We start from the raw sequence: 144,179 nt of genomic DNA, 5'->3' as shown, positions 1-144,179 counted from the left end.
TTAACAACTGCATTAAAGACCAAGTAAGCATGTTCCAAGAGAGGGGGGAAAAAATGTTTAGCAGGCAATACAAGAAACACAGGGTTGTTACTGCATGTAGAATTAAAAACAAGTGTAACGATAAAAAATATAGAAAAGCATGGAAGCAAACCATGCTATTTCCCTTGTTACTACCTTCAAAGGGACACCATTGACTTCCATGTAAACATATAACATGACCTGAAAAGTTTTAAAATTTAAAACTCATTTACCAAGAAATAATAAGTACAGTTTTTACATGTGGCAGTCAATTACACATACCACCCTTGCAAAAGCTTCAAGATTGTGTTCAAGAGCAGCTGCCCAGTTCTCATCAATACCTTTCTGCAAACCATTTAAAAACAATGCAAAGAACCAAAGGGAAAGTAGTTATTTGAGAGAACAAATAGAAGGAAGGGGGAAAAAAACTAACAAGATAAGTAACACAATCAGTGGTAATTTCTTGTAAAATGTTTATATTACTGTCTGGGTTTCAGATACATATTTAAGGAAAGTACTCGTAGTCTGCCAAATACAATTTCTAGCACCAAAATGACAAGCTTATTTTTGAAATATAAAAAATAATAAATAAAAAAGCACATATGTTGGCTCAGGGTATTCAATCCTGAGTAGCTTGATATTCGATTGAGCCAATATTTTGGGAAATATAAAATGAATGATGCTATAGTAAATGAGTTTCTCGCTACATTTTATTTATTTATTAATTTTTACCACTACAGAAAGATAATAAGATCCACATTACTGAATACGCGTGAAACTCAAACCTTTATGTCCACTAATAAGAAATTTAGTATGAGTTTTAAAATAAATTTTTAAACCCCTGGTTACAATTTCATACTAAGTCGCAAACTCATACCTTGAGCTTTAACTCAAACTAAATTTAGTTATAAACTTGTACCTTCATCTACTTTAAACCCCTGTTTACAATTTCATATTTCGGTTGTGTTTGAACTTTGGGTTTATAAAATAAAATAAAGAAAAATGAAGTACAAGTTTTTTTTTTCACAAATTCAAAATTCGAGGTCCAAATAGGGCCTTAAAAAATTTCCTAAGCCATAAACCATGCCTTCTGCTGCCATTTAAGGTGGGGAGAGAGAGAGACTTAGATGATTAAGGGCAATATTTCTTCTTTCATTCGGTAGAGCTTAAACTTCTGAATTTTAATGTATAACATATGTACTGGCTGACCTTCACACACCTTGTCCAGTCTAAATTCTGAGTTCCAAATTCAATCCTGAGTAGCTTGATAAAATGTATACATAGTTCAATGGATTTTATTAACTTTCATAGTAAAATTGTGATAAACATTAGAAATTCAAAATCATAATGTTACACATGCTTGACATCAATCAATAATGTTGACTACTGTTATGTCACCCTATTTGATATTATAAATTATATCAAATTAGTGGTTCTTTAAACTTAAAACTATGTATGTATCACTATTAAAAGGAGTATTGATTTAATGATGAAATAATTAACATACCTATTTAGAGTACACCGGCTAGTAAGATCAAACATAAACAAAATTGCTACTGCATCTTTGCAAGCAATAGGAATTTGATCAAGTGACCTATTGTCTCCTACATCCAAATTAAAATTACAAACAAACAAACGTTTTAAGTAAATAGAATCCACTAAGACTTCGGCAATTACAAACATTTTAAGTAAATAGAATCCAAATTTTTTAAACTAAAGAACGAAAAAATTACAGAGAAAGTATAACAGATTAGCAGATTTGACAATGAGAAAGTAGAGAATGAAAAATGTACCTGATATAAGAGCAAGAGAGATATGCTAGAACAAATCGATTTTGGATTTTGGATCTGCGATTTGATGAAGAACATATCGATTTGCTGAAGAATAGAATGGATCGATTTGATGAAGAATAGATCGAGTTCGAGTTCGATGAAGAACAGCTAGAGCAAAACCCTCGAGCGATAGAGATCGATGAAGAATAGCTAGACAGTTCGATTGCGAGCGACAGAGATCGATGAAGCGCAAACCATCGAGGGTTTTGGATCTGCAATCGAGCAAATCGAGGGTTGAGAATGAGAAATTGAGCGAGCGAGCTAGCGAGAGAGTGTATTTGAAACTGAGCAAGAGAGAGTGAGAGCTTCAAATCGAGGGTTTTGGAAGAGAGGGAAACTGAGTTGTGGTAGAGACTGAGAAAGAGAGACTGAGTTCAAAGAGACGGAGGTTTTGACGGTCAATACATTGACCCAATACAGCACCGTTTCACTGAGATCAAAAACAAAAACGTTGTGTTTCGTTAATTTATAGTGGCGTTTCCCTAAACGCCACAAAAAAAAACGTTGTTGTAGACCATTTTTCCTGTATGATTTTAAAAATAAATTGTTAAGAAAAATGTGTTTTAATTAAAGGGATATCAATATATGATTAATATAATGTTTTACAAGAATGAAATACTAGACAAATTCATTACATTGATCGGTTTGAATTATTAAAATGAAACTCGTAATAAGGTCCCAGGGCCAAATAAGACGATTTGTGTACCGTAGAGAATCCCTTCTTCTCTTTATAATTTACTTTAAAAAACATGATGATACTTTGGGGTGTTTTGGAAAGAGACTAAAAAAAACTAAATGTTAACTTTTTATCAATTTTGAGTCATATTACCCATCATATTAAATAAATAAAAAATAAAAAAATTAATTAATGTTTTTGCCATCCTTTCAAAACACCACTGTGTATAGTTTTGATAGCGAAGCAAACTCAAAAAAGCCAAGCCAGCCAGTGATCGGGGCCACCTTTGAATCCCCGATTCGTCTTTCTCCAACGTAGATTAGAGAATGAATTAGGCCAAGTTTGAGAACTTGTAAAAAAGTCAAAAAGTCAAAAAGTTATTCAAAAAGTTAAAAAGTTAATACTATTCACCAAAAGTCAACAATTACGGCAGCACAACTCCCAATTCGAATTTTTCCCTACAAATCAATTTTTATAATTTTTTATTACACATTTTTCCATAAAAAGTCAAAAAGTTAATCCAAACATCCATATTTTCAACCTCTATTTTTTAGTCTAAAAAGACAAAAAGTGTACTTATTTAGGACACCCCAAACAACCCCTTAGTATGCTTGGTTTGAGCTTTCTAAATTAAGGTATTGTTTGGCATAAATTAAAAAATTTTAAAAATCAAAAAAGTCACTATCCTATTTAAGTCGTATCATTTTATTTAAGTCATATCACTTCTCTATCACATCACTTCAAACTCAATCCATACCCAACTCATATTTCATAAAAAGTCAAAAAGTGCACTTATATAGATCATCTCAAATGATCCCTAAGTTTTTTAAAAATTGAGTTTTTTGGTTTTTTTATTTTTTATTTTTGTGAATATTTTTAAAATTTTAAATTTTTTTTTTACTTTTTTAAATGCACCTTATTTAGATGTATCTAAAAAGTAAAAAATTTGTGAAACAATATTTTTAAAAAATTAATAAATACATAAGAATATAAAAAAAAATGTACTGAATTCTTGTATTTTTTTTATATATTTTTGGTATTTATTGAATTTTAAAAAAAAATTATAATTTTTTTACTTTTTAGGTGTATTTATGTTAGGTGTACGGGGAGCAAATATTCCGGCGTGCCCGTATTCCTTTCTTCCGAGCTCCGTCGATGTCCGATCACCTGCGAGCAAGTAATGGTAAGCTACCCGGCGGTGTGTGGCCGGAAAAACCCTCCGACGGTCAAGTTAGCACACACCTTAGAGGGAATAGAGAGAAGGGAGAGAGCGTTTTAGTGTAAGGATTTCTTACAGATACGTTCGTGTGTCGCGTATGGGAGGCGCAGACATGCTTATATACCTTCTGAGCCCCATATCCACTCCCTGTCATCTCCTGACACGTGGCTCTACTATCCCATCTGTCAGCATAAACCATGCCATTCATCACCTGCTCTCAACTGCCTGTCAGCACAGCTGGAGCCCAGCAGCCGAGCCGCCCTACCTCGGTCGTACCATGCTTCATACCTTAAGCGCCTAACCGGATAAACAAATGGAGAACCGGGCTTCCTGCCGAGCCTAGCCCGGATACTTACTTTGGTCGGCCTTCCTGCCGACCATACAGTCTCCTCGGCTGACCACGCCTCTCCGGGCGCCGGCCACTCAACTTCCTCGGTTGTCCATGCCTTCCTGGCCGCCGGTCACTCGGTCAATCCGGCTTTGGCCATCTTCGGACCGGGCACCCTGGTCCGACCGAGCACTGCCTTACCGAGCAGTTTCTGTCCGGTCCGGGGTGACACTCAGCCCGTACTCTGCCCGGCCCAAATTCTGGCAGCCCACTTTGGGCAAAAAGTCGATCGTCTCGCACCTATGCACCGTTGGGCCCTCAACTTGCTCGGCCGTTACCTCGGCCCAACTCCAGCTCACAATTCACCCTCTCAATTACCCCTTAATTCCGTCCGCGGAAGCGTGACAGGGATTACTCACTTCGACCGAGATAACATTTCTCCGGTCTCCAAGACGCCAAGCCTCGACCGAGCTAGTTGACGTCATTGTCTGCAGATTTGACCGGTTATATTCCTCGGCCGACCTGTTCTCGTCGAAAGTAGCTCGGTTGGCTCTTCGTCTTTTCAACCCGTCGCTTCAGCCCCGACGTAGCCATAAATGGGGACACGTGGCGGTCTGCCATTGGGCATCGGGCAGCCAACCCGCCGTTTTTGTCAGAATTTGAATTTGGGCGGACTCCCCCTTGCTTATACATACGAGACCTCCCCCAAACTCCAATTCCTACTGCCATTACGATATTCAACCTCAGAGCCCCAGCACTCTCGTCCTCAAATCTTCTGTCATTCTGCCACCCTTCGAGTTTTGGAAGAACACCTTCAGCCCTTCTCGGGTAAGATACTCAATCCCTCTTACGTTGCTATTTTCTTTTATTTTACACACATTAGGGCACAAAAACGTAGCTTTTAGGGCATTGACCATTGAAAACGTCACAAACCTCCCACTGTTCTTGGCGTTCTTCGTCTTCCTGAAGAACGCTGAAGAACTGGGGTGAACCGGGCTCTGGGCCTTCTTTTGATCCAAAAAACCAACCAAACCGGGCAAACAACATGTTTGTAATAACCACGGCACAAACCGAGATAACCCAATTACTTGATCGCTTAACCGGGCTAAAATCAGGTCTGCTTGGGCGACCGAGCTCCTTAATTAGTCAACCGAGGTGGTTTGGCACCCTTACCGACCGAGCTGAAGTCTAGCTCCTAATGCGAAACCGCGCTCACTTACACTTGCCATCCTTTTCCTGCAGAGTCCAAGGGGACCACTGCCATTCCTGAACCTCTCAGGACCGAGCTGCAGCCAATTACCACCGTGCCCAACCCATCAACCGGGCTATAGTAAGTCGGCCACAAATGGGGAAATTCCGCTTCCTAGTGGACACTCCGGCCGCGCTAGCTGCTTTCAGAGAGGAGTACGGCGTCCCGGCCGACGTCCATCTCGAGCTGGCCGAAGAAGAAACCACACCTTGGGGTAGGGAGGAATGCCCCTTCACCGTGCTGTCCATTGTCGAAGGGGGCCTTCGTTTCCCTCTTAACCCGCTGATTACCGAGTTCTTACGCCGAACCGGGCTAGCGCCAACCCAAGTGTCCACCAACACGTACAGGATAATAAATGGCGTGCATGAGTTAAATAACCGGTTAGGCATAAGCCTAGGTTTAGCCGAGATCCTACGCCAATACACACTTGGTCACACCGGCGACGGTCTCGCCTATTACCTGAAGATTCGACCGGGCCGAGAGAAAATCGTAACCGGCACACCAGACAAGGATCTTCATGACGATGATTTCTTCTGGGTGTCTGGTAACTATGAAACAGCCGAGACACCGGGCTGGATGATTAGCAAAAATTTTGGGAGCACATGTAAGCTGCGCAAATAATCTCGGTTTACACACTTATGTTTTCCGCAGTTTAATCATTCTCTTGCTTCTTTTGCAGCCATCCAAGCCTTGCAAGCCAACTACAATTTCCCCAACGTAGAGGCGATCAGGACCGCGCTTCGCTACCGGGATCGTGACTGTAACCAACTACTCGGCTACAGTCCTACATATAGATATTCCGCTCCCCGCCGGAGTAAAGTAACCGACTTCCTCAGAGCTCCTTCGCCACCGCCAGATCCAACCCTTCCCGACGTCCCGTTAATCTGGTTAACAGACGAGCAAGAAATGGCCAAGAGAAGTCGAATCAAGAACCTGCTCACCGCCACATCTGCCGAGGTGCCGAGCGTGGTAACCCGGTCGCCAACCGCCGGTCAATCCAGTGGCGCCGTGGTCGCCCTGGCCACTCAATTCGCCGGGCAATCCAGCCGAGAACCTTCTGCGCGGCGGGCCGGAAAAAGAGCTCGGGCAGATCCGTCCGCCGAGCTAGTCACCGAGCTCGCCACCGAGCACCCCACGGACGCCCTCGCCCCAGTGCCAGCCTGGCGCCCACATCTGAAGCACCGGGGTCAGGACATCCCGGCAACGGCTTCGATCAAGGCTGACAAAGAGCATCTGCTCGCCTTTGATCTGTCCAAAGCATTCCTACTACCGAGCGACGTGGTTGGCAGCGACCACGTCCCTGACACTCGGTTAGTCAAGTCATCAGTAAAGTCCATGGCCAGGGTAAGCCAATGCAGCTCTGAAAATTTTCCGAAGTGTTTGCCCGGTTACGTTTCTCATCAACTTTGTTTTTTGCAGGCCATTCAAAAACAGCATCTGGTTTTGGAGCGCATCCACCGGCTTAGGCAAAAGGCAAACGACACAGCCAGCCAGGTTGAGAGCCTTCAAGCCGAGCTGGGCCGGGCTAAGGCTTCCCTCCAGATAGCCAACGCTGACAATAACAGACTGCTCGGCCAGCTGGAGGCGGCCGAGAAAAAACAAAGTGAGCTCCAGACTGAGGTGGACGCTTTTAAGAAGACGAAGAGGAAAGCTTGCCGGGCTGCCAACAATGCCGGTTTTAACGAAGCCGAGAAAAACTACAAGAAGCAAGTCTTTGCAACACAAGACATCTTTTTCAAGGCTGGCTGGAAGTCCGCCTGCGAGCACCTCGGCCAGGGCTCCGACACCGATGTATTTACTAATCCTCCTCCCGCAAAGCTACCGGTCTACCTCGTGCCTTACGCAAATGATGTATTCAGTGCGCTTCAAGCGGAGGCCGAGGAGGGGCTTGAAGAATGAAGTGATGAGACAGATTCGGAGGCTGAAGACGCCGAAGTGGAAGTGCAGCCCGGTCAAGTTGAGCCCGGTGCCCAAGAAGCGAGCCCAACCATCAACCTTGAGGCTGCCGAGGATGAATTCACCAATCTATCCCCCTTGGTTTAGTTTTCTTTTCTTTGTATTTTTGCTTTCAATACTTTTGATGTAGCCGGGCTCTGTCCCCACCTTTTGTAATGAATTTCTTTATCAATGAAAGATTTTGAATTTTTGCAAGTGTATGCACGGTTGTAATCAGTTCTGTCTTCAGCAAAACATCTCGGTATAACTCATCGAACCGGAATACATAACACGGTCTAAGTACTTTAGCAGAACGAGACAAATTCATGAACCGAAATAGCCACTTCGGCTGTAACTAAGTTGAACAAATCAACACTTCCAACCGGAGTACATCATCTCGGTTGGGAATCCTAAGTTGAACAAGACACCAACTCTTCCAACCGGAGTACTCCACCTCGGTTGGGAATCCAAAGTTGGACAAAACACCAACTCTTCCAACCGGAGTACATCATCTCGGTTGGGAATTCTAAGTTGGACAAGACACCAACTCTTCCAACCGGAGTACTCCACCTCGGTTGGGAATCCAAAGTTGAACAAAACACCAACTCTTCTTCCAACCGGAGTACATCATCTCGGTTGGGAATTCTAAGTTGGACAACACACCAACTCTTCCAACCGGAGTACTCCACCTCGGTTGGGAATCCAAAGTTGGACAAAACACCAACTCTTCCAACCAGAGTACATCATCTCGGTTGGGAATTCTAAGTTGGACAAGACACCAACTCTTCCAACCGGAGTACTCCACCTCGGTTGGGAATCCAAAGTTGGACAAAACACCAACTCTTCTTCCAACCGGAGTACATCATCTCGGTTGGGAATTCTAAGTTGGACAACACACCAACTCTTCCAACCAGAGTACATCATCTCGGTTGGGAATCCAAAGTTGGACAAAACACCAATCTTCTTCCAACCGGAGTACATCATCTCGGTTGGGAATTCTAAGTTGGACAACACACCAACTCTTCCAACCGGAATACATCATCTCGGTCTGTAACACTAAAACAATAATCCAAGTGCTAATGCAAAATGACTTCTATAATTTGACAAAAAGAATTACATTCTGCTTTGCAAGCCAAAAAATTGCTTTACAAAAAGAGGAAAGTAAAAAGCTTAAAAATAATACAATTTCAAGTTGGCCGCATTCCATGGCCGGGGTATGGCTCTTCCCTCTAGATCCTCCAAGTGGTAAGCCCCCTTGCCAGCCAGACCAGTGATCTTGTAGGGTCCTTCCCAATTTGCCCCTAGTTTGCCTTCTCCTGGCACCAGGGTGTTGCCCATAATCTTCCTCAAAACCCAATCTCCAACTTTGAACGGTCTGGGGTGCACTGTCTTGTTATACTTCTTGGAGAGCTCTTGTTGGTAGGCGGCCACATGGATGAGGGCTTTCTCCCGGCGCTCTTCCGCTAGGTCCAGCTCCAAGGCAATGGCCTCGGCATTTAGCTCGGGCTCAAAACTCTCGGTTCTGAGGGTAGGTATTTCGACTTCCAAGGGTATGACCGCCTCCATGCCGTAAGCCAAAGCAAATGGAGTTTCCCCGGTTGAATGTCGCGGGGTTGTTCGGTATGCCCAAAGTACACTGGGCAATTCCTCAGCCCACTTTCCCTTGGCCTTTTCCAGCCGTTTCTTCAACCCATCCAGGATAGTCTTGTTCGACGCTTCGGCTTGACCATTGGACTGCGGGTAGGCCGGGGTGGAGTTGTAGAATTCTATCTTCAGATCTTCACAAAATCCTCTGAATAGGCGACCGTCAAACTGGGTGCCGTTGTCAGAGATCAAAATCTTGGGGACGCCAAACCGCGTGACAACGTTCTGCCAGACAAATCGCTTCACGTCTTTCTCTTTGATGGTTGCCAAGGGCTCAGCTTCAACCCACTTTGTGAAGTAATCTGTGGCCGCGATGAAGAATTTCCGGTTGCCCGGTGCTGTTGGCAATGGTCCCACTATATCCAGCCCCCACATGGCGAAAGGCCAAGGACTGGTGAGGGGAAGAAGTTCCCTGGCAGGCTGGTGGATCTGATGGGCGAATTTCTGGCATTTCTCGCACCTGCGGACATATTTTTGTGCGTCGTCCTGCATGCACGGCCACCAGTACCCCTGCGAAATAGCTCGGTAGGCCAAGGACCTGCCCCCGATGTGGCTGCCACAAATGCCTTCATGAATTTCAAACAAGAAGGCCTCCACACTGTTTGGGTGCACGCACTTGAGATACGGACCGGTGAAGGACTTCTTATACAACACGCCTGATGGAGAGAGCCAAAACCGCTCTGACTTCACCCGGATTTTGTGTGCTTCTTTCTTGTCCGCTGGAAGAGTCCGGTCTCTGAGGAACAAGATCAAAGGGTCCATCCATGAAGGACCTAGCTCGGCGCAGAGTACATCCGTCTGCCCGGCGTTTTCAATGCTCGGCCGCGGAAGAAAGTCAATCAACAGGGGGTTTGGAGACGTACTATCTACCATGGAAGCGAGGCCGGCGAGTTCATCAGCCCGGCTGTTTTCTTCTCGGCCAATCCGTTGGACTCTGATTGCCTCAAACTGCTTGATATGGTCCCTGACCAGAGCTTGGTACTTCGCCATCCTGTCGTCCTTCGCTTCATAAATCCCTGAAACTTGGTTAACCACAAGCTGGGAATCACTATATACCAAAAGCTCGGCAGCCTTCATTTGAATTGCGCTCTTGAGCCCAGCAAGAAGCGCCTCGTACTCAGCCTCGTTGTTAGACGCCGGGAAGCCGAGTGTGATAGAATGCTCAATGGTTAGGCCATCCGGGGATATAAGAACGATACCTAGGCCGGCACCATGACGGTTGGACGCTCCATCAACAAAAAGCTTCCACATGTCCCCCACAAAAAGCTTCCAGCAGTCAGATGGGTCCTGAGAGTTGCGAAGGGCAATGGGATCACAACTGCTCGGCTGTGCGGTGTCAAGTTTGGTGTTGACCGGTTCAAAGTCAGTGCCCCTTGGTGATTCGACACCGGACTCAGCAAGTTGGTCCGTAATGCCCAAGTCCGTAGGCGAATCACCAGGTTGCGGTGTGAAGCCGGACGCAGGTTCTGAGCTGTCTGGAACCATTCCTCCCCCCCTTGATGATTCGGCACCGGACTCAGCAAGTTGGTTCAGAATGCCCAAGTCCGTAGGCGAATCATCAAGTTCTGAGCTGTGTGGAACCATTCCTTCCCCCCGTGGTGATGCGGTACCGGACAGAGTGGATGGGTTGGTGATACACAACTCCGTCATCGCAGCACCGGGAGGTATTACCGTGCAAACTGAGGGAACTTCGATGGTGCGCGCTAACTCCGCGGCGCGACCTTCTGCAGCTGGTTGTGCCTCGGTTGGCATTGTGTGCGTCTCATCATCTGCCTCGGCAATGTCGACCGGGCATACCGGATGAGTGCCAGGTGAGAACTCGGCAACAAAATCGGCAAGGGTTTGGGCTTTGATTGCGGTGCGCGGCTGGAACTTCACATCGAACTGTCCCAACTCGACCGCCCATTTTAAAATTCGGCCTGAAAAGTCTGCGCGCTCAAACAAGGCCTTGAGGGGAAACTCGGTCAGTACGACGATGGTATGGGCGTGAAAATAATGTGCCAATTTCCTCGAAGCCATCATCAGTGCCAACGCAAGCTTTTCCAGCGGCAAGTACCTCGTCTCAGCCGGCAACAAGGTCTTACTTACGTAAAAAATTGGGAGGTGCTTGATTCCTTCAGCCCGGACTAACACCGCACTTACTGCATGCTGGGAGACGGCAAGGTAAAGGTAGAGTTCCTCACCGGGCTCTGGTGTAACCAACAGCGGCGGAGAAGACAAATAATCTTTGAGCTCGGCCAAAGCTCGGTCACACTCGTCGTCCCATGAGAATTTTGACTTCAATGCTTGAAAGAAAGGGCGGCAGCGATCTGATGACCGGCTTATAAATCGGTTAAGCGCGGCGGCCATCCCGGCCAGATGCTGCACGTCCTTAGCCGAGCGGGGCTGCTTCAACTCTTGCACGGCTCTAATCTGAGTAGGGTCTGCTTCGATGCCTCGGTTCGTGACTAAGAATCCCAAAAATTTCCCGGATCCCACACCAAAGGCACACTTCGAGGCGTTCAAGCGCAACTTGTGCTTCTTCAGAATGGCGAACATCTCGGTTAAGTCGGACAAATGGTTTGCCTCATGTCGGCTCTTTATCACCATATCATCGATGTAAGCCTCCATTGTCCGGCCAAGCAAAGGAGCAAACATTTTGGTAACCATCCTCTGAAAGGTTGCCCCGGCGTTTTTCAAACCAAAGGGCATGACTCGATAGCAGAAGAGTCCCCTTGGAGTCGTGAAAGAGGTGATCTCTTGGTCAGGCCTATGCATGGCAATCTGGTGGTAGCCGCGGTACGCATCTAAGAAACTGAGCCGATTGTGTCCAGCCGTCAAATCCACTAGCTGGTCAATGCGCGGCAAAGGGAAGCTGTCTTTTGGACAAGCTCGGTTGACTGTCTTGTAGTCGACACAAACTCGCCACTTTCCATTCTTCTTTGGCACCACTACCGTGTTGGAAATCCACCGAGGGTAGTGCACTTCCTGTATTGCTCGTGCCTCAAGCAAGTTCTTTACCTCCTCTGCTACTACCTCGGCGTGATGCAGCGCCGATCTCCTTGTTCGCTGGATGACTGGCTTTGCTCCAGGGAAGACATTGAGGTGATGGCAGATAAAGCTTGGGTCAAGGCCAGGCATGTCGTAGGGTGACCATGCAAAGACTTCGATATTCGCCATCAAAAACTCAATCATCTCGGTTCTCTCCATGGCCGAGAGACTTGAACCGAGCAAGAAGAATCTGTCCGGCTGCTCGGCATCAATCCGCACCTCAACCAATTCTTCAACAGCCTTGTCTGCGGCTTTGGTGCCAACATCATCCAAGACACTCCGGTCCTCTGGTCCCTCGATCATTTGAACGAATCCTTTGGCAGCCCGGCTCCCGTTGACCGCCACGAAGCATTGCTTGGACATGACCTGATCACCCCAAATCTCCTCAATTGCCCCCATAGCCGAGGGGAATCTCATCACCTGGTGGTAGGTCGATGCCACGGCCTGCATGGCGTGAAGCCATCCTCTTCCAAGGATAAGGTTGTACGTTGAAAGCACTTGTAGCACCCAAAACTCTACTTGCTTGACCACGGATCCCGCTTTGACCGGCAGGATAATCTTTCCCAATGGCCACTCCGGCTGCGAGTTAAATCCAACCAGTGGCGAAGTGGCCGGAGCCAAGTCTGTCTCGCGGAGTTTGAGCTGTTTGAACGCATCATAATACATGATCTCGACCGAGCTTCCCTGATCGATCAAGATCCGTCTAACATCAAATTCTTTGACGCGTAGTGTTACGACAAGAGCATCGTTGTGCGGCGTCTGGATACGCTCTAAATCCCTTGAGGTGAAACTGATCACGTCTTTCTCTTCTGTCTTCCCCCTTTTGATGGCAGGCTGTACTGACAAAACTTTCCTCATATGCTCTGCCTTCTTAATCATGCCCCGGAGTTCGCAAACACGCTCCGGTTCCACGATTTCGTGGATGACATTAATAACTCCCTATGGTGGTGCATCTCGGTCGTCCTGTCCCCTGGGATCGACCGGAGCCAGATTCGGTTTCACTCCGCCATCAATGTAAAGGTCCAGATGCCCGGCCGCGACCAGTTCTTCCAAGTGTTGTCGCAGAGGCAAACAATCCTCAGTCCAGTGGCCCCTCTCCCGGTGAAATGTACAACGATACCGCGGATTGTAGCCCTTTTGTCCATCGCCCAACTTAGCAGGAAACCGGACATACTCCTCGTCTCGGATTTCACTAAGTATGCGATAGATTGGAATCTTGAAGACCGTGGTTATGCCAGTCCTTGCCTTCATTCTTCTGTTTGCGTCCTCAACGTCATCTCGGGGGTAATCATCCTGGTCATTCCGATGTCCTCTACCCCGGTTTTTTCGATTTGAACCTCGGTCCGATTCCTCTGCTCGGTCATTTGAGCGGTTGGACTCTTGCCCAACTGCGTGCACCTTGCCTGCTGTCTTCTTGTCTGTTCCGACCGGAGTGGCCTTCACGGTGGAAGCCGACGTATCATCCTCTACTCGGATGTGCTCATTGATGCGCTGCATGAGCTGGCCCATGGAGGTCGGTTGGTGCATGGTAAGCGAGTCCCGCAGTCTGTGTCCGACCGGGAGACCGCGCTTATATTGTGTGATAGCAAGGTTGACCGGGCAGTCTAAGATCTCGTTGAAGGTTTCCCAATACCTTGAATTGTACGCCTTCAGTGTGTCGCACGGTTCCATCTTGACACTTAGCAAGTGATCGACTTCCTTTGGTGTTTTTGTGTTGGTTTTGAAGCGCGTAACAAACGCCTCGGCCAACTGATGCCACCTTTGTATGCTCCCTTCCGGCAACCTCTCGAACCACTTTAGGCCCAGCTCGCCTAAACTTGACGGGAAGATTAGGCACATAAGTCCGTCATTGCGCCGATGTCCGGCCATAACCTGTCGGAAGTGGCTCACATGCATGTACGGATCGGTTTTTCCGTCGTAAAGTGTGAACTTAGGCTGGTGGAAGCCTGCCGGAAGCGGCGTTGTTTCTATTTCCAGGGAAAAAGGAGTGGCACTCAGCCTTGCCAAGTCTGTATCTTCGAATATTGGCATTGCTTGGTGGGGTGGAGGCATTCCGACCTCCTCGCTGCCGTGAACCCCGTAGGAGAGCCGCTGGAAAGCAGGTATTCTCTGAGCTTCGCGCCGGCGAGCCCGCTCCCTTAACACTGCCCGTAGGTCCTCTGACTGAGCAGAATAAGAGTACCTCGACGTCATCGCCGGACGTGAGGGTTTGTAAGTGCTGTCTTGCGCGCTAGACTTTTCTGCATGCATGTCGGAATCACCAACCTGGTAACTCCTGGTGATGGAAATGGACTGAGTACGTCGCTGACTCTGATCGCCTGACCGGCGGGATGGGGTGCGCTCACTGTGGTCTCCCACTCCAGCTATACCTTTCCCTTTGACATGCCGCTTAAGATCCTCCATCTCCGCCGCCATCCGCCTGATGACAGCGTCTTGGTCCCTTAACTTGCTTTCCAGTCGCCTGGCGTGTGAGTCTCTCCGCCGGTGACCGTCTGGACTCCGTGAATGCCCATGACTCCTTCCGCGCTTATCCCGCGCGTCTCCTGACTGTCCTCCAGTGGGCGTCCCCAAGTCAGCCATTGGATGGACGGCAGGTGGTCCCTCTCTCCTTCGGGTATACTCCGGGGTGGCGCCATCGATGGCGGACAACGGGAACTCGTCGTTGTTCGCCATGGACGGCGATCAGATGAACCTGGAAGACAAGGTTTTGTCTGTCAAGATTCCCACAGACGCCGCCAATTGTACGGGGAGCAAATATTCCGGCGTGCCCGTATTCCTTTCTTCCGAGCTCCGTCGATGTCCGATCACCTGCGAGCAAGTAATGGTGAGCTACCCGGCGGTGTGTGGCCGGAAAAACCCTCCGACGGTCAAGTTAGCACACACCTTAGAGGGAATAGAGAGAAGGGAGAGAGTGTTTTAGTGTAAGGATTTCTTACAGATACGTTCGTGTGTCGTGTATGGGAGGCGCAGACATGCTTATATACCTTCTGAGCCCCATATCCACTCCCTGTCATCTCCTGACACGTGGCTCTACTATCCCATCTGTCAGCATAAACCATGCCATTCATCACCTGCTCTCAACTGCCTGTCAGCACAGCTGGAGCCCGGCAGCCGAGCCGCCCTACCTCGGTCGTACCATGCTTCATACCTTAAGCGCCTAACCGGATAAACAAATGGAGAACCGGGCTTCCTGCCGAGCCTAGCCCGGATACTTACTTTGGTCGGCCTTCCTGCCGACCATACAGTCTCCTCGGCTGACCACGCCTCTCCGGGCGCCGGCCACTCAACTTCCTCGGTTGTCCATGCCTTCCTGGCCGCCGGTCACTCGGTCAATCCGGCTTTGGCCATCTTCGGACCGGGCACCCTGGTCCGACCGAGCACTGCCTTACCGAGCAGTTTCTGTCCGGTCCGGGGTGACACTCAGCCCGTACTCTGCCCGGCCCAAATTCTGGCAGCCCACTTTGGGCAAAAAGTCGATCGTCTCGCACCTATGCACCGTTGGGCCCTCAACTTGCTCGGCCGTTACCTCGGCCCAACTCCAGCTCACAATTCACCCTCTCAATTACCCCTTAATTCCGTCCGCGGAAGCGTGACAGGGATTACTCACTTCGACCGAGATAACATTTCTCCGGTCTCCAAGACGCCAAGCCTCGACCGAGCTAGTTGACGTCATTGTCTGCAGATTTGACCGGTTATATTCCTCGGCCGACCTGTTCTCGTCGAAAGTAGCTCGGTTGGCTCTTCGTCTTTTCAACCCGTCGCTTCAGCCCCGACGTAGCCATAAATGGGGACACGTGGCGGTCTGCCATTGGGCATCGGGCAGCCAACCCGCCATTTTTGTCAGAATTTGAATTTGGGCGGACTCCCCCTTGCTTATACATACGAGACCTCCCCCAAACTCCAATTCCTACTGCCATTACGATATTCAACCTCAGAGCCCCAGCACTCTCGTCCTCAAATCTTCTGTCATTCTGCCACCCTTCGAGTTTTGGAAGAACACCTTCAGCCCTTCTCGGGTAAGATACTCAATCCCTCTTACGTTGCTATTTTCTTTTATTTTACACACATTAGGGCACAAAAACGTAGCTTTTAGGGCATTGACCATTGAAAACGTCACAAACCTCCCACTGTTCTTGGCGTTCTTCGTCTTCCTGAAGAACGCTGAAGAACTGGGGTGAACCGGGCTCTGGGCCTTCTTTTGATCCAAAAAACCAACCAAACCGGGCAAACAACATGTTTGTAATAACCACGGCACAAACCGAGATAACCCAATTACTTGATCGCTTAACCGGGCTAAAATCAGGTCTGCTTGGGCGACCGAGCTCCTTAATTAGTCAACCGAGGTGGTTTGGCACCCTTACCGACCGAGCTGAAGTCTAGCTCCTAATGCGAAACCGCGCTCACTTACACTTGCCATCCTTTTCCTGCAGAGTCCAAGGGGACCACTGCCATTCCTGAACCTCTCAGGACCGAGCTGCAGCCAATTACCACCGTGCCCAACCCATCAACCGGGCTATAGTAAGTCGGCCACAAATGGGGAAATTCCGCTTCCTAGTGGACACTCCGGCCGCGCTAGCTGCTTTCAGAGAGGAGTACGGCGTCCCGGCCGACGTCCATCTCGAGCTGGCCGAAGAAGAAACCACACCTTGGGGTAGGGAGGAATGCCCCTTCACCGTGCTGTCCATTGTCGAAGGGGGCCTTCGTTTCCCTCTTAACCCGCTGATTACCGAGTTCTTACGCCGAACCGGGCTAGCGCCAACCCAAGTGTCCACCAACACGTACAGGATAATAAATGGCGTGCATGAGTTAAATAACCGGTTAGGCATAAGCCTAGGTTTAGCCGAGATCCTACGCCAATACACACTTGGTCACACCGGCGACGGTCTCGCCTATTACCTGAAGATTCGACCGGGCCGAGAGAAAATCGTAACCGGCACACCAGACAAGGATCTTCATGACGATGATTTCTTCTGGGTGTCTGGTAACTATGAAACAGCCGAGACACCGGGCTGGATGATTAGCAAAAATTTTGGGAGCACATGTAAGCTGCGCAAATAATCTCGGTTTACACACTTATGTTTTCCGCAGTTTAATCATTCTCTTGCTTCTTTTGCAGCCATCCAAGCCTTGCAAGCCAACTACAATTTCCCCAACGTAGAGGCGATCAGGACCGCGCTTCGCTACCGGGATCGTGACTGTAACCAACTACTCGGCTACAGTCCTACATATAGATATTCCGCTCCCCGCCGGAGTAAAGTAACCGACTTCCTCAGAGCTCCTTCGCCACCGCCAGATCCAACCCTTCCCGACGTCCCGTTAATCTGGTTAACAGACGAGCAAGAAATGGCCAAGAGAAGTCGAATCAAGAACCTGCTCACCGCCACATCTGCCGAGGTGCCGAGCGTGGTAACCCGGTCGCCAACCGCCGGTCAATCCAGTGGCGCCGTGGTCGCCCTGGCCACTCAATCCGCCGGGCAATCCAGCCGAGAACCTTCTGCGCGGCGGGCCGGAAAAAGAGCTCGGGCAGATCCGTCCGCCGAGCTAGTCACCGAGCTCGCCACCGAGCACCCCACGGACGCCCTCGCCCCAGTGCCAGCCTGGCGCCCACATCTGAAGCACCGGGGTCAGGACATCCCGGCAACGGCTTCGATCAAGGCTGACAAAGAGCATCTGCTCGCCTTTGATCTGTCCAAAGCATTCCTACTACCGAGCGACGTGGTTGGCAGCGACCACGTCCCTGACACTCGGTTAGTCAAGTCATCAGTAAAGTCCATGGCCAGGGTAAGCCAATGCAGCTCTGAAAATTTTCCGAAGTGTTTGCCCGGTTACGTTTCTCATCAACTTTGTTTTTTGCAGGCCATTCAAAAACAGCATCTGGTTTTGGAGCGCATCCACTGGCTTAGGCAAAAGGCAAACGACACAGCCAGCCAGGTTGAGAGCCTTCAAGCCGAGCTGGGCCGGGCTAAGGCTTCCCTCCAGATAGCCAACGCTGACAATAACAGACTGCTCGGCCAGCTGGAGGCGGCCGAGAAAAAACAAAGTGAGCTCCAGACTGAGGTGGACGCTTTTAAGAAGACGAAGAGGAAAGCTTGCCGGGCTGCCAACAATGCCGGTTTTAACGAAGCCGAGAAAAACTACAAGAAGCAAGTCTTTGCAACACAAGACATCTTTTTCAAGGCTGGCTGGAAGTCCGCCTGCGAGCACCTCGGCCAGGGCTCCGACACCGATGTATTTACTAATCCTCCTCCCGCAAAGCTACCGGTCTACCTCGTGCCTTACGCAAATGATGTATTCAGTGCGCTTCAAGCGGAGGCCGAGGAGGGGCTTGAAGAATGAAGTGATGAGACAGATTCGGAGGCTGAAGACGCCGAAGTGGAAGTGCAGCCCGGTCAAGTTGAGCCCGGTGCCCAAGAAGCGAGCCCAACCATCAACCTTGAGGCTGCCGAGGATGAATTCACCAATCTATCCCCCTTGGTTTAGTTTTCTTTTCTTTGTATTTTTGCTTTCAATACTTTTGATGTAGCCGGGCTCTGTCCCCACCTTTTGTAATGAATTTCTTTATCAATGAAAGATTTTGAATTTTTGCAAGTGTATGCACGGTTGTAATCAGTTCTGTCTTCAGCAAAACATCTCGGTATAACTCATCGAACCGGAATACATAACACGGTCTAAGTACTTTAGCAGAACGAGACAAATTCATGAACCGAAATAGCCACTTCGGCTGTAACTAAGTTGAACAAATCAACACTTCCAACCGGAGTACATCATCTCGGTTGGGAATCCTAAGTTGGACAAGACACCAACTCTTCCAACCGGAGTACTCCACCTCGGTTGGGAATCCAAAGTTGGACAAAACACCAACTCTTCCAACCGGAGTACATCATCTCGGTTGGGAATTCTAAGTTGGACAAGACACCAACTCTTCCAACCGGAGTACTCCACCTCGGTTGGGAATCCAAAGTTGAACAAAACACCAACTCTTCTTCCAACCGGAGTACATCATCTCGGTTGGGAATTCTAAGTTGGACAACACACCAACTCTTCCAACCGGAGTACTCCACCTCGGTTGGGAATCCAAAGTTGGACAAAACACCAACTCTTCCAACCAGAGTACATCATCTCGGTTGGGAATTCTAAGTTGGACAAGACACCAACTCTTCCAACCGGAGTACTCCACCTCGGTTGGGAATCCAAAGTTGGACAAAACACCAACTCTTCTTCCAACCGGAGTACATCATCTCGGTTGGGAATTCTAAGTTGGACAACACACCAACTCTTCCAACCAGAGTACATCATCTCGGTTGGGAATCCAAAGTTGGCCAAAACACCAATCTTCTTCCAACCGGAGTACATCATCTCGGTTGGGAATTCTAAGTTGGACAACACACCAACTCTTCCAACCGGAATACATCATCTCGGTCTGTAACACTAAAACAATAATCCAAGTGCTAATGCAAAATGACTTCTATAATTTGACAAAAAGAATTACATTCTGCTTTGCAAGCCAAAAAATTGCTTTACAAAAAGAGGAAAGTAAAAAGCTTAAAAATAATACAATTTCAAGTTGGCCGCATTCCATGGCCGGGGTATGGCTCTTCCCTCTAGATCCTCCAAGTGGTAAGCCCCCTTGCCAGCCAGACCAGTGATCTTGTAGGGTCCTTCCCAATTTGCCCCTAGTTTGCCTTCTCCTGGCACCAGGGTGTTGCCCATAATCTTCCTCAAAACCCAATCTCCAACTTTGAACGGTCTGGGGTGCACTGTCTTGTTATACTTCTTGGAGAGCTCTTGTTGGTAGGCGGCCACATGGATGAGGGCTTTCTCCCGGCGCTCTTCCGCTAGGTCCAGCTCCAAGGCAATGGCCTCGGCATTTAGCTCGGGCTCAAAACTCTCGGTTCTGAGGGTAGGTATTTCGACTTCCAAGGGTATGACCGCCTCCATGCCGTAAGCCAAAGCAAATGGAGTTTCCCCGGTTGAACGTCGCGGGGTTGTTCGGTATGCCCAAAGTACACTGGGCAATTCCTCAGCCCACTTTCCCTTGGCCTTTTCCAGCCGTTTCTTCAACCCATCCAGGATAGTCTTGTTCGACGCTTCGGCTTGACCATTGGACTGCGGGTAGGCCGGGGTGGAGTTGTAGAATTCTATCTTTAGATCTTCACAAAATCCTCTGAATAGGCGACCGTCAAACTGGGTGCCGTTGTCAGAGATCAAAATCTTGGGGACGCCAAACCGCGTGACAACGTTCTGCCAGACAAATCGCTTCACGTCTTTCTCTTTGATGGTTGCCAAGGGCTCAGCTTCAACCCACTTTGTGAAGTAATCTGTGGCCGCGATGAAGAATTTCCGGTTGCCCGGTGCTGTTGGCAATGGTCCCACTATATCCAGCCCCCACATGGCGAAAGGCCAAGGACTGGTGAGGGGAAGAAGTTCCCTGGCAGGCTGGTGGATCTGATGGGCGAATTTCTGGCATTTCTCGCACCTGCGGACATATTTTTGTGCGTCGTCCTGCATGCACGGCCACCAGTACCCCTGCGAAATAGCTCGGTAGGCCAAGGACCTGCCCCCGATGTGGCTGCCACAAATGCCTTCATGAATTTCAAACAAGAAGGCCTCCACACTGTTTGGGTGCACGCACTTGAGATACGGACCGGTGAAGGACTTCTTATACAACACGCCTGATGGAGAGAGCCAAAACCGCTCTGACTTCACCCGGATTTTGTGTGCTTCTTTCTTGTCCGCTGGAAGAGTCCGGTCTCTGAGGAACAAGATCAAAGGGTCCATCCATGAAGGACCTAGCTCGGCGCAGAGTACATCCGTCTGCCCGGCGTTTTCAATGCTCGGCCGCGGAAGAAAGTCAATCAACAGGGGGTTTGGAGACGTACTATCTACCATGGAAGCGAGGCCGGCGAGTTCATCAGCCCGGCTGTTTTCTTCTCGGCCAATCCGTTGGACTCTGATTGCCTCAAACTGCTTGATATGGTCCCTGACCAGAGCTTGGTACTTCGCCATCCTGTCGTCCTTCGCTTCATAAATCCCTGAAACTTGGTTAACCACAAGCTGGGAATCACTATATACCAAAAGCTCGGCAGCCTTCATTTGAATTGCGCTCTTGAGCCCAGCAAGAAGCGCCTCGTACTCAGCCTCGTTGTTAGACGCCGGGAAGCCGAGTGTGATAGAATGCTCAATGGTTAGGCCATCCGGGGATATAAGAACGATACCTAGGCCGGCACCATGACGGTTGGACGCTCCATCAACAAAAAGCTTCCACATGTCCCCCACAAAAAGCTTCCAGCAGTCAGATGGGTCCTGAGAGTTGCGAAGGGCAATGGGATCACAACTGCTCGGCTGTGCGGTGTCAAGTTTGGTGTTGACCGGTTCAAAGTCAGTGCCCCTTGGTGATTCGACACCGGACTCAGCAAGTTGGTCCGTAATGCCCAAGTCCGTAGGCGAATCACCAGGTTGCGGTGTGAAGCCGGACGCAGGTTCTGAGCTGTCTGGAACCATTCCTCCCCCCCTTGATGATTCGGCACCGGACTCAGCAAGTTGGTTCAGAATGCCCAAGTCCGTAGGCGAATCATCAAGTTCTGAGCTGTGTGGAACCATTCCTTCCCCCCGTGGTGATGCGGTACCGGACAGAGTGGATGGGTTGGTGATACACAACTCCGTCATCGCAGCACCGGGAGGTATTACCGTGCAAACTGAGGGAACTTCGATGGTGCGCGCTAACTCCGCGGCGCGACCTTCTGCAGCTGGTTGTGCCTCGGTTGGCATTGTGTGCGTCTCATCATCTGCCTCGGCAATGTCGACCGGGCATACCGGATGAGTGCCAGGTGAGAACTCGGCAACAAAATCGGCAAGGGTTTGGGCTTTGATTGCGGTGCGCGGCTGGAACTTCACATCGAACTGTCCCAACTCGACCGCCCATTTTAAAATTCGGCCTGAAAAGTCTGCGCGCTCAAACAAGGCCTTGAGGGGAAACTCGGTCAGTACGACGATGGTATGGGCGTGAAAATAATGTGCCAATTTCCTCGAAGCCATCATCAGTGCCAACGCAAGCTTTTCCAGCGGCAAGTACCTCGTCTCAGCCGGCAACAAGGTCTTACTTACGTAAAAAATTGGGAGGTGCTTGATTCCTTCAGCCCGGACTAACACCGCACTTACTGCATGCTGGGAGACGGCAAGGTAAAGGTAGAGTTCCTCACCGGGCTCTGGTGTAACCAACAGCGGCGGAGAAGACAAATAATCTTTGAGCTCGGCCAAAGCTCGGTCACACTCGTCGTCCCATGAGAATTTTGACTTCAATGCTTGAAAGAAAGGGCGGCAGCGATCTGATGACCGGCTTATAAATCGGTTAAGCGCGGCGGCCATCCCGGCCAGATGCTGCACGTCCTTAGCCGAGCGGGGCTGCTTCAACTCTTGCACGGCTCTAATCTGAGTAGGGTCTGCTTCGATGCCTCGGTTCGTGACTAAGAATCCCAAAAATTTCCCGGATCCCACACCAAAGGCACACTTCGAGGCGTTCAAGCGCAACTTGTGCTTCTTCAGAATGGCGAACATCTCGGTTAAGTCGGACAAATGGTTTGCCTCATGTCGGCTCTTTATCACCATATCATCGATGTAAGCCTCCATTGTCCGGCCAAGCAAAGGAGCAAACATTTTGGTAACCATCCTCTGAAAGGTTGCCCCGGCGTTTTTCAAACCAAAGGGCATGACTCGATAGCAGAAGAGTCCCCTTGGAGTCGTGAAAGAGGTGATCTCTTGGTCAGGCCTATGCATGGCAATCTGGTGGTAGCCGCGGTACGCATCTAAGAAACTGAGCCGATTGTGTCCAGCCGTCAAATCCACTAGCTGGTCAATGCGCGGCAAAGGGAAGCTGTCTTTTGGACAAGCTCGGTTGACTGTCTTGTAGTCGACACAAACTCGCCACTTTCCATTCTTCTTTGGCACCACTACCGTGTTGGAAATCCACCGAGGGTAGTGCACTTCCTGTATTGCTCGTGCCTCAAGCAAGTTCTTTACCTCCTCTGCTACTACCTCGGCGTGATGCAGCGCCGATCTCCTTGTTCGCTGGATGACTGGCTTTGCTCCAGGGAAGACATTGAGGTGATGGCAGATAAAGCTTGGGTCAAGGCCAGGCATGTCGTAGGGTGACCATGCAAAGACTTCGATATTCGCCATCAAAAACTCAATCATCTCGGTTCTCTCCATGGCCGAGAGACTTGAACCGAGCAAGAAGAATCTGTCCGGCTGCTCGGCATCAATCCGCACCTCAACCAATTCTTCAACAGCCTTGTCTGCGGCTTTGGTGCCAACATCATCCAAGACACTCCGGTCCTCTGGTCCCTCGATCATTTGAACGAATCCTTTGGCAGCCCGGCTCCCGTTGACCGCCACGAAGCATTGCTTGGACATGACCTGATCACCCCAAATCTCCTCAATTGCACCCATAGCCGAGGGGAATCTCATCACCTGGTGGTAGGTCGATGCCACGGCTTGCATGGCGTGAAGCCATCCTCTTCCAAGGATAAGGTTGTACGTTGAAGGCACTTGTAGCACCCAAAACTCTACTTGCTTGACCACGGATCCCGCTTTGACCGGCAGGATAATCTTTCCCAATGGCCACTCCGGCTGCGAGTTAAATCCAACCAGTGGCGAAGTGGCCGGAGCCAAGTCTGTCTCGCGGAGTTTGAGCTGTTTGAACGCATCATAATACATGATCTCGACCGAGCTTCCCTGATCGATCAAGATCCGTCTAACATCAAATTCTTTGACGCGTAGTGTTACGACAAGAGCATCGTTGTGCGGCGTCTGGATACGCTCTAAATCCCTTGAGGTGAAACTGATCACGTCTTTCTCTTCTGTCTTCCCCCTTTTGATGGCAGGCTGTACTGACAAAACTTTCCTCATATGCTCTGCCTTCTTAATCATGCCCCGGAGTTCGCAAACACGCTCCGGTTCCACGATTTCGTGGATGACATTAATAACTCCCTGTGGTGGTGCATCTCGGTCGTCCTGTCCCCTGGGATCGACCGGAGCCAGATTCGGTTTCACTCCGCCATCAATGTAAAGGTCCAGATGCCCGGCCGCGACCAGTTCTTCCAAGTGTTGTCGCAGAGGCAAACAATCCTCAGTCCAGTGGCCCCTCTCCCGGTGAAATGTACAACGATACCGCGGATTGTAGCCCTTTTGTCCATCGCCCAACTTAGCAGGAAACCGGACATACTCCTCGTCTCGGATTTCACTAAGTATGCGATAGATTGGAATCTTGAAGACCGTGGTTATGCCAGTCCTTGCCTTCATTCTTCTGTTTGCGTCCTCAACGTCATCTCGGGGGTAATCATCCCGGTCATTCCGACGTCCTCTACCCCGGTTTTTTCGATTTGAACCTCGGTCCGATTCCTCTGCTCGGTCATTTGAGCGGTTGGACTCTTGCCCAACTGCGTGCACCTTGCCTGCTGTCTTCTTGTCTGTTCCGACCGGAGTGGCCTTCACGGTGGAAGCCGACGTATCATCCTCTACTCGGATGTGCTCATTGATGCGCTGCATGAGCTGGCCCATGGAGGTCGGTTGGTGCATGGTAAGCGAGTCCCGCAGTCTGTGTCCGACCGGGAGACCGCGCTTATATTGTGTGATAGCAAGGTTGACCGGGCAGTCTAAGATCTCGTTGAAGGTTTCCCAATACCTTGAATTGTACGCCTTCAGTGTGTCGCACGGTTCCATCTTGACACTTAGCAAGTGATCGACTTCCTTTGGTGTTTTTGTGTTGGTTTTGAAGCGCGTAACAAACGCCTCGGCCAACTGATGCCACCTTTGTATGCTCCCTTCCGGCAACCTCTCGAACCACTTTAGGCCCAGCTCGCCTAAACTTGACGGGAAGATTAGGCACATAAGTCCGTCATTGCGCCGATGTCCGGCCATAACCTGTCGGAAGTGGCTCACATGCATGTACGGATCGGTTTTTCCGTCGTAAAGTGTGAACTTAGGCTGGTGGAAGCCTGCCGGAAGCGGCGTTGTTTCTATTTCCAGGGAAAAATGAGTGGCACTCAGCCTTGCCAAGTCTGTATCTTCGAATATTGGCATTGCTTGGCGGGGTGGAGGCATTCCGACCTCCTCGCTGCCGTGAACCCCGTAGGAGAGCCGCTGGAAAGCAGGTATTCTCTGAGCTTCGCGCCGGCGAGCCCGCTCCCTTAACACTGCCCGTAGGTCCTCTGACTGAGCAGAATAAGAGTACCTCGACGTCGTCGCCGGACGTGAGGGTTTGTAAGTGCTGTCTTGCGCGCTAGACTTTTCTGCATGCATGTCGGAATCACCAACCTGGTAACTCCTGGTGATGGAAATGGACTGAGTACGTCGCTGACTCTGATCGCCTGACCGGCGGGATGGGGTGCGCTCACTGTGGTCTCCCACTCCAGCTATACCTTTCCCTTTGACATGCCGCTTAAGATCCTCCATCTCCGCCGCCATCCGCCTGATGACAGCGTCTTGGTCCCTTAACTTGCTTTCCAGTCGCCTGGCGTGTGAGTCTCTCCGCCGGTGACCGTCTGGACTCCGTGAATGCCCATGACTCCTTCCGCGCTTATCCCGCGCGTCTCCTGACTGTCCTCCAGTGGGCGTCCCCAAGTCAGCCATTGGATGGACGGCAGGTGGTCCCTCTCTCCTTCGGGTATACTCCGGGGTGGCACCATCGATGGCGGACAACGGGAACTCGTCGTTGTTCGCCATGGACGGCGATCAGATGAACCTGGAAGACAAGGTTTTGTCTGTCAAGATTCCCACAGACGCCGCCAATTGTACGGGGAGCAAATATTCCGGCGTGCCCGTATTCCTTTCTTCCGAGCTCCGTCGATGTCCGATCACCTGCGAGCAAGTAATGGTGAGCTACCCGGCGGTGTGTGGCCGGAAAAACCCTCCGACGGTCAAGTTAGCACACACCTTAGAGGGAATAGAGAGAAGGGAGAGAGTGTTTTAGTGTAAGGATTTCTTACAGATACGTTCGTGTGTCGCGTATGGGAGGCGCAGACATGCTTATATACCTTCTGAGCCCCATATCCACTCCCTGTCATCTCCTGACACGTGGCTCTACTATCCCATCTGTCAGCATAAACCATGCCATTCATCACCTGCTCTCAACTGCCTGTCAGCACAGCTGGAGCCCGGCAGCCGAGCCGCCCTACCTCGGTCGTACCATGCTTCATACCTTAAGCGCCTAACCGGATAAACAAATGGAGAACCGGGCTTCCTGCCGAGCCTAGCCCGGATACTTACTTTGGTCGGCCTTCCTGCCGACCATACAGTCTCCTCGGCTGACCACGCCTCTCCGGGCGCCGGCCACTCAACTTCCTCGGTTGTCCATGCCTTCCTGGCCGCCGGTCACTCGGTCAATCCGGCTTTGGCCATCTTCGGACCGGGCACCCTGGTCCGACCGAGCACTGCCTTACCGAGCAGTTTCTGTCCGGTCCGGGGTGACACTCAGCCCGTACTCTGCCCGGCCCAAATTCTGGCAGCCCACTTTGGGCAAAAAGTCGATCGTCTCGCACCTATGCACCGTTGGGCCCTCAACTTGCTCGGCCGTTACCTCGGCCCAACTCCAGCTCACAATTCACCCTCTCAATTACCCCTTAATTCCGTCCGCGGAAGCGTGACAGGGATTACTCACTTCGACCGAGATAACATTTCTCCGGTCTCCAAGACGCCAAGCCTCGACCGAGCTAGTTGACGTCATTGTCTGCAGATTTGACCGGTTATATTCCTCGGCCGACCTGTTCTCGTCGAAAGTAGCTCGGTTGGCTCTTCGTCTTTTCAACCCGTCGCTTCAGCCCCGACGTAGCCATAAATGGGGACACGTGGCGGTCTGCCATTGGGCATCGGGCAGCCAACCCGCCGTTTTTGTCAGAATTTGAATTTGGGCGGACTCCCCCTTGCTTATACATACGAGACCTCCCCCAAACTCCAATTCCTACTGCCATTACGATATTCAACCTCAGAGCCCCAGCACTCTCGTCCTCAAATCTTCTGTCATTCTGCCACCCTTCGAGTTTTGGAAGAACACCTTCAGCCCTTCTCGGGTAAGATACTCAATCCCTCTTACGTTGCTATTTTCTTTTATTTTACACACATTAGGGCACAAAAACGTAGCTTTTAGGGCATTGACCATTGAAAACGTCACAAACCTCCCACTGTTCTTGGCGTTCTTCGTCTTCCTGAAGAACGCTGAAGAACTGGGGTGAACGGGGCTCTGGGCCTTCTTTTGATCCAAAAAACCAACCAAACCGGGCAAACAACATGTTTGTAATAACCACGGCACAAACCGAGATAACCCAATTACTTGATCGCTTAACCGGGCTAAAATCAGGTCTGCTTGGGCGACCGAGCTCCTTAATTAGTCAACCGAGGTGGTTTGGCACCCTTACCGACCGAGCTGAAGTCTAGCTCCTAATGCGAAACCGCGCTCACTTACACTTGCCATCCTTTTCCTGCAGAGTCCAAGGGGACCACTGCCATTCCTGAACCTCTCAGGACCGAGCTGCAGCCAATTACCACCGTGCCCAACCCATCAACCGGGCTATAGTAAGTCGGCCACAAATGGGGAAATTCCGCTTCCTAGTGGACACTCCGGCCGCGCTAGCTGCTTTCAGAGAGGAGTACGGCGTCCCGGCCGACGTCCATCTCGAGCTGGCCGAAGAAGAAACCACACTTTGGGGTAGGGAGGAATGCCCCTTCACCGTGCTGTCCATTGTCGAAGGGGGCCTTCGTTTCCCTCTTAACCCGCTGATTACCGAGTTCTTACGCCGAACCGGGCTAGCGCCAACCCAAGTGTCCACCAACACGTACAGGATAATAAATGGCGTGCATGAGTTAAATAACCGGTTAGGCATAAGCCTAGGTTTAGCCGAGATCCTACGCCAATACACACTTGGTCACACCGGCGACGGTCTCGCCTATTACCTGAAGATTCGACCGGGCCGAGAGAAAATCGTAACCGGCACACCAGACAAGGATCTTCATGACGATGATTTCTTCTGGGTGTCTGGTAACTATGAAATAGCCGAGACACCGGGCTGGATGATTAGCAAAAATTTTGGGAGCACATGTAAGCTGCGCAAATAATCTCGGTTTACACACTTATGTTTTCCGCAGTTTAATCATTCTCTTGCTTCTTTTGCAGCCATCCAAGCCTTGCAAGCCAACTACAATTTCCCCAACGTAGAGGCGATCAGGACCGCGCTTCGCTACCGGGATCGTGACTGTAACCAACTACTCGGCTACAGTCCTACATATAGATATTCCGCTCCCCGCCGGAGTAAAGTAACCGACTTCCTCAGAGCTCCTTCGCCACCGCCAGATCCAACCCTTCCCGACGTCCCGTTAATCTGGTTAACAGACGAGCAAGAAATGGCCAAGAGAAGTCGAATCAAGAACCTGCTCACCGCCACATCTGCCGAGGTGCCGAGCGTGGTAACCCGGTCGCCAACCGCCGGTCAATCCAGTGGCGCCGTGGTCGCCCTGGCCACTCAATCCGCCGGGCAATCCAGCCGAGAACCTTCTGCGCGGCGGGCCGGAAAAAGAGCTCGGGCAGATCCGTCCGCCGAGCTAGTCACCGAGCTCGCCACCGAGCACCCCACGGACGCCCTCGCCCCAGTGCCAGCCTGGCGCCCACATCTGAAGCACCGGGGTCAGGACATCCCGGCAACGGCTTCGATCAAGGCTGACAAAGAGCATCTGCTCGCCTTTGATCTGTCCAAAGCATTCCTACTACCGAGCGACGTGGTTGGCAGCGACCACGTCCCTGACACTCGGTTAGTCAAGTCATCAGTAAAGTCCATGGCCAGGGTAAGCCAATGCAGCTCTGAAAATTTTCCGAAGTGTTTGCCCGGTTACGTTTCTCATCAACTTTGTTTTTTGCAGGCCATTCAAAAACAGCATCTGGTTTTGGAGCGCATCCACCGGCTTAGGCAAAAGGCAAACGACACAGCCAGCCAGGTTGAGAGCCTTCAAGCCGAGCTGGGCCGGGCTAAGGCTTCCCTCCAGATAGCCAACGCTGACAATAACAGACTGCTCGGCCAGCTGGAGGCGGCCGAGAAAAAACAAAGTGAGCTCCAGACTGAGGTGGACGCTTTTAAGAAGACGAAGAGGAAAGCTTGCCGGGCTGCCAACAATGCCGGTTTTAACGAAGCCGAGAAAAACTACAAGAAGCAAGTCTTTGCAACACAAGACATCTTTTTCAAGGCTGGCTGGAAGTCCGCCTGCGAGCACCTCGGCCAGGGCTCCGACACCGATGTATTTACTAATCCTCCTCCCGCAAAGCTACCGGTCTACCTCGTGCCTTACGCAAATGATGTATTCAGTGCGCTTCAAGCGGAGGCCGAGGAGGGGCTTGAAGAATGAAGTGATGAGACAAATTCGGAGGCTGAAGACGCCGAAGTGGAAGTGCAGCCCGGTCAAGTTGAGCCCGGTGCCCAAGAAGCGAGCCCAACCATCAACCTTGAGGCTGCCGAGGATGAATTCACCAATCTATCCCCCTTGGTTTAGTTTTCTTTTCTTTGTATTTTTGCTTTCAATACTTTTGATGTAGCCGGGCTCTGTCCCCACCTTTTGTAATGAATTTCTTTATCAATGAAAGATTTTGAATTTTTGCAAGTGTATGCACGGTTGTAATCAGTTCTGTCTTCAGCAAAACATCTCGGTATAACTCATCGAACCGGAATACATAACACGGTCTAAGTACTTTAGCAGAACGAGACAAATTCATGAACCGAAATAGCCACTTCGGCTGTAACTAAGTTGAACAAATCAACACTTCCAACCGGAGTACATCATCTCGGTTGGGAATCCTAAGTTGAACAAGACACCAACTCTTCCAACCGGAGTACTCCACCTCGGTTGGGAATCCAAAGTTGGACAAAACACCAACTCTTCCAACCGGAGTACATCATCTCGGTTGGGAATTCTAAGTTGGACAAGACACCAACTCTTCCAACCGGAGTACTCCACCTCGGTTGGGAATCCAAAGTTGAACAAAACACCAACTCTTCTTCCAACCGGAGTACATCATCTCGGTTGGGAATTCTAAGTTGGACAACACACCAACTCTTCCAACCGGAGTACTCCACCTCGGTTGGGAATCCAAAGTTGGACAAAACACCAACTCTTCCAACCAGAGTACATCATCTCGGTTGGGAATTCTAAGTTGGACAAGACACCAACTCTTCCAACCGGAGTACTCCACCTCGGTTGGGAATCCAAAGTTGGACAAAACACCAACTCTTCTTCCAACCGGAGTACATCATCTCGGTTGGGAATTCTAAGTTGGACAACACACCAACTCTTCCAACCAGAGTACATCATCTCGGTTGGGAATCCAAAGTTGGACAAAACACCAATCTTCTTCCAACCGGAGTACATCATCTCGGTTGGGAATTCTAAGTTGGACAACACACCAACTCTTCCAACCGGAATACATCATCTCGGTCTGTAACACTAAAACAATAATCCAAGTGCTAATGCAAAATGACTTCTATAATTTGACAAAAAGAATTACATTCTGCTTTGCAAGCCAAAAAATTGCTTTACAAAAAGAGGAAAGTAAAAAGCTTAAAAATAATACAATTTCAAGTTGGCCGCATTCCATGGCCGGGGTATGGCTCTTCCCTCTAGATCCTCCAAGTGGTAAGCCCCCTTGCCAGCCAGACCAGTGATCTTGTAGGGTCCTTCCCAATTTGCCCCTAGTTTGCCTTCTCCTGGCACCAGGGTGTTGCCCATAATCTTCCTCAAAACCCAATCTCCAACTTTGAACGGTCTGGGGTGCACTGTCTTGTTATACTTCTTGGAGAGCTCTTGTTGGTAGGCGGCCACATGGATGAGGGCTTTCTCCCGGCGCTCTTCCGCTAGGTCCAGCTCCAAGGCAATGGCCTCGGCATTTAGCTCGGGCTCAAAACTCTCGGTTCTGAGGGTAGGTATTTCGACTTCCAAGGGTATGACCGCCTCCATGCCGTAAGCCAAAGCAAATGGAGTTTCCCCGGTTGAACGTCGCGGGGTTGTTCGGTATGCCCAAAGTACACTGGGCAATTCCTCAGCCCACTTTCCCTTGGCCTTTTCCAGCCGTTTCTTCAACCCATCCAGGATAGTCTTGTTCGACGCTTCGGCTTGACCATTGGACTGCGGGTAGGCCGGGGTGGAGTTGTAGAATTCTATCTTCAGATCTTCACAAAATCCTCTGAATAGGCGACCGTCAAACTGGGTGCCGTTGTCAGAGATCAAAATCTTGGGGACGCCATACCGCGTGACAACGTTCTGCCAGACAAATCGCTTCACGTCTTTCTCTTTGATGGTTGCCAAGGGCTCAGCTTCAACCCACTTTGTGAAGTAATCTGTGGCCGCGATGAAGAATTTCCGGTTGCCCGGTGCTGTTGGCAATGGTCCCACTATATCCAGCCCCCACATGGCGAAAGGCCAAGGACTGGTGAGGGGAAGAAGTTCCCTGGCAGGCTGGTGGATCTGATGGGCGAATTTCTGGCATTTCTCGCACCTGCGGACATATTTTTGTGCGTCGTCCTGCATGCACGGCCACCAGTACCCCTGCGAAATAGCTCGGTAGGCCAAGGACCTGCCCCCGATGTGGCTGCCACAAATGCCTTCATGAATTTCAAACAAGAAGGCCTCCACACTGTTTGGGTGCACGCACTTGAGATACGGACCGGTGAAGGACTTCTTATACAACGCGCCTGATGGAGAGAGCCAAAACCGCTCTGACTTCACCCGGATTTTGTGTGCTTCTTTCTTGTCCGCTGGAAGAGTCCGGTCTCTGAGGAACAAGATCAAGGGGTCCATCCATGAAGGACCTAGCTCGGCGCAGAGTACATCCGTCTGCCCGGCGTTTTCAATGCTCGGCCGCGGAAGAAAGTCAATCAACAGGGGGTTTGGAGACGTACTATCTACCATGGAAGCGAGGCCGGCGAGTTCATCAGCCCGGCTGTTTTCTTCTCGGCCAATCCGTTGGACTCTGATTGCCTCAAACTGCTTGATATGGTCCCTGACCAGAGCTTGGTACTTCGCCATCCTGTCGTCCTTCGCTTCATAAATCCCTGAAACTTGGTTAACCACAAGCTGGGAATCACTATATACCAAAAGCTCGGCAGCCTTCATTTGAATTGCGCTCTTGAGCCCAGCAAGAAGCGCCTCGTACTCAGCCTCGTTGTTAGACGCCGGGAAGCCGAGTGTGATAGAATGCTCAATGGTTAGGCCATCCGGGGATATAAGAACGATACCTAGGCCGGCACCATGACGGTTGGACGCTCCATCAACAAAAAGCTTCCACATGTCCCCCACAAAAAGCTTCCAGCAGTCAGATGGGTCCTGAGAGTTGCGAAGGGCAATGGGATCACAACTGCTCGGCTGTGCGGTGTCAAGTTTGGTGTTGACCGGTTCAAAGTCAGTGCCCCTTGGTGATTCGACACCGGACTCAGCAAGTTGGTCCGTAATGCCCAAGTCCGTAGGCGAATCACCAGGTTGCGGTGTGAAGCCGGACGCAGGTTCTGAGCTGTCTGGAACCATTCCTCCCCCCCTTGATGATTCGGCACCGGACTCAGCAAGTTGGTTCAGAATGCCCAAGTCCGTAGGCGAATCATCAAGTTCTGAGCTGTGTGGAACCATTCCTTCCCCCCGTGGTGATGCGGTACCGGACAGAGTGGATGGGTTGGTGATACACAACTCCGTCATCGCAGCACCGGGAGGTATTACCGTGCAAACTGAGGGAACTTCGATGGTGCGCGCTAACTCCGCGGCGCGACCTTCTGCAGCTGGTTGTGCCTCGGTTGGCATTGTGTGCGTCTCATCATCTGCCTCGGCAATGTCGACCGGGCATACCGGATGAGTGCCAGGTGAGAACTCGGCAACAAAATCGGCAAGGGTTTGGGCTTTGATTGCGGTGCGCGGCTGGAACTTCACATCGAACTGTCCCAACTCGACCGCCCATTTTAAAATTCGGCCTGAAAAGTCTGCGCGCTCAAACAAGGCCTTGAGGGGAAACTCGGTCAGTACGACGATGGTATGGGCGTGAAAATAATGTGCCAATTTCCTCGAAGCCATCATCAGTGCCAACGCAAGCTTTTCCAGCGGCAAGTACCTCGTCTCAGCCGGCAACAAGGTCTTACTTACGTAAAAAATTGGGAGGTGCTTGATTCCTTCAGCCCGGACTAACACCGCACTTACTGCATGCTGGGAGACGGCAAGGTAAAGGTAGAGTTCCTCACCGGGCTCTGGTGTAACCAACAGCGGCGGAGAAGACAAATAATCTTTGAGCTCGGCCAAAGCTCGGTCACACTCGTCGTCCCATGAGAATTTTGACTTCAATGCTTGAAAGAAAGGGCGGCAGCGATCTGATGACCGGCTTATAAATCGGTTAAGCGCGGCGGCCATCCCGGCCAGATGCTGCACGTCCTTAGCCGAGCGGGGCTGCTTCAACTCTTGCACGGCTCTAATCTGAGTAGGGTCTGCTTCGATGCCTCGGTTCGTGACTAAGAATCCCAAAAATTTCCCGGATCCCACACCAAAGGCACACTTCGAGGCGTTCAAGCGCAACTTGTGCTTCTTCAGAATGGCGAACATCTCGGTTAAGTCGGACAAATGGTTTGCCTCATGTCGGCTCTTTATCACCATATCATCGATGTAAGCCTCCATTGTCCGGCCAAGCAAAGGAGCAAACATTTTGGTAACCATCCTCTGAAAGGTTGCCCCGGCGTTTTTCAAACCAAAGGGCATGACTCGATAGCAGAAGAGTCCCCTTGGAGTCGTGAAAGAGGTGATCTCTTGGTCAGGCCTATGCATGGCAATCTGGTGGTAGCCGCGGTACGCATCTAAGAAACTGAGCCGATTGTGTCCAGCCGTCAAATCCACTAGCTGGTCAATGCGCGGCAAAGGGAAGCTGTCTTTTGGACAAGCTCGGTTGACTGTCTTGTAGTCGACACAAACTCGCCACTTTCCATTCTTCTTTGGCACCACTACCGTGTTGGAAATCCACCGAGGGTAGTGCACTTCCTGTATTGCTCGTGCCTCAAGCAAGTTCTTTACCTCCTCTGCTACTACCTCGGCGTGATGCAGCGCCGATCTCCTTGTTCGCTGGATGACTGGCTTTGCTCCAAGGAAGACATTGAGGTGATGGCAGATAAAGCTTGGGTCAAGGCCAGGCATGTCGTAGGGTGACCATGCAAAGACTTCGATATTCGCCATCAAAAACTCAATCATCTCGGTTCTCTCCATGGCCGAGAGACTTGAACCGAGCAAGAAGAATCTGTCCGGCTGCTCGGCATCAATCCGCACCTCAACCAATTCTTCAACAGCCTTGTCTGCGGCTTTGGTGCCAACATCATCCAAGACACTCCGGTCCTCTGGTCCCTCGATCATTTGAACGAATCCTTTGGCAGCCCGGCTCCCGTTGACCGCCACGAAGCATTGCTTGGACATGACCTGATCACCCCAAATCTCCTCAATTGCCCCCATAGCCGAGGGGAATCTCATCACCTGGTGGTAGGTCGATGCCACGGCCTGCATGGCGTGAAGCCATCCTCTTCCAAGGATAAGGTTGTACGTTGAAGGCACTTGTAGCACCCAAAACTCTACTTGCTTGACCACGGATCCCGCTTTGACCGGCAGGATAATCTTTCCCAATGGCCACTCCGGCTGCGAGTTAAATCCAACCAGTGGCGAAGTGGCCGGAGCCAAGTCTGTCTCGCGGAGTTTGAGCTGTTTGAACGCATCATAATACATGATCTCGACCGAGCTTCCCTGATCGATCAAGATCCGTCTAACATCAAATTCTTTGACGCGTAGTGTTACGACAAGAGCATCGTTGTGCGGCGTCTGGATACGCTCTAAATCCCTTGAGGTGAAACTGATCACGTCTTTCTCTTCTGTCTTCCCCCTTTTGATGGCAGGCTGTACTGACAAAACTTTCCTCATATGCTCTGCCTTCTTAATCATGCCCCGGAGTTCGCAAACACGCTCCGGTTCCACGATTTCGTGGATGACATTAATAACTCCCTGTGGTGGTGCATCTCGGTCGTCCTGTCCCCTGGGATCGACCGGAGCCAGATTCGGTTTCACTCCGCCATCAATGTAAAGGTCCAGATGCCCGGCCGCGACCAGTTCTTCCAAGTGTTGTCGCAGAGGCAAACAATCCTCAGTCCAGTGGCCCCTCTTCCGGTGAAATGTACAACGATACCGCGGATTGTAGCCCTTTTGTCCATCGCCCAACTTAGCAGGAAACCGGACATACTCCTCGTCTCGGATTTCACTAAGTATGCGATAGATTGGAATCTTGAAGACTGTGGTTATGCCAGTCCTTGCCTTCATTCTTCTGTTTGCGTCCTCAACGTCATCTCGGGGGTAATCATCCCGGTCATTCCGACGTCCTCTACCCCGGTTTTTTCGATTTGAACCTCGGTCCGATTCCTCTGCTCGGTCATTTGAGCGGTTGGACTCTTGCCCAACTGCGTGCACCTTGCCTGCTGTCTTCTTGTCTGTTCCGACCGGAGTGGCCTTCACGGTGGAAGCCGACGTATCATCCTCTACTCGGATGTGCTCATTGATGCGCTGCATGAGCTGGCCCATGGAGGTCGGTTGGTGCATGGTAAGCGAGTCCCGCAGTCTGTGTCCGACCGGGAGACCGCGCTTATATTGTGTGATAGCAAGGTTGACCGGGCAGTCTAAGATCTCGTTGAAGGTTTCCCAATACCTTGAATTGTACGCCTTCAGTGTGTCGCACGGTTCCATCTTGACACTTAGCAAGTGATCGACTTCCTTTGGTGTTTTTGTGTTGGTTTTGAAGCGCGTAACAAACGCCTCGGCCAACTGATGCCACCTTTGTATGCTCCCTTCCGGCAACCTCTCGAACCACTTTAGGCCCAGCTCGCCTAAACTTGACGGGAAGATTAGGCACATAAGTCCGTCATTGCGCCGATGTCCGGCCATAACCTGTCGGAAGTGGCTCACATGCATGTACGGATCGGTTTTTCCGTCGTAAAGTGTGAACTTAGGCTGGTGGAAGCCTGCCGGAAGCGGCGTTGTTTCTATTTCCAGGGAAAAATGAGTGGCACTCAGCCTTGCCAAGTCTGTATCTTCGAATATTGGCATTGCTTGGCGGGGTGGAGGCATTCCGACCTCCTCGCTGCCGTGAACCCCGTAGGAGAGCCGCTGGAAAGCAGGTATTCTCTGAGCTTCGCGCCGGCGAGCCCGCTCCCTTAACACTGCCCGTAGGTCCTCTGACTGAGCAGAATAAGAGTACCTCGACGTCGTCGCCGGACGTGAGGGTTTGTAAGTGCTGTCTTGCGCGCTAGACTTTTCTGCATGCATGTCGGAATCACCAACCTGGTAACTCCTGGTGATGGAAATGGACTGAGTACGTCGCTGACTCTGATCGCCTGACCGGCGGGATGGGGTGCGCTCACTGTGGTCTCCCACTCCAGCTATACCTTTCCCTTTGACATGCCGCTTAAGATCCTCCATCTCCGCCGCCATCCGCCTGATGACAGCGTCTTGGTCCCTTAACTTGCTTTCCAGTCGCCTGGCGTGTGAGTCTCTCCGCCGGTGACCGTCTGGACTCCGTGAATGCCCATGACTCCTTCCGCGCTTATCCCGCGCGTCTCCTGACTGTCCTCCAGTGGGCGTCCCCAAGTCAGCCATTGGATGGACGGCAGGTGGTCCCTCTCTCCTTCGGGTATACTCCGGGGTGGCGCCATCGATGGCGGACAACGGGAACTCGTCGTTGTTCGCCATGGACGGCGATCAGATGAACCTGGAAGACAAGGTTTTGTCTGTCAAGATTCCCACAGACGCCGCCAATTGTACGGGGAGCAAATATTCCGGCGTGCCCGTATTCCTTTCTTCCGAGCTCCGTCGATGTCCGATCACCTGCGAGCAAGTAATGGTGAGCTACCCGGCGGTGTGTGGCCGGAAAAACCCTCCGACGGTCAAGTTAGCACACACCTTAGAGGGAATAGAGAGAAGGGAGAGAGTGTTTTAGTGTAAGGATTTCTTACAGATACGTTCGTGTGTCGCGTATGGGAGGCGCAGACATGCTTATATACCTTCTGAGCCCCATATCCACTCCCTGTCATCTCCTGACACGTGGCTCTACTATCCCATCTGTCAGCATAAACCATGCCATTCATCACCTGCTCTCAACTGCCTGTCAGCACAGCTGGAGCCCGGCAGCCGAGCCGCCCTACCTCGGTCGTACCATGCTTCATACCTTAAGCGCCTAACCGGATAAACAAATGGAGAACCGGGCTTCCTGCCGAGCCTAGCCCGGATACTTACTTTGGTCGGCCTTCCTGCCGACCATACAGTCTCCTCGGCTGACCACGCCTCTCCGGGCGCCGGCCACTCAACTTCCTCGGTTGTCCATGCCTTCCTGGCCGCCGGTCACTCGGTCAATCCGGCTTTGGCCATCTTCGGACCGGGCACCCTGGTCCGACCGAGCACTGCCTTACCGAGCAGTTTCTGTCCGGTCCGGGGTGACACTCAGCCCGTACTCTGCCCGGCCCAAATTCTGGCAGCCCACTTTGGGCAAAAAGTCGATCGTCTCGCACCTATGCACCGTTGGGCCCTCAACTTGCTCGGCCGTTACCTCGGCCCAACTCCAGCTCACAATTCACCCTCTCATTAGGTATGTCTAAAAAATTAAAAAAAAAATTACTTAAAATATTTAAAAAAATTCAGTAAAAAAAAATAGAAAATAAGAAAATAGAATTTTTAAAAAAATATTTTTGGAAAAATATAATCAAAATATCAATTTGTATATAGTATTAATAAATAATATGATATAATTTTAAAAGATTTAGATATTTATAATTTGAATAATAAGTAAAATTAATAATAATTTTATAATATATATATATATATATATATATATATATATTAATATACTAATTAATATATCAATGGATACATATAACGCAGGAAATAGGAATGCTGCTGCGCAGCCTGCGCAGCAGCGTCTGCTGTGAGGCAATTTAGGCCCATTTTGGAGTCCATTTAGATAATCTGAACCGTTCACATTTTAGAATACGTCAATTAAAACATGCCTACAAAAAATCAAATTAATCGGATATCGTTTGCCTATTCATCCACTCACATTTATATTCATTTTAATCAAGTTAAATTACATTTATATTTATTTTTATAGATACAAATGTGAGTCGATGAATGAATAAACGATATGTAATTAATTTAACTTTTTACAAACATATTTTACTTAATTTATTTTAGAATATGAACAATTTAAATTATCAAAATAAACTTCAAAATACATCCAAATCGCCGCACAACACACGCGGCCCCCACTTCCTATAACACAGCACCACTAGAATATAATAGAATAATGTCAGGACCCAAATGTTTACCAAATATTTTATTATGACTTTGGGAACTTTCCCCAAACAACTGTCTCTCTCTCGTTAACGATTCGCCAGAGAAAAATGCCCTCATATCCGCTAATATGCTTTCACACCTCTTAAATTGTTGTTAGTTATTGTCAGGAATTGATGTTTTTAAGCAACAGGTAAAACCCATTGATTCTTTGCGTGTAATTTTCGATACAGAGTCGTTGATTTTTGAGTTTTTCTGGTCCAATTCAATGAGATTGAATTGAACTTTGATCTAATGGAGAAGAAACAACAAATTTCGATATTCACAACCGCAAGTCTGCCATGGATGACCGGAACAGCTGTAAACCCTTTGTTCCGGGCGGCTTATCTAGCAAGTCATGATGACGAGAGGAAGGTGACTCTGGTGCTTCCATGGTTGTCTTTGAAAGATCAAGAACATGTTTATCCTGACAATATCACATTCAATTTGCCTTCGGAGCAAGAGAAATATGTGCGTCGGTGGCTAGAGGAACGGACTGGATTTCCATCTACTCCTTTCAATATTCGATTTTATCCAGGAAAGGTAATTTATCTTTTGAATCGAAGGAATTATGGAAGAGCATGAATGTTAATGCCTTTTTGGATTATGTGTTACCTACTTATTAATATAGTTGTGTGTTAAAAACTGTGGTGTCATGTTTTAATTGATGAAAAAGGTTCAGTATTATGGTGTTATTGTTTGAGATTGATTTTCAATTGCCTAGTTAAGATTATGGGGTTTAATAAATAGATACTATATGAAAAAAGTACATGGACAAGGTATTCCACAAGCTTTAATACCCAAATCGATTGGAAAATGATTGACAAACAGAATTTCCATACATAAAATGATGGGGTAGTGACATTTTTATAATTATGAGCCACAATGATGAGTGTTTTGGCCTGAAAGGGAAAGGAGCATAAAAGGCCACATCATTCTGTATGACATTTTTGTACAAAAGTTCCGTTTGTATAACATCAGCCCAAATTGGTTTTGAGCAGCTTTATAGAGGATCATTAGTACTGTTGTGTCTAAATGTCTGCGAATTAATCAGGGATTTAGGTTATAAAAGAGTGAGGGTTTAAATTCAAGAGGGAAATGCTGGGGATGTTTACATTTTATATTACTGATGTTGAATTTCTAAAATATAAGAGGGGTGGGGTTTATTAAATAGGTTTTTGGGGTACAATAAAGGTTAATAAGGTTCATTGTTTAAAAGACTCAAATTGCAAAAATATAAAATACAAGAAGTTGAAGAAAAAAAAATTAGTTCATCATTAATTGCACATTAAAAAATTTGATGCATCTTAAAAATTTAGGCATCACATTTAAGATTGTAATAGCATCATACAATTCTTAATGAACATTCCAAACATTTGCATCATTAAGGGCTATTTTAGAAAGATGATTATAATCAGCTTTTTGGTTAAAAGCTGATTATAATAAGTTTTTTTGTGAGAGAGGATTATAACCCACTTCCCAAAAGACCCCTAAGTTTGAATAGACATATCTACTCTATTTATACTATTATATAATAGGTCATTTGGTACGAACACTTTGGGAACTTTTATTTGCACACCACTATTCCTCTCAATTCATACCATTTTCTATGTTTACACCATACTTAATTTGATTTTTTCTCAATTCACTCTATTAATTTTTCAATAATATCAAAATACCATCATCTTCTTCAATCTCAAACCCTACGTCTAACCCTAACCCTAGTCCTAGTCCAACAGTCACCACCACACACTGCCCCCCCTTCCTAGCCTCCTCACCCCTCCTTAGCGCTCTCCCATCACTGCCGTTGTGATCTTCCTCCCCAGCCCCATCACCCCTCCCTATCCCTCCACCGCCACTGCCTCCGCCTCCGCCTCCACCACCCCCACCCAAGCCCTCTCCCTTCCCTGCCATCCCGCTTTTATAGCTACTCCTCCACTCTTGCACTACACTCCCCTACTTTTGCAGCAACATCCCCTACCTTCCTCTACTGTTGCAGCACCCTCCTTGCCACCCTCTCATTACCTTCAAAACCCTAGCCACTAGGGAGAGGGTGGCAGAGGAGAGAGGAGGGGGGTTGGGGAGGGGCGCTATTGGGAAGGGAGGGTGCTAGAGAGGGGGTGATTGACGGGGTTAGGGATGGGGTAGTGGAGGAGCGAGTGGTGGCAATACCTGGTGGTGATGGTTTGTTTTGAGAGATTAAATCTTAAAATTTTGTCCAAAATGGTAGTTTATTTGAGGGACAAATTGTAATTCAAAAATACAAAAAACGGTATGTACTGAGAGGAAGTGTGGTGTGCAATACCTGAACACTTCTGTCACAACTTTTTTTATCCCTATATTACTGTTATGTAGTTGCCAATTCAATTTTTTCCCCTCTCTTTTAACAACAAACCCATAAATATGTACACCTTCTAGTAACTATACATACACACTTGTAGGTTACTCTAATGATAATAGGAGTATAGATTTGGGTTTTAGAAAGTACAGAATTTGGAAACTTTAACTAGTTTGACCCAAGTTTAGAAATATTGTGACACAATAAAGAACCAGGAACAACCTCATCTGGGAAAAGAACCATGAAGCATAAGTAACTCCTATATTTAAAAAATTTGGAGCTACTAAAATATCTTTTATTCTTAAACCATCAGAGAATATATATGAAACTGAAACGGGCAACATATTAACTTTTAAAACAATGTAGAACTATGGACTTCTATGTAGAACTGTATTAACCTTTTAGGGATACAATGAGATCAGTGTGAAAGTGCAAGGCTCAGAACTCCATGAAGCATGGTGTTTTTCTATTATAAAACCATTTTTCCCCTTCCAATGTTTTACTTGCATGGACCTTTAATGGTTGGAGGCAATCCTTTTTTGATGCAAGTCTGGGATGTGTAGGGTTACTGGAACTTATGAATGAGGGAATTAATGAAAAGGAATCAAATCCAAATTATAGAATCAATTTCACCTTGCTGAAGATAAGATGATTTTTTCTTTTTTTTCTTTGTAGTCAATCTTTCAATCTTCTAAAAGGGATTGATTGAATGGAGATGCTTGGGATGATCATGTATAACTTCCATTACCCTTTGTCAGTGTCACTATTGAGTTTGTTGTTGTAGTTTGTCTTTTGCATTTTGAGATGGCCAACTTTTCAACTTTAGGCTCCTTTTTTTCCTTCTAACAACCATGTGTGAGGCCGAAGTTAGAGAAAGTCTCCCATGTGCGCTGCCCCATTAGGTATGCTTGATTAGAAGGAGATTTTGTTCCCTTTGCTAAGACTTGAATACAAGGTTTTCTTATATTGTTTGGGTTTAGCCTCACTATTGGGTATGGTTTTTTCAACTTCTGAATTTACATGTGCTTGAAAATTCTGGTAATATTTATAGGGCTGCAAACGAACCGAACCGAGCTGAGCCGAGCCGAGCTTTGCTGAGCTCGAGCTCGGCTCGTTTACTTATCGAGCTCGTTTATTGAGCTCATACTCGGCTCAGCTTGGCTCATTAATATTAATGAAACTCGAGCTCGGCTCAATAATTTTTTTAAAATATTATTTATATTATTTAAATAAAAATATCTAAATAAAAAATATTATATATATTATTTAATATCTAAATAAAGTATTTATATTATTATTTATATATATATTTATATATTATTTAATATATAAATAATATATTTATTATATAATTAAATAAATATAAACGAGCCGAGCTTAACGAGCCGAGCTTAACAAGCCGAGCTTGTGCGAGCTCGAACTCGGCTCGTTTACTAAACAAGCCTAATATTCGAGTTCGAGCTCGGCTCGTTTACTAAACGAACCGAGCCAAGCTTGTTCACGAATAGTTCTGTTCATTTGCAACCCTATATATTTATAATTCTTCCACATTTTATGCAATGTGAAAAATTTGATGCTGGGATCTATCCCACGCTCTATGTTATGCATGTACGATAAGAAGGGATAGATCATAAAAAGTTCAGGTACAAGTTGGTTCTAGAATTTAGCTGATGAAATGTTGTAGAAGCCAATCATAGTGTTTTGAGCTTTAAACAAAAATCAAGATGAAAAGTGAAGATAATTAGTTTAATTCCAAGGAAATATGGTATTTTGTTGAAGATAAATTTTCTTTTTTTCCCCTGGGCTACTGTTATTGGTGAATCAATCTTTGGTTGCATCATACTAGTGCCAAAGACAAGTACCGGCACTAAAGGTGTTCCCATATTATAAAGTATCATGTTATGGGAAAAATTTATTTGATAGTTGGTATTTGGAATGGGCTGTCATTTTGAAAATAAGTGGTCCCCCACAACCCCCCCCCCCCCCCTCCCCTCCTTTTTTTCCTTTTTTTTCTTCCTTCCTTTTATCTTGTCCTTTTCTCTATCTTGCATATAGTTCTAATCCAAATCGTCACATATGTCATATTTTTCTAAACATTATTTATTTATTTGCTGGGCTTACATTGCAGTTTTCAACAGACAAAAGGAGTATTCTTGCTGTTGGGGATATCACAGAAATTATCCCTGATGAAGAGGCAGATGTTGCTGTCCTTGAGGAACCTGAACATCTTACATGGTATCACCATGGCAAAAGATGGAAAACAAAATTCCGCCTGGTTGTAGGAGTTGTTCACACCAATTATTTGGAATATGTGAAGAGAGAAAAGAATGGACGATTGCAGGCATTTTTTCTGAAGCACATCAACAGTTGGGTTGTAACCATATATTGCCACAAGGTATGTCTTTTGGTAACTTTTTATCTTAAAGAAATAAATTGTTTGTGAATTGTAAAGGGGTTACGACAATTTGTTTTTGTAATTTAATTTAGAATTACCAAACCAAACTAAGCCTTGTGTACCAATCAAATGGAGTCAGCTACATGAATCTTTTTTTGCCATTTCTACTCTCCCAATATAATTTAGAATTAGCCCCTCTTAAATTCTTTGATCATACAACACACTTGGAGATGGGAATAATTTAATTCAACAAGTGGGCTTGTGCTCATCCGATGGGTGTGTTTTTGAATCTGTAAAATATAAAGTTTCATTTTGATGTTGTGTGTGGCTCAAGTGGTAAAAATGTTGTTTTGTAGACCGAAGGTCTTGTGTTTGAATCCCATCCACCTCACTATATAAATTTGTGTTTTAAATTTCGGAAACGAAAATGTCACATTATGTCAACACCATGGGAAGCCTTCACTTTATAATAGTATAGATAGCTAGATAGACAGATAGATAGATGATTATTTTTTTTTTTTTTTTTCTAATCAAATTATCAATAGTGGGGATCTTACCCTACACTGCACACCAAACAAAAAATGTCACTTTAGATGGAGCCTTAGTACTCCACAATCCTCTCAAGGGAAAAGAGATACCCTATGGCCCGCAAGGATCTCGTAGTACATAACTACATATGATATATAACACTGATTAAAATCTCATTTGAAAACTTGCTCCGGCTACCTTGTTACTCACCTCTGTCCTTAGAACACTTGTTTCCTCTACTCAAATTATCCTACACAAAACAATGTACATGTACAGTATAATCGCATTTGAATGCAGAAGTCTTGCTTTATTTATCCATTTCACTTTCCTTGTCTAAGCCTCATGGGTTATAATAGAATTTTGTAGGTCTTTACTAAGGTTGAGTGGTCTCAATTATGGTACCCTTGGGACCCCTCAAAGTAACCATGGAGGGTCACCTTTCACCAAAATATAGCAAAATTAAGTTGGACATTAGAACCTCAACAGGGGATGTTTGAACCTTGGAACTCCAGTAGGTCCCATTTGGAGCTCACGTGAAGCACATTCAAACTATGGGAAAGCTTGTGCAAAGCTTGTTCGAACTTCAAAGACTCCATTAGAGCTCTTTGGTTATTTTCCAGGGATATTCTCCATTCAAGGCATTCCAACCATGTTCTACCCTCCAAGGGACTTTCCAAAGGTCTCAACATACTAAGTCACAAATATATTGTTCAAACAAAAAGATGAACATCAAGGTTATCAAAAAATGCTAATTTGGGTCTTCTCCAATCAAAATCATGCATTACATGGTTCTCTATCTTGTTAGGCATAACATCAAGTTTCATGTTCATCAATGGTCTTTTATAATCATCAAAATCACACAAAACATTTGTGTCTATCTTGCCCAAATTTAGGACACCTAAGAATTTTCTATGCACAATTAGGGGTAATTTATTTTACTACTACAAAGGTTTGGTGCTATTAACAATTTTTATCCTATTTCACTCTCCAAAAGAATGGTTTGGCCGCCAATTGTTTCTTTTGCAAATTTGAATACTTGTAAGTTATTTTCTATGAAGCACGGGTACTCCAAAAATAATGCCGTATGAGTACCGGGTACGTACCAGGTACTGCTGCACGCGTACCGGGTACGGCCAAAGAGGGTCTGGTACGTTTGGTATATTTGGGTACGGCATGGGTACGCCGTGGGTACGGAAGGGTACGCCGACTTAACCTAACTTCAATATATATAGGTTCGAAACAGAGAGATATGGGTTCAGAGAATGGGTTTGGGAAGAGTGAACCGAGGGCGAATCAAGAAGGAGTAGTGGTAGTGGATGAAGGGGAGTCGAAGAAGGAAGGAGACTCATTCTTCGCCGTAGATGGCAGCGAAAGATGGCAACAGTGGTTCAGGTAGACTTCGATCTAGATCTAGATCGACCACCACCACCCCTCTGTTTCTCCTTACACTCTTCATCTCCATGTCTTCGACATCAACTCTCTCTTCTTAGCATATCTCCTCAACCTAGATCTGATGAAGGAATGGAAAGAATAGGTGAGGTTTGACGAAAGAGAGAGAAGACCAGACCTGAGAGGCGGCACCGTGACCAAAATGCTGGATCTTTGAGATGTTGGATCAGACCTCAGGCTCAGCTTCTCCTCAGATAAACCACCGAAATTGAAACATCTAGGATGTTGACGATTCGACAATGGGTACAGCGGTGGCGACGACAGAGAGCTTGAACAATCTTTGAGGAGTGATGAAGCTAGGGATGAATATAAACTAAACTCTCTCTCTATACAGTATAATATAAATTATACACCGACTTAACCTTTTGAAGGGGAAAAAAATTATAAAAAAATAATAATAATTTAAAATTTCATTTTAATGATAAATCAAATTTTTAATTTTTAATTATTAATTATTTTAAATTTAATTTTTAAAATGATATTAATTATGACCATTTGACAATTATATTTAGTTTTGTAATTCTCTTTTTACTTTTGATATTAAATTTTAATTTGTAGATTGGATCCTTTAACCATAATTATAGAAATAAAAATAAAAATTATCGGCGTACCGCAACCGTACCCGTACCATACTTTTTTTGAATTTTGACGTATCGCCGTACCCGCACTCGTACCCGCACCCGTGCTTCATAGGTTATTTTAAAAATATTGGGTCATATTAATTACTTCCATTGTTTAACATTTAATTCATTAATCATGCTTGTCAACACATTATACATAATAAGTATATGAAATTCTAGGGTCTCACAGCGTTGGTAGGGGATGGTCTGGCCATCCCTCTTTCTTACCCCTTCCAAAAATGTGTAGTCTCTTGAGAAATCCATTCGAAGCCTGGGATTGGACAGGGTTGGAGGCAAGGAGACGTGGAATCAAAAAGCCCCTGCTGTGCATAGAGTCACATTTTGATTGGCTTTGCTAGTAGTCATGTGTTGAACATTCGTGCAACCATTACTCAAATTTAGATTGAAGCAGGGAAAGAACCCTCTGCCCTGCTGTTTTCTAGGGGGAGTGTGGGTTTACCAAGATGGATGGTCTTATTTTCTTTGATAAGTTGACGATTTTCATTGTAGCCTTTTCTTTTCTTTTAATTTACTTCTTTCCCTGCTGAATCCACGTGCTATAATTATGTTGTTTTGATTAGTAAGAACACTGAGAGTATGATTGGCTAGGCATTTTTAAGGAGCATGGATAGGTTTTCAGCAATCAAAATGGTAATTCTTTTTCCTTGGATGCGTCATTTCTATATTACTTAGAAATAGCTGTTACGTATGTGCCAATTGATCCCTTTGTGTGTTTTTGTGCACATGCATGAGCCAAAGTGGCACCTTATTTGATCTGGATCTTGCATTCCCTAAATTATGTATTGGTCATGTGACGAGCTGGAGAATCTCTGACGATGGCCCACTGGACATATTTTTGTAGTGTTGATTGTTGAAACTTTTCATTCCAACCCAAAAAATATTGCTGGATTACCGGATTTTACTTTTTATGAAATGGCAGGTGATTCGTTTATCTGCTGCTACCCAAGATCTTCCAAGATCTATTATTTGTAATGTTCATGGAGTCAATCCCAGGTTCATTGAGATTGGAAAGAAGAAGAATGAACAACAGCAGAATGGAAACCAAGCCTACACAAAAGGTGCCTATTACATTGGTAAGATGATATGGAGTAAAGGCTACAAGGAGCTACTTAATCTTCTTCATGATCATCAGAAGGATCTGACTGGGCTTGAGGTTGATCTATATGGGAATGGGGAGGACTCTGCTGGAGTTAAGGATGCTGCAAGTAAATTGGAATTAACAGTTAGGGTTCATCCTGGCTGTGACCATGCCGACCCTTTATTTCATGAGTAAGCTGTCTACCTGTTTTGACTGACTTGTAACATCAAATAGAATTATTCTTCTTGCGAAAATACTAGTTGAAAAAAAAAATCTAGAGGGTGGAAAACCAATGAAAAACCATTTAATACCGAAACCCTCAAAAATCAGTTATTTCCGTGATTTACTATTTTCCTGTTCTGTTCCAGCTATAAAGTGTTCCTAAATCCAAGCACCACAGATGTGGTATGCACTACCTCAGCAGAAGCATTGGCAATGGGCAAACTAGTGGTATGCGCGAATCATCCTTCAAATGAATTCTTCAAGCAGTTCCCAAATTGCCGAACATATGACAATGGAAAGGAGTTTGTTGAAGCTACACTCAAGGCATTGACCGAGGAGCCTGCCCCTTTGACCGATACACAAAGACATGAGCTTTCATGGGAGGCCGCGACAGAGAGGTTTATAAAAGCTGCTGAGCTGGACCAGGCACCTCCAAAGCGAGTGCTGAATAAGATCCCTTCAAAGCTTTTTGCGTCAGCATCTATGAATTTGAGGAGCAACATGGAAGATGCATCGGCGTATGTGCATTATGTTGGAACTGGGTTTGTGGGTTCGCAACCAGACGAAGATCAATGCAAGCAGCTAGGTTTGGCGGTCCCTTCGCGGAGACGCATATCTCGACGATGATTGTATTGATGCTCATCTCAGGACACTTTGATGAATGAGCTACCAAAATGCTGCCACTGGTGGATTGGGTTTCTTTTGTTCACTTCTGTGGTGTAGTCTAAAATTGGAAATTATACAACGAGGGTAGGGACTCTTTGACCTTTTTATGTATATTTTTATTCAAAATTAAATAGATATTATATGGATAAATTTTATTTCCACAAACACGTTACGTGTTTTTTACCTAGTGTTTATATTCAAGTAAAAACCGTTGTTAGCAATAATGCTTTTTAAGAAAAATGTGATTGCTAGCCATGTTCTAGGGTATTTTGGGAATAAAATGTCTCTATGCTATTTGTTTAATTTTGAAAAAAATAAAATGTAAATAGGTTAAAGAGATGGGTAGGTTTTAGGATTCTGCTCTCATCATGGTTTACTAATTCTTGAACCCTTAAGAACTCAAAGAAACCATCACCAAATAGGTTTGTGGATCATAATAATATAATAGATATTGTATATTTATCATCTTTGTATTGGATGCATTTTCTGTCCAAATTTCAGTTCTTGCTACATACAAAAGAAAATTACTCAGGAATTTTTAGGCCAAGTTTGGGAAGATCCAAAAAAGTCAAAAAGTCAAAAAGTTACTCAAAAAGTTAAAAAGTTAACACTATTCACCAAAAGTCAACAATTACGGCTGCACAACTCTCAATTCAAATTTTTCCCTACAAATCAATTTTTACAATTTTTTATTACACATTTTTCAATAAAAAGTCAAAAAGTTAACCCAAACATCCATATTTTCAACCTCAATTTTTTAGTCCAAAAAGACAAAAAGTACACTTTTTTAGTCTTCCCAAACTTGGCCTTAATGAAAATTTTACTTAGACTGTGGAGCTTAGGAGGTAGATTTAAAGTTTGTACTGTGGTTTATATTCAAAATTAATCTTTTCCACATTTTAATTGTGGATAGTTTTTGTGTGTATGTAGCAAAATTAGGTCCAAATGTTACCCTATTTGGTTTTGAATTTTCAAAAACATTTTCTGAGTTTTAATTCGCATTTTTGTATTTTTAACGATTTTTTTTAGTTAATTATCTAAAAGTTCTATTCACAAATTTTATTATAGCTCAGGTCCTATCAAAGATTTTTTAAACCAATAAGTCTTATTTAGTAAAACTGAAAATATTATCATTTTTTTTCAATTTTTAAAATTAAAAATATTATCAATTTTGCATAGTAATAATTCAAGTAATTGTTTCACTAATTGATGAAAAAAATAAAGTATGAGATTAAACGTTTTGTCCTTCTACTTATTAATTTGATTCAACAATCTAATAAAACTGAGAATATTATCAGTTTTTTTCATTTTTGCACATCAATGTTCAATCATCTTACTCTTTTATAGACACAAATTTTTTCAATTTTATAAAAAAAATAATAATAATTCAGTTTTTTCAATTTTTTCAAAACAAAAAAAACATTTGAAAGGTAATTTAGTTTTTTTTTCACATAATTTTTTTTTAATTTTAAAAATTTGAAAGTTGATGTTTTTAAAGTTTTGAAAATTAAAATAAATGTCAAATCATCATGTTCCTTTATAGATGATTATAAATGATGAACAATCATTATTTGAAGGATAATTTGTACTATTAAAAATTTAATGGGACTTGAAGGTCAAAAAAATCTTAGTTAAGACTTAATGGAGTATAAGTTCATAAATTAAGACTTGTGTGTAAATGTCCATTTTTAAAAAAAATATTTGAATCAAATTTTTTTTTTTTTAACCCACTTAATCTTATAATACTGAAAAAGTAAAAAACTTGTACAATTTTTTTTTATAAAAAATTCATTGAATACAACAAAATAAGAAAATGTATTAGATTTTTTTATTTTTTTTATTTGATAATTTTTTAAAGTTTTTTTTCTACAAATATTATACTTTTTAAGAATATTTGGATTAGATGTATCTATAAAATATATAATAAAAAAAAATTGCATAAAATATTTCAAATAATCACTAAAAACAATTCTCATTGCAGCATGGTGAAAGAATTAGAAACAGGCACGTCTCAATTATTTTTAACATTTTGGGAATTAATTCTCAAAATAACACTGGAAAAACATTCACAAACATATGAGAGAGATGCTAATAAGCAAAGTAGTGTCAGAACATTGTGCCTATTTGGCACACAGCTTATTTTCAGTTTAAATCCACTTATAGCTTAAAATAAGTGATTTTGGTGTGTTTGGTATAACTTATAGCCGTGTTTGGCAAGGCTTATTTCTAACTTATTTCAGTTTTTAACTTAATTTAAGTTATTTTGATGTGTTTGGTTCAGCTTAACAATACAGCTTATAACTTTTTATAAGTCAAAAATCAACTTATTCTTTGAGTAGGGGAGGAGAAACTTAATTTATAAGTCAAAAATTAGCTTATGTTCACAGCTATAAGTTATAAGCTGTTAGGCTATAAGTTATAATCTCTTTCCCATAGCTCTACCAAACATGGCCTATGAGTGTAGATTATAGCTTTTTTATAGTGGAAAATGAGCTTTTTGGTTGAGTGGGGAAGGAGGTGCTTTCCAAAACAGCTTAAGTGGGAAACTGCCATTTGAGGGGCAAAATGACTTAAATACCCCTCATAATTTCAAGTTATTGCAAGTGTGCCATGTATATAAACCAAAACATATTCATTTTTCTCTCTCGCAATAACCAAAGAGGTGATTTTCCAGCGACTGGAGGCGATTCCTGGTTCTGTCTCTCTGTCTCTCTCTCTTCGCGAACTCTCTCTCTCTCTTTCTCTCTCTCTTTGTGGTTCATGCGGTCTGAAACCCTAACATCGTGACCGGAGAACCACCTCCATCTCATCAATGAACAAGAGCTCTCTCTCTCTCTTCACGATCTCTCTTTTCTCTCTCTCGCTCGCTCTCCCACGATCTGCTTCGTCGTCACCTCTGATCACCACCACAATTGCGATCTGAAATCTAACCACTGCCATCGCGATCGACCCGTGCTCTCTCTCTTCCTCTCTCTTTGCGATTGCGATCTGAAACCCTAATCACCGTTATCCCCCTCTCTCTCTCTCTCCCCCTCTCTCTCTCGATCTGCATTGTTTGTCACTGTCGCCGTCGCGATCACGATTTGTGTTGATCTGCGTTGAAACCCTAGCCACCGGCGGTTGTTCGCCGACGGCGTTGAAACCCTATAAAAAAAAATGAAGAAAAAAGAAAAAAAAATCAATATTAGTATTAATTAAAAAATAAAAAAATGTATGTTTTTGAAGAAAAAAAAATAATATTAATTGGTATTAATTATTAATAAATTAATATTGTATATTTTTGTAATTAATTAATTATTAATTGATACTAATTAATAACAATTGTTGATTATTAATATTATACGATACTAATAAAAATTAATTATTAATATTAATTGATACTAATTAATAATTTTAGTATTAATTGATACTAATTAATTTATAATGGAAAAAATTGTTACAATAATACTTCCATTACATTTTTATCAAATGTATCAATTTTTATATTAGTTGATACTAATTATATTAACTTTTATTAATGAAATAATATTTTAAAATTAAAACTGAAAAAATGACAAAATTATCATTGTTATATCATATAAGGGCAAAAAGGTCAATTATACAGAAAAACTATTTTACAGCTTATCAACTAAACATTACTCTGCTACTTAAATCCATAATCCCACAGCTGTACAAAACAGGTTAACAGTTTATGTTCATAACTATAAGCTATAATCTATAATCACTTTCCCGCAACTCTACTAAATGGGGCCATTACTTTGGTCGGAGTCACGGACGCAAAACTATTACACGGAGAGAGCCAAGCCTGTGTTTGGCAAATGGGTTTGCAGGCTTTTTTGACTATTTTAGCCACAAAAAACAAAATAGGCTATTTTAGCCATAACAAACAAAACATCACATCCAACCCATAATCATTACATTTTTCTCTTACAAAAAAACTCAAAAAAGCCAAAAAGTCAAAAAGTCATTCCCAAACCAAGCTTTTAAGTCCAGGCTAAAATAGCCAAAAAAACCAAAAAGCCAACCCACTTCCCAAACAGAGGCTTACATGGATTTGAAATTAAATGGTTGTTTGATATGTGTTAAAATAGCACATGTTATTTTAGTATATTGTTTTATTTAAGTCATAATTATCTTATTTAAGTCTTATTATCTTTCTATCATATCACTTCAAACTCAATCTATATTTCACAGTTTTTCGTAAAAAATCAAAAAATATATTAATTTAACACTTCCCAAATAACCCCTAAGTATCGATATATATTATCATAAATTTACAATTATCATCACAATTGTTACAACTATAACTACTACCACAACTACACTTACAACCACCACTATCATGCCAATGCCACCGCCACCACCAATACCATTACCACCATCTCCGCTACCATCACCATCGTGACAGCACCACCACTATCACCACCACCTTTATCACTATTGTTATCATTGTTGTAATTATTGCTCCCTTCGTCCAAAAATAATAGTCATTTTTGTGGAATTAAACTTTTTTTTGTAGTACAATTATTGCACTTTAAAAATTAGTTTTCCAAAACTATCCTTTAATAGTACATTTTTTTGGAAATATCAATTGTCATAATTGTACTTTTTATGTTATTAGTGAATTTAAAATAAGGATACAATAAGAAATTTATAGTATTTGAGCTTTTGATTTTTGAAAATTGACTAATATTTTTTAACAATGAAAAATGAAATAAATGACTAATAGTTTGGGACAAAGGAAGTATCATTATTTTATTATTACCACCACATTACCACAGTCGCTATTGCCGTTACTATCACCACTATAACAACTACGACAACCCTTTACCTTGAGAACCATTGTCACTATTGTCATAATCATCATTACAATAATCATTATCATTACACCGTCGCAACCATCTCTTTTTATCTTCACAACATTACCATTCCACCATCACTACAACAACTATCTATCTATCTCTACCATCATTGTCATTAGCATCACAGCTAACGAAGTAGCCTCCTCCACCACTATCAACTCACCATCATAATATGAAAATTAAAATATATCATTTAAAAGTAATAAATTTCAAATTTGACATTATGCATATTAAATAACTTATTTTAGTTCACCACTTAAATTTTTATAATAAATTTTTAACTTAAAAATTTAACATTTAATTTTAAGTACTTAATTTGATCAAACACCAACATCTTGTTGAAATTTTATTAATACAATGTAAATTACGGGACTAGATAAGTTTTAGTTCAGTTCATCAAAGGTGTTGGCTTTTGATCCGATGGGCCACACCTTTCGAGTTCACAGACCAAAAATGAAAGGGTAAATTAAGGATGAATTATACTAACCGTCTTTATAATTTGAGGTATATATTATTTTAGTTTTTAACATTTTAACTATAAAATATTTAATTTTGAATTTTGAATTTTATTTTAAATAAAAATAATTGAAGATACCATTGTTTAATTCCAATGGCAAAATTGCCAATTTAATAACATATAAACTAATTTTATAAAAATAAATGTCAAAAAAATATTTTTAAATTTTTAAAAATTATTTTTACCCACTAAAGATAAAATTATGTAAAATTAATAAATCATTTAGAATTTTTTTTTATGAAATTAATTTTTATTATGTGTTTGAATGACGATCATGTAATGAATAGTTGTTTTTATATTCATTAAATTAGTTTCTATTTTTTTAAAATTCAAATATGGCGACAATTTTGATATTATTATTAAACCAATCCATTAAATTAAAAAATACAAAACTAAAAATATTTCATATATTAAATATATCGATTACACATTAAAATCTTAACAACCACCCATTACATGACTATCATTTAAACATATAATAAAAATTAATTTAGTAAAAAAATAAATAAACTAGTATCTAAAATATTTATCAGTTTTACATAATTTTATCTTTGGTAGATAGAAATAATTTTTAAAAATTTAAAAATATTTTTTTAACATTTATTTTTGTCAAATTAGTTTATATTTTATCAAATTGACGATTTTGCTATTGAAATTAAACAATGGTATTTTCAATTGTTCTTATTTAGAACAAGATTCAAAATTCAGGATTAAATTTGTCACAATTAAAAGTTACCAAAGTGACACAAGTTCTTGGAATTGTTGGTGTAATTCACTCTTTACTTAGACAACAATAATTGAAATCTTTTTTTTTTTTTAACCCCACAACCCTATTTCGATCTCAACTATTAATGGTGTGGGTCGTACACATACATGAGTAGGTTTCACACATACATCAATAATTGAGATTAAAAAAGGATGGTGAGTGTCCCAAAAAAATGAGTCCCAAACATTTATCTTACTTAAATTACCTATTGCTTCTTATAGTTGGGAAAATTATAAAAAGTTTTGGTTAAAATTTTTTATCTAATAGAATTAATTGAAAAAATAAAACTTTTATTATAATAAAATTATCTATATTAGTAATTGAAATAAAATTTTAATATTATTAAAAATTATTTATTAACCTGATAATTTATTAATAATAATATTCATTTATTACGAAATTATAAATTTTAAAAATAAAATGTAATTTATAAAATTATATAATAAATAATTTGTATTTTAAACAAAATTTAAAATTTACCTAAAATAGAAAGCAGTAACTTTGCAGATAGGCCATCGTCCCCTCGGCCTCAGCCCTCCTTGGGTGCGCCGCATGCATGAGAGGTTTTGAGGGTTGTTTGGTGTTGCTGCCTTTTTCAGCTTGTTTCCTTACCTTTGGGTGATTTGGTCGCTGTTTTTTTTGCTGGTTCGGAAGATCCACCAGCAGGTGAACCAGCATAGTTCGATGCGTAAATGGAGACCTCAGCTTTTTTAGCATAGTTTATGTAACGCATAAGATCTTCCACACTGTTGAATGAAGAAGCCCTAACCAAACGAAATCAAGAAATCGAAATCGTGTAATCGCACAAAACACAACCTCGCTGGTTCGATCAACCTTGGATACTCAACCACACAATGACGGTTGATACTCAATTCTCTCTCTAATTCATTATACACACTCACATATGAGCATTTTTACATACATGTATAGATTGTGTATCAATCGTGCATCCGATTTATTGAATTTTTCTGTGTTGTCATTGTAGAGGGAGAAAGTAGAGAAAGAGAGTAACAGAAGAAATGGCAGAAGAGAGCTTTCTGGATTTGAAACCCAACTTCAGAAAAATCCGGTACTCATGTTTAGATTACATATTAGGGTTACTGTTATTGTTTAATACTATTTAACTGTTGGGATTGAGGAGCTTTTTTTTTTTAACCAAACACATGTGATTTTGAAATTCATGTTGTTTTGTGGGTTCATGCACTAAGTCATGTTTTCAAAATGCGGCTGAAGTTTGTTTTCAAATCAGGACCTCAGAAAGCATGATGGGTTTGAGTAATAAAGGACTTGGGTTTGGGAAATAAATATGGAATTGAGCTTTCTAGGTTGTATGGATTTCTTTTTAGCTTGTATTGATGTCTTATATGTTTTTGAAATCAATTGAAGTTATTGAGTGGTAGAAAAAAACTGAGCTTTCTTTGTAATTGCTTGTGCGATTTTGTTGCTTAGTTTATTTGATCACTTTCACTTGATTACATCATTTGTGATGCATTAGTGCGTCACATTATGTTAAACAAACATAATTTGATCATATTTGTATTGAGTTGAAATGTTGTTTTCTTGGGCTAGTGGAATTAATGAGTCTTTGAACTGGCCTGCTAGGTTATGGAAAACTTGGGATGTGTGAAATGTTCTTGTTTTTTTAGTTTTGTCAAACATTGAGGTGCCTAGTTCATTGTCAAAAGGGTAATGCTAGGGACACCAAATTTTCTACCAAACAAATGACCAAATGTCTCACATGGGTGTGGGGTCCGCAATTTTGTGGGCCCCACACCCATGTGAGACATTTGGTCATTTATTTGGTAGAAAATTTGGGACCTCTAGCATTTTCCACCACGTTTAAGACCGAAATTGACATGGGATGTGATAGTAAAACGGATGTGAATTTATTTGATTTAGTTGAGTATATAGCCCTTGGCAGAGTGGAATGGAATGGCGAAAAAGAATATAGCCCTAATTATTCATGCGTAACCTTAATTAATCAAGATTATCGTAATTAATGACACTTGACCACAATTAATCTTGATTTACTTTTTTGATATACGACATTAACTCATGTAAGTTAAGCACCCTAATTAAGCAAAACCAAAATTAGGTAAAATCACATTAGCCAATTAGTCATGCATTTGTTAGAAATCCCTAATGTATCACAAGCAAAATGTGCTACACAATCAATTATATGGAATGTAAGATACACAAGAATGAATTAAATATATAGTTGGACTTGGGTCATTACATATGTGCAAATATTTGCAATTTGTCTTATTAGGACGATTGGGGCAGGTTTTAATTTAGGTAGGGGTGGGTTGCAAAGTAGGGATGAATCTAGGCTTAAGGGAGACCTTTTGCTTAGTTATGTATTGATATTACTAAACTATGTCATTATTTCTTGGGTAAATTACATTGACACTGATTTATTCTTCTAAAATCACACTAACAACCTCTTTATTCTTGAAATATCACTGCCCTCCCTTACTTTTGATTTTAGAGTATCAATTTCATCCATCTGTCAGTCAACTGTTTGTTGTCCAACGAAAATTGTTAATTTGAAAAAAAATATTTTTTCCAAAATATCTATTTTATTCTTGTACGCCACTACCCCTCAAGAACATAAGCACTTCAAATACATGGGATAGAAATACCATCATGATAGAATTCATCATTCCTTATAGACCCAACAACAAAATCCTAGGAAGCATGGGTGCGGGTACGAATGTGGGTGCGAGTACATTATGAGTATGTCAATACGGAAAAAAAAAAAGAAAAAAAAGTAGGCTACAAGTACGGTCCGGTACGTCTATAATATATTTTTTTTATAATTTATACTAGTAGCTAGTACATGACATGATATATAATAATTAAAAAAATCAAATATAAAAAATAATTAAGTATTTCAAGTATTTTTTATATGTTTAATAATTTTAAAAATACATATTTTTAAAGCTTTAAAAAATAGGCACGATTGCACGTATGGAGGAGATTAGCCAGATTGCACATATGGAGGAGATTAGCTTTCGACAAAAGTCTAGATGTTTGTGGCTGAAGGACGGGGATCGAAATACCAAATTCTTCCATCATATGGCTAATGCCCATCGCAGGGTGAATCAAATTGGCAGATTGCGAGTAAATGGTACGGAGTTGTCTTCTTCAGAGGAGATTAAGGCCGGGATTGTGGGCTTCTATGAGCATCTATTTCGGGACGAGGGGTAGGTGTGGAGGCCAGGTTTGGATTGAGTTGTGTTCGATGTTATTTCAAAGGCGGATAACTGCATGCTTGAACGGGCTTTTGCAGAAGATGACGTGTTTGCGGCTTTGCGGAGTATGCCTGGTGATAAGGCTCCGGGTCTAGATGGCTTCTCGATAGCCTTTTATTAGCAGTGTTGGGGGGTGGTAAAGGCAGATGTGATGGCCATGTTTGAGCAGCTTTATTAGACCGGGGAGTTTGAGCGTAGTCTCAATGCCACGTTTATTGCTTTGCTCTCCAAGAAGGGCGGGGCGGAGGATATTCGGGATTATCGCCCTATCAGTCTTTTGGGGAGTATGTACAAGTTGTTGGCAAAAGTGTTGGCCAATCGGTTACGTAGTGTGTTGGAAGGGGTGGTTTCTGAGTCTCAGAATGCTTTTGTGGGTGGGCGGCAAATTCTAGACGCGGTCTTAGTGGCGAATGAGTGCGGATTCTAGGATTCGCCAGGAACAAGAGGGGCTTATTTGCAAACTTGATATCAAAAAGGCATATGATAACGTCAATTGGAAATTTTTATTGTATATGTCGTACAGATTAGGTTTTGGGGAGAGGTGGCAGAGGTGGATTAAATTCTGTATATCTACGGTGCGGATGTCGGTTCTTGTTAATGGGTCTCCAGCGTGATTCTTTCCTACTTATAGAGGTTTACGGCAAGGAGATCATTTATCTCCTTTACTGTTCATTTTGGTGATAGAGGTGTTGGGGCGTTTGTTATCTAGAGTGGTACAAGGTGGTTTGTTGCATGGGTTTGAGGTGGGGGTGGCTCCAGCAGTTTTGACGGTTTTACATTTGTTTTATGTGGATGATGCGCTTATTTTTTGCAATGCGGATGTTACTTAGATTGGACATTTGAGATGTGTGTTGTTGTGTTTTGAGGCAGTGTCGGGCCTTCGGGTGACTTTGGCAAAGTCGGAGCTGATTCCAGTGGGAGAGGTGGCACGGATTTCGATATTGGCAACTATTCTGGGTGTAGGGTGGCGTCTCTCCCAGTTTCATATCTGGGTTTACCTCTAGGGGCATCATTCAAGGCGACGGGGGTATGGGATGGGGTGGTGGCCCATGTTCAGCGGCGACTGGCAGGCTGGAAAAGTCAGCATTTATCAAAAGGTGGTAGACTTACATTGATTAAGAGTGTCCTGTCCAGCATTCCGACTTACTTTATGTCCGTTCATGTGATTCTAGTGTCTGTAGCAAAGCGGATTGAGCGGTTGCAGAGGGATTTCCTCTGGGGAAATGGGAGGGAGGGTTCTTATCATTTGGTGGCTTGGGATCGGATTTGTAGTCATAAGGTTTATAGGGGTTTGGGGGTTCGGAGTTTGGTCCTGTTTGATGTGGCTTTGTTGGGCAAGTGGTGGCGGCGTTTTGTGGAGGAGAGGGACCGCCTTTGGAGGAGGGTGGTGGTTGCGAAGTTTGGTGTGGGGAGGGGAGGGTGGTGTTCAGGTAGGGTGGGGCAATCGCATGGCCATGGTCTTTGGAAAGGGATTTGGTTGGAGTGGGAGGAGTTTTGGAAGAGAGTTCTGCTCTAGGCAGGGGTGGGGGATAGAATTTGATTTTGGCAGAATAGGTGGTGTGGTGACGTTCCATTGGAAGTGCGGTTCCCTTTGATTTATGGTCTTGCCGTTGACAGAGAGGTCACAGTGGGTGATGTAAAGTGTGGGCATGGGGATTTGATTGTTTGGAATGTGCACTTGCGCCGTGCTATTCAGGATTGGGAGTAGGATCAGTTGATGGCGCTGTTAGGTTTTTTATATGAGTTGCGAGTTGGAAGGGCTGGGCAGGATTCTTTGGTTTGGAATTGTCCTGGGGCTAAGGGGAAGTTTTCTGTGTTCTCGTATTATGCAGTGCTAGCTCATGCGGAGGCTGTTGTTTTTCCGTGGAACTGTGTGTGGGTGTCAGGTTCGCCATCCAACGTGGCCTTTTTGGTGTGGACGGCCATGTTGGGGCGTATCTTGGCATTGGATAATCTAATCCGCCGTGGCCATATATTGATCAATTGGTGCTGCATGTGTTGTGGTGATGTGGAGTCGGTGGCCCATTTGCTAGTTCATTGTCTAGTTACTTATCGCCTTTTGGATGCTTGTGGTCGCGACTTTTGGTTTGGCTTGGGTGCAGCCGGTTTCAGTTACGACATTTTTGCAAAGTTGGATGGGGGGTCGTGTTGGTAGGCGGCGTCGAAAAGCGTGGTTTCTTGCTTCTCATTGTCTTGTCTGGTTGGTTTGGTTGGAATGTAATAGGCGTGTTTTCCAGGGGGTGTCTCATTCGGTTCCTTGGTTGGAATGCCGATTGCTCATGGTTTTGCATAGTTGGGTGACCTGTTCGGTTGATCCTGATGTTTTGACATTTGTAGATTTTGTGGAGAATTTGACTTGTTAATATGTTGAGCCTTTGTGGCTTCTAGTTTGTATTCTTTGCATCATCTTAATGCTTTTCTAATAAAGTTTGGTTATTTTATCAACAACAAAAAAAAAAAGGCACGATATAAGCATTCTAGTAATTAAATTTTTTTTTATGCCCCAATGTATCCATAAAAGTGTCCAAGCTCTACCCGTCTCGCACCCACCCCATGCATGCCGTACCCATCTTGTACCCAAAGTATTTCATGTACTAGACAAGTATTTTGCGTACCTAGCACACATGCAGCTATACCGGTACACTCATTGCGTAATTCTCAATACTCGTACACCAATATTTTTGGAGTACCCATCCTTCATAGGTAGAATCTAACATCAGCTCAATCTGTCCATACAAATCTACTAAATGCGAAACGCTCGTTCTGCAATCAATGAATATTTTATTGCTATTTTATTATGAATTCTTATTACAATCACAATGCACATATAAGAAAATTTTCTTTCATTCTCCAAGGAATATCTCAATACTATTTCCTTATAAATGTTTATTTAAACCACAATACACACAATTTTTTTTCAAGAAAATTATTTCTGCAGGATTAATTAAGAAAAATGATAGCACATGCCTTCAACTAGCTTAGCTTAAAGCTAAAAGAAAACAATAGGAAAGAAAGATAGAAGAGCAAAAAGTTATTGTTTTCTAAGATTTTTTTGAAAATTTATAATTTGATTGAACAAAGAGTATAATTTCATAAATTAAAGGGGAGGTTAGTGTAATTTTATAATTATCGCTTTTATCATGGTGTTGGACGATGTTAACTGACAGGTGGTGTTAGTGTAATTTTAGATAATAAGAGGGGTGATAACTATATCATAAGAATCCAATTGGTGTCAGTGTAATTTACCCTTATTTTTTTTAATAAAAAACTACCCTTCTTTGTATTATATATAAGCATTTTAGGGTTTTATCCTTCTCTCCTCCTTCTAGATCTGCCATCCTCCACCCAAGCATGTTGCCATAGTGATGTAAGTTTGAATTTTTGACAAATCTTTGTTAGATCATTTTCTTCTTTCTTTTTTTTTTTTTCTTTTTTTTTTTTGATAAGTGTTATTTTTTCCATTTTTTTAATCATTTCCCTTTGTTGATTTGGTTGATTTTGTTATATTGTCATTGTCATCTTCGTCATCATCACCATCATCACCATCATCATCATCATCATCTCTCTCTCTCTCTCTCTCTCTCTCATTTTTAATCCTGTGGACAAGCCCCCTTTTCTATCTAGCCACAAATCTAATTACCTGCATGGTTATCAAAATACCGATCTGGATCATAGGATCTTACTTTTCTACGGTCTTAGTTGGGCCAAACGATCTGAATCGCACTAGGATTTTAAATTCATTAGGATTTTAATGTGACTACGATCTTTGTCATAAAATCGTGTAGAATTGCAGTACAATCTGCAATCTACTATGATCCCGATCCTACCACTTATTATTTATTTCTTATATATGTATTTATATGTGTATATCTGTATAAGAAATTTGACTACAAACTCCTCCAAACATCTCCTCTAATTTATGTTAACATAATGAATGCATTGTATCAAATTTATTATTATTTTTAATGATTTTAAAATTAGTTAAAATACATTGTCATTATTGATAATTTTTCATTTTATTTTGCACTGAAAGCACAATTTTACGATGTTTGATCAGATTCTATGATCTAATCCAAAAATCCCTCCCAATGATCCCATCTAGGATCCTGATTTTAGCCACCTTGATTACCTGTCTTTTGCCTTAAAATTTTTTTTCTTCTTTTTTATTAAATGGAAAAGGGGGAGGGTATCAAGTATGGAGGGGAAATTTTTTGATCACAGATTCAAGGACCACATCACTAAAGTTGGATAGTGAGGGGTGGGTGTCTTATGAGATGTGCTAGTTAGATTTATGAGGGGGGCTTTTTTTGGCTCATCTGTATCAATGATCATGACACTCTCATGAGCTAAGGACCACATGAAGAACCTCACTTTATAAGGAACAACTGCATTCCAATTATTATTATTATTATTATTATTATTATTTTTATTTATTTATTTATTTTTTTTTTGTGATAAGGAAATAAAACAATGGAAGGCACATCAATAATTCGGTCAAACATAGATTTACATGAGAAAACTCCCGACAAATTGATGGTCTATCCATACCCTCCTATCTGCCCTTTGAGTAACCAAAGAAACCCCTTCAAGCAAAGACAGCAAAGAAACCAACTCTGAGTGACTCCCTATTACTGAGATTCTTAATAAAATTGAAGTTCCAAGAAGTTGGTGCCAAACTAGAACATGCCACTGACACAATTGAAACATTCTAAACTTGACCCAATCGATAAAGGAGCAGAAATATTATCAAAAGTGGACTCCCCTCCCACCTATCCTCCCAAAATCGAGTACTTTCCCCATTTCCCACTTTCAAAGACAAGAATGGGGACACGATAGGTAGTAAGCGATAAATAGATTTCCGTGGTGATCGACATTGCCTCTATTAACCACAACAAAATCTCTACCATTGGCCTGAACACCATACTTGCTTTTAATAATGGAATGCCACAATAAGTCGCTTTCGAGAGGAACTCTCCATAACCACTTGCTTAAGAGAGCAATGTTCCTTGCAACAACATTCCCAATAGCAAGACCCCCCTTATTTCTAGGTAGAGTGACAACCTCCCATCTAACTAAATGAAACCTAAACCCTGATTGCACCCTTCCCACAAGAAATCCCTCATTAACTTCTCCATCTTTCTAGCAATTCTAACTGGGATCTTAAACAAAGACAAGAAACACATAGGGATACAACTCAACACAGACTGCACCAAAGTATATCTCCCCTCTCTAGATAACAATGCTCTCTTTCATCCCTCCAACCTTTTCCCAGTCTTATCAAGGATAGGATTCCAAAACGCCTCCAACATAGGATCTCCCCCCAATGGTAGCCCCAAATATTTGTAAATTATTTTTCAATGGGACATCCCAAGATGGTCACCAAATTTTGCACATAACTAGACTCCAAGTTGATTCCTACTACACTACTTTTAGTGAGATTGACTGAGTCCAGAGACGATTTAAAAAACCCTCAAGAGTGCAAGAAGATTCCTGACCTTTCCTTCCTCTTTTGATGAAAAAACAACGATATCGTCCACGAATTGTAGATGTGTGACACAGATCTTATCCTTACCCACCACAAAACCCTTAATCTCACCTTTTTCTCTTGCCTTGTCCATCAATCTTCCCAACACGTCCACTACCAAAATGAAGTGGAAGGGAGATAGTGGGTCACCCTACCTCAATCCCCTAGATGCCTAAAAAGACTTCCCAGCTTTGCCATTTACAATAACAAGCATGTTGCATGAAAACACGCACCACCAAATTCATTCTCTCCACCTTTCTCCAAAATCCTTATTTTCCATGACAAAATCCAAAAAACCCTAATCCACATAGCCATATGCTTTTTCAAAATCAACCTTAAATAAAATTCCTTCCTTGTGCAAACTCCTATATTCTTCCACTACTTTAGTGGCTACTAAAGCCACGTCCAAAATCTGCCTCCCTTGCACAAAAGCTCCTTGTGATGAAGAAACCGTCCCTCCAAATGCATCTCTAAGTCTCTTTGTAAGCACCTTCTCCAGAATTTTGTAGAGAGATGTGACCAAACTAATAGGTCTATAGTCCTTAATCTTCACCGATATCTCTTTCTTAGGGATCAAACATATGAATGAAAATGATGCATTAGTGCAAAGATTAACCTCCCCACTCTCAAAGAATTCCCCGAACACTCCTATAAGATTATCTTTCACTATATCCCAACAATCTTGCAAGACTGCCATAGAAAAATCATCCGGCCCTAGGGCTTTATCTCTCTCACATTCAAAAACCGCCTGATACACCTCAAGTTCATCAAAAGGTCTCTCAAGCCATCTAGCTCTAGATGATTCCACAGGTTTCCATTCAATATCTTCAATACCTGGTCGATCCACTCCCCAATTAGAATAGAGATTCGAATAAAACTTAAAAATCTCATCAACAATTTGATCCTCTTTATTTACCACTATCCCCTGACTGATCTCCAAAGTTTTTCCTCATTTTTCCCGATGCAACTCTACGAAAAAAATCTTGAATTAATGTCACCCTCCTTTGCCCATTTCAACTTTGCCCTTTGTCTCCAAAAAAATTGCTCCTTAAAACCTAGCTCTTCCATCCTCGCTCTCATCATACATCTTTCCTCCCTTAACTCCCCAGACAAGCCCTCTGTAGACTCCTTCAAATCTAACTCCTCAATTTTCCTTACGATCTCTGCTTTAGACTTGGACAAATCTCCAAAAACCTGTTGTTTCCACTCTCAGTTTTTCCTTTATCCCCCTCAACTTTCTCATAAATCTAAATCCCTTCCACCCATGCACTTTGCAACTAACCCATCACTCCCTAATGTACTCCTTAAATGCCCGATGCTCTAACCACATGTTCTCAAACCTAAAAGTTGTCAGTCCCCACTTAAATGGGCAGCTTTCAAAAATCACTGGACAATGATCTGAAGCAACCCTTGGTACCATCCTCTAGGTTGTCATCTTGTAGAGGATGGTTGACAATGAATTAGTTTAGTTCCAATGGTGCTTAGGATGACAAAGTAATAGTTTTTCTATCTCATCAAATTTATTGCTGCTATGCCATAATCACCATAAATATTAGTTTTATTTCTTGAAATATGAGTGATGCTCTCATGGAAAGAAATCTTTCCTGGTTGGAGAAAACCACGTCTTTTGTTACTTTGATGCCTTACCTTTACCTTTATGCTTTTGCAATGCAGACAATGTTTGTTTTGGCATCTTAACCAATTCCTGCCAAGTCTGCAACCTAGAATCTTAATTCCACTATAAACCTTACCTCTTTACATTGTCATCCAACTCTTATTATCCCTTTTGTTTGGTTGTGCCCAAAAAATTCATTGCCACGGAAATCAGAATAAAAAAGAATTGATATTTTTTCTTCTTCTTCCTTTTTGGCATGTTTGAATCCCTTATGCTTGCAATACAAAGAAACAAAGTTTTTGAAGTTGAATGCATAACGGGAGGTGTTTTGAGGCGTAAGCATTTCAAATTTTTATATTTAGTAAATAAATAAACTATTTTAAAAGAGTAAAAAATATCAAAAAAGTAAGGAATATTAAAAATTAAATGGTAAAGTATAAATGCTTTTTCTCTTCAAGGCGTTGAACATTTCATTGCAAAAAAGGAAACTTGGCCGCGTTGAATGTGAAATCGACATTCTTAGCTTTAGTTATTGAGTTTCTCACTTGAGCTTTAGCTTTTTGTTTTTCCTTGATTGGTGATTTACTTTATTTTACCATGAAATATAGTTACAAAAGAGTTTTTAGTTTTTTTTTTTTTTTTGTAGTTTTTTTAATGTTTAAACCATGTATTAGATTAAGTTTCACAACCACCCAAGACAGACTCTTTATATGCGCACTCCATGTATGCTTGTGTACAAAAGCATACAAGGAGCACCCAGAGTGTGTTGCACAAGAATTTGGAGACTGTTGCTTAAAAGTCAAAGCCTCAATGCATTTTGCCTTAGGCTCACCTCGAGGGGAGCCTCAATAATGCCTTTTAAAGCTTTGAAAATAAGTTAAATGGTGTGGCTTTTCATATTTCTTGTTGTATTGACCTAGAGAGAAAAAAAAAATACTAAACAAGATACTTGCTGTTTTTATTAAATCTGAAGTAGATACATATGATGGTTAACATTTGAAGTTGGTCTTAAGATGTTATTTGTTGGTTGTTCATTAATTTTTACTACACATAGAAGTTACCCTCATTCTGGCTTTTGTTTACATTGGTTTTGGATAGAGAGAAACTTTTACTTTGCAATAAATGGCGGATTCGATTCCTGATGGTTGGCATGCCGAAAATGAAATTGGTAAAAATGGTAAAGAAATTAAGGTAATCTAGCATCTTCATCTCATTCCCCTAGTGCTTTTTGTTTTTTTTTTTCATATTCAGATGTATTTTTAACTGTAAGTCATCATTTTTCTGTTTATGTTATTGGAACTAATGTCATTAAATTATGAACTTCCATTTTTTATGATTGGTTTCCCTATTTTCTTCCCCCAAATATGTCTGACTTGGATTTACCAAATTTAGCTACAAAATTATAGAAGTTTGAGTTCAACTCTTGAATTTTCAACATGATTGAGTTCAAACTCCTCACTTCTTACCAATAATGAAATTCTAGTGAAAAAGATGTCTCAGTATTGAAAGTGTAAAACATAGATGGGTATGTTGCAGCATTAAAAAAAAAGACATTAATATCAAGTGATAGTACTATGAATGATTAGTCTATGTTAATTTTTTTATTTTTTACTAAAACTGTGCGCCTTACTTCAATAAAGCCCGCGCCTCGCCTTGCGCCTAGGCCCCGAGAGACCTTCAGCGCCTTAGTGCGCCTTGAGCCTTTAAAAACACCGTGATGGAAAAGCAGTTACTACTCCAAGATGTCAGACTTAAGAGAGTTATCTACTGTGGTCAGAATAGCTTAGTGTAGAGCATAGCCTTTCCCACCACGTTTTGAAATTGTTTCCAAATGTTAAACTACTTAAAGGATGTAATTTTCTCCCTCTTTGTCTCACACTGGTTGCTGGATTTTTGTCTTGGGCCACCAGCATCATCCCTTCATCTTTTGTCTTTCACTTCTTTGGATAAAGAAACATGTGCTAGAGGTACTAGAGAATCAAAACTAGTGGAAAGAAAACCAGTAGGATTGGAAACTACGTACAAGAAAATCCGAATAGGTTGCATAGCTCAAGTTGGATTAAGATTCCATTTTAGAAGCCACCTCCTATTGTGGGGCAGAGTTTTACTAGGGTATAATTCCCTAATCTCTTGTGTGTTACAAGATTCTATTCAATTTCAAACTTCCCACATCCTTAATTTCCTAATTTTTCATTAAAAGATTCCCTAATCTCTTGACCTTTGTTTCATTCCATTTAGCTTTCCATGCATTCATGTTAGTAAAAGGAAAGCCAAATTCTATTATAATGGGTGAGGTCAATTGTAAATCTTTGCTCTATAATTGTTAATTATTTATGGTCTCAAAAGTCAAAAGTCAAAAGTCAAGAAGTGAATGTGTGTTCAAGTCCTAAGGCCAACCACCTTGTGTGTACCACTGTAGAAGTTGGGTTTGTTCCCAACCTACCCCTTCGTATTGACAGGATCAACAATCAGTCTTTCTGTAAAGGTTTTAAAACATGTAAAGTGGTAGAGTATGGGTATTGTATCCGCATGGACAATTGTGTAATTCTAGCTATTTCATTATTTGTTCCCAAATTATTTTTGATGAAATGGATTGTTTTGTGAGAATGAACTAGATAATAAAACCCTAATTAAATAAGCAAGAAATTTCAAGTTAAAGAATAATAAATGGTAACTTAGGGATCCGCATCCACCGCTAGTTCTGTACCTGGATTTCTCATCTTAGATTACACAATTGATTGATTGGAATAGGTCAATTTCTCAACTACAAGTTGGAAATTGAAAAGGAGAGTAATGTTGTGTTCAAAGCAAGAGTACAACCTATCTCAAATGGCACAGATTGTCCACTCTAAACTAGGGTTTGTGGCATAACCCGTCTAGTGAAAGCATAGCCCATCTCAAGTTCCAAACACAACAACAATGAAAACAAAAGTAAAACATTTATCTGCAATCACATAAATTGAATGAAGATAAAATATAGAGACATGTTTATTCAAAAACTCAATAAGTTTTACAATTATTCCAATCAAATGATTTAATACAAATCTCTGAAGATGAAAATTCAATTACTTGGCTAGGTTATGAAACCCCAAGTATGGAGCTTAGCCACTCATGGAGATAGGAAGGAGTGACAAGGAAATGGAGGAGATAGTGAGCCCCACAGTTATGCAAGCTTGCTTCATCTCTAGCCCTAGTTGCCTCCCTCTTACCAAAAGAATCAGAACCCTTTTTCTTTGTTTTCTTTTTCCTTTTATACTTGAATTCTATTCAGGTCAGTTCTCATTTTTGCACACACACTTCAAGGTGTGGCTTCTCATGCAGCAGAGCTTTAACAGTAGGCTTTTGGGCACTGGCCGCATGTGCAGCGGCTTAGCAGTGTTATGGTGGTTGTCATGCATTTGCTGCTCATGCAGAGGTCTTGCTGCTTGTGCCAAGAGAATCTATGATCCCTTTCTCATTTTATTGAGAATTGTTTGGCAAGCCTGCACACACAAAAAACACATAATATCTGCCAAGTAACCGTACCTCAAGGACTACAAATGCAAATTAGATGGCCTCAATGTGGTGCCTTTCGGCCCAAATTAGTCACCACCTTTGGGTTAGGTCAAAATTCATTTCCTTTCTACTGTCTTGATTTCTAATTTTCTTTTTCTCCAAGAAAGAGTTATGTGCTAACAATTTGCGTTTTTACTAACCACCAAAAAAAAAAAAAATGATGATGGAAATAGTGATAATAAAAAAAATGAATTTATGAAATCTGATCAAATATGAAACTTTTGGCACTTTATATCATAAAATCTATTGATTCTAGAACTACACTCACTATTCCTTTTGATGTGTGGCTTTGTAGTGTTATAAAAATGATATAGGCCAGACATTCTACAGTGAGCAAGATCTTATGCGTTACATAAACTATGCTAAAAGAGCTAAGGTCTCCATTAACGCACCGGTAAGTTTGATTTGCAAAAGTGGTACTTGTATTGAAAAAATGATGATACTTAATTTCTATGTTATTTCCATGCTTACATGACCTTTGGTTTAGAATGCATTAGTGTGCCTCCTTCAGTTTTGACTGTCATTTATGATTATCATTTTTCTAAATTACTTGGACAAGGAATCTGGTGGTGATAAGATAAGGTTTATGCCAAATGCAGCTACACTTTTTTTATAGCAGTAGAATATATTATGTTTATTTATCCTGTCTGCCTATGAAGATGCCTTACCTATGTTGATTCAATGTGGCTCCATGGAAGAGGTATGGAGAAAGTTCCCAGTGTGGTCTTTTTGTTCACGACTTGATTATAGTGACACATTTCAATACATTCTAACCTTCCAAATTTCCAAAGCACCTGAAGTACTACATGTCACTTTTAAGTGTTTCTTCATGAATTGTGTGCTAGGGGTTCAAATCTTTAAATAGATATAGATGTTATATGTAAGAATGCTGAGAAATAGCTTTAAATTATTCATTCAATATCATCTTCATGGACACAGAAACAGACCCTCTAGTCAAAATAAAACTTGTGTTGCAAGATTGTCATATTAAAGGTATGATAAGAGTGCGACTGTATTTTATTCAATAACCTAAACAATTTGGTACAAAGCTGACCTGTAAATAGTGTCTCCCAAGTAAGGTGGTGTGGAGGAGTTGATTGCAGGTTTGAGGTTTACCAGAGAGTGGCAAAACACATAAGAGGCACCAAACTCAAAAACAGGATGACTGGGAGAGAGATGGAGTAGTACAACAGAGAAGTGAGAGCAGAGCAGAGCAAAGCTCAACATGAGATGATGTGTTCCAACCATGATGTAATGAAAGTGCCACCTTCTATACATAGGATGCAAGCACATGGTCGTAACTAATTGTCTAATATGTTCCTCGTATTTTTGGGGATCTAGTGAAAAGTTAGTTAGACCATTAGGATTACATAATGATTTTAGAGAAGCCTAGTTGTGAGGTCTGTCTCTCTCTCTCTCAATAGGACTGACCTAAGGCAGCTTGACTTGTGTGGGGTGGACACAACACCACGGCAAGGCTCCATACCAAGGACTGCAACATACCTAATACTTTCCTCTCAACCTAGATACTTCCTAAGTAATTGAGCGGTACAACTACTAGAATAAGGTAATAAGATGGGCATTATGACAGCTATAAAAATGAGTTGTGCGATTATGATTATTATGGCCATGAGATGGCCTAATCTCCTGAATCCTGTGGAATGTCAAGTTGGTGAGGCTTCATAGCTCATAGGTCTTGGATAGAAATTGTTGCAAGTCCTTTGATCTTATTTAGTTTAGTCTGAACATGTGGACCATACATGCCTCCATCATGGGAAACATGTGTAAATCTTTATGCTGACATGTAAGACAAATGCCATTGTGTACGTGTGCATGACACGTTGGTGGTAATGGGGGTACCTACAACTGGGAAGTAAATTGCTATTCTGGTGTCCATCTGTTTGTTTTATAGACTTTCATTCTACCGATAAGGTTTCCAGTGAAGATACACATGGTTAGTGATTTTATGATCAATAATTGTATTTTAGATTCTACATTTCATATGAGAATTTGATTATCTATCTTGCAATACATCATAGGAAAGTTCGAAATAAGTCTTGTAAGGAAAAGCAGACAAGATCCAAGATGCCTTTTCACTGGAAAAGAATCCAAGAAAAGCAGATAAGATCCAGAACTTGGGGGTAGTTTGCCTGCTATCTGTAGATGAGTTTCTATTTTCTAAAATGGTTCACTTCTAAAAATACAGACAAAAGATTTGCGAATGTAATGCTCTCAAGTTGTTTTCTGTTATTAATAGACCAGAACTGTACTAGTTTAAAAAAATATTTTTAAATGTTGTCGAAACCTCAGCCTCCCAACCCTGTCTTAAACCTGTCTTTTGCATCATTATCACAATTTATTTTCCTTGATAGTAAAGGTTTGCAAACACATTACATGTGGTTCCATGCTTTTCTTTCTATTTGTGTGATGCTCTATTTGGTTCACTTGAATGAGATGGAATGGAATGATCATTCCCTTACAATGGTGAATAATGATTCTATTTGCAATGCATTTTTCATTATTTTTTTAATCAACCGAACATGGGAATGGACTTGTTTATGGTATGATAATTCCATTCCACTGCATTCCAGACTTCTAGTGAACGAAACACTACCTAAGTTCCTAGTAGTCTCATTGGAATTCTAGATGACAGATATGTAATCTCACTGAAATTAAGTTGTTAAAAGTTAGAGTTTGCTTAACAACTCAATTCAAAAGAACCCTTTCTGAGAGGAAAGTTCCTGTATAAAAATGGGAGATTATGATTGTCAATCTCAAACAAATTGCAAATGGTTTTCCTTCAACAATGCAAGAATTCTGGGTTCTTACACGTGTTTCCTTATTGCAGAACTATACTCCTCCACCTGTTGGCGCATCCCAAGGCAGAAAAAAACAGGTCAACATTACGTCAACAACCTATGTTTGTTTGTTTGTTTTGCATATCCTACTTCATCAGTATTAATATGCTTGTTATTTCATACTTGTTAAGTAATTAACCTTTTCAATACCTGCCAAGTCGCTTATCTGGTTTTGGTAATTCAAATAAAATACTAGGAGGCAAGCATGGGTTTCATAAAATCTGGTTGTCCTGGGCTAGTGAAATTTTTGTAATAACGATGCAATAAAAGTGTAGGGGAGTTGGTACCGGTAATACCTTTTTTCGAATTCGCAGCACATCAAATCCTTGTATAGATAGGACTGAAGTCTTCAATTCTCTGAGATGTTATTTCTAGGGTAAATTACAGCTTACCCACTTTAATTTCATATTTTTCCACTTTGGCCTTTAAAGTTTTTTTTTTCTCACTTTGGCCCCTAATGTTTGTAATTTGTTTTTTTTTTAATTTACTCCCAAAACCAACTTCCGTTCAATTTTGGAAGGAAAATGCCATGCTGGTAGCCATGTGGCATAAAAAATACAGTATCTTAAGTTTTTTGATAAATTATACTTTGGCCCTTGTAAGTTTCACAATTTTTCCACCTTAGCCCCTAAATTTTGCAATTTTTCTCAATTTACTGCCAAACCAACTTTAGTACAATTCTGGATGAAAATGCCACTTTGATAGCCATGTGGCATAAAAGTATATTATATTAGAAGTTTAAGACCCAAAATCCAAATTCAAATTCCCCTGCGACTGACAGAAGTGGTGTTCTTCAGCTTTGCACCTTCACTCGTGTTGCCTCATACTTGTGATCGTTGTACCTGCACAATTTTATGACCTTTGTTTCATTGTTTAAAGCATCTAAAAACAACAGGACCTCTTTGATATGGTTGTTGTGGCTGGCCATACAGCATGCTCCATGATCATAATTTGTTTTTAAAATCTTTTATTTTGCTCATCAATTTGTCTCTTTCAGCGACCTAATCGCCCAAACGTAAGGAAAGAAGCTGGAAAGGCAGCAGCAGTGAAGCAACGCTCAAAAGGTCTCATGCATGCTTCCAATCAAAATAATGTCCTGACACTACTTTGCTGATTAGCATCTCTCTCTCTCTCTCTCTCTCTCTCTCTCATGTGTTTGTTATTTTTTTCCCAGTGCTATATCGAGAATTAATTCTCAAAATGTTTAAAATAACTGAGATGCGTCTGTTTCTAAGTCTTTCACTATGCTGCAATGACATCCTCACTCCTAGCTTACAGCCAAAATCTCTTGCATTAATCCTGAAAGTACTAGTTTGGTTTAGTTTTTTCGAATTGTTTTTTATTTTTATTTTTATTTCGTCTTTAGTGAACTTTTTCGTACTTTTTTACATTTCAGATGCACTTGAAAAATAATATATTGGGCGAATTACACTAGTAGTCTCTCTATTTGGCCCTTGTATCATTTTGGTCTTTATAATTTCAAGTGGCTCGGTTTTGGTCCTAGTTTTTTTTAATGTGTCAATTTGGCCCAATTGTGACAACTGTTAACATTTTGTTCAAAAGAAAAATGTGCCCATGAACATGTGCCATGTTTTTACGGGCAAAATTGTAAACTTGATCAACTTGGTGAGTTAATTTCAACCAATTCAATGATCATTTTCTATCAAAAACCCTAATAGCGTTATCAATTAGACTAAATTTATACAAAATATAAAACCAAGGGTTAAGATTGAGCCTTAGAAGCATGGACATGTAACACGATACGGACACAACCCGGACGCGCGAACACACAAATTTTCAAAAAATATAAGGCAAGACATGTTGGAAACACGTGTAAAATATATAATTTTATATATTTATTATGTGTCATTTTTAAATATTTAATATTTATTCTATGTCAAAAATTTAATTTTATCAAATTTATCCACCTTAGGTATGCTATAGTAAACAAAATTATTATTATTATTTTTGTTGACAAAAATGTTCCTCATTGTGTCATTTGCATGTCTCCAACGTGTCCTCGTCATGTCTCCAATTTGTCCGTAGCGTGTCCAAAGTGTCCCAGCGTGTTTGATTCTGTCCACCGTATGCACCTCCGGAGAGGTGTCTGTGCTTCGTAGAATTGAGCCAATCAAAAGTGTTGGGATCAAAATGACATGACGGGCAAAATGTAGAGATTAACGGTGTAATTTGCCCTAAAATATTTGTGAAGAAATATGAAAAAAAAAAGTTTACTAAAAATAAATAATAAAAAAAGGGTTCAGCTTGTCTCTAGTTAGAGATCAAGACTAGACTGTCTAGTTTGGCCTGTGGGCCCATTTTTGGGTTCCGTTTTGGTAATCTGAACCGTTGAATGTGTAGAACTCATCAACTACTGTAATTCTGTAAAAAATGACGTTGATCAGATATCGATAGCTATTTGATTAGATCAATTTTGTATAAAAAAAATGAATGGTAAAAAAATAAACGGTTGACAGAAATCCGATCTAATCAAATAGCTATCGATATCCAATCAACGTGATTTTTTACAGGAATATAGTATTCGACGAGTTCTACATATTGAACGGTTCAAATTATCGAAAAGATGCCCAAAAATGGGCCGATGGGCCGGACTGGACGGTCCAGTCTTGATCTCCAATTGGAGACAAGCGGGACCCATAAAAAAAAATACGAAAATGTGCTCAAAGATTAGTTTTTGACTTTGAAAACCAAACAAAAGGATATTATAAGACTACAAGATTGACAATCATACGAGTACACGAACACATCTAACTTTAACATGTTGAATTGTTTGCTCTGCTAAAAGATATACTCAGGCCTTGTTTAGGAACCCTCTATTTTAGTCAAAAAGTCAAAAAGTTACTAAATTAGCTAAAAAGCCAACAACGCATACCAAAAAGTCAAAGATTCTCTTTTCTCTCTACTTTTTGCACATCTTTTCGTAAAAAGCCTAAAAGTTATCTCAAACATACTAGTTTTTTTTTATTCATATTTTAGCCAAATAGTCAAAAAGTTACTAAATTAGCATGTTCCCAAACAAGGCCTCAGAACCATACTCTTCAACCGCTGGTGAGATTTCCTTTTGCTTAATGTGGCCTTCTATTGAATGATGCTGGTGATGAGGAAAGCGATAACCCAGAAGTGGTATCTCTGCCAAGCGAACTCCCAAAGAAAGTTCGTCGTGATAAGGCCCCTAATTCGGCTTCTGCATCTGATGACGAGGATGCTGAATTCCATCTAAGCAATTATTACCAATAAGATGCTTGGAAGTTGTGAGCCCAAACATGTACCAGCTTTGATAAATGGTTAAGCTAGGGCGAACTTATGAATAAGCTTGAGCCTTGTTGGTGATGAAGGCAGCTAAGCAACGTGTAAAGGAGGCAAGTTGCCTTGAGGTAAACTCCTCAACAACCCCTACTCAGGAGAACAAAATGATATCAAATGCAATCATTAACAGTTTGTGACTCTAAAAGCCATTTGGATTGCTTTAATGTTTTGTGTTTTTTATATGACTCCCTATGCAATCTTTTGAAACTCAAAATACTTGAATTACTCCTGCTTTTGGAAATCCTTTCTTGGTAGTGAGTGGTTTAAATCTAATAAATGGTATTTATAGTAATGCTTCTTGTTGGTTGTGCTCTTCTTTTCTTCTTCGTTGTGAATTCTCTCCTAAATTTTTTTCAAGATTTCGGGTGCTCAACAATTTAATTTTTTTTGTTTTGATTAGTCTATATGGATGGGAAGGTCAAAGGTGGTCTTAAACTAGGGTGAGTTCAAATTACTTGAATTAATATATATTACTTGAAAGGGAGGATCATCATTACATTATTCAAAAGTTTGTAGTTATTATTTCTAAATTTAAAATTGTGAAATTTTTTCATAACTCTTAAATGATGTATCTCAGTCACATATATAAATAGTGCAAAATACCCGTGCGAGACACTTGCCATTATTGTGGTAAATTTAAATTTAAAAAAAACAAATCTTCAAACAAATTATTTTGTTTTGTTTGATTTTTCAAAAATTATTTTTAGATGATTTTTTTTGTCTTGTTTTAATGAATTCACCTTCATATTTTATTCATTTTTTGAAATATTTTGTAGATGTGCCTAATTTAGATGCATCTTAAAATTTAAATAAATAGACTAAAATATTTAAAAAATTCATGAAAAACAAACTAAAATCTAAATAAAAATCTGTGTATTTTTGTTTGGATTTGCATTTAATTTTAATGAACTCTTCTTTTCTTTTCTTTTTTCTTTTTTTTTTGTTTTTGTTTTTGTTTTTAAAATTTTAAATGCATCTAAGATTGATGTATCTAAAAAATATTTTTTTTTTTAAAAAAGAGGGAGACTAAAATATGAAATAAAAAATTTACTTAAAACAAATGAAAACCCATCTAAAAATTATATCCAAAGAGTCAAACCAAACAAAAGATTTGTAAAATTATATTTGAGTTTTTTGTTTTCTTATTTTTTTTTTTAAATTCCAATGAACTTTTTTCATATTTTTATTCAATTTTGTTACTTATTTTGATGTCTAATCTAAATATATTTAAAAATTTAAGTAGTAGTATACATTCACATGGTTATAAAACAATTTTTTTTTATTGTCATCTAGTTGGGTGAAACTGACCAAAAAGAAGAATGGTTTAATTATCGTGGAAGGTTTTGAGACAAACTATTTGTTAAGAGAAAATGAAGAGCAATTGCGATAGTGAAGGCCAAAAAGCATGCAATTTCACGCTTCCCAAGTATCAACAGACTATTTAAAAATGAGTGAGACCACTAAAAAGAGTAGCACTAATAGCTCTAAAGTTGTGTGGGTCTCACATAATGGGATGTTTTGCTCGTGTTTTTTTTTTTTTTTTTTTAATTTCCACCTCATTAGTGGTCCATTAGTACTCTCAAATTAGTGAGATGAATCATTATTGCAGACTATTATAGTGTATAGATATATTTGCATTTGTTCAAGATAAAATATTAGCTTGCTAAAAGTTAAATTATAATATAAGAAAAATATTTTAGACGTCCAAATTGTGAGCTCAAGGGAAGCTCTAAATTGTGAGTCTCATTATGTGATTTGATATTTTAGTCTTTGCTTTGTTTTATTTATTTATTTATTTTTAAAATTGCCACATTAATATTAGAGGTCCTGATCACCGCTGTATAATATAAAGTGACGTTTCTCTATGTTTAAACTTGAAATTTTACATGGGTATTTAAGTGTCCTTTCAAGACCACTTGGCTAGAGCCCGTCTTATATAAATTTACTTTCCCTTGTTGGGAAAAAAAACAAAAAAAACATCATAACTGAGGCCCAATTAGTAGCGAGTTTTGTAGATCTACTACGCGCAACTCTTGTGAATAATAATTAAAGGCTCATAGATCAGTGCAAGAATTTTAACTATTTTAAAACTAATAATAATTTTATTCTTTTTTTTTTTTCAAATATTACAATGTTTATGTAATATATATAACGATTATATATTTTCAACGATCATATTTTTTAGGGAAAATATTAATTTAGTGTAATTTTTTCTTTTTTTAAAAAAAATTTAGATCAATGATAATTTTTTTTTCATAAATCCTACAATTATTTATCGAAAGTATCACTTAATTATAATTTTTTCTATTTTCTAATGATCATAAAAAATGCTAGTGAAAACTTTATAGTTAGATAATGAATGACTCACTTAATATGATATTTTGGAATTCTTCATTTGTAAAAAGTGCTACATTGACAATCACATGAATCATGATATAAATTACTTAATAATTTTCTTGAAAGTTGTTATGAGAAAGACAAAAACAAAAATGAGATAAAAAAATTGTTTCACTTCTCTTGGCGAATTACCATAGCTCAAAACTAATTGAGCAATCACTATAAATAAAAATATTACATACAGTAAATTGAAATTACTTAAAAATTTAAATAAAAATATTACATGAAGCAATCACTATAAGTGAAAATATTACCATGACTCGTTTGATAATCACAATTGATATCATTTAAAAATTGAAATATTTCTTAAAATATAGGCTTCGTATAAAATTTATTTAATTCTAACTGAATCTATAAATAATAAATATCGATATATACAATTATAAACTCACCATCAATGTTACTACATCTACCGTTATCACCACTACCACCATCACTAACACTACTACTACCACCACCGCCATCATGCCACCGCTACCACCACAACCATTATCATCATGCCACCACCATCATTATTACCACCATTATCATCACTATTGTCATTGTTGCTATAATCACCACCATCATTTTATTACCACCACCACACCACCACCATAGTAGCCATTGTCATTACTACCACCACTACAACAACTACAGCAACCCTTTATGTCCACAACCATTGTTACAATTGTCACCACCACCACCACAGCCACCATCATTACACCGCCGTCGCCACCTCTTTTTATCTCCATGACATTACCATTCCACCATCACCACAACCACTATTCATCTATCTCCACCACCATTATCATCAGCGTCATAGCTAACGCCGCCTCCTCATCCACCACTACCAGCTCACCATCACAATATAAAATTTGAAAGATACAATTTAAAAATAATAAATTTCAAATTTGATATCATACATATCAAATAATTTATCTTAGTTCAGCAATTAAAATTTTATTATACAACTTTCCAGTTTAAGAAATTTATCATTCAATTTTCAATACTTTTAATTTTCATTTTTCAACTTTATCAAACACTAACTTGGATATGTGATAACCTGATTTAGCACTTAAAATTGAATGTATTAAGTGATCTATTTGATGGCCACAATTAATATTCCTTAAAAATTTAACTACCTCTTAAAATGTAGGCCAACTTAAGAAAATTTTAAATCATATAAAATTTACTTAATTTTGAATAAATTTATAAATACTAATTAACATAAGCATCTATATATACTATCATAAACTCATTATCACCACCACCACAACCACTACCATCATGCCACCGCCATTGCTACCACTATCAATATTGTCACCACCACCATGACTGTCACGACCCCAAACCGCCCCTAGTAGGATGGTGCCGTGATGGCCAGTAATCCGAGATTATGGAAGGCCAACCCACAAAGATTCACACACAAACAGAGTATTCATAGGGGCTTACAAATGCGGAAGCAATAATTTAAAATACAAGTAGTCCATAAAAGCCGTGCATAGATCAAATGAAATGGCATACATCTTAACATGGGTTATAACTTGGTTACAATTAAAATAAAGTACATGTTACATCTTGATCAAAAGGCTTCTCAAGCCGACGTATGCAAAATACAAGTATTACAAGTCGAGAAGCATAATCTTCAAGATTGCCGACATGAATACAAGTCAAGCCGACATAACAAGAATCCAAAACAAGCTTGCGAAACACATCTAGGCGTCACCGCCTTCTTGCTCATCACCTACGTATATATATGGAGAGGGTGAGCTTGGGTACTCAGTGAATGATATAAATAATAAAAGGTTTGCATGAATAATAGCCGAAGTCTTTTCAAAACAATACATATTAAACTTTACATAACAAGAGATGAACCACATTCATCTAACAAATCTTCAAAGCTTCTAGGGATGCTTACTAGCATCAACATATTGCAAATGATGACATTTCGGACAAATAAACCCACGCGGTAAACCGTCAGTGGCAAAACAAGACAAAACAAGAGAGATATCTCAAACGATGGTGCAGTTGCATTATAGTCCCCTGACACTAAGGACTTTCAAAACAAGATGTGCAGTTGCATTATAGTCCCTTGGCACTAAGGACTTTCAAAACAAGATGTGCAGTTGCATTATAGTCCCTTGGCACTAAGGACTTTCAAAACAAGATGTGTAGTTGCATTATAGTCCCCTGACACTAAGGACTTTTCCAAGAACGTCATCAAAACAAACGTATTTACTTGATACACAAAAATAGGGATATTCATTCATGCTTAAACAAATACTTTTATCAAAATAAGGCAAAGCAAAGCTTTATCAGAACTTTATAACATAGCTTTATTAAAAATATCACTCACATAGTTCTTCAAACGTCGGGGTCAAGGAAAAAGTCCAAGTCCTACAAACACATGGCAAAGTCTATTGAACCCACTTTCAAACAAGCTTCACATGCAAACGGATGATTCGACATTCTTCAAAAACTAAGTCAAATCAAAACAAAACACTGTTTCTCATTTCAAGAAAACATTCTGGACACCAACCAGGTCTTGGCCGAGGTCCCACACCTTCTCGTCGAGGTGTGGTCCCGACGGTTACATTCAAAAGCGAAGTTGGAAAAATTTGGGTTTCCCTTTGAGGAACATGAAGAACATGAAGATGGAGAAGATGAAGAACATGCATGCTTAAATCATAAATTGTTATTACAAAGTCTGAGATTTCGTGCTATGAGTTCGAAAACATGGACCTTGGTACCTATACTTGAAGATCATATGAAAACAAACACGAAAACATGCATCTTGATACAAACTTTCGGATCAAAACATGGTTTTCTTCAAGAACACATGAATATCACTCTCTCTTTCTACAACCGAACTTCAAAGCAATGCATGGTTCATGAAACATGCTAGATCATGCAATACGATTAGATCAACATAAAGAATAACAAGAGTGGATCACGAATCTAACCTTAAAACACGGATCTAACGGTTCGATCTCTAAGGATCAAGCTTGGAAATCCACTCTCTCACTCAAAAGCTTCTCCTTCTTCTTCCTAGAGTCTCTTTCTCTAAAAGACAAGATTTGATACAAAATGATATGTTTTTCTCGACAGTCACTAACTTAACCCTCTGCTGGGACACGTGGCATCGGCTGATTGGCTCTACTAAAAAAGGTGACTGACTGACAAGACAAGACCATGACAAAGTGTGTTCAACAAGCTAGATGGCAAGAGCACTCCAGCAAGTGATGATCTCGGCTAAGGGCAAAGCTTCGACAAGTAGGGTGACAACGACATCGGCTTGGAAGGACAACACTTGACCAAGCTGTGCCACACCTTGGCCTAGATGTGCCACACCTCGGTCTAGGTCATACCATTCCAGGAACAAAATCACTAAGTGCAAGGATCAAGGATCTAGGATGCCTAGATGATAACATCTCGGCCTAGATGATGCATGTCTCGGCCTAGGTGACACACACCTCGGCCTAGATGATGACATCTCGGCCAATATGCCTAGGTGATGGTGGAGGTCAACCAAAGTGGTTCCAATATAGTTCTAAGTGTAAAAAGGTTCAAAGGTGACTAGGCTTAAGGTGACCTTGGCAACACACCAGGCAAGAACAAAGCATGTAGGCAACACTCAAGCAAAACAAGACAAGATTTGCAAATGTAACATAACAAGACAAGATCATACATGAATGTATGCAAGTATGACTAAGTTGAAGTGAGGGTTGTTATAATGACTACCACTATGCCATCGTTGGCGCCACCACGACCATCACCAACATGTCGCCACTACCACTACCACTACTACTACTACCACCGCCTGCATTACTATTATCCATTGTCGTCATAAGTATCACCATCATTTTACTACTACTACTAGCAGTGAGCATGGTCCGGATTAGACCAGCCTTGGATGAAACCAGAACCAATCCATGAACTACGGTTTCATAAAAATTAGAACTAATCTGAACCATTTAAAATATAGAACCAATTTGAACCAAACCATTTAACCACAGATCGGTTTGATTTGGAATCTCAGTTTCACACAATAAAAATCATATAACATTGTTCTAAAAACATTCCAAATGTACCAAATAAATATAAGTTCATCATCTAGCAAATAAAACTCTCATTAACAAAAAAAAAAAAAAAAAAAAAAACAGCATAACACAACAACAACAGCAACCCAAATCACTTTTGAGTAAAACTCATGTTGGTTAAAGTTACAAAAAAGATTAATGTTAATTTAAAATAAAAAGAATGCAATACATGAATCTAATTTAAATGAAAAAATGAATATTGGTATTGCATTCCTGTTTCTATATCCTCCAAATCTAGAGCAAGGTGAACGGTATAATGGTAGGGTGGGATAGTAAGGGGTTGTTTGGGATGTTCTAAATAAGTGTATTTTTTGACTTTTTATGAAATATGAGTTGGGTTTGAAGTGATGTGGTAGAGGGGTGATGTGACTTATATAAGATGATGTGACTTAAATAGGATAGTGACTTTTTGATTTTTTGGCTTTTTTTGAACATCCCAAACTTAGCCTAAATGATCTATATCGAATCCAATCCGAAAATGTGAAACGTAATCCAGAACCGATTCGTAAACAACGGATTGCTAAATTTTCAAACCAATCCAGAATCATGGATTAGAAAAATCGGTAGGATTGGACTAGATTGATTCGGATTGTGAATTTTTTGATTCATCTGCTCACCTCTAACCACTACCATCGCTACCGTTACCACCACTATCACCACCATGAACACTGCCATGTCAACACATGTTACCACCATGCATGCCACCACTACCACCACCACCAACACTACCATTACCACCACCATATCACTGGCACCATTACTACTACCACCATCACCATCACCACCGCTACCATCACCGCTACCAAAGCTACCGTTATCACCACCATGCCACTGCCACCATCACTACTACCACCATCACCATCACCATCACCATTACCACCACCACCACCACCACTATCACAATATAAAAATTAAAATATATAATTTGAAAATAATAAATAATAAATTTAATTTTATACATATTAAACAACTAATTTTTAGTTCATAATTTAAATATGTATCAAACAATTTTTAAACTAAAAAAATTTAACATTTAATTTTTAATTTTCAGTTTTTAATTTCATCAAATACCACCTTTTAGTGTTGTTGAAATTTTATTAATATAGTATAAATTGTGAGACTAGTGTCTTGATAAGTTTTAGGAGTGATTTGGAAAGTATTTTATTTGTTATAAATTATCACATAATCTCCTTATTTTTTTACATATTTTTTTTTTTTTGTAAAAAATTATAAAATAACTAAACAAAGTCTTCAAATTGATAGGAAGGGCACCCGCCTTCAGTGACCAAATATAAAAAGCACTAAATTTGCATATAAATTTCAAAGCCTTGCGGCCATCACCTCCCTCAGGTCACCTAGAGGGTTGCTTCCCTACGGCTATCTTTTGAGCTTGTTTCCTTATCTTTGTGGTTTGCCCTGGGCAGATTCACTAGCAGGTGAAGCAATATGGTTCAGTGCGTAAATGGAGACCTTAGTTTTTTTAGCATAGCCTTTACTTGAGGGTGTCTCTATTTATACACCATTTTTCATCTCAAGGCACACCACTACTCAAGACACACTTTTAGTAATTTGATAAATAAGAAATTTACTCAATACAGACTACAATCTTTCATCTTTACTCTTACTCACACACCCTATCCACAATCTTCAACTTCCATATTTCTTGTAGTTCACATCTCCACTTAAAAACACGCACACAACGTCCCCCTTAATTCTCTGTTTCATTGTCATCACAGAGGTTTGGACTATTTTCGGTCTCCATTTGTGCTAAAGACGACTTTACTCCATTCCCTTCTAGTTCACGACCCCCTCCATTATTTGTTTCATCAAAGACATTGGTGGTGATTGTTGTTATCATCACAGTTGGAAATAACTCCACATTGGAGATACAGTATGTGAGAATTCTCATTTGACTTAGATTTTAGGATTTTATGTATGTTTTTCCATTGCCATGAGCATTGTATTTGAAAATTTAATTTTGCGAACCATTCGACACTGGTCTTTCAAACTTTAACCTTTTGTTCGGAGTGTTTATGTCGAACAGAATTAAATTGTTCGATATTTTGGTGTCGAACATAATTAAATTGTTCAGAGTTAGTCTGTCGAACAGAAACATTTTGTTCGATATAAGAGTGTCGAACAAAATAGAATTGTCCGGTTCTGAACTTCTGAACAGACTTATCTTTTATTGTTTTCATGGAAATCAACTTTGAATAAGAATTTTCAAACAATGACGATCGCCTTTTACTACAACAAAGGCCACAATTTTATGATAGAATGAAACACGTTGTGGTGCTTATAAAGACTAGAATAATACGCTCCTTGAAAAGTCCCTCTTTGGCTGGAAATGAGGGTGGCAAATGCAAATATTCGTGTTGGAGAGCTGCCATCAAACATAATGAATGTGGTACATGGTGGTGGGGTCATTTTAAATAAAGTGGGTTTGTTTTGACATGTGCACACATCCAACCTGATAATCTTGAAATGATAACTCTTCGGCGTGTAGATGAAAAAGAATTTTGGCTAGCCGAATTGGTTTCAATAAATAGAGAATGAGATTTAGAATTGGTGAAAGTGAAATGGATGACCCTTCGCGAAAACGAAAATGAAAAAAAGAAAAAGAAAAACTAACGTAGCGTTTAGTAGAGCTTTCTAAATATGGTTTGAAAATAGGAGTTGTATTTTGAGTTTGTGAGTTTTGGAATTATGATTTGAGCGTAGAAAATTTGTTTGATGAATGAGTTTTGAAAAGAGTTTTGAATTGAGTGAAAATTTTTTGATGTGACATATGATATTTGATATAAAAATTTACAACTCATAACCAAACACACAACTCAAAATTCTATTAAAACTTATAAAAAAAATTTAAAAAATACATTTTGTTAAATATATAAAAATTAACATGTGTCAATTACAAAAAAATAAAAATAAAAAATAAAAATTTTGCACTATTCTAGTCAACCGGCCGGAGGACCGGTTAGCCCAAATTTTCTCGCATTCGACCGAGTTTTCAAAAGTGAGCATGAAATTAATTTTTGAAGCTACAAACAAACACCATGTGAGAGCCAATGACTGGAACTACAGTTTCAAAGCTCAACCAAACAGAGCCTAACTTTTCCCTTGCTCCATTGTTCCAAATCAATATTGCCAGATCCACCCATCGTTCAGTTCAATCAAAATCTTCAATAATACGTATATTTTTGGTTATTTTTTTAAAGAATTTTTGGTTTTTATTTTAAAATTTTTGAGTTCTTGAGAGAGAAGATGCGTTAAAAACGTTTCAAAAAAGAAATGTGCATTATATTTATTATTGTCTTTTACGAAAATTTTACATAAAATGTGTATCATAGTCCTTTATATTATTTTATATTAGATTAATATTGTAATAAGAAATAATTAATAATGACGTGGATGGTGGGTAAACAGGGACTCCCTCCTCTACTTGAGGCATGAGATCTTCCATGCTGTAAAATGTCTGGCTATCACTTTCATTCACTTTTTAGCAAATCAAATGAAAAAGCCCTAACGAAACCAAATCAAAACGCGGCCAAAGTTTGGGAGCTTCTATTTACACATCCACCTTCCCCTTTTTGCACACACTTCATAAAAATTATTGTTATTATAAATTTTTTTTCAAGTGAAATCACTATTATAGACATCAAATAAACACATTCGGAAGTTGAATGTGGAAAAAATAATAAAAATTCGGAAGTCTACTACTGAACCAATTGTTTTGCTCATTTTCGGAAATCTACTTCCGAACCAATTATTTATTAAAAAAGATGTGTAAAGAGGGGAATGGGTGTGTGTAAATAGAAGCTCCCCCAAAGTTTGTTTTCAAAACATGACCTCAGAAAAAACAATGGGTTTGAGAAATAAATATGGAATTGAGATTCTAGGTTGTATGGATTTCTTTTTAGCTTGTATTGATGTGGTTTACTTTTGAAATCAATTGAAGTTATTGGGTTAGAGAAATACCAAGCTTTCTTCGTACTTTTGAGATTTTGTTGCTTTGTTTATTTGATCGCTTTCACCTGATTGGCGTGCTAGGTTATGTGGTTTACAAAATTTGGGGGGTAAATTACACTTTGCACCCCTACACTTTGCACCAAATCTCACTTTGACCCTTACACATGAAATCATGATAGTCAACCCTCTGCATTCCTGATCAAATCCCATTTTGGTCCCTGCACATGAAACTGTGATAGTCAATCTTTTGTACTTTTGATTAAATCTCACTTTGGTTCCTATACAAGTGTCAATATCCCCTTTTTGTTACTTAATTGTTTAAATTTTTAACAGAATCTAGTCACGTGATAAGAATGTGACTACGACATGAGGGTAAGAAAGGAAAATCATCTACACTTTCTACCAATACACATTTTATCAAAAAATTTACATCAAAATATGATTGTATTTGGCTAAAACAAAACGCAGATTGTGAATAATTAAGAAGATGAATTAGGGTTTTGTATAAATTGGAATCACGAAACTCTATTTTTCACGATAACACAATCTTTGTATATTCATCTTTCTTTTTCTTTGATTTCTTTGTCGCATTTTTTTTATTTATTTCAAAAGCTCTACTTTCTTACCTTTTCATTCCAATTTTTAGCATATGAACTCACACACACATATATTGTATTATATAACTCTTACGTGCTTATCACGTAGGAAAAAGCGTATTGGTGGGAAACGTGGATGATTTTTCTCTCTTACCCTCATTTCGTAGTCACGTGATTGCATTTTGTTAACAATTTAATAATGAAGTAATAGAAGGACATTGGCACTTGTGTAGGGACCAAAGTAGGATTTGAGCCAAAGTGTAGGGGGTTAACTGTCACGATATCATGTGTAGGGATCAAAGTGGGATTTGACCAGAAGTATAGGGGGTTGACTGTCATGATTTCATGTGTAGGGTGCAAAGTAAGATTTGGTGTAAAGTGCAGGGGTGCAAAGTGTAATTTACCCAAATTTGGGATTTTTTTGCATGTTGCTAGTTATTGTTCAATTTGCTGGAAAATTTGGAATGCGTGAAATGTTCCTATTTTTTTAGTTTACCAAACATTGAGGTGCCTAGTTCATTGTCAAAGTCACCTTTAAGACCTAAATTGACATGGGATGTGCTAGTAAAACATATGTAAATTCATTTGTTTTAACTAGTATATAGCCCTTGGCAGAGTAGAATGAATGGCAAAAAAGAATATAGCCCAATTTAATCATGCGTAACCTTAATTAATCAAGATTGTCGTAATTAATCACGCTTGACCACAATTAATTTTGATTTACTTTTTTATATGATGAGAAATGATATACGACATTAACTCATGTCATTTAAGCACCCTAATTAAGCAAAACCAAAATTAAGTCAAATCACATTAACCAATTAGTCATGCATTTGTTAGAAATCCCTAATGTATCACAAACAAAATGTGCTACACAATCAATTATATGGAATGTAATATACACAAGAGTGAATTAAATATATAGTTGGACATGGGTCATTTCATAAGTGCAATTTATCTTTTTAGGACGATTTGGGCAGGTTTTAATTTAGGTAGGGGTGGGATGCAAAGTAGGGATGCATCTGGGCTTCAGGGAGACCTTTTGCTTAGTTTGCTTAGTTATATATTGATATTACTAAAGTATGCCATTATTTTTTGGGTAAATTACATTGACACCCATGTATTCTTCTAAAATTACATTGACACCCCCTTTATTTTTTGAAATATCATTGCCCTCCCTTACTTTTGATTTTAGAGTATCGATTTCACCCATCTGTTAGACAACTGTTTGTTGACTAACGGAAATTTTTAATCTGAAAAAAAAATATTTTTCCAAAATACCCATTTTATTCTTGTACGCCACTACCCCTCAAGAACATGAGAACCTCAAATACATGGGATAGAAGGGCCACCATAATAGAATTCATCATTCCTTATAGACCCAACTACAAAATCCTAGGAAGCATAGGCGTGGGTACGAACGTGGGTGCGTGTATGTTATAGGTACGCCAATACAGAAAAAAAAGAGAGTAAGGTGCGAGTATGGTTTAGTACGTCTATAATTTTTTTATTTTGTAATTTATACTAGTACATGATATATAATAATTAAAAAATCAAATGTAAAAGTAAATATGTATTTTAAGTATTTTTCATATGTTTGATAATTTTAAAAATACGTTATATTTTTAAAGCTTTAAAAAATAAGCACGATATAAGCATTCAAGTAATCAAAAAAAAGAAAAAACATTTATGTCCCAAAGTATCCATAGAAGTACCCAAGCTGTACCCATCTCTCACCCGCCCCATACCCATGCCGTACCCTTCCCGTACACAAAGTATTTCGTGTACTAGACAAGTATTTTGTGTACCTAGTATGCGTACAGTTGTACCGGTACGTGTAGTGTATAAGTACCAGTACTCGTACACCAATATGTTTGGAGTACCCATGCTTCATAGATAAAATCTAACATCAGCTAAATCTATCCATACAAATCTACTAAATGCGAAACGCTTGTTCTGCAATCAAGGAATATTTTATTGCTATTTTATTATAAATTCCTTATTACAACTACAAACAATGCACACATAAGAAAGTTTTCTTTCATTCTCCAAGGGATATTTCAATACTATTTCATTATAAATGTTTATTTAAACCACAATACTCATAAGAAAAAGTTATTGTTTTCTATGATTTTTTTTGAAAATTTATAATCTGATTGAACAAAGAGTATATTTCATAACTTAAAGGGGAGGTCAATGTAATTTTATAATTATCGCTTTTATCATGGTATTGGACGATGTTAACTGACAAGGGGTGTTAGTGTAATTTCAAGTAATAAGAGGGGTGATAGTGTTATATCATAAGAATCCAATGGGTGTCAGTGTAATTTACCCTTATTTTTTTAATGACAAAACTACCCTTCTCTGTATTATATATAAGCATTTTAGGGTTTCATCCTTCTCTCCTCCTTCTAGATCTGTCGTCCCAAGCCCAAGCTTGTTGCCATACTGATGTAAGTTTGAATTTTTGGCAAATCTTTGTCAAATCATTTCTTCTTTCTTTTTTTGCTTTGGAAAGTGTTATTTTTCCCCCTTTTTTAATCATCTCCCTTTGTTGCTTTGGTTGATTTTGTTATATCGCCATCGTCGTCACCAACACCATCTCTCTCTCTCTCTCTCTCACATTTTTAATCTTGTGGAAAAGTCGCCTTTTCTATGTAGCCACAGATCTAATTACCTGGATGGTAATCAAAGTCGCGATCTGGATCGTAGGATCTTACGCTTCTACGATCTTAGTTGGGTCAAGCGATCTGGATCGCACTAGGATCTTAAATTCATTAGGATTTTAAAGTGACTACGATCTTAGTCATAAAATCTTGTAGAATCGCACTACAATCTAGATTCTACTATGATCTTGATCCTACCAATTTTTTTTCTTATTATTTATTTCTTATATATGTATTTATATGTGTATATCTGTATAAGAAATTTGACTATAAACTCCTCCAAACATCTTCTCTAATTTATGTTAACATAAAAAATGTATTGTATCAAATTTATTGTTTTTTTTAATGATTTTAAAATTAGTTAACGTACGTTATCATTATTGATAATTTTTCATTTTACTTTGCATTGAAAGAAGAATTTTACAATCCTTGATACGATTCTATGATCTAATCCACAAATCCCTACCAATGATCCCAATTTTAACAACCTTGATTACTTGTCTTTTGCCTTCAATTATTTTTTTCTATTAAATGGAAAAGGGGGAGGGTATCAAGTATGGAGGGGAAATTTTGTGATCACGGATTCAAAGACCACATCACTAAAGTTGGATAGTGAGGGGTGGGTGTCTTATGAGATGTGCTAATTAGGTTTATGAGGGGGCCTTTTTTTGGCTCATCTGTGCCGTTATTACTACCACAGCAACCATAAGCATCTCACACACCACATTACCATCACAAATTAACACAATGATGATTTGCATTTGCTGCCTTTTATGAGCTCTTATTTTCTTTTCTTCATTCCATACCACAATGTTAGATATCTATATTCCTCCCATATTCTTATTATTATTTTCTTAGTGTATTTTACTATTTGAAGTTTTAGTCATTTGGATGGTTTGCTTTACTTTTAACAAAAAGGTAATTAGATTAGCATTAGCCATGTTTATTATTTGGGCCTTTTTTGTTTGTAATTGTTGTAAGTTAAAATCTTCAAAGGATGATGTCAACCAGTTTGTTTGCTTTTGTGCTTCTATGGTTGTAGGGTTGATGTGGGGTGTACGTAAGTGCACATGTAGTGGTTTTGTCATTTTGAGAATTTGAACATTGATTTTATTTGCAGAATTGTACTTATTTAAGAGAATATTTCATCGTACATGTGATTCTTTCTAAATTTGCAACCAACACCATGTGATGTTCAGGGGCTTGGCATTGTAGTTTTTATGCTTAATATGTTACCTAATTTGAAGGCATCTTAAATGTGATTTCTTAAAGTTCTTTGGAGATGACAACCTCTGGAGGATGGCTGACAATGAATTAATTCCAAAGTTGCTTAGGATGACGACGTAATCCTTTTTCTTTGTCATTAAATCTGTAATTGCTTTGCCATCCTCTAGGTTGTCATCTTGTAAAGGATGGCTGACAATGAATTAGTTCCAATGGTGCTTAGGATGACAAAGCAATAGTTTTTCTATCTCATCAAATTTATTGCTGCTATGCCATAATAACCATAAATGTTAGTTTTATTTCTTGAAATATGAGCAATGCTCTCATGGAAAAAATCTTTCCTGGTTGGAGAAACCCACGTCTTTTGTTACTTTGATGCCTTAACTTTACCTTTATTTGTTTTGCACTTCAAACAATGTTTGTTATGGTATCTTAACCAATTCCTGCCAAGTCTGCAACCGAGAATCTTAATTCCACTATAAACCTCACCTCTCTACATTGTCATCCAACTCTTGTTATCCCTTTCGTTTGTGTTGTGCTCAAAAAATAAGGATAACAAAAGAATTGATATTTTTCTTCTTCTTCCTTTTGGCATGCTTCAATGCCTAACAAAGCTTTTTAAGTTGAATGCATAACAGGAGGCGTTTACCCCTCATGAGGTGAAGTGTATACCTTGAGGCATAGGCATTTTAAAAATTTATATTTAGTAAATAAATAAAATATTTTAAAATAGGAAAAAATATTAAAAATTAAATTTTAAAGTATAAATGCGTTTTCTCTTCATGGCGTAGAACATTTCATTGCAAAGAAGGAAACTTGCCCTCGTTGAATATGAAATCGACATTCTTAGTTATTGAGTTTCTCAATTGAGCCTTAGCTTTTTGTTTTTCCTTGATTGGTGATTTACTTTATTTGCCCCATGAAAGATAGTTGCAAAAGAGTTACTAATTATTTATTTATTTATTTATTTTTAATGTTTAAACCATGTGTTATACTAAGTTTAACAACCACCAAAGACAGGCTCTCTATATGCGTACTCTTTATATGTTTACAAAAGGCATACATGGAGCACCTGGAGCGTGTTGCACAAGAATTTGGAGACTTTTGCTTAAAAGTCAAAGCCTCAATGCGTTTTGCCTTAGGTTCACCTCCAGGGGAGCCTCAATAATGCCTTTTAAAGCTTTGCAAAGAAGTTAAATCATGTGGTTTTTTTTTATATTTCTTGTATTGACATAGAGATTTAAAAAAATATATTTAAACATGATACTTCTTGTTTTTATTCAAGTTGGTCTTAGGATACGTATGATGTTTTACATTTAAAGTTGGTCTTAGGATGTTATTTGTTGGATTGTATGTTTCATTGATCATTAATTTTTACTATACATAGAAGTTACCCTCATTCTGGCTTTTGTTTACATTGGTTTTGGATAGAGAGAAACTTTTACTTTGCAATAAATGGTGGATTCGATTCCTGATGGTTGGCATGCCGAAGATGAAATTGGTAAAAATGGTAAAGAAATTAAGGTAATCTAGCATCTTCATCTCATTCCCCTAGTGCTTTTTGTTTTTTTTCATATTCAGATGTATTGTTAACTGTAAGTCATCATTTTTCTGTTTATGTTATTGGAACTAATGTCATTAAATTATGAACTTCCATTTTCTATGACTGGTTTCCCTATTTTCTTCCCCCAAATATGTCTGACTTAGATTTACCAAATTTATCTACAAAATTATAGAAGTTTGAGTTCAACTCTTGAATTTTCAACATGATTGAGTTCAAACTCCTCACTTCTTACCAATACTGAAATTCTAGTGAAAAAGATGTCTCGGTATTGAAAGTGTAAAACATTGATGGGTATGTTGCAGCGTTTAAAAAAAAAAAGACATTAGTATCAAGTGATGGAAAAGCAGTTACTACTCCAAGATGTCAGACTTAAGAGAGTTATCCACTGTGGTCAGAATAGCTTAGTGTAGAGCATAGCCTTTCCCACCCCATGTTTTGAAATTGTTTCCAAATGTTAAACTACTTAAAGGATGTAATTTTCTCCCTCTTTGTCTCACACCAGTTGCTGGAATTTTGTCTTGGGCAGCAGTTTCATCCTTTCATCTTTTGTTTTTAACCTCTTTGGATAAAGAACCATGTGCTAGAGGTACTAGAGAATCAAAACTAGTGGAAAGGACAGTAGGATTTGAAACAACATACGAGAAAACCCAAATGGGTTGCATAGCTCAAGTTGGATTGAGATTCCATTTTAGAAGCCAGCCTCCTATTATGGGGAAGAGTTTTACTAGGGTATAATTCCCTAATCTCTTGTGCGTTACAAGATTCTATTCAATTTCAAACTTCCCACATCTTTAATTTCCTAATTTTTCATCAAAATATTCGGTCTTCACTAATTGATGTCATAAAATTATTCAGTTGTTGACCTTTTGCTTCATTCCATGTAGCTTTTCATGCATTCATGTTAGTGAAAGGAAAGACAAATTGTATTCTAATGTGTGGTGAACTGTAAATCTTTGCTCTATAATTGTTAATTATGGGCTCAAAAGTCAAAAGCTATGAAGCACGGGTACCGACACGGACACGGACACAGACACGGGATACGGCAATTTCCAAAAAATAGGGACACGGACACAACGGGGGACATGGCGAATTTTTTTTAATTTTTTTTTATTATTTTTATGTGTTATGTAGATTCATATTACATTGATCCTAAATCAAAATTACAAACGCTAACATAGTAACATTAATTCAATAAATATAATCACTACATTTAAGCAAATTAATAGATCATCCATTAACAAAAAAGTCATAATAAACGATAAAAAGAACTAAGATGAGAAGGGGAAAACATTCAACATCCAACAATATTCTTCACAAAAGTACTCAATAAGAGAGAGAGAGAGAGAGAGAGAGAGAGAGAAAAGAAAAAGAAAAAAAGAAAAGTGAGCCCCGCCGTGTCCCATGCCATGTCCCGATATGGACACGTTTGTCCCCGCCGTGCCCCCTACAAAAAAATAATTAAATTAAAGGGACACGCCATATGGCGTGTCCTGTACATGTCCCGTACGTGTCCCCGACGTATCCGCGTGTCGGACACCGCCACGACACCAATTTTGGAGTGTCCATGCTTCACAGGTCAAAAGTCAAGAAGTGAATGCTTGTTCAAGCCCTAACGCCAACCACCTTGCGTGTGTCAGTGTAGAAGTTGGGTTTGTACCCAGTCTACCCCTTCGTATTTACAAGATCAACAAATCAATCTTATTATGTATGGGCTCAAAAGTCAAAAGTCAAGAAGTGAATACTTGTTCAAGCCCTAAGGCCAACCACCTTGCGTGTGCCACTGTAGAAGTTGGGTTTGTACCCAGTCTACCCCTTCGTATTTACAAGATCAACAAATCAATCTTTCTATAAAGGTTCTAAATCATGTAAAGTGGTACAGTATGGGTATTGCATCCATAGAGACAATTGTATAATTCTAGCTATTTCAATTATTAGTTCCCAAATTAGTTTTGTTGAATGGAATTTTTTGTGAGAATGAGCTAGATAATAAAACCCTAATTAAATAAGTAAGAAAATTTAAGTTAAAGAATAAGAAACGCTAACTTGGGGATCTGAATCCACCGCTAGTTCCTGTTACACAGTCTTGGGTAGAATTCACCCCAAAAGCTAGCTATTACGGTGAGGGTGCCCTCACACGTATATGCTTAATATTACTTTAGTACTCAAGTGATATAGGACTTCGCTTCACACTCTCCCTCACACCCATTACTTTAGTAGTACTCAAGTGATATAGGACTTCGCTTCACACCCTCCCTCACACCCAGCATGCTCACTCGGCAACACTTGCGGTGTGTAGGCCAAGGACACGCCCCCTACCCATCCCTGAGTACTCCAGCTCTAATACCATGGTACACAGTCTTGGGTAGAACTCTCCCTAAAAGCTAACTATGAAGGTGAGGGTGCTCTCACACTTATATGCTTAATATTACTTTAGTACTTGGGCAATTTGGGACTTCGCTTCATAGTTCCATACCCGGAATTCTCATCGTAGATTACACAATTGATTGATTGGAATAGGTCAATTTCTCAACTACAAGTTGGAAATTGAAAAGGAGAGTAATGTTGTGTTCGAAGCAAGAGTACGACCTATCTCAACTGGCACAAATTGTCCACTCTAAACTAGGGTCGGTGGCATAACCTGTCTAGTGAAAGCATAGCCCGTCTCAAGTTCCCACAAAACAACAATGAAAAAAGAGAGTAAAACATTCATTTGCAATCACATAAACTGAATGAAGTGAAAAGATAGAAACATGCTTAGTCAAAAACTCGAAAGTTTTACAATTTTTTAAATCAAATGATACAACACAAATCTCTCAAGATGAAAATTCGGTTACTTGGCTAGGTTATGAAACCCTAAGTATGGTGCTTAGCCACTCATGGAGATAGGAAGGAGTGACCTACGTTACATGGACTCTGATACGAGTGTCGGGTGCTAGTATGTATCTAGAGGTCAAACATGGCAAACCTCTAAATGAGGGATACATGAGTACGTGGGTACGGCTAAACATGGATGTGTTAAAAAAATATTATGTATTTTTTTGATAACATGGTAGTTCTATTATAATTTCTCTTCACCACACCACACCCGCTCATCACCCATATTTGAATTGGCATCCCAGTAAAATATAAAATATAAAAAAAAAATTAAGACTAAAATAATTTATATTAAGTATGATTTTATTATTATTATTTTTAAAAAATAGATGATTTATTTTATATTATAAAATAAATAAAATAATAATTTATGTATATAATTATTTTATAATATAAATAATTTATATTATATATGATTTATTTTATATTATATAGTTTGATTTATTTTGTTATCTGCTAAAAAGAGAGAACACAGCTCGATAAAGCCACACAGAGAGAGAGAGAGAAGACATACCAAGATCGAGAGAGGAAAAGAAGAGGGAGATCAAGACTTAATGATTCTTCTCCCTCGGAGGCACGATCGAGAAGAAGAGGGAAATCTCATCAGAGGCGTGATTCTTCTCCGATTGTTCCTCGGAAGAACAAAATTGCGCTTCTTCCTCAGATTCATGATGAGATTTGACGATTCCTGCTACTAAGCCCTAATCTCCATTTTCGTAGCCCTAATTGCAAGTATGCCATTTTTCTTCTTACTTCCGTATGCTGTATCCATTTTCTTACTGCCATATTCTGACCAGATTCCATACTTGTACCTACGTCGTGTCATGTCGTGTGGACACGGGTACTTCGCCAAAAGTGACAAGTCTGTGTAACATAGGGAGTGACAAGGAAATGGAGGAGATCGTGAACCCCATAGTTGTGTAAGTTTGCTTCACCTCTAGCCCTAGTTGCCTCCTCTTACCAGAAGTATCAGAACCCTTTTTCTTTATTTTCTTTTTCCTTTTGTACTTGAATTTTCTTCAGGTCAGTTCTCATTTTCACACATGCACTATGAGGTGTGGCTTCTCGTGCGGTGGAGCTTTAACGGTAGGCTTTTGGACACTGGCCGAATGTGCAGAGGCTTAGCAGTGTTGTCGTGGTTGTCATGCGTTTGTTGCTTGTACAGAGTTCTTGCTGCTTTTGCCAAGAGAATCTATGATCCCTTTCTCTTTAGTTCGACCACTTTTTAACCATTTTATTGAGAACTGTTTGTCAAGCCTGCACACACATAAAACACATAATATCTGCCAAATAAGTATACCTCAAGGACTATAAATGCAAATTAGATGGCCTCAATGTGATGCCTTTTGGCCCAAATCAGTCACCGCCTTTTGGTTAGCTCAAAATTCATTTCCTTTCTGCAGTCTTGTTTTTTAATTTTTTCACCCAGGAAAGAGTTATGTGCTAACGACTTACATTTTTACTAAGCTTATTGGCATCTACCAAAAGCTATGTTGCTCAAACCACCAAAAAATGAAAGAAATAGTAATAAAAATAAAATAAAATGAATTTATGTAATTTGATCAAATTCAAAAACTTTTGACACTATATATCATAGTATCTATTGATTCTAGAACTACACTCACTATTCCCTTTGTTGTGTGCCTTTGTAGTGTTATAAAAATGATATAGGCCAGACATTCTACAGCGAGCAAGATCTTATGCGTTACATAAACTATGCGAAAAGAGCTAAGGTCTCCATTTATGCACCGGTAAGTTTGATTTGTAAAAGTGGTACTTGTATTGAAAAAATGATGATACTTCTATGTTATTTCCATGTTTACATGTTATCACCTTTGGTTTAGAATGCATTAGTGCGCCTCCTTCAGTTTTTACCATCATTTATGATTATCATTTTTCTAAATTACTTGCACGAGGTACCTGGGGGTGATAAGGTAAGGTTAATGCCAAATGCAGGTACACTTTTTTATAGCAGCAGAATATATAATGTTTATTTATCCTGTCTGTCTATGAAGATGTCTTACGTATGTTGATTCAATGTTCGCCATGGAAGAGATATGGAGAAAGTTCCCAGTGTGGTCTTTTTGTTCACGACTTGATTATAGTAACACATTTCAATACATTCTAACCTTCCAAATTTCCAAAGCACCTGAAGTACTACATGTCACTTTAGTGTTTCTTCATGAATTGTGTGCGAGGGGTTCAAATCTTTAAATAGAAATAGATGTTAAATGTAGGAATGCTGAGAAATAGCTTTAAATTATTCACCCAATATCATCTTCATGGACACAAAAACAGACCCTCTAGTCAAAATAGAACTTATGTAGCAAGATTGTCATATTCAAGGTATGATAAGAGTGTGACTGTATTTTAGTCAATAAACCAAACAAGTTGGTACAAAGCTGACCTGTAAATAGTGTCTCCCAAGTAAGCTGGTGTGGAGGAGTTGACTGCAGGTTTGAGGTTTACCAGAGAGTGGCAAAACACATAAGAGGCACCTAAGACAAAAATGGGATGACTGGGAGGGAGATGGTGCAGTACAACAGAGAAGTGAGAGCAGAGCAGGGCTCAACAAGAGACGATGTGTTCTAACCATGATGTCATGAAAGTACCACCTTCTATACATAGGATGCAAGCACATGGTCGTAACTAATTGTCCAGTATGTTCCCCATATTTTTGGGGATCTTATGAAAAGTTAGTTAGACCATTAGGATTACATAATGATCTTAGAGAAGCCTAGTTGTGAGGTCTCTCTCGCAATAGGACTGACCTAAGGCGGCTTGACTTGCATGGGGTGGACACAACACCAAGGCAAGGCTCCATACCAAGGACTACAACCTATGAAGCACGGATACTTCAAAAAGGGTGACGTATCCGTATCGGATACTTATCGGATACCGATACTCCTCGGATACTCGCGGATACGTATCGGATACTTCTTAAAAGTATCAGATACTTCTTAATTAATTTTTTATTAATTTTGAAGTATCGGATACTTAATTTTGAAGTATCGGATACTCGAAGTTATATATTACTTATAATATTTGGTTTAGTTCTTTGATAAGAGGAATATAGTGAGAGTTAAAGTAATAGAATTTGTCAAATTGATGTATCCTTGTTGTCTCTCTCACTTCTCTCTCGTTTTTTCACTCTCTCACGTTTCTTCTCTCTGCTCTCATTCTTTTTTTGGTGTTGGCATGTAAGGATGATGTTTAATTTGTATTTGCATTTGCTTTTAGTTTTGGATGTTTTATGAATGTTTGAGCACTTTTAGGTTAATAGGAATCCCTCTCCTTATTTATTAATTTACTTTAAGTTTTATTTTCATGCATATTACATTATTAAAATTATATATATATAAAAAATTATGAATGTATCCCCGCTGTACCCGTATCGTACTTTTTCAAATTTTGACATATCGCCATATCCACATCCCCATATCACCATATTCGTATCCGTGCTTCCTAGGCTATCATTGATGACTTAAAAAAGTATATTTGCTGAAATTTTTATTTAAGAATGATTTTTTGGCTTTGGCTTTAGCTAAGGTCTTGTGATATTCAATGATGAAGGGGAACAAGTTGAAACTATTGACCTTGAAGACTCTTAGTTTTATAAGAATCTTTCTTCTTTATCAAGTTGTCTTTTGCTTTAGGTTTTATTTTTATGCATACTGCATTACTAAAAATTGTTAAAATAATATTTTTTACGAACGTATCCCCGCCGTACCCGTATCCTAGTTTTTCAAATTTTGTCGTATCGCCGTATCCGTATCGTATCGTATCCGTATCCCGTATCCGTATCCGTGCTTCCTAGACTACAACATATCTAATACTTTCCTCTCAACCTAGATACTTCCTAAGTAATTGAGCAGTACAACTACTGGAACAAGGTAATAAGACGGGCATTATGACAACTATAAAAATGAGTTGTGCGATTATGTTAAAATACAATGTATAAAGAGAAATAGAGAATTGTATATATATGGATTGTATTATTGATTGATGTATGTTGAGCTCTCTCCTTTATAGAGGAGAGGGAGAACAATTACAAACCGAAAGTAGAAACACAAACCAAACAATATCATTAAAGGTATATTATTAAAGGTTTGACAGCTAATATATATACTAATATATACTAACAGCCCCCCCTCAAACTCAAGGAGGATAGGCACTAACCAACTTGAGTTTGGAGAGAGTAACAAAACAGGAAAATAATCTGACAAATAAAATAAAAAATGGATAGGAGACATTGTATGGTCGTGTCAGACCGTTGTAGAAGACTGTATGGTTATGGCAGACCGATGTAGAAGACAGTTTATGGGGTCATGTCGGACCGGTGTAGAAGACAGTTTATGGGGTCATGTCGGACCGTTGGAGCAGACAATGTTGTGACAGTTGTTGTGACAGTTTACGGAGTTTTGCTGGACCCTTGTAGAAACTAACCGGAATCAATGTCGGGACAGTTTACAGAGTCTTGTCGGACCCATGAAGGAGCTAACCGGAATCAATGTCGAGACAGTTTACAGAGTCTTGTCGGACCCTTAAAAAGTCGCACCCTCAAAAGGTGTGCCCAATTTTTCAAAAGGCGTGCTATCAAAAGGCGTGCCCAATCTATAAAAAGGCGTGCCATCAAAAGTCGTGCCATCAAAAGGCGCGCCCATGTTGTCGTCGAGCGCCGAGCGGCGCATGATGCGCGTGTCTGCCTTGGCTATTTAACCAAGGTTGAAGCGGAGGCTGTGCAAACCAGTCTGAAACCGCCGAACATTTGCATTCTGAAATACTCTGTAAACACTCTGTAACCAATCTGAAACACTCAGCAACCCATAACATGGCCTCTTCTTCCTGTTCAGCTACCCAGAACATGGCCTCTTCTTCCCATGGTCTGCTCACTCTCTTTCCCGACCTCAACGAGTCCACAAGAGAGATAACTGGTGTAGTGGCCCGTGAACCTCAACCAAACACCTCTGGTTTTGCTCCGTTGAACTTTCCGATGCGGTCGGTGGAGCAAAAAATGGCAGTGCAAACGGATATTGAGGCCAATCAGTATATACTGAAGTCATGTGTGGAGACGATGACGGCAGTCACAAACTTGTCGCACCGGCTTCAGAGTAGGACAAATGAGGTGCAACAGTTAAACGCTCAACTGGCTCTGCTCCAACGCATGTATAAGGATGCGCGAGCAGAGATATGTGTGCTAAAAGCGGAAAACAAGGAGCTGAAGCGGAAGGCCACCGTGATGTTCCGATTTGGAGATCCGCCATATGCTGCAGTGGAGGAGCAGCGGGGAGTGAACGTGCTCGGTGGCGTGGGAAACACGGAGGCAACACCGTCAAGGGCCGCGCAGGACGGAGGCAAGAAGAAGAAACCAGCGGCAGAGTAGAGAAGAAAAATTCCGCCTGTGGATGAGGTTGTCTGTGTATGTTTTTTTTTTTTTTGTTTTTTGTTTTTTTTTGTTTTTTTTTTTGTTTTTTTTTTTTGTGGTGGAAAATGGTGATCGGGGTGAGCCCCGACATGAATAAAATGAGTTTGGTGTGTAGTGCTTCTGCTTTTTTTTTTTTTTTTTTTTTTTTTTGGAATGAAAATAAAAGAAAATTGATAAAAATCAGAAGTGGTTGGAATGTACAAATATATAGATATAGATAGAAAATAAAAGATAGTTGATGAGAATGATGGAACCCGGAGTAATAATAATAATAAGAATAATAATAATAAAATGGATATCATAGAGGGATGATGCTCACCAACTGAGAGAAATAATAATGAAATTTGTTTTTTTTTTTTTTTTTTAATAATAAAAAAAATAATAATAAATAAATAAAAAAAATAAAATAAAAGAAAGAAAGTGGAGCAACGTGGGTGAGGTGCAAAAGGTAAAGATTGACTGTGCAAAAGTGGACATGGTGGGAGCTTTAGGTAATATATTATAATAAAAAAAAGATATATATATATATATATATATATGGGGCAGTGGAGAAGATGAGTTTTAAAAATAAAAAAGGGAGCATGGTGGGTATGTGAAAGATATTATTTTGGTGGGAGAGATGATTATGGTTTTAAAAAAGACACCACCATCGTAGTGGAGCATCTCTGCTGTGCTACCCATCATCAGTCTCACACAACAAAGGAGGAGAGAGAAAGAGCCCCTGAGAGAGAGAGAGCAAGAAAAATGTGCCATGCATGTGTGGTGTGTATTCCAGAGAGAGGAGAGAGAGAGAATGCCCCGTGTCTGCCATTCAGGGCTTCCATCTCCACCCTTGATGTCAATGCAGGCAAGATTGTAATTCCCTCCACACTCACTGCAAATCCTTCTTCCGAGGCACTTTGCAAGCAATGCTTCTTCCCGAAGTTTCAAATGGACTACCAGGTCAATGTCCATCACTCCCTCTAAAATTTCCGCCTGTGGATGTGGCGGTGCACGGCGACGATGCGGGTGCCGCCGACATAGCGGAGTTGGTTGTCGTGGGGCCGGGGAAGGATCTCCCCGCCGAAGCTGCACATGAAGCGTACACGTGGCTGGGTGATGGTGTCGTCGTTGATCGAACGGTAGTGCTACAACGGATATGCTTCTGCGATCTCGGTTTAAGCAATCGAACCCCTCGACTCTCACAGTGGCCTGTTTGTGACCAGATTTCACCCAAACGCATGATCCTCCTTTGCGTGCGGACGAGGATGGAGATTTTGGCAGAATGGGTGCCTGCAGTAATGGACTAAACATGTTGTTGCCGAATTGCGAGTCTTGGATTATAGGGTTTGAAGCCCTGCTGGGTGGAGAGGACTGAAAGAGGTCATTGCCGCTAGTCCAGGTGCTGTAATCAACACCAATAGCCCATCCACTCGAGTCACCTACTGTGTAAACTGTTGCCAAACTTGGCACAGCTGAACACAATACTATGACCAAACACACTATTCCCACACAAGAACTTGCATATTCTGTGTATTTGTGCCTCTGTATCAGAGAGAGAGAGATTTGCATTGTGTGTGTGTGTCCAGCCGTTGATCAGATTGAAGGGACTGCAGCGACGGGTTAAGGTCAACAGTGGTGGTAGATGAAGACGACCGAGATGGTGGTGTATGGGAGGACAACAGTGAGAGGAGGGGCAGTGAAGGTGGTGGACTCGAAGAAATTTCAAGGTATGTGTAGAAAATTCTAGCGGACTAGGTTGAGGTCCGGCGGGCGGCCAAGGCGAGGTTGCCACCCGCCGGTGAAGCGAAAAATACTAAGTGCTTAACCTAGCTGTGATACCATGTTAAAATACAATGTATAAAGAGAAATAGAGAATTGTATATATATGGATTGTATTATTGATTGATGTATGTTGAGCTCTCTCCTTTATAGAGGAGAGGGAGAACAATTACAAACCGAAAGTAGAAACACAAACCAAACAACATCATTAAAGGTATATTATTAAAGGTTTGACAGCTAATATATATACTAATATATACTAACAGATTATGACTATTACGGCCATGAGATGGCCTGATCTCCTGAATCCTGTGGGATGTCAAGTTGGGGAGGCTTCATAGAGATGAGTTCTTAGGTCTTGGATATAAATTGTCTAAAGTCCTTCGATCTTATTCAGTTTAGTCTGAACATGTGGACCATACATGCCTCCATCATGGGAAACATGTGTAACTCTTTATGCTGACATGTAAGACACATCCCATTGTGTACGTGTGCATGACACATTGGCGGTAATGGTGGTATCTACAACTGGGAAGTAAGTTGCTATTCTGGTGTCCATCAACCATAGCTGTTTGTTTTATAGACTTTCATTCTACAGAGAACGTTTCCAGTGAAGATACTCACACATGGTTAGTGATTTTATGATCTATGATAGTATATTAGATTCTACATTTCATATGAGAATTGGATTATCTATCTTACACTACTGCATAGGAAAGTTCGAATAAGTCTTGTAAAGAAAATATTGAGGGATCCATGATGCCTTTTCACTGGAAAAGAATCCTAGAAAAGCAGATAAGATCCAGAACTTGTGGTTAGTTTGCCTGCTATCTGTAGATGAGTTTCTATTTTCTAAAATGGTTCACTTCTGAAAATGCAGACAAAAGATTTGCGAATGTAATGCTCTCAAGTTGTTTTCTGTTATTAATAGACCAGAAATATACTAGTTTAAAAAAATATTTTTAAATGTCGTCGAAACCCCATCCCCCCAATGCTGCCCTAAATCTGTCTTTTGCATCATTATCACAATTTATTTTCCTTTATAGAAAAGGTTTGCAAACAAATTACATGTGGCTCCATGCTTTTCTTTCTATTTCTGTACTGCTCTATTTGGTTCACTTGAATGAGATGGAATGGAATTATCATTCCCTTACAATGGTGAATAATGTTTCTATTTGCAATGTATTTTTCAAAATTTTTTTAATCAACCAAACATGGGAATGGAATTTTCGATGGAATGATAATTCCATTCCACTGCATTCCAGACTTCTAGTGAACCAAACACTACCTAAGTTCCTAGTAGTCTCATTGGAATTCTAGATAAGGGATAGGTAATCTCACTGAAATTTTGTTAATAGTTGTAGTTTGCACAACTCAATTCAAAAGAGCCCTTTCTGAGAGGAAGGTTCCTGGATGAAAAAGGGAGATTATGGTTGCCAATATGAAACTGTTTGTAAATGGTTTTCCTTGAACAATGCAAGAATTCTGGGTTCTTACACGTGTGTTTCCTTATTGCAGAACTATACTCCAACTGTTGGCGCATCCCGACGCAGAAAAAAACAGGTCAACAATCAATGTTTGTTTGTTTGTTTTACATATCGTACTTCATCAGTAATAATATGCTTGTTATTTCATACTTGTTAAGTAATTAACCTTTTCAATACCTACCAAGTCACTTATCTGGTTCTGGTAATTCAAATAAAATACTAGGAGGCAAGCGTGGGTTACATAAAATCTGGTTGTCCTGGGCTATTGAAATTTTTGTAATAACAATGCAATAAAAGTATAGGGGTGTTGGTACCTGGTAATACCTTTTTATGAATTAGCAGCACATCAAATCCTTGTATAGATAGCACTGAAGTCTTCAATTCTCTGTGATATTATTTCTAGGGTAAATTACAGTTTCCCTACATTAAGTTTCATATATTTTTACTTTGACCTTTAAAATATTTTTTTTCTCCCTTTGACCCCTAATGTTTGTAAATTTTTGTTTTTTAAATTTACTCCCAAAACCAACTCCCGTCCAATTTTGGATGGAAAATGCCACGTAGGCAGCCATGTGGCATAAAAAATACAGTATCTTGAGTTTTTTGATAAATTATACTTTGCCCCTTTAAGTTTGACAAAATTTTCACATTAGCCCCTAAATTTTGTAATTTTTCCCAATTTAATAACAAAGCAACTTTAGTCCAATTTTGGATGGAAAATGCCATTTTGGTAGCATTGTGGCATAAAAGTATATTATATTAGAAGTGTAAGACCCAAAATTCAAATTCAAATTCTCCTGTGACTGACAGAAGTGGTGTTCTTCAGTTATGCACCTTCACTCGTGTTGCCTCATACTTGTGATAGTTGTACCTGCACAATTTTATGACCTTTGTTTCATTGTTTAAAGCATCTAAATGCAACAGGACCTCTTTGATATGGTTGTTGTGGCTGGCCATACAATATGCTGCGTGATCATAATTTATTTTTAAAATCTTTTCTTTCTCTCATCAATTTGTCTCTTTCAGCGACCTAATCCCCCAAAAGTAAGGAAAGAAGCTGAAAAGGAAGCAGCAGGGAAGCAATGCTCGAAAGGTCTCATGCATGCTTCCAACGAAAGTAATGTCCTGACACTACTTTGCTGATTAGCATCTCTCTCTCTCTCTCTCTCTCTCTCTCTCTCTCTCTCTCTCTCTCATGTGTTTGTGAATTTTTTTCCCAGTGCCATATTGAGAATTAGTTCTCAAAATGTTTAAAATAACTGAGATGCCTTTGTTTCTAATTCTTTCACCATGTTGCAATGACATCCTCACTCCTAGCTTACAACCAAAATCTCTTGCATTAATCCTGAAAGTACTGGTTTGGTTTAGTTTTTTTGAATTGTTTTGTATTTTTATTTTTATTTTTTCTATAGTAATCTTTTTCGTATTTTTTTTTACTTTTTAGAAGCACTTAAAAAGTAAAATATTGCGCAAATTACACTAGTAGTCCCTTTATTTGGCCCTTGTATCATTTTGGTCTTTATAATTTCAAGTGGCTTAATTTTGATTCTTATTTTTTTCTATTGTGTCAGTTTGGCCTAATTGTGACAACTGCTAGCATTTTTTTGAAATGAAAAATGTGCCCATGAACATGCATCATGTTTTTATGGGCAAAATTGTAAACTCGATCAACTTAGTAAGTTAATTTCAATCAATTCAATGATCATTTTCTATCAAAAACCCTAATAGCATTATCAATTGGACCAAATTGATATGAAATCTAAAAACCAAGGGTTAAAATTGAGCCTAAGAAGCATGGACATGTAACACGATGCAGACACGACACGGATATGCGAGCATGCAAATTTTCAAAAAATATAGAGCACGACACATTGGAAACACGTGCCAAATATATATTTATATATATTCATTATGTGTCATGTTTTTAAATATTTAATATTTATTTTATGTCGAAAATTTAATTTTATCAAATTTATCAACCTAAGACCATCTCTAATGGTTCATTAAATCCATCATCAAATTTAAATTTGATGAAAAAAGTTACTTTTTGCTCCTCTAACAGTTCATCAAATCTAGGATTTCACTTTTCTTTCATCAAACTAAGAATCAGTGTGTCTTTCATCAAATCACTATTTATTGCCGTTGGATTTTCACCACCGGATGTCCCCCGGATGACCACCTCATGGCAAAAATTTGCGAAAAAAGTACACTGGCCGGTCAACTGGTAGTTTGATGAAGTTGCAAACCCTATGTTTGAGCACTTGATATCAAAGAGAGCTTTTACTCAAATTTGGTAAAAAAATTGATGCACTGTTGGAGATGCCCTAACGTATGCTATTATAGTAAACAATATTACTAAAAAAAAAAAAAAATTGTTGACAAAAATGGTCCTCATTGTGTCCTTTGCGTGTCCCCAACGTGTCCGCAACGTGTCCAAAGTGTCCCAACATATTCGACTCTGTCTAGCATACGTCACCTCCAAAGAGGTGTCTATGCCTCATAGGAATGAAACAATTAAAAATGTTGGGACCAAAATGACATGGGAGGCAAAATGTAGGGACTAACAGTGTAATTTGCCCTAAAATATTTGTGAAGAAATATGAAAAAAAATAGTTTACCAAAAAAATATATATATATGAAAATGTGCTTCTTTTTTGTTTTGTTTTGTTTTTTCCTGGGTAACTAGATGCATCTAAAAGACAAATCAGTAAAATCTTAAAATCAATTTTTGACTTTGAAAACCAACAAAAGGATATTTTAAGACTATAAATTTGACAATCATATGACTACACACTGGGTTCGTTTGGGATGTGGATTGGCTTTTTGACTATTTTAGTCTGGGGTTAAAAAGCCTTGTTTGGGATGAATTTTTGGCTTTTTTGACTTTTGTGAGAGAAAAATGAAATGATTATGGTTTTGATGTGACATTTTGTCTTATTGGCTTTTCAACCTATTTTGTCTTTTTGTGGCTATTTTAGCCCCGTAGCCTCTTCCCAAATGAGTGCACTACATGATCACGTCCAACTTTAAAATGTAGAATTGTTTGCTCTGCTAAAAGATACTCAGAACCATATTCTTCAACAACAGGTGAGATTTCCTCTCGTTTAATGTGGCCGTCTATTGAATGATGCAGGTGATGAGGAAAGCAATAACCCAGAAGTAGTATCTTTACCAAGCGAACTCCCAAAGAAAGTTCGTCATGATAAGGCCCCTAATTCAACTTCTGTGTTTGATGATGAGGTGGCTGATTTCCATCTAAGCAATTATTACCAATAAGATGCTCAGAAGTTGTAAGCCCGAGCATGCACCAGCTTTGATGAATGTTTAGGTTAGGGCAAACTTATGAATAAGCTTGAGCCATGGTGGTGATGAAGGAGGCTAAGCAACGTGTCAAAGAGGCAAGTTGCTCTGAGGTAAACTCCTCAACACCCCCTACTTATGGAGAACTAAATGATATCAAATGTAATCCTTTAGTAACATTTTGTGTGACTGTGAAAGCCATTTGGATTTTTTTTATGTTTTGTGAGTTTTTGTAAGACTCCCTATGCAACTTTTGAAACTCACAAGACTTAAATTACACCTAATTTTGGAAATACTTTGTTGGTTGTGCTCTTATTTTCTTCTGTTTTGTGAATTCTCTCCCAAATTTTTTTCAAGATTTTGGGTTCTCAACAATTTGATCTTTTGTTTATATCGATGCGAAGGTCAAAGTAGATCTTAAACTATTAAGGGTGAGTTCAGGACATCACTTTTAAGTAATATGTGATCAATATATATATATATATATATATATATATTACTTGAAAGGAAGGATTTCCATCACATATTTTTTTGGTTATTACATAACTCTTAGATGATGTAATGGATCTTAGTCTTATATATATACTAGTGTAAATTGCTCGTGCAAGGCACGGGTTACCATTGTGATGAATTAAAATTTTAAAAATAAAAATATTCAAACAAATTATTCTGTTTTGTTTGATTTTTCAAAAATTATTTTTAGATGATTTTTTTTGTCTTTTTTAATGAATTTGCTTTCATATTTTATTTTTTTATAAATATTTTGTAGATGTACCTAGTGTTGATGCATCTAAAAAGTTAAATAAATCAACTAAATTTTTTAAAAAATTCGTGAAAAGTAAACCAAAATCTAAACAAAAACTTGTTTGTATTTTTGTTTAGATTTGCATTTAATTTTGATGAACTGTTTTTTTTTTTCTTTTTTTTATAATAATTTTAAATGCATCTAAGTGTGATATATGTAAAAAAAATATTTAAAAAAAGAAAAAGAAAAAAGAAAGACTAAAACATGAAATAAAAAAAATTAGTAAAGACGCGTGGGAACTTACATCCTTTCTAGTAGGACACAAAGCAATTGGTGCAAACGAGTGTATAAGACAAAAAGAAATGCTAAAGGAGATGTTGAAAAATAGCAAGATTGGTCAGGAAAGGCTACAAGTAACAACATGGTATAGACTATGATGAAATTTTTGCTCTAGTAGCACGTCTAGAAAAGGTACGACGTTTTGTCTCTTTAGCAGCCTAGAAAAAATAAAAGATATACCAAATGGATGTCAAATCAGTATTCTTAAATAGTTATCTTGAAGAAGAAATGTATGTTGAACAGTCATTAGGCTATGTGAAGCCAGATCAACAAAATAAGGTATATTAATTAAAGCGAGCACTTTATGGCTTAAAGCAAGCACCAAGGGCATGAAATGCAAGAATCGACAAGTATTTTGTTGCCAATGGGTTTGTTAAATGTCTTTATAAACATTCCCTATATTTCAAGACAAATAAGGGGGGAGATTCGCTATTTGTTTGTCTTTACGTCGATGATCTAATATTCACAGACAACAATCTTGACATGATCTGAGATTTCAAAACATCCATGATACAAGAGTTCAAGATGATAGACATTGGACTCATAGCATATTTCTTGGGAATAGAAGTCCAGCAAAGTAATGAAGGCATTTTTGTATCACAAGCTAAGTATGCCAAAGAAATCATAAAGAAGTTTGGCATGGCAAATTGTCAAGATATCGACACACCGACAGATGGAAGTAACAAGATGTCCAAGTATGATGAAGGAGATAAGGTTAATCCAACATATTTTAAAAGTCTAGTTGGAAGCCTAAGATATCTCACAGCTACACGACCTGATATATTGTTTGCAATAGGATTAGTTAGCAGGTATATGAAGGAATCCAAGACGCCACATCTGAAACCAACCAAAAGAATCCTACGGTATGTGAAAGGTACAATAGAGTACGGATTGTTTTATTCATCTATTGAAAAGTCTAAATTAGTAGGATATAGCGACAGTGACTGGGCAGCTGGTGATGTGAATGATCATAAAAGTACTACCGGGTTTGTGTTTTATCTTAGAGATATTGCTTTTATGTGGTCGTCAAAGAAATAACCGATAGTAACTCAATCGACATGTGAAGCAGAGTATGTAGCTATTGTTGCAGGAGCATGTCATGCTATCTGGTTAAGAAATCTGCTAAAAGAAGTTTAAGAACCACAACAAGAAGGCACAGAGATTTACGTGGATAACAAGTCAGCAATCCAATTAGGAAAGAATCAAGTCTTCCATGATAGAAGCAAGCATATCCACACAAGATTTCATTTCATACGAGAATGCATAAGAAAAGAAGAGATCTAGTTGATACACACGAAAAGTGAAAATCAAGTTGCAGACATATTTACAAAGTCCCTCAAAACAACTACATTTGTGAAACTAAGGAAAATGCTTGGAGTTACCTTATTTGGTGATTCAAGTTTAAGGGAGGATGTTGGAGAATAAACTTGACTCTTCAAGTAGTCTCCAGAAGCTGCTTGAAGATGGAAGAAGAGATTGAAGAAACAGCCATGAAGCTTCCTTGAAGCTCACCAAGTCAGAAACTTAGAAGGTAAGAAATTAAATTCAAAATCACAGTTGTAAATTCACACACGGTTGATACACGGATCAGAAACCTATAAATAGATTGTTAGGTTGTTATTATAGATATCAATCAATCAATCAATAAATTAAGAAACCGAAAAGAGGTTTGAGAGATAGAGAGTTGGGAGACAAAACCAGCAGATTGTATTTATTATTTGTTTGAAAATAAATTCATTCATTTGTTTGTGTGAGACATCATAGATATTCATACAAATATATAGAAGCCCACCATCACTCGTGTTGCCTCATACTTCTGATAGTTGTACCTGCACAATTTTATGACCTTTGTTTCATTGTTTAAAGCATCTAAAAACAACAAGATCTCTTTGATATGGTTGTTGTGGCTGGCCATACAACATGCTCTGTGATCATTTTTTTAAAAATCTTTTCTTTTTGCTTATCAATTTGTCTCTTTTAGCGACCTAATCCCTCAAAGGTAAGGAAAAAAAGCTGAAAAGGTAGCAGTAGGGAAGCAATGCTCGAAAGGTCTCATGCATGCTTCCAATCAAAGTAATGTCCTGACACTACTTTGCTGATTAGCATCTCTCTCTCTTTCTCTCTCTCTCTCTCACTTTCTCTCTCTCTCTCTCTCTCTCTCTCATGTGTTTGTGAATTTTTTCCCAGTGCTATATTGAGAATTAATTCTCAAAATGTTTAAAATAACTGAGATGCGTCTGTTTCTAATTCTTTCGCCATGCTACAATGGCTTCCTCACTCCTAGCTTACAACCAAAATCTCTTACACTAATCCTGAAAGTACTGGTTTGGTTTAGTTTTTTTGAATTGTTTTGCCTTTTTTTTTTTTTTTTTTTGTCTTTAGTGAACTTTTTCAATTTTTTTTACTTTTTAGATGCACTTAAAAGTAAAAGTAGTCCCTCTATTTGGCCTTTGCATCATTTTGGTCTTTATAATTTCAAATGGCTCAATTTTGATCCTAGTTTGTTTTATTGTGTCAATTTGGCCCAATTGTGACAAATGTTGGCATTTTTTTTAAAGGGTAAATTACAAATACACCCCCTGATATTTGCTTAAAATATGAATTGCCCCCTGTGGTTTGGAAAATTACAAATGCCTCCCTGTTAAAATTTTTTATTTAACAAAATTAATTGAAAAAGTGACATTTCTAACTGTTCACCTATACAATAATAAAATTATCTGAATTATTAATTGAAATAAAATTTTGACATTATTAAAAACTGTTAATTAACTTGATGGTTTATTAATAAAAGGACCTATTTGTTATGAAATTAGAAATCCTAGGGGCATAATGTAATTTCTAGAACCACAGGGGGTTATTTGTAATTTAAGTAAACATCAAGGGTGTATTTGTAATTTACTCTTTTTAAAATGAAAAATGTGTCCATGAACATGTGTCATGTTTTTACGGATAAAATTATAAACTTGATCAACATAGTGAGTTAATTTTAATTAATTCAGTGATCATTTTCTATGGAAAAAAAAAAAAAAACTCTAACAGCATTATCAATTGAACCAAATTGATACAAAATCTAATACCAAGGTTAAAATTGAGCCTAAGAAGCAAGGACACATAACACGATATGGACATGAAATGGACACGCGAGCACACAAATTTTCAAAAAATATAGGGCACGACATGATGGAAAGACATGCAAAATACATAATTTTTTGTATTTATTATGTGCCATTTGTTTAAATGTTTAATATTTATTTTATGTCAAAAATTTAATTTTATCAAATTTATCAATCTTAGGTATGCTATCATAGTAAACATTTTTTTTTTTTTGATAAAAATGGTCTTCATTGTGTCCTTTGCATGTCCCCAACGTGTCCTCCACGTGTCCCCAATGTGTCCGTAGCGTGTCCAAAGTGTCCTAGCATGTTCGACTCTATCCAGCATACGCCACCTCCGGAGAGGTGTTCATGCTTCATAAAATGGGTCAAATAAAAGTGTTATGACCAAAATAACATGAGGGGCAAAATATAGAGACTAACGGTGTAATTTGCCCTAAAATATTTGTTAAGAAATATGAAAAAAAAGTTCACTAAATTTTTTTAAAAAAAAAAGAGTATGAAAATGTGCTCTTTTTTATGTTTTTTTCGTGGGTAACCTAGATGCATCTAAAAGACAAAACAATAAAAACTTAAAATCAGTTATTGACTTTGAAAACCAAACAAAAGGACATTATAAGACTACAAATTTGACAATCATACGACTACACAATCATGTCTAACTTTAACATGTAGAATTGTTTGCTCTGCTAGAAGATACTCAAAGCCAAATTCTTCAACCACAGGTGAGATTTCCTCTTGCTTAATGTGGCCTTCTATTGAATGATGCATGTAATGAAGAATGTGATAACCCAGAAGTGGTATCTCTGCCAAGTGAACTCCCAAAGAAAGTTCGTCATGGTAAGGCCCCTAATTCAGCTTCTGTGTCTGCGTCTGATGACGAGGAGGCTGAATTTCATCTAAGCAATTATTGTTGGATAATTGGTTTTTTATAGGCTTATTTTGGGCCAACTTTGAGCCCAAAATAGAGAGGGTCTCACACTTCTTTTGGGGTGGGTCCGAAGAGGTGATGTATTCCTTTCCGCGTAGCAAATCACATGGTGAAGACGGTTCATCAAAGTTATTTATGAGTGAATGGGAACTTGACGTCGTTTTCAGATTCTTGGAATGGACATTTAAAGAATTAAATGTGAGTTTCCTTGAAATAAGTTGTCCCACATTGAAACTTTAAGATAGCTTTTGTAAGTATATAAGCTCTTGGTGTACTAACTTGGGTTGGGCCCCAAGGGGCACCCGAAGTTTGTAGAAGGGAGGAGTTATGGACAAAGTGAATATTAGCCCAAACCACCACACGCGCCACCGCCGTCCGACCGTGCTGGGAGTGGGTGTGGATCAGTTCTAATATTAATTTTTTCCAAAAATTCTTAACGAAATTAATTAAACTTGAATTTAAATTCCTGTCCAATGTTTCCTCTTTTGATCTAATTTTTCCAAGCAGTTTTCAGATCTGTTGGAACCCGAACAGATTTAAATCTGCCAGCAGTTTTTCCAACAAATATAAACTGCCTAGCAGTTACCTATTTAAACTGTTTTGCACCTGTTGGATTCAAATTCCACCTGTTCAGTCCTAGACATTCCAGCAGATTTTTTTCATATCCAACAATCATCATTTTGCTGTCCGATTTTGTTCCTTTGCATAAATTCTCTTCATATTATTTTTAGAAAAATTAAAGAGAGTATAGAACACAAGGTTTTGTTCGCCGTACAAGTTGTTTGGAGTGCTACTAACAATTTGTGAAGATCATTTTATCCTGGGAGATAAACGCCACTTGTCCGTAAGCACCGTAGCGGGGCGAATCTGTCTTAAGGACAGAGTATCACACACTCGACTTGATCTTTTTATTATTCATTCAGTTTGGTAAAATAAATTCAGTACGTTATTTATTTTATTTGTTTGATTTAGTTTCAATTTATTTATTATACACAGAAGATTGTTCTAACAATTATTACCAATAAGATGCTTGGAAGGTGTGAGCCCGAGCATGTACCAGCTTTGATAAATGGTTAAGTTAGGGTAAACTTATGAATAAGCTCGAGCCATGTTGGTGATGAAGGCGGCTAAGCGACGTGTCAAGGAGGCAAGTAGCTCTGAGGTTAACTCCTTAACCACCCCTACTTATGAAGAACAAAACGTTATCAAATGTAATCATTAAGTAACAGTTTGTGTGACTTTGAAAGCCATTTGGATTGTTTTTATGTTTTGTGCGTTTTTTATATGACTCCCTATGAAGTCTTTTGAATTACACCTGCTTTTGGAAATCCTTTCTTGATAGTGGGTGGTTTAAATCTAATGGTATTTGTAATAATGCTTGTTGTTGGTTGTGCTCTTCTTTCTTCTTTTTTGTGAATTCTCTCCCAAATTTTTTTCAAGATTTTGGGTGCTCAACAATTTGATCTTTTGTTTTAATTAGTCTATGTGGATGGGAAGGTCAAAGAAGATCTTAAACTATTAAGGGTGAGTTCACGACAACCCTTTTATTAAGTAATATGTGATCAATATATATATATATATATATTACTTGCAAGGGAGGATTTCCATTACATGATTTAAAAGTTTGTAATTATTATTTCTAAATTTAAAATTATGATAAATTTTCATGGTTATTTCATAACTCTTAGATGATGTAATAGATCTTAGTCTTATAAATATACTAGTTTAAAATGCCCGTGCTACTATTGTGGTAAATTTAAATTTTAAAAATAAATATATTCAGACAAATTATTCTATTCTGTTTGATTTTTCAAAAATTAGTTTTAGATGATTTTTTGACTTTTTTAATGAATTTGCTTTCATACTTTATTTATTTATTTTAGATATTTTGTGGATGTACCTAATCTTGATGCATCTAAAATGTTAAATAAATCGACTAAATTATTTAAAAAAATCACAAAAAGGAAACCAAAATCTAAACAAAAATCTGTGTATATTTTTGTTTAGATTTGCATTTAATTTCAATGAACTCTTCTTTTTTTTTTCTTTTTTTTTTTTTTTTTGTCTTTTTAAATCTCAAAACCATTTAAAAATCATATCTAAAAATTCAAATCAAAAAAAAGATTTGCAAAATTATATTTGAGTTTTTTGTTTTCTCACTTTTTTTTATGAGTAAATTACACTGCCCTTTTATAGTTGGTCACTTTCCCACTTTTGACCCCTAAAATTTATTATTTTTTTTTATTTTGGCCTTTTATGTTTCAAGTTTTTCTCAATTTATACCTAAAGCTAACTTTTGTTTAAAAGTAGACAGAAAATGTCATAATAACTGTCACATAATATATAAAATATATTATTATAGGGTTTAAGTTTATGTAAGAGATGTGAGTCACATATAATAAAATATTTTGATTCACGTGGCGTGACTATTATTGTGTCATTTTTTGTCTAATTTTTAACAGAAATTAATTTAGGAGTAAATTGAGAAAAACTTGAACTATGACGGGTCAAAATGAAAAAAAAAAAAAAACTTTAAGGGCCAAAGTGAGAAAATAACCAAACATAAAAGGGGCAAAGTGTAATTTTATTTCTAATAAACTTTTTTCATATTTTAATTAAATTTTATACTTGTTTTGATGTGTCTAATCTAAATATGTTTAGAATTTTAAATAGTAGTATGCATTCACATGATTATAAAATAAATTCTTTTATTGTCATTATCCATCCAATAAGAGTAATTATGGATGAAATTGTTCAAAAAGAAAATGGTGTAATTACATTAGAAGGTTTCAAGACAAACTATTTGCTGAGAGAAAATGAAGGGCAATTTCAATAGTCAATGCCAAAAAGCATGTCATTTCGCACTTCCCAAGTATCAACGAACTCTTATAGTAAATATATAGGTGTATTTGTATTTGCACAAGGTAAGATATTAACGAGTTAAAAGTCAAATTATAATGCAAATTAACGGTTGCGTTTGGTAGAATTTTGTAAACATGATATGAGAATATGAGTTGTATTTTGAGTTTAAGAGTTTGGAAATTATGATTTGAGTGTAGAAAATTTGTTTGATTATGAGTTTTGAAAATAATTTTAAATTGAGTGAGAAATTTTTGATGTAACATGTGATATTTGATACAAAAACACACAACTCATAACCAAACATACAACTCAAAATTCTATACAAAACTCATAAAAAAATTTAAAAATATTGAAAAATATTTTTTATTTAATATATAAAACATAACATGTGTCAATTCCCAAAAAAATAAAAAATAAAAATAAATAAAAATTTCACTGGCGGGGACATCCTGTGAGACATCTCGGGGGTCGACCGGGGAGACATTCGGGTGACAGAGTTTTCAAAGCAAAGTATGTAATTGATTTTTAAAAACTATAAATAAACACGCAACTCATAAACACACATGAAATCACATTTCTAAAATACAACCAAACAGAGCCACGTCTTTCTATGTTCAAGCTTGAAATTTCACATGAGTAGTTAAATGTCTTGTCAAGGCCAATTGGCTAAAGTTGGCCTTGCATAAATTTACCTTCATTTGTTGGGGGAAAAAAAACCATCGTAATTGGAGGCTCAGTTAGTAGCTGAGTGTTGTACATCTACTACTTGCAACTCTTGTAAATAAATTTTTCTTTTTGTTTTTTCGAGGACATGAAAAAACAGTTATATTAAAATAAAGTAAAAACATACATCAAAAGCAAAAAAACAACATCCTAAAGGGCTAAATAAACAACCATACAACATATTACAAACACAAAAAACAATAAATTTGTCAAAAAAATCAATTACGATATAAGAAAAACTATTGATCTTCTCAAAGATGTAGTTTAGAAAACTAGATCTGTATCAAACCAAGCAAGATCTACATCAATCCACACCGTTGACGTCGTCCTTGTCGCTGCCTAACTCCGCTACCGCCAGAAGTTAGAGTTGTAGAGGAAGAACACCCACAATGGTATGGGAAAAGACTTGAGAGAAGAGAGAACTATTGTGAGTGTTGAAAATCCAAAAATTTATGTCAACAAACAGTGAGAGCTTCTATCTTTAAGAGATTTTCGACGACTTCCTTTACACTTCCAAAGTGTAGATGTGGGCTTTTTATGTTTGCAATAGGAGTTTTGAATGTTTCTCTTGTAAATAATAATTAAAGGCCCATAGATGATAAATCAGTGTAAGACAAAATCTCAATTTTAACTATTTAAAAAAAAATAATTATTGTTTTATTCTTTTATTTTCACATATTACAATGTTTATGTAATATATATATATATATATATATATACTTAACACTTATATATTTTCAACAGTTGTATTTTTAGAGGAAACATTAATTCAGTGTAATTTAAAAAAAAAAATTAGATCAATGGTAAATTTTTTCATAAATCCTATAATTATTTATTGAAATTATCATTGAATTATAATTTTTGCTATTTTCTAATGATCATCAAAAATGCTGGTGAAAACTTTATGGTTAGATAATGTTGACCGATAAAGAATGACTCATCTAATATGATGATTGTTGGACAATCTTCACTGTATTTAAATAGATTAAATTCTGTTGTGTACAAAACAACAACAAGAATATAAAGAAATAAAGAAAATGAGAGAATTTGTTTGATCACAAAAATCAAACTCGAAATAAAAATAAATAAATAAAAACAGATTTTCTTTTGTTACAAAAAAAAATTAAAATCTGATTAAATAAACAAAAAAAAACATAATAAAAATTAAACAATTTACTTGGTTAATTTCTTTTGAATAACTATCTGATCAAGTCCAGTGTTTAACACTGTGTCCTTAAGACAAATTCGTCCTCTCCACGGTGCTTTCAGAATCTGGACGTCTATCTCCCAAGATAAAATGATCTATTAACGAATAAAAGCAGCACTATAATTTATTCGTTCGCCAAATACACTAAGTGTTTATACTCTCTGTAACAAGAACTAAATGCAAAATGAAGAATAAATTTATAGCAGAAGATGGAGTACGAAAATTAGAGTATTTTTCCAAATTGGGGGGCTTAGTCTATTTATAGATGGATTGGTGGCTTTCCATTTTGAATTAAACAGGTACTGTACTTGTTCAATTTGAATTAAACAGATACAAACTGTTTAGGCACTGTTTGGTTTGAAATTCAAACAGATTTAGAGCTGTTGGGTTCAAAAAACGGAAGGGCCCTGTTTGGATGTACAGAAAAAATCGAACCAGATTATTTCTGGTTAATTTGAATTATGAATTTTATTTTACCAAAAAATAAAAATAAATTCAAATGTTTTTTGCCCAAAAAGATTAGTATTGGGCCGAACAAGCCCAACCCAACCACACACCACGCACCTGCGCCCAAGCCCAGCCCGCCCGGACGGACGGCGGCGGCGGCGCGCGTGGTGATTTTTGGGTCCAATGGGTCTAGCCCATTTTGCCCATAACCTCTCCCTCTAAAACACTTGGGTACCCCTTAGGGCACACCCCAAGTACCAAACCCATGCCTTATAAACCCTTTCAAAACTTCCTACCAAATCAATGTGGGACAAGCTATTTTACAACCTTAAGGAATTTCCACCAAAACTCCATTTCCATGGAGCACACTTTGGCTTCAATTTCCTATTCACTCGGTAATGGTTTTGAGCAACCAAATATACCACGTGAATCACAACGCGGCATAGAACGCGTTACCACTTTGACCCGAGTAAATCGACGCTCAGGGCCCACCTAAAAAATAGACCAAACTTGAGAAAAAATTCTGGTTTTACCCAGAATTTTTCTACCATTTCCAACAATCCCCCACATGAATGGAATTTGATGACAACGGAAATGCAATAATATGCAGACTTTAACGAAAGAGTATAAGTCGAAAATATCTTGCATCAGGATAGGTAGTTTTCGGCCTTGAACCTTCCCTAGTAATAACCTATCAGACTTACTGGCTAACCAATGGACGCGATGCCTTGAATTGTTCAGCCGTTTGTGTAAGCCAAGACAATAGATTTCACACAAAATATCTTCTAACACATCGTGGTTCTCACTGTTGTGTTCATTTTGGCCTTGAGCACGTCTGGTTTTCATAAGTGTTTCTAGAGAATTTAGCCTTTTCATTCTCATAGAACCGACCCCAGTTCAACACTCATATAGGTGATTCTTATTGTGAGTATCTTCTTATACTCGTCTTGATTTTATACCTTAATCAAGATATAAGTAATCATTAAAAGCAAAGCTTATCCTTATACCCCTGCATACAACATATGTTGCAGATATCACTCTCACCATAGGAATGGGTAGGGAATTTTTAATCCCTTGGTGATTTCTGGTGAACCATACATAACGTAGTTGTCCCTTTGAACTTAGTTCTTGGGATCTCCAGTCATATAAGTAGGGTTATCATTATGACGACTCTTATGTAATAGGCTTTAATCCCATCCCCTTCGATGAACTATACACTAGCTCTTTTGTCAAACCTTTTGTTAACGGATCCGCAATATTCTCTTTAGATTTTATATAACCTATTGAAATTATTCCGTTTGACAACAATTGCCTTACGGTATTATGTCGACGACGAATATGTCGTGACTTACCATTATACATATGATTTTGTGCCCTGCCTATTGCATATTGACTATCACAATGAATGCAAATAACTGGCACAGGTTTTGGCCACATTGGAATGTCTTCTAAGAAGTGACGAAGCCATTCTGCTTCTTTTCCTGCTTTGTCCAAAACAATGAACTCGGATTCCATTGTGGATCGTGCGATGCATGTTTGTTTTGTGGATTTCCAAGAAACAGCAGTGCCTCCTAGAGTAAAGGCATATCCACTTGTGGATTTTGAATCTTTAGTATCCGATATCCAATTTGCATCACAATAACCTTCAAGTACTGCTGGATATCGAGTAAAGTTCAAACCATGATCACGGGTGAATCTTAGATATCTAAGAACCCGAATGATCGCTTTCCAATGATCTTCTCCGGGGTTACTAGTGTACCTACTCAATTTACTGATAGCATAAGCTATATCAAGACGAGTACAATTCATTAGGTACATCAGGCTTCCAATAATTTGGGAGTATTTTAACTGAGACACTGCATCACCTTTATTTTTCGATAAGTAAAGATTGACGTTTACAGGTGTTCTAGCTAAATTCATATCATCCTTGATAAATTTACCAAGAATTTTCTCAATATAATGTGATTGAGATAATGCATATCCGTCAGATGTTTTAGTAATTTTCATTCCTAATAAAACATCTGCGACCCCCATAACTTTCGTATCAAATCTTTTGTTAAGCATCTGCTTAGTTGATTTGATCATGTTTTGACTGCTTCCAATGATAAGCATGTCATCCACATAAAGACAAACTATGACATATCCTTGGTCAGTGTTTTTAACATAGACGCATTTGTCACATTCGTTTATCTTAAACCCATTAGTAAGCATTGCATGATCAAATTTTCCATGCCATTGCTTAGGTGCTTGTTTTAATCCATAAAGGGATTTTACAAGTCGACAAACTTTCTTTTCTTGTCCTGATACTACAAACCCTTCGGGTTGCTCCATATAGATCTCTTCATTTAGATCACCGTTTAAGAAAGCTGTCTTAACATCCATTTGATGTATTTCTAAATTAAACAACGCTGCTATAGAAATAAGCATGCGAATGGATGTTATTCTTGTCACAGGGGAATATGTGTCAAAATAGTCCAGACCTTCCTTTTGTCTGTAACCTTTAACAACAAGTTTTGCTTTATACTTGTCAATTGAACCATCTGCTTTCATTTTTCTCTTGAATATCCATTTATATCCAAGAGGTTTAGAACCTGGTGGAAGATCCACTAATTCCTAAGTATGATTTTGCATAATGAATTCAATTTCATTATTAACAGCCTCTTTCCACAAAGGTGCTTCAGGACCTGTCATTGCTGCCTTAAAGCTTTGAGGTTCATTTTCTAACAAGTATGTCAGAAAATCTGGACCAAAGGATTTTGATGTTCTCGCTCTTTTGCTTCATCTTGGTTCATCATTAGTTAAATCCTGTTGGTCGAGACTATTACTAGTCTCTTGTGTTTGATTGTCATTAGTCTCTTGACTTTGTGTACAATCATAAGTTCTTTTCTGTGAACTTAATTCCTGTCCTTTCTTGTAAGGAAAGAGATGTTCAAAAAACACAGCATTCCTTGACTTTATAATAGTGTTCACATTTATATCAGGTATTTCTGATTTATAAGTCAGAAACCGATATGCACTACTATTCTGAGCATAACCAATAAACACACAGTCTACTGTTTTTGGTCCAATCTTAGTCTTTTTAAGGACAGGAACTTCAACTTTTGCCAAACACCCCCACACTTTTAAGTATTTGTAGGAAGGCGGTCGACCTTTCCACAATTCATAAGGAGTGTTGTTAGTTTTCTTGTGGGGTATTCTATTAAGAACATAATTAGCAGACAATATTGCTTCCCCCCACAAGTTCTGTGGTAAACCTGAACTTAGTAATATGGCATTCATCATTTCTTTGAGGGTTCTATTCTTCCTTTCAGCAATTCCATTTTGTTGTGGAGAATAAGGGGCTGTAGTTTGGTGAATAATGCCATGTTGTGCACAAAATTCATTTAATGGTGCATCATATTCACCACCCTTATCACTTCTAACCATTTTAATGGTTTTACCAAGTTGATTTTCAACTTCTGTTTTGTAGAGTTTAAACATTTCTAAGGCTTCATCTTTACTTCTAAGTAAATAAACATAACAATATCTTGTGCAATCATTGATAAATGTTATGAAATACTTTTTGCCTCCTCTAGTTTGAATAAATTTTAAATCATATACATCAGTATGAATTAATTCTAGAGGTTCGGTTTTTCTTTCAACCGATTTAAATGGAGCCTTAGTTAGTTTCGCTTCTACACAAATTTCACATTTATGATTAGGGTTAATTTCAAACTTTGGTATATGATCTAAACCAATTAATCTACATAAAGCATCAAAATTCACATGTCCTAATCTATCATGCCATAAATTTGACTAAAAAATATAAACAAAAGATATGTTATTCTTATTCATAGCAATTTTTGGTACAATTGTCATTACATTCAACTTAAAGAGACCATCACTCATGCATCCCTTACCAACATACATACCACTCTTTGTTAATACAAATTTATCAGACTCAAAGACAAGCCTAAAACTATTTTTACTTAACAAAGAACCAAAAAACTAAATTCTTTCGGATGTCAGGTACATGCAGTACATTGTTGAGGGTCAGTTCTTTCCCTAATGTCATATTCAAGATAACTTTTCCTTGTCCAGCCACAGTAGAAGTAGAAAAATTTCTCATGAAAAGTTGTTCACCATTTGTAGCCCCATTGTAGGTAGTGAACATCTTCTTGTCCGCACAAATGTGACGAGTTGCTCCAGTGTCAACCCACCACTCTTTGGGATTTCCAACCAAGTTAGCCTCAGACACCACAGCAGAGAGGTTGATGTCATTCACTCCGTCAGAGATGTAATCCAATTCTATTACATTGGCCTGATTGGTGGTCTTCTTACTTGTACTTCCATGATCCTTCTTAGGGCGGCGGCAGTCAGAAGCTCGATGTCCAGTCTTGCCACAATTATAGCATTTTCCTTTGAACTTCTTGTTGCCATTGTTGTCGCCTTGTTTAGGACCATCTCCAGTAAACTTCCTCTTTTTGTTATGTGGTTTATGAACTTGTTCAACCACATTAGCCTTAGACTCAATGGGATTTTTCCCATTCCTCTTTTCAGCCTTTCGGTTATCTTCCTCAATTCTTAATCTTACAATCAACTCATCCATGGTCATCTCTTTGCGTTTATGTTTTAAATAATTTTTGAACTCTTTCCAAGCTGGTGGTAACTTTTCCACTAAAGCAGCGACTTGGAATGACTCGCTAAGAGACATACCTTCTGAATGAATATCATGCAAAATTATTTGAAAACTTTGAACTTGAGATATTACCGTTTGGGAGTCTACTATAACAAAATCCAAACATTTACCGACGACAAATTTCTTCGTGCCGGTATCTTTTGTCTTGTATTTCTTCTCCAAAGAATCCCACAATTCTTTTGCTGACTTCAAAGGACTGTATACATTATACAGCATGTTGTCAAGGCCATTGAGGATGTAGTTTCTGCATAGGAAATCTGAATGTTTTCAAGCATCTACAGCGGCAACAACTTGCCGATCACTTTCACCCTCTTTAAGTGCTGGAGCCTCTTCATGGAGAAACCGAGCCAAATTAAGAGTCGTAAGATAGAACAGCATCTTCTGCTGCCATCTCTTAAACTCGGTACCGTTAAATTTTTTCGGTTTTTCTCCATGATTGATTGGTACATGAACATGGTTCTGGATAGCGACCGATGTAGGTGTAACAATAGGAGTACCACTGCCAGATGCAGTTTCAGTTATAGTAGCCATAATCTCTGATTACAAAAATCAGAAAAAATTAAAACACAAATTAATTTTCTAGTTACTAAAACCAGAAAATAAATTATAACAACAAAATAATTTTATTTTTCTTGTTACAAAAACTAGAAAAATAAAATATCACAATAATTTTCTGTAATACCAAATAATATTCTACAATTGTTAATGACACCAATATATTACTACTAGTTGTTAAAGAAAAGAGACAGTATATTACTACTATCTGTCAAATAGCATAAATCACTATTTATTTTTCCAACCAGAATATTACTTTGAAAACACAGAAAGTTAAATACAATGAAGATACCAAAAAAGGGGTCTGTCTTAAGATTATTGGACAATCTTCACTGTATTTAAATAGATTAAATTCTGTTGTGTACAAAACAACAACAAGAACATAAAGAAATAAAGAAAATGAGAGAATTTATTTGATTACAAAAATCAAACTTGAAATAAAAATAAATAAATAAAAACATATTTTATTTTGTTACAAAAACAAAATTAAAATCTGATTAAATAAACAAAAAAAAAAACATAATAAAAATTAAACAACTTACTTGGTTAATTTCTTTTGAATAACTATCTGATCAAGTCCAGTGTTTAACACTATATCCTTAAGACAGATTCGTTTTCTCCACGGTGCTTTCAGAATCTGGACGTCTATCTCCCAGAATAAAATGATCTATCAACGAATAAAAGCAGCACTACAATTTATTCATTCGCCGAACACACTAAGTGTTTATACTCTCTGTAACAAGAACTAAATGCAAAATGAAGAATAAATTTATAGCAGAAGATGGAGTACGAAAATTGGAGTATTTTTCCAAATGGAGGGGCTTAGTCTATTTATAGATGGATTGGTGGCTTTCCATTTTGAATTAAACAGGTACTGTACCTGTTCAATTTGAATTAAACAGATACAAACTGTTTAGGCACTGTTTGGTTTGAAATTCAAACAGATTTAGAGCTGTTGGGTTCAAAAAACGGAAGGGCCCTGTTTGGATGTACAGAAAAAACCGAACCAGATTATTTTCGGTTAATTTGAATTATGGATTTTATTTTACCAAAAAATAAAAATAAATTCAAATGTTTTTGGCCCAAAAAGATTAGTATTGGGCCGAACAAGCCCAACCCAACCACACACCATGCACCCGCGCCCAAGCCCAGCCCGCCCGCCAGGACGGATGGCGGCGCGTGTGTGTGGTGATTTTTGGGTCCAATGGGTCTAGCCTATTTTACCCATAACCTCTCCCTCTAAAACACTTGGGTACCCCTTGGGGCACACCCCAAGTACCAAACCCATGCCTTATAAACCCTTTCAAAACTTCCCACCAAATTAATGTGGGACAAGCTATTTTACAACCTTAAGGAATTTCCACCAAAACTCCATTTCCATGGAGCATACTTTGGCTTCAATTTCCCATTCACTCGGTAATGGTTTTGAGCAACCAAATATACCACGTGAATCACAATGCGGCATAGAACGCGTTACCACTTTGACCCGAGTAAATCAACGCTCGGGGCCCACCTAAAAAATAGACCAAACTTGAGAAAAAATTCTGATTTTACCCAGAATTTTTCTACCATTTCCAACAGTTTTGGAATTCTTCATTTGTAAAGAGTGATATGTTGATAGTCATATGATATGAATTATTTAATAATTTTCTTAAAAGTCATTATTGAAAAAGAAAAAAAAAAGGGAAAATTAATAAAAAATTGTCTCACTTCTCTTGGCGAGCTACCATAGCTCTAAACTAATTGAGCAACCACTATAAATGAAAATATTACATGGAGCAAATTAATATTACTTAAAAATTTAAATAAAAATATTACAAGGATCAATCACTATAAATGAAAATATCAAATGCAAATATTACAATAACTTATTTGATAATCACAATTGATATCACTTAAAAATTTAAGTGCTTCTTAAAATATAAGATAAAAGTTAAGTACATTTTAGGTTATATAAAACGTACTTAATTCTGATTGACTTTATAAATACTAAACACAAGTGTCGATATACACTATTATAAACTCGCCACTGTTGTCGCTACCACCACCATGCAACCACCACCACCACCATCATGCAACCGCCACCGCCACTATCTCCACTACCACCACCACCACTACACCACTGCTACCACCACAACCATCACCATCATGCCACCACCACCTTCATTACTATTGTCATTGTTGCCATAATTGCCACCATCATTACTATTGTCATTGTTGCCATAATTGCCACCATCATTTTATTATCACCACCACCACCAAAGTCGCCATTGCAATTACTACCACCACTATAACAATTATGACAACCCTTCACCTCCACAATCATTGTCACCATTATCATAACCACCACCACAACAACCACCATCATTACACTGTCGTCACTACCTTTTTTTTATCTCCACAACATTACCATTCTATTATCACCACAACCACTATCTGTCTATCTTCACCACCATTGTCATCAACATTAGAGCTAACACTGCCTCCTCATCTACCACTACCAGCTCACCATCACAATATAAAATTTGAAAGATATAATTTAAAAATAATAAATTTCAAATTTGATGTTATACAATCAAACAACTTATTTTAGTTCAGCACTAAATTTTTTATTAAACAGATTTTCAGTTTAAAAAATTCAACATTTAATTTTCAATACTTAATTTTTAGTTTTCAGTTGTTAATGATATCAAAAAATATTTCAATTAATAATTCAAGTAGTTTTGTTATTGTATATGAGACAATTAAGAATTTCATTTTTTTTTAGTAAATTTTGTTAAATAAAAAGAAGGATGGCAAGGTTCGCTACTTTTTCTTAATAGAAATTATGTTTCCTAGATTATCCTTCCTTTTTGTTCTAACAAGGAGCATTTGTAATTTTCAAACCATATGAGGGGTAATTCGTATTTTAGGCAAAGTATTTATAATTTACTCTTTAATTATTAGCCTTGTATTAGAAATCTACTTTAATAGTAAAATTCACTACACTAATATTGTGCTAACAAATAAGATAAGATAAAGAATTCAGGATGTTTGATAACCAGATTCAGTACTTAAAATTGAATGTATTAAGTGATAATCAATTAAGCTCGTTGATAATCACAATTGATATCACTTATGAATTTAAGTGCCTCTTAAAATATAGGCTAAAAGTCAAGTCATATAAAATTTAGGATAAATTACACTTTGCACCTTTGCATTTTGCACCAAATCTCACTTTGGTCCCTACACATGAAATCGTAACAGTCAACCCTCTGCACTTTTGTTCATATTCCATTTTGGTTCCTATACATAAAATCGTGATAGTCAACCCCTGCACTTCTAGTTAAGTATTAGTTTGCCCTCCTATTACTTCATTGTTTAAGTTTTTAATAGAATCCAGTTATGTGATAAACATGTAACTATGCAACGAGGGTAAGAGAGAAAAATCATTATCATTTCCTACCAATATACACTTTGTCTTACGTGATAAGCATGTGAGAATTATACAATATAGGGTAAATTACGCTGACATCTCTTGAGATTTAGTCCAATTACATCTCATTCCCTAACGTTTTGGAAATTACATTCACACCTCTGTGGTTAGTAGTCTCATTTTACAAACCCCATGTTATGTAAAAGGCAACAACTTCTAGTAGAAAAATAGAGAAAATTACATTGAAAAAAAGAAGAAGAAGAAGAAGAGAGAAAGTAAAGTAAGAAAATAGCGAGTACATGAGTTCAATGTCTTCATTTTGTCTAAATAATTACAAACAGAGGGTGTAATTTTCCAAACATTACGGGGAGATATGTATTAAACTCAAACCTCAAGGGGTGTAAGTGTGATTTACCCTATAATATATATGTGTATGTGTATGTGTATGTGTGTTCATATGTTGAAAATTAGAACAAATAGGTAACAAAATAGAGCTTTTGAAATATATATATATATATATATATATATATATATATATATAAAGACAACAGAGAAATTAAAGACTCCGTCATTGTGGAAAACAGAGTTTCATTATTGCAATTTTTGCAAAAACTAGTTCATCTCTTTAATCGTTCACAATTTGCGTTTTGTTTTAGCTGAATACAATCAAAAGTTGATGTATAAATTTTAGGACGAAATATGTATAGACGGAAAATTTGTGTCATTTTCTTCTTTTGCCCTCTTTTTGTAGTCATATACTTGTCACATTATTGACTTCTGTTAAAGACCTATAGAATGGAGTAACAAAAGAGAGATATTAACACTTGATTAGAACTGCAAGGAGTTGATTGCCACGATTTCATAAGTGTAGAGAATTAACTGTCATGATTTCATGTATAAGGACCAAAGTGAGATTTGACCAAAAAGTGTGAGGATTGACTGTCACGATTTCATGTGTAGAGATCAAAGTGAAATTTGGTGCAAAATGCAGGGGTACAATGTGTAATTTACCCTAAAATTTACTTAATTTTGATTGAATTTATAAATACTAAATATGAGCGTTGATATACACTATTATAAACTCACCACCACCATTGTTACCACTACTACCACCACCATTATGCCACTGCCACTGCCATTGCCACCACTACTACCACCACCATCTTTGTTATTGTTACCACTACTCTACTACCACCATCATGCCACCGTTACTACTACGACCACTACCACTACTACCATCACCATCATCATTATTGTCATTGTTACTACAATCACCACAATCATTTTATTACCACTACCACGCCACCATCATAGTCGTCATTGCCATTACTACCACTATTACAACAATTATGACAACCCTTCACCTCCACAAGCATTGTCACCATTGTCATAACCACCACCACAACTATCATTATGCCGTTGCTGCCACCACCTCTTTTTATCTCCACAACATTACTATTCCACCATCACCACAACCACTATACATCTGTCTACACCACCATTGCCATTAGCGTCATAGCTAACATTGAGGCCTCATCCAGTACTACTAACTCATTATCACAATATAATAATTAAGAGATATAATTTAAAAATAATAAATTTTAAATATAATATTATACATATCAAATAACTTATTTTAGTCCAACAATTAAATTTTTATCAAATAGATTTTTCGTTAAAAAAATTCAACATTCAATACTTAATTTTAAGTTTTTAGCTTTATTAAATATCTTATTGTTGTTGAAATTTTATGGGTTATTTACAAAGAGATCCTCTAAATTATTCAGAAGTATCATTTTAACTTCCTAAACTTTAAAAACATACAAATGATCCTCTAAACTATTGAAAAATATTATTTTGCCCCTATAATATAAAAATATACAAATAGACTCCTAAACTATTGAAAAGAATGATTTTGTCCCCTAAACTATAAAAATGTACAAATAAACCTGTAAATTATTGGTGTGTTTCACTTTAACTATTTTCTGGTCTAGTTTATACATTTTTATAATTTAGAAACATTTATGTACTTTTATAATTAAAAAAATAAAATGATATTTCTTAATAATTTAAAATATCTTTATATACAATTTTTAAAATCTAAAAAGTTAAAATGATACGCCTCATTTAAAAAGTCTTAAATAACTTAAATTTTAGGGCAAATTACATATACATCGAGATTTAGCAAAATTATAGATATGCTTGAGGTTTGAGAAATTATAGATACCTTCCTAAATGTACTATTTGCATAACAAATTAGGGGATAAATTGTTATGAAAATATAAACTTCAGGAGATAATTTGTTATGAAAATACAAGTCTCAGAGGGGTATCTATAATTTTCAAAATTTCAAGAATATCTGTAATTTAACTAAACCTCGAAGGAGGTATATGTAATTTGCCCTAAATTTTATAAGTATTCAAAAGTCTTGTCTTTTGATTGGAGGGGCCACTCCTCTAGAGTTTACAGACCAAAGATAAAAGGCAGTAAATTTGCATAAATTTCAAAACCTAGCCGGGGCCGTCGACCCCCTCAGCCCCCTTTGGGTCCGCCGTTGTTTGGTTGGAATGCTGCTGCCTTTTCAGTTTGTTTTCTTACCTTTGTGAGGGATTAGGTCACTGTTTTGCGGTCTGCCCTTAGGCAGATTCACCAGCAGGTGAAGCAATATAGTTCGGTGTGTGAATGGAGATCTCAGCTTTTTTAGCATAGCCTTTACTTAAGGCAGAAGATCTTCTACGCTGTAGAATGTCAGGCCTATATCACTTTCTTTAACCTTTTTTTGCAAATCAAATGAAAAAGCCCTAACGAAACCAAATCAAGAAACCGCAGAACACAACCTCGATGGTTCGATCAACCTTGGATACTCAAGCACACAGTGACGATTGGTACTCAATTTTCTGTAATTCATTAAACACACTCATATATGAGCATTTTTACATGCATACATGTATAGATTGTGTTTATTGAACTCGTGTTGTCATCGTAGAGGGAGAAAGTAGAGAGAAAGAGAGAGAGAAACAGAAGAAATGGCAGAACAGAGCTTTCTGGATTTGAAACCCAAGTTGAGAAAAATCCGGTAATCTATACCCTGGAATATATCAAACTGTTATTGTTTAGATTACATATTAGGGTTACTGTTACACTATGTTTGCAAATTAGGTTAGAAAAGAAAAGAAATGATTGTAATTTCTCTTTTTTTTTTTGTTTGGTTAGATTTTATAAGAGAAAGGAAAAGAGACTGTTATATTATCAAAAATAACTTTTTATATTTTGTTAATTATTTTATTTTTACAGGACAAAATTAGTATTATAAAAATATAAGAATATGTTGGTTTTTTTTTTCTCTCAATCTCTCTACTTTTGGAAAAAGATTTTGGAAAGATTGAAAAAGAGGGTTTTGGAAAGATTGAAAAAGAGGGTTATAAGAGAAATAAGTCTCTCCGTTCTCCCCATTTTTCTTCACTAAGTTATTCAAACAATATCTCTATTTCTTTTCCTTTCTCTCCAAATCACTCAATCCAGACATAGTGTTACTGTTTTATACTCTGTAATCCGGTAGGTTTTTTTTTTTTTTTTTAAAACCAAACACGTGATTTTGAAATTCAAGTTGTTTTGTGGATTCATGCTCTCCAAGTCATGTTTTCAAATCACAGCTGAAGTTCATTTTCAAAAACATGACCATCTGAAAAAACAATTGAAGTTATTGGGTGGTGGAGAAATACCAAACTTTTTTCGTACTTTTGAGATTTTGTTGCTTAGTTTGTATGATCACTTCATGCTGCATTAGTGCGTGACATGATGTTAAACAAACATAATTGATCATATTTGTATTGAATTTAAATGTTACTATCTTTGGCTATTGGAATTAATGAGGCTTTGAAACGGCCTGCTAGGTTATGTGGTTTACAAAATTTGGGATTTTTTTGCATGTTGCTAGTTATTGTTCAATTTGTTGGAAAATTTGGGATGCATGAAATGTTCCCGTTTTTTTAGTTTTGTCAAACATTGAGGTGCCTAGTTCATTGTCAAAATCACCTTTGAGACTTAAATCGACATGGGATGTGCTAGTAAAACGGATGTACATTTATTTGTTTTAACTGAGTATATAGGCCTTGGCAGAATGGAATGAAGGATGAAAAAGAATATAGCCCTAATTAATCATGCTTAACCTTAATTAATCAAGATTGTCGGAATTAATCACACTTGACCACAATTAATCATGATTTACTTTTTTATAAGATGAGAAATGATACATGACATTAACTCATGTCATTTAAGCACCCTAATTAAGCAAAATCAAAATTAGGTCAAATCACATTAACCAATGAGTCATGCATTTGTTAGAAATCCCTAATGTATCACAAACAAAATGTGCTACACAATCAATTATATGGAATGTAATATACACAAGAATGAATTAAATATATAGTTGGACTTGGGTCATTACATAAGTGCAAATATTTGCAATTTGTCTTATTAGGACGATTTGGGCAGATTTTAATTTAGGTAGGGGTGGGTTGCAAAGTAGGGATAAAATTGGGCTTAAGGTAGACCCTGTGCTTAGTTATATATTGATATTACTAAACTATGTCATTACTTCTTGGGTAAATTACATTGACACCCATGTATTCTTCTAAAATCACATTGACACCCTCTTTATTTTTTGAAATATCATTGCCCTCCCTTACTTTTTATTTTAGAGTATAATATCAGCCATCTGTCAGACTTGTTGACTAACGGATATTGTTAATCTGAATTTTTTTTTTTTTTTTTCCAAAATACCTTTTTTATTCTTGTACACCACTACTCCTCAAGAACATAAGAACCTCAAATACATGGGATAGAAGGACCACTATGATAGAATTCATCATTCCTTGTAGACCCAACAAATCCTAGGAAGCATAGGTGTGGGTACGAACACGGGTGCGAGTACGTTACTGGTATGCCAATACGGGGGGAAAATGAAACAAGAGTACCGTATGAGTACGGTCTGGTATGTGTATAATTTTTTTATTTTATAATTTATACTAGTACATGATATATAATGATTAAAAAATCAAATGTAAAAATAACTGTGTATTTTAAATATTTTTCATATGTTTGATAATTTTAAAAATACGTTATATTTTTAAAGCTTTAAAAATAGGCACGATATAAACATTTTAGTAATTAAAAAAAAAAAAATTTATGCCCCAAAGTATCCATAAAAGTACCCAAGTCGTACTCGTCTCGCACTCGAGCCGTACTGTCTTGTACCCAAAGTATTTTGTGTACCAAACAAGTATTTGCATACATAATACGCATGCAATTGTACCAGTATGCATACTGTGTAAGTACTCTGTACTCGTTCGCCAATATTTTTGGAGTACCCATGCTTCATGGATAAAATCAAATATCAGCTAAAACTATCCATACAAATCTACTAAATGCTAAACTCTCATTCTGTGATTGAGGAATATTTTATTGCTATTTTATTATAAATTCTTATTAAAACCACAATGCACACATAAGAAAATTTTCTTTCATTCTCCAAGGAATATTTCAATACTATTTCATTATAAATGTTTATAGGGGTGTTTGGGAAGTTAGTTTTTAGGTTTTTTTTTTTTGTTTTTTTTCACTAAAAGACAAATTAGTTACAAAAAAAAAAAAAAAACAAATCAAAACAAAATATCACATCAAACCCCATAATCATTTTACTTTTTCTCTCACAAACATCATATCCAACCACAAAAAAACTCAACTATCTTCTCAAACACAAAATTTTTTCTCCAATAATATCCTATAACTGAAAAAACCTACAAAAAAATTCACTTCCCAAACACCCACTATTTAAACCACAATACACACATAAGAAATTTTTCAAGGCAACTATTTATGTAGAATTAATTAAGAAAAATGATAGCACATGCCTTCAACTACCTTAGGTTAAAGCTTAAAGAAAATAATAGGAAACAAAGAACAAAAAGTTCTTGTTGTCTTGGATTTTTTTTTTTTTTTAAATTTATAATCTGATTGAACAAAAAGTATAATTTCATAAATTAGAGGGGAGGTCAGTGTAATTTCGTAATTATCACTTTTATCACGGCATTGGACAATGTTAACTGATAGGGGTGCTAGTGTAATTTAAGATAATAAGAGGGGTGATGGTGTTATGTCATAAGAATCCAATGGATGTCTATGTAATTTGCCCTTATTTTTTAAATAACAAAACTACCCTTCTTTCTTTGTATTATATATAAGCATTTTAGGGTTTCATCCTGCTCTCCTCCTTCTAGATCTGCCGTCCTGCGCCCAAGCTTGTTGCCATACTGATGTAAGTTTGAATTTTTGGCAAATCTTTGTTACATTATTTTCGTCTTTTTTTTTTTTTTTTTTTTGGCTTTGGAAAGTGTTATTTTTTCCCTTTTTTAATCATCTGCTTTTGTTGCTTTGGTTGATTCTGTTATATCATCGTTGTCATCGTCATCGTCATCATCATCATCATAGTCACCATCATCATCTCTCTCTCTCTCATTTTTAATCTTGTGGAGAAGTCCTCTTTTCCATCTAGCCACAAATCTAATTACTTGCATGATTATTAAAATCTGATTTGGATCGTAGGATCATACGCTTCTACGATCTTAGTTGGGCCGAACAATCTGGATCGCTGTAGGATCTTAAATTCAATAGGATTTTAAAGTGGCTATGATCTTAGTCATAAAATCGTCTAAAATCACACTACAATCCAGATTCTACTATAATCCCGATTGTACCAAATTTTTTTTCTTATTATTTATTTCTTATATATGTATTTATATGTGTATATCTGTATAAGAGATTTGACTATAAACTCCTCCAAACATCTCCTCTAATTTATGTTAACATAAAAAATGTATTGTATCATGTTTGTAATTTTTTTTAATGATTTTAAAATTAGTTAACATACATTGTCATTATTGATAATTTTTCCTTTTATTTTGCATTGAAAGTAAAATTTTGCGATCCTTGTTCCGATTCTATGATCTAATCCACAAATCCCTCCTAATGATCGCACCTAGGATCCCAATTTTAACAACCTTGATTACCTGTCTCTTGCCTTCAATTTTTTCTTTTCTTTTCTTTTTTGTTAAATGGAAAAGGGGGAGGGTATCAAGTATGGAGGGGAAATTTTGTGATCACGGATTCAAGGACCACATCACTAAAGTTTGATAGTGAGGGGTGGGTGTCTTATGAGATATGCTAGTTAGGTTTATGAGGGGGTCTTTTTTTTGGCTCATCTGTATGTGCCGTTATTACTACCACTGCTGCCAGAAGCATGTCACACACCACATTACCATCACAAATGAACACAATGATGATTTGCATTTGCTGCTTTTTTATGAGCTCTTATTTTCTTTTTTTCATTCCGTACCACAATGTTAGATATCTGTATTCCTCCCATAGTCTTATTATTATTTTTTTAGTAGATTTTACTATTTGAAGTTTTAGTCAATTGGATGGTTTGCTTCACTTTTAACAAAAAGGTATTTAGATTAGCATTAGCCATGTTTATAACGTGATTTGGGACCCTTTTTGGTTGTAATTGTTGTAAGTTAAAGTCTTCAAAAGATGATGTCAACCAGTTTGTTTGCTTTTGTGCCTCTCTGGTTGTAGGGTCGGTGTGGGGTGTACATAAGTGCACATGTAGTGGTTTTATCATTTTGAGAATTTGAACATTGATTTTATTTGCAGAATTGTACTTATTTAAGAGAATATTTCATCACACATGTAATTCTTTCTACATTTGCAACCATCACCATGTGATGTCCAAGAGCTTGGCATTGTAGTTTTTATACTTAATATGTTACCTAATTTCAAGGCATCTTAAATGTGAATTCTTAACGTTCTTTGGAGATGACAACCTCTGGAGGATGGCTGACAATGAATTAATTCCAAAGTTTCTTAGAATGACAAAGTAATCCTTTTTCTATGTCATTAAATCTATTATTGCAAAGCCATCCTCTAGGTTGTCATCTCGTAGGGCTGACAATGAATTAGTTCCAATGGTGCTTAGGATGACAAAGTAATAGTTTTTCTATCTCATCAAATTTATTGCTGCTATGCCATAATCACCATAAATATTAGTTTTATTTCTTAAAATATGAGTGATGCTCTCATGGAAATAATCTTTCGTGGTTGGAGAAAACCACGTCTTTTGTTGCCTTACCTTTCCCTTTATTTTTTTGCACTGTAATGTTTCTTTTGGCATCTTCAGCAATTTCTGCCAAGTCTGCAACCTAGAATCTTAATTCTGCTATAAACGTTTCCACTCTACATTGTCATCCAACTCTTGTGCCCAAAAAATCCAATACCACAAAAATAAGGATAACAAAAGAATTGATATTTTTCTTCTTCTTCCTTTTGGCATGCTTGAATGCCTTCTCGTTGCAATACCAAGGAACAAAGTTTTTGAAGTTGAATGCATAACGGGAGGTGTTTAACCATCATGAGGTGAAGTGTAAGCCTCGAGGCATAAGCATTTCAAAATTTTATATATAGTAAATTAATAAAATATTTTAAAATAGTAAAAAATATTACAAATTAAATGTTTAGTATAAGTGCTTTTTCTCTTCACGGCATTGAACATTTCATTGCAAAGAAGTAAACTTGCCCTCGTTGAATGTGAAATCGACATTCTTAGCTTTAGTTATTGAGTTTCTCACTTGAGCCTTGGCCTTTTGTTTTTCCTTGATCGGTGATTTACTTTGTTTGTCCCATGAAATATCGTTGCAAAAGAGTTATTATTATTGTTTTTTGTAGTTGTTTTTAATGTTTAAACCATGTGTTAGACTAAGTTTAACAACCACCCTAGACAGGCTCTCTGTATGTGTACTCCTTGTATGTTTATGTACGAAAGGCATATAAGGAGCACCTGGAGTGTGTTGCACAAGAATTTGGAGACTGTTGCTTCAAAGTCAGAAGCCTCAATGCATTTTGTCATAGGCTCACCTCGAGGGGAGCCTCAATAATGCCTTTTAAAGCTTTGCAAAGAAGTTAAATGGTGTGGCTTTTCATATTTCTTGTTGTATTGGCCTAGAGAAAAACTAATAATAAAAAACTAAACATGATACTTGCTGTCTTTATAAATCTGAAGTTGATACATATGATGTTTAACATTTAAAGTTGGTCTTTGGATATTATTTGTTGGAATTTGTGTTTTATTGTTCATTAATTTTTACTATACATAGAATTTACCCTCATTCTGGCTTTTGTTTACATTGGTTTTGGATAGAGAGAAACTGTTACTTTGCAATAAATGGCTGATTCGATTCCTGATGGTTGGCTTTCCGAAAATGAAATTGGTAAAAATGGTAAAGAAATTAAGGTAATCTAGCATCTTCATCTCATTCCCCTAGTGCTTCTGTCATCATTTTTATGTTAATGTTATTGGAACTAATGTCTTTAAATTATGAACTTCCATTTCTTATGACTGGTTTCCCCATTTTCTTCCACAAAGCATGTCTCTGACTTAGATTTACCAAATTTAGTTACAAAATTATAGAAGTTTGAGGTCAACTCTTGAATTTTTAACATGTTTGAGTTCAAATTCTTCACTTCCTACCAATAATGAAATTCTAGTGAAAACGATGTCTCAGTATTGAAAGTGTAAAATATTGTTGGGTATGTTGTTGCTTTGGAAAAAAAAGAAAAGAAAAGAAGAAGACATTATTACCAGGTTATGGAAAAGCAGTTACTACTCCAAGATGTCAGACTTAAGAGAGTTATCCACTGTGGTTGGAACAGCTTAGTGTAGAGCATAGCCTTTCCCATCACATGTTTTCAAATTGTTTCCAATGTTAAACTACTTAAAGGATGTAATTTTCTCCCTCTTTGTCTCACACCAGTTGCTGGATTTTTGTCTTGGGCCACCAGCGTCATCCGTTCATCTTTTGTCTTTCACTTCTTTGGATAAAGAACCATGTCCTAGAGGTACTAGAGAATCAAAACTAGTGGAAAGGAAAACCAGGAGGATTGGAAACAACATACAAGAAACCCAGATGGGTTGCATAGCTCGAGTTGGATTGAGATTCCATTTTAGAAGCCAGCCTCCTATGGTGGGGCAGAGTTTTACTAGGGTATAATTCTCTATTCTCTTGTGCGTTACGTGATTCTATTCAATTTCAAACTTCCCACATCTTAATTTCCTAATTTTTCATTAAAATATTTGGTCTTCACTAATTGATGTCATAAAAGTATTCAGTTGTTGAGCTTTTGCTTCATTCCATTTAGCTTTCCATGCATTCATGTAAGTAAAGGGAAAGCCAAATTCTATTCTAATGGATGAGGTGAACTGTAAATCTTTGCTCTACAATTGTTGATTATTTATGGGCTCAAATGTCAAAAGTCAAGAAGTGAATGCTTGTTCAAGCCCTAAGGCCAACCACCTTGTGTGTACCACTGTAGAAGTTGGGTTTGTACCCGGTCTACCCCTTCGTATTTACAGGATGAACAATCAATCTTTCCGTAAAGGTTTTTAAAACATGTAAAGCGGTAGAGTACGGGTATCGATCCATGGAGACAATTGTGTAATTCTAGCTATTTCAATTATTAGTTCCCAAATTAGTTTTGTTGAAATGGGTTTTGTGAGAATGACTAGATAATAAAAACCTAATTAAATAAGCAAGAAAATTCAAGTTAAAGAATAAGAAATGGTAACCTAGGGATCCGAATCCACCGCTAGTTATGTACCCGGAATTCTCATCTTAGATTACACAATTGATTGGTTGGAATAGATCAATTTCTCTACTACAAGTTGGAAATTGAAAAGGAGAGTAATGTTGTGTTCGAAGCGAGAGTATGGCCTACCTCAACTAGCACAGATTGTCCACTCTAAACTAGGGTTTGTGGCATAACCCGTCTAGTGAAAGCATGGCCCGTTTCAAATTCTCAACACAACAACAATGAAAACAAAAGTAAAACATTCATTCACAATCACATAAATCGAATGAATAAAAGATAGAAACATGTTTATTCAAGAACTGACATGTTTTACAAATATTCCAATCAAATTATACAATACAAGTCTCTCAAGATGAAAATTCGGTTACTTGGCTAGGGTATGAAACCCTAAGTATGGTGCTTAGCCACTCATGGAGATGGGAGGGAGTGACAAGGAAATGGAAGAGATAGTGAACCCCATAGTTGTGCAAGTTTGCTTAACCTCTAGCCCTAGTTGCCTCCATCTTCAAACCAAAAGCATTAGAACCGTTTTCCTTTCTTTTTTTTTCCCTTTTATACTTGAATTCTCTTCATGTCAGTTCTCATTTTTGCGCACGCACTTCGAGGTGTGGCTTCTCGTGCAGTTGAGCTTTAACAGTAGGCTTTTGGGCACTAGCCACATGTGCGGCGGCTTAGCAGTGTTGTGGTGGTTGTCATGCATTTGCTGCTCATGCAGAGGTCTTGTTGCTTGTGCCAAGAGAATCTATGATCCCTTTCTCTTTAGTTCCACCACGTTTTAAGCATTTTATTGAGAATTGATTGTCAAGCCTGCACACACATAAAACACACAGGACTTGTTTGGTTTGTATCTCAAGATTGAGAAATTTTTTTAAAATTTTGTTTGGTTCAAATTTTTTGAATTTTTTTTTAAAATTACTTTCTCGCTCCTACACATCAATCAATCACTTTCTCTCTCACATTCTCAATCACTTTTTCTCTCACACACATCTACTCAACTACAACAAAATATCAAATCATCCCAAACTCCAAAACTATTTTCAAATATACAACCAAACAAACCAAAAAAATTCTAAACTCTTTCCCCAAATTTTTTTTTGAAAATTTATCTCAAAACACAAACCAAACACACCCATAATATCTGCCAAGTAACTATACCTCAAGGACTATAATTGCAAATTAGATGGCCTCAATGTGGTACCTTTTGGCCCAATTCGGTCACAGCTTTTTTGTTAGCTGAATTCATTTCCTTTTTACTGTCTCGTTTTTTAATTTTTTTCCCCCCAAGAAAGAGTTATGTGCTAACAATTTAAATTTTTACTAAGTATACTGCATCTACGAAAAGCTATGCTGCTCAAACCACCAAAAAAAAAGATGAAGGTGGAAATAGTGATAATAAAAGAATGAATTTATGTAATTTGATCAAATTCGAAACTTTTGGCACTGTATATCATAGTATCTATTGATTCTAGAACTACACTCACTGTTCCTTTTGATATGTGGCTTTGTAGTGTTATAAAAATGATATAGGCCAGACATTCTACAGCGTAGGAGATCTTATGCGTTATGTAAACTATGCTAAAGGAGCTGAGGTTTCCATTTACGCACCGGTAAGCTTGATTTGCAAAAGTGGTACTTGTATTGAAAAAATGATGATACTTAGTTATGTTTACATGTGATCACCTTTGGTTTAGAATGCATTAGTGTGCCTCCTTCAGTTTTTACCATCATTTATGGTTATCATTTTTCTGAATTACTTGTACGAGGTATTTGGTGGTGATAAGATAAGGTTTATGCCAGATGCAGCTGCACCTTTTTATAGCAGCAGAATATATAATGTTTATTTATCCTGTTTCTCTATGAAGATGTCTTATGCATGTTGATTAGAAGAGATATGGAGAAAGTTCCCAGTGCCGTCTTCTTGTTCATGACTTGATTATAGTAATACATTTCAATACATTCTAACCTTCCAAATTTCCAAAGCATCTAAAGTACTGCATGTCACTTTTAAGTGTTTCTTCATGAATTGTGTGTGAGGGGTTCAAATCTTTAAATAGATATAGATGTTATGTGTAAGAATGCTGGCAAATAACTTTAAATTATTCATTCAATATCATCTTCATGGACACAGAAACAGACCCTCTAGTCAAAATGAAACTTATGTTGCAAGATTGTCATATTCAGGGTATGATAAGAGTGACTGTATTTTATTCAATAACCCAAATAATTTGGTAAAAAGCTGACCTGTAAATAGTGTCTCCCAAGTAAGCTGGTGTGGAGGAGTTGACTGCAGGTTTGAGGTTCACCAGAGAGTGGCAAAACACATAAGAGGCACCAAAGACAAAAACGGGATGACTGGGAGAGAGATGGAGCAGTACAACACACACACACACACAGAGCTCAACAAGAGATGACGTGTTCTAACCATGATGTAATGAAAGCAGGGCATAGCTAGCGGCATAGGAGCCGACTCAGCATCATCGCTACGTCCACATTGGAGTGATCCAATATGTGGTTCCGCATGTTCCCCTTCTATATGTAGGATGCAAGCACATGGTTGTAACTAATTGTCTAGTTTGTCCGCCGTATTTTTGGGGATCTTGTCAAAAGTTAGTTAGACCATTAGGATTACATAATGATTTTAGGGAAGCCTAGTTGTGAGGTCTCTGTGTCTCTCAATAGGACTGACCTAAGGCAGCTTGACTTGTGTGGGGTTGGCACAACACCAAGGCAAGGCTCCATCTCTAGCCTTTGTGCCACAAGAAGCTAGAGACTACAGCATACCTAAAACTTTCCTCTCAACCTAGATACTTCCGAAGTAATTGAGCCGTACAACATCGGGGCAAGGTAATAAGACGCACATTATGACAACTATGATCAGTGTCTTAAAAAGCTCTAGGCGCACCGAGGTAATAAGGTCTCCTATAGCCTAAGCACAAGGTGTGAGGTGAGTTGCGTACCTCACCAAAGTGACATGCAAGTTCTGGAACATTAGCAAAATTTTAATATAGGCGAAGTTTTCAACGTAAATAAATATATACAAAATTCCAACAATCATAAAGTAAGTTTCACCATTTAAAAAACCAAAAAAGTAAACATTTAATCGGTGGCTACATAACGAAGAAGAAGATGAAAACGTGGTGGCTGATAGAGAGAACCCAATGACAGAAAGGGGGAACTATGGTTGGAGTAGAGAAGAAAAGAAAAAGAAGAAGAAGAAGAAGAAGAAGAGTAGTGGTTGGATGAGAAAAAGAAAGAAATTAAAAAAAGAGAGAGAACTAGCAAAGAAGAAGAAAAGAGATAGAGGTAACACAGCGAAGAAGAAGAGAAGAGAACTTGAAGAAGACGACCTCAATCGTTGACGAAGAAGACCATGTCGTTCTCTCTTCCACATCTGTTGATCCCTTTTTTTAATCACTAGTTTTTTCTTAAATCACTTTTCTGGTTTCTTTTCACACGTGTTTGTTCATTTTATATTGAAGGGTTGTAATCCCCTGCTGGTATGCACACAAGAAATCACTTAAATCAAATGTTGGAGTAAAAGGCAACGTAAAGCCCATAAAGCCCTTGCCTTGCGCCTCAGCGCCTTTTGTTCTGCAGCTTGCCTTAATCTGCTTGTAGCGCTTTGCTGCGCCTCAGGTGTAAGCAAGCTTTTTAAAACACTGACTATGACAATGAGTTGTGCAGTTATGACTATGACGGCCATGAGATGGCCTAATCTCTTGAATGCTGTGGGATGTCAAGTTGGCGAGCCTTCATAGAGATGAGCTCTTAGGACTTGGATACAAATTGATGCAGGTCCTTTGATCTTATTCAGTTTAGTCTGAACACGTGGACCATACATGCCTCCATCATAGGTAACACGTGTAAGTCTTTATGCTGAAATGTAAGACACGTGTCATTGCGTACGTGTGCATGACACGTTGGCGGTAATGGTGGTATGTACAACTGGGAAGTGAGTCGCTATTCTGGTGTCCATCAACCATAGGTGTTTGTTTTATAGACTTTCATTCTCCTGATAAGGTTTCCAGTGAAGATACTCACACATGGTTAGTGTGATTTTATGATCAATGACAGTATTTTAGATTCTACATTTAATATGAGAATTTGATTTTCTATCTTGCAATACTTCATATGAAAGTTCGAAATAAATCTTGAAAGGAAAAAATTGAGGGATCCATGGTGCCTTTTCACTGGAAAAGAATCCAAGAAAAGCAGATAACATCCAGAACTTGGGGGTAGTTTGCTCGCTATCTGCAGAGTTTCTATTTTCTAAAATGGTTCACTTCTAAAATTACAGAAAAGATTTGAGAATGTAATGCTCTCAAGTTGTTTTCTGTTATTAATAGACCTGAACTATAATAGTTAAAAAAATATATTTTTAAATGTTGTCGAAACCCCATCCGCCCAAACCTGCCCTAAACCTGTCTTTTGCATCATTATCATAATTTATTTTCCTTTGTTCAAATATAGAAAAGGTTTGCAAACACATTACATGTGGTTCCATGCTTTTCTTTCTATTTCTGTAATGCTCTATTTGGTTCACTTGAATGAGATGGAATGGAATGATCATTCCCTTACAATGGTGAATATTGATTTTATTTGCAATGTATTTTTCATTTTTTTTTTTAATCAACCAAACATGGGAATGGAGTTTTTAACGGAATGATAATTCTATTCCACTGCATTCCAGTGAATCAAACACTACTTAAGTTCCTACCTAAGATCCTGGATAAAAAAGGGAGATTATGATTGTCAATCTGAAACAGATTGTAAATGGTTTTCCTTCAACAATGCAGGAATTCTGAGTTCTTACACATGTGTTTCCTTATTGCAGAACTATACTCCTACAACTGTTGGCGCATCCCGAGGCAGAAAAAAACAGGTCAACATTACATCAACAACCAATGTTTGTTTGTTTGTTTTACATATCCTACTTCATCAGTATTAATATGCTTGTTATTTCATACGTGTTAAGCAATTAAGCTTTTCAATAGCTGCCAAGTCGCTTATCTGGTTCTGGTAATTCAAATAAAATACTAGGAGGCACATGGGTTACAAAAAATCTGGATGTCGTGGGCTAGTGAAACTTTTGTAATAGCAACGCAATAAAAATATAGGAGAGTTGGTACCCGGTAATACCTTTTTATGAATTAGTAGCACATCAAATCCTTGTATAGATATGAGCACTGAAGTCTTCAATTCTGTGAGATATTTTTTCTAGGGTAGATTACACTCTACCCACTTTAAGTTTCATATTTTTTCACTTTGGCCTTTAAAGCATTTTTTTCTCACTTTGACCCCTAATGTTTGTAATTTTTTAATTTACTCCCAAAACCAATTTCCATCCAATTTTTTATGGAAAATGCCATGTCGTTAAGTTTTTTGATAAATTACACTTTTCCGCCTTAATCTTCACAATTTTTCCACTTTAGCCCCTAAATTTTGTAATTTTTCCCAATCAACTCCCCAAACCAACTTTAGTCTGATTTTGGACAGAAAATGCCATGTTGGTAGCCATGAGGCCTACAAATATATTATATTAGAAGTTTTAAGACCCAAAATTCAAATTCAAATTCAAATCCCCTTGTGACTGTCAGAAGTGGTGTTCTTCAGCTTTGCACCTTCACTCGTGTTGCCTCATACTTCTGATAGTTGTACCTGCACAATTTTATGACCTTTGTTTCCTTGTTTAAAGCATCTAAAAGCAACAGGACCTCTTTGATATGGTGGTTGTGGCTGGCCATACAGCATGCTCTGTGATCATATTTTATTTTTAAAATCTTTTCTTTTGCTCATCAATTTGTCTCTTGCAGCGACCTAATCCCCCAAATGTAAGGAAAGAAGCTGAAAAGGCAGCAGCAGGGAAGCAACGCTCAAAAGGTCTCATCCGTGATTCCAATCAAAGTAATGTTCTGACACTACTTTGCTGATTAGTCTCTCTCTCATGTGTTTGTGAATTTTTTCCCAGCGCTATTTCGAGAATTAATTCTCACAATGTTTAAAATTACTGACATGTGCCTGTTTTTAATTCTTTCACATGCTGCAATGACATCCTCACTCCTAGATTACAACCAAAATGTCTTGCATTAATCCTGAAAGTACTGGTTTGGTTTAGTTTTTTAAAATTGTTTTTGTTTGTTTGTTTGTTTGTTTTTTTTTTTTTTTAATTTTTTTTCTTTAATTAACTTTTTCGTATTTTTGTACTTTTTAGATGAACTTAAAAAGTAAAATATTGGCCAAATTACACTTGTAGTCCCTGTACTTTGGCCCTTGTATCGTTTTGGTCTTTATAATTTCAATTACCTCGATTTTGATCCTAATTGTTTTTATTGTCTCAATTTAGTCCAATTGTAACAACTATTAGCATTTTTTTAATTGAATAATGTGCCCATGAACGTGTGTCATGTTTTTATGGGCAAAATTGTAAACTTGATCAATTTAATAAGTTAATTTCAACCAATGCAGTGAGCGTTTTCTATCAAAAATTGTAACAGTGTTATCAATTGGATCAAATTATACAAAATCTAAAACCAAGGGTTAAAATTGAGCCTAAGAAGCACAGACACAGACACGCAAACTCACAAATTTTTATAAGTTGTAGGGCACGACACATATTGAAGACACATGCAAAACGCATAATTTTATATATTTATTATGTGTCATATTTTTAAATATTTAATATTTTTTTTATGTCAAATATTTAAATTTATCAACCTCTTAGGTATGCTATTATAGTAATCATTTTTTTTTTTTTTGTTGAAATAAATGGTCCTCATTGTGTCCCCAGCGTGTCCTCAATGTGTTCCAAGCGTGTCCGACTCTGTCCATCTTGTTCGACACATGTTCAATGCGTGTCCAACAAGTGGTCGGCGCATGTCCATGTGTGACACGTGTCAGACACGTATACATCACCTCTGGAGAGGGGTCTGTGCTTCACAGAATTGAGCCAATGAAAAGTGTAGAGACCAAAATGACATGGGCAAAATGTAGAGACTACCGGTATAATTTGTCGTAAAATATTTGTGAAGAAATATGAAAAAAGAAATTCACTAAAAATATAAAATAAATATAATAAAAAAAAAGCACGAAAATGTGCTCTTTTTTTTTCTTGGTGACCTAGTTGCATCAGAAGACTAACACTGAAAACTTAAAATCAGTTTTTGAATTTGAAAACCAAACAAAATGATACTATAAGACTACAAATTTGACAATCATACGACTGCATGATCACTTATAACGTTAACGTGTAGAATTGTTTGCTCTGCTAAGAGATACTCAGAGTCATATTCTTCAACCACAGGTGAGACAGGTCAATGTTCCTCTGGCTTAATGTGGCCTTCTATTGAATGATGCAGGTGATGAAAAAAGAGATAACCCAGAAGCAGCATCTCTGCCAGGTGAACTCCCAAAGAAAGTTTGTCATGATAAGGCCCCTAATTTAGCTTGTGTGTCTGATGATGAGGAGGCTCAATTCCATCTAAGCAACTATTACCAATAAAGATGCTCGGAAGTTGTGAGCAGAAAAGACTTAAATAGCAGTTTGTGCGACTTTGAAAGCCATTTGGATTGTTTTTATGTTTTGTGTGTTTTTTTGTAGGACTCCTCCCTGTGCATCTTTTAAAACAGAAAAGACTTAAATTATGCCTGCTTTTGGAAATCCTTTCTTGGTAGTGGGTGGTTTAAAGAAATTCATGAAAAGTAGACCAAAATCTAAACAAAAAGTTGTGTGTATTTTTTGTTTAGATTTGCATTTACTTTTAATAGCTCTTTTTTTTTTCTTTTTTTTCTTTTTCTTTTTTACATTTTAAATGCATCTAATTTTGATGTATTTAAAAAATATTTTATAAAAAAAGAAGACTAAAATATGAAACAAAAAGTTTAGTAAAGACTAATAAAAATCCGTCCAAAAATCATGTCTAAACAGTCGAACCGAACAAAAGATTTGTAAAATTATATTTGAGTTTTCTGTTTTCTTATTTTTTTTAAATGAATTTTTTTTCATATTTTAACTATATTTTGTTACGTGTTTTGATGCATCTAATCTAAATATATTTAAAAATTTAAAGAGTATCATGATTATAAAAATTTATTTTGTTGTCATCTTCCTTCCAGCAATGGTAATTATGGGTAAAACGGACCAAAAAAGAAGAATTCGAAACAAACTATATGTTGAGAGAAAATGAAGGGCAATTTTGGTAGCCAAGGTCAAAAAATATTTTCGAGCAAATCTTGGTTAGAGCTTGCGAGCGTGGTTCCAATAAGTTGATATGGTTCCAATAAGTTGATAATACTTAGTGTGAAATGAGCTATGGGCGTGGCTCCAATAAATTCATAACACTCAATGTGAGTTGAATCTGAAACATGGAGAGATTACACTACCAGAGCCCAAACTGGATTCACTAACCCAACCCCTTGGGGTTAACGGTCAACATGCTCTTATATTTGCACAAGAGGTAAGATATTAGCGAGTTAAACGTTAGATTATAATACAAATTGATATTTTTCTATGTTCGAACTTGAAATTTCACATAAGTACTTAAGTGTCCTTTCAAAACCGCTTAGAGTTCGTTTAAAATGTGGGTTGATTTTTTAGTTTTTTAACTATTTTAGCTTGAGGCTAACAAATTTCGTTTGAGATAGACTTTTTTGACTTTTGTGAGAAAAAAAATTAAATAATTATAGGTTGGATGTGATATTTTGTCATATTTACCTAAAATAATTTATTTTGTCTTGTATGATTATTTTAGCCCAAATTTTCTTCCCAATAAGCTCTTACTTAGAGCCGGTGGTGCATAAATTTACCATTACTTGTTGCAATAAAAAAAAAAAACAAACAAACAAACAAACAAAAACAAAAACAAAAATACCAAACTCATCATAAATGGAGGCGCAATTAGTAGCCAATCTTGTAAATCTTTACTTGCAACTCTTGTAAATAATAGTTAAAGGCCCATAGATCATTGTAAGACAAAATCTCAATTTTAATTATTTTAAAAAATAATTATCTTGATTGGCTTTGATTGATTTTTTAAAAATTGAGTTTTTTATTTAACGTATATATATATTTTTTATTTTTAGTGATTTTTTTAAAATATTTTAAGTAAATTTTTTACTTTCTAAATGCACATACCTTAGATGCACTTAAAAGAAAAATATTTGTGAAAAAAATATTTTTTAAAAATTGATAAATACTCAAAA

The 144,179-nt window shown here is 38.5% G+C and overlaps 5 protein-coding genes and 1 long non-coding RNA gene across 26 annotated transcripts in view; 3 read left to right on the top strand and 3 right to left on the bottom strand.

The window, feature by feature from the left end:
* LOC145790839 (protein DNA-DAMAGE INDUCIBLE 1-like) overlaps positions 1-579 on the bottom strand; it is a 4,842-nt gene extending 4,263 nt beyond the window's left edge. For all 4 annotated transcript variants that reach the window (XR_014330097.1, XM_082869711.1, XM_082869713.1 and 1 more), the window contains exon 1: positions 1-579. This exon is cut by the window's left edge. The gene's annotated coding sequence lies outside the window, so the exon portion shown is untranslated.
* Positions 580-38,260: 37,681 nt separating this feature from the next.
* On the top strand, positions 38,261-47,866 carry DGD2 (digalactosyl diacylglycerol deficient 2). The gene is made up of 4 exons (XM_028266999.2): positions 38,261-38,871; positions 42,795-43,061; positions 46,599-46,948; positions 47,126-47,866. The coding sequence occupies exons 1-4, from the start codon at positions 38,584-38,586 to the stop codon at positions 47,604-47,606; spliced, it is 1,386 nt and encodes a 461-aa protein (XP_028122800.2). The 5' UTR covers positions 38,261-38,583; the 3' UTR covers positions 47,607-47,866.
* Positions 47,867-54,261: 6,395 nt separating this feature from the next.
* On the top strand, positions 54,262-105,558 carry LOC114319860 (uncharacterized). 9 transcript variants are annotated; one of them, XM_028266929.2, is made up of 7 exons: positions 54,262-54,650; positions 54,776-54,859; positions 65,282-65,374; positions 68,034-68,132; positions 70,587-70,634; positions 71,594-71,684; positions 73,712-74,215. In XM_028266929.2, exons 3-7 carry the CDS (start codon positions 65,306-65,308, stop codon positions 73,852-73,854), a joined length of 450 nt encoding a protein of 149 aa, XP_028122730.2. In that variant the 5' UTR covers positions 54,262-54,650; positions 54,776-54,859; positions 65,282-65,305; the 3' UTR covers positions 73,855-74,215. The 9 variants fall into 9 exon arrangements, 7 of the variants coding, with proteins under 7 accessions (XP_028122730.2, XP_082725829.1, XP_082725828.1 ...); XR_014330094.1 differs by lacking the exons at positions 71,594-71,684; positions 73,712-74,215 and adding exons at positions 69,778-69,879; positions 102,992-103,074 and having other exon boundaries at positions 54,274-54,650; XR_014330093.1 differs by lacking the exon at positions 73,712-74,215 and adding an exon at positions 69,778-69,879 and having other exon boundaries at positions 54,274-54,650; positions 71,594-71,880.
* LOC145790838 (uncharacterized) lies at positions 64,078-132,601 on the bottom strand. The gene is made up of 2 exons (XR_014330095.1): positions 132,469-132,601; positions 64,078-64,215 (listed from the first exon to the last, which is right to left on the bottom strand). It is a non-coding gene; the product is annotated as an uncharacterized LOC145790838 (long non-coding RNA).
* Positions 98,943-100,301, bottom strand: LOC145789390 (uncharacterized). The gene has a single exon (XM_082869697.1). The coding sequence runs from the start codon at positions 100,266-100,268 to the stop codon at positions 99,279-99,281; it is 990 nt and encodes a 329-aa protein (XP_082725823.1). The 5' UTR covers positions 100,269-100,301; the 3' UTR covers positions 98,943-99,278.
* Positions 126,715-142,638, top strand: LOC114317808 (uncharacterized). 10 transcript variants are annotated; one of them, XM_082869707.1, is made up of 8 exons: positions 126,715-127,165; positions 127,267-127,356; positions 130,559-130,596; positions 133,534-133,626; positions 136,490-136,588; positions 139,816-139,863; positions 140,795-140,885; positions 142,337-142,638. In XM_082869707.1, the coding sequence occupies exons 4-8, from the start codon at positions 133,558-133,560 to the stop codon at positions 142,477-142,479; spliced, it is 450 nt and encodes a 149-aa protein (XP_082725833.1). In that variant the 5' UTR covers positions 126,715-127,165; positions 127,267-127,356; positions 130,559-130,596; positions 133,534-133,557; the 3' UTR covers positions 142,480-142,638. The 10 variants fall into 10 exon arrangements, with proteins under 10 accessions (XP_082725833.1, XP_082725832.1, XP_082725835.1 ...); XM_082869706.1 differs by having other exon boundaries at positions 130,524-130,596; XM_082869709.1 differs by having other exon boundaries at positions 126,715-127,179.
* Positions 142,639-144,179: the final 1,541 nt, after the last annotated feature.

Source organism: Camellia sinensis, chromosome 5, assembly GCF_055761805.1.
Source record: "Camellia sinensis isolate YWXY chromosome 5, ASM5576180v1, whole genome shotgun sequence".
NCBI classification, from domain to species: Eukaryota; Viridiplantae; Streptophyta; class Magnoliopsida; order Ericales; family Theaceae; genus Camellia; species Camellia sinensis.
Note: the sequence above shows the minus strand (reverse complement) of the source record. Positions and strands in the feature narration are given on the sequence as shown.

Bases quoted from the DNA above. Each gene is read 5' to 3' on its own strand.
- LOC114317808 (XM_082869710.1), top strand. From the start codon at position 133,558: ATGGCTGATTCGATTCCTGATGGTTGGCTTTCCGAAAATGAAATTGGT. The intron at 133,627-136,489 runs GTAATCTAGCAT...GTGGCTTTGTAG, and splicing joins AAAATGGTAAAGAAATTAAG to TGTTATAAAAATGATATAGG. The intron at 136,589-139,815 runs GTAAGCTTGATT...TCCTTATTGCAG, and splicing joins AGGTTTCCATTTACGCACCG to AACTATACTCCTACAACTGT.
- LOC114319860 (XM_082869702.1), top strand. The intron at 54,860-68,033 runs GTACTCATGTTT...GTGGCTTTGTAG, and splicing joins CCCAACTTCAGAAAAATCCG to TGTTATAAAAATGATATAGG. The intron at 68,133-70,586 runs GTAAGTTTGATT...TCCTTATTGCAG, and splicing joins AGGTCTCCATTAACGCACCG to AACTATACTCCTCCACCTGT.
- DGD2 (XM_028266999.2), top strand. From the start codon at position 38,584: ATGGAGAAGAAACAACAAATTTCGATATTCACAACCGCAAGTCTGCCA. The intron at 38,872-42,794 runs GTAATTTATCTT...CTTACATTGCAG, and splicing joins TTCGATTTTATCCAGGAAAG to TTTTCAACAGACAAAAGGAG. The intron at 43,062-46,598 runs GTATGTCTTTTG...ATGAAATGGCAG, and splicing joins TAACCATATATTGCCACAAG to GTGATTCGTTTATCTGCTGC.
- LOC145789390 (XM_082869697.1), bottom strand. From the start codon at position 100,268: ATGCAAATCTCTCTCTCTCTGATACAGAGGCACAAATACACAGAATAT.